The sequence below is a fragment of the Xiphophorus maculatus genome, chromosome 5, assembly GCF_002775205.1.
Source record: "Xiphophorus maculatus strain JP 163 A chromosome 5, X_maculatus-5.0-male, whole genome shotgun sequence".
Taxonomy (NCBI): Eukaryota; Metazoa; Chordata; class Actinopteri; order Cyprinodontiformes; family Poeciliidae; genus Xiphophorus; species Xiphophorus maculatus.
Window position 1 is genome coordinate 4127529 of NC_036447.1, and position 144179 is coordinate 4271707.

The following is a 144179-nucleotide window of genomic DNA, read 5'->3' on the forward strand; positions in this document are numbered from 1 at the left end:
GCAGCATCAAACCAGGCTAAAATCCTTCAAAATGCTGCAATTTAAATGCAGCGTTTCTCCAATAACTTTTCAGTTTTGTAATAAAGTGCAATCTACATGTTTCATTAAAAACTTACATTTGAAAAACATTATTTACAGTTGAGACCAGACACTTTTATTTCCACTATCTGAAGTGAAATCAGACTAAACTTCTCTTGTTTTAGGTCGGTTAGAATTATCAAAATTATTTCTATTTGCTAATTGCCAGATGACTTGGTGAGAACAACAGGAAGGTCATTTAACTAAATTGTTTCAGTAGCAGCATTTTCATTACAAATGTAGGCAAAACTATCACTATTCCAGTACTGTCAAAAAACACAATTTTACAGTTGCATTTTTACCATTAAATAAAAATATGCATATTAAAATCATATGTAAATGAGTTTGTTCACATAATGTCATTAAAAAAAACATGCTGCCCCATCATTCTCCAACCACTTTCTGCTGTCGTCTTTGTCATTTTTTCCACCAATAGTAACATCCGGTTGTTGGTCATGTGACTCGTGATGCAAAAAGAAAAAGTGTTTCCATTACAGTTTAGCGAAATAAACAAATTTCAGTCGTCAATAAAACCCATCTCATTCTATCGACAAAACAAGTTTTTTCCAAAATTTGCGTGTTTTCATTAAGTTATTTTAGTTTACCTTGTTACTGCTATAGAATGTATAATACTATGACAAGATATCATTAATAACAGTAATAAATGATAACATACAATAGTGAATTACAACTCACTTTTTATTAATTTGTTTTGTCTTAATCTACGAAAAGTGGTCCTGGAAAAGTTTAAAAACTAACCTTGAAAATGCTTGAATTTTAGTGTGTACAAACACTGTAAAATACAATGTTTTATAGTCAGTAGCCCTTAGTTTGACAAGAAATATTTTAAATCACTGCAAAACACAATCTAAGTGCAAGTATCTTAGTGCACTTGACATAAGACAAAATTAATTCACAAGTGTTTTTTAGGAACAATATAGGAGCTTGTTTTAATAAATAACTTCTTTATTGATTTTTTTTAAAGTACTTGTTCCACTAGCAGATTTTTTCACTTATGAGAAAATTGTCTCTTTATAAGTGAAATAATCCACTAGTGGAACAAGAGCTTTTTAATCAATAAGGAATTATTTATGGAAACAAACTCTGGTAAGCTACTTGTAAGTCAGTTTTGTTGCTCAGACATTGTAGAAACTGTAGAAACTAGACGAAAAGTTCTTGGTAAGATTTTGCATTTGTTCCCTGAATGGATTCCCTTTGTTATCCACTGGCCTGATGTCCTGAAAAGGTCAAAGGCCTATAATGAGAACAATCATCCTCCACCTCAACCCAACAAGCTGTATTCACCCCGGACAAGATGGTGGCGCCCCAGCAGTCCATCAGCGGTGTGTGTTACCGTGGCATGTTCCTGGCTCACGCTGCCCGTCTGATGTGGGGCAGCGGCCCACACCGCCAGGCCCGCGAGGTCCAAGGGGCGGCGCGGGTTTGTTACGCCAGGTTGACATTTCAGGGAGCTTTGCCAGGACACCGCAGCACGTTCTGTCCTCCGGAAACAAGCGGTGTAAGAGCAAACGTGTCAACTCGGGCAGATGGACGGCAGTCGATGCCAACCGCACCGGACTGTGACCCGCTGCTGGCCTGGAAACAGCCGACCAGCGAGCACAACGCTGCACATACTGGCACAGAGTGGGAGGCCGGGTGTCTCCAAGTTATTTAAACTTTGAAGAGGCAGATAATTTAGCATTTAGCCTGGAGGGGAGAAAACATACCAATTCGTTTGTACAGTTAGAACCACCTTTCTGGTGAGTTCCTTGGTCTTTGTGATGCTGCTTGTTCACTAATGTTCCCTAACAAACCCTTAGGGCTTCACAGAGCAGCTGTTTATAGAGATATTAGATCTCACACAGGAGAAATCTTTATATAGTTTAGGTGACATTTCATTTAGAGGTAACCGTGTGACAGAGGGGTCTGAAAAATGTGCTTTTAGGGCTGGTTATTTTAGTTATTGTGACGATTAATCCATTAAGCGGATTTTAAAAACTTGCACTTTCAACTTTGTACAAAATTAGAAATGCATAAAAAATGCAAAAAATCAATTCAATTCCTATCAAAGTAAGAAAATCAACATTTTTTGACATGCAACAACGTAGCATTTCATTAGTATACACTTGATCATTTGTAGCAAAGGATGCATCTGCAACGTAAAAAAAACATCAACATCATGTACCATGTGAAAAGCTCAGCCCTTTCTGCACTGTTTTGAATTCAGTGTATGGCTAATCTGATATATGTTTTTAATTGATTAATAACGGAATAGCAAAAGATAATTATATATGTTTTTTCTTTTTACAGAATTTAAACCAGGTGAAGCTAAAATTGCCACTTGAGCAGTTTGGGTAGAACATGTTTACAAAGACTTTTTTTAATCTTAAATGCATTTTTTGTTTGGCTTAATTAGCAAATTGTTCTTTCGGTAATTGCCTGAATACTCCAGCTAACGATTAATCGATTGACAAATTAGTTAATAATTAATCACAATGAATAATTTCAGCCCTATTGGTTTATCACATAAACCTGATACTGTACATAATATAATGTGGAAAAGACTCGAGGAGTGTGATTACATTTCCAAAGGGCTGTATGCGAAATGAGCAGTTTTCTAGTTTAGTTTATTTCTCATTTCTGTACCTGTGGACTCCTTCAGCTGCTGGATGGATCGTTGGGTGGTGCTGCACATCTCAGTTGGCTCTGTTGGGAGACTCATTAATCTTAGCTAATCAAATAAATCAAGTGCACTTTAGAAAAGGGCTGTCAGAGTAATTGTCGTGATAGTCGTTGTCCTGCAGCTCCAGGGGGAGCTCTGTTGAAAAATGTGCCCAGGAACGTACTCTCCATCCAATCCGAAATGGGAATAAAGGCGAGTGCCAAACCAGAGCCTGAAAGAACACTTCTGAGTGAGATGAAGTTGAAGTTTGCGGCCATGTTTCAGCCACAGATTTGATCATGGCGGGGTGCTGAAACGGGGCCCGGCGCAGTGCAGCCGTCCTGTGTTTGTGTTTGATCTTACCCGCGGTTAAATGTGACCAAACCAGCCCTAACGCTCCGCTCTGCAGCTGGGGGACTGCTGTTAAATTATTTTTGCTGAAAAGAAAGGCGCCGCGGCGATAAAACATCAAACCTAATCTTCGGCCCCCGTCCTGCGCGCCTGCACAGAAAGAGCACAGTCTGGTATTTCCCTTTAACAAAATGCTAAACCCTTTCATGGACACCACATTGCTGGGTGAAGGGATGAGACGGAGGAGATAATGGGGATGGAAAGAGCAGCATGTGAAAAGGCTGCGCTGCCCTTGGCTTCCATCTCAACCAATGAGGGTTAAATGACTATCTGGGCACCTTGGCAACCATTTCTGTGCTCCTTCTTCTTCCTCCTCTAATTCAACTCTGAACAGGCTAAACAGACCTGAGCGTTCCTGCCAACAGTTACAGAAATCTCTTTGACGATTCTGAACATTAATGTTTCATTTTTACCAGCGTCTTTCAGGGATTTTTGCTTTAAAACATCTTAAGAGGAAGCGTTCTCTGTGTTCCAGCAGATGGTGCCAAACGTTTCTTGCTATACCCTCTTTATCTTTACATCCCTTAAATACTTAAAAAAGAGATCTGATTAAAATTAACGGCAAATATCAACATTGTTAGACCATATTTGGCATTGACGTGTATGACGGGAATGATTGACAACTACTCATCATTGCTGTTAGCAAGAAACGGAAACAAAATGGCATCCAAAAGAAGTTTAGTAGCCTGGAAAAACAGAAGAGAAACAAGCCAGAGGAAATGGAGGATAAAGGTGGCGCACTTGTTGGGGACGTTAGCTGGATAAGAGGTGTAGTGTCGGAGGGGGGTCACGTGACCGAGATCCGGCATGGCAGCACAGTGAACAACTCCGAGGACAGTGTTCGAAATTTTCTTTTAAAACCCTTGTAAAAGCTGTAAGTACGGTTCGAAAGATACGACACTGATATGTCTAAAGCTTCGTCTGTGAAACAGTGCGAAACTTTTTCAAGAAGACGCAAGACGGCCACCAAAACATCATCGAGTCCAACGTGCGGTCAAGATGCTAATATGGCTAGCATAGCTGAGGTGTTGGAAGAGCTAAAATCACTCCGGTCGGATTTTGGAGTCAAGCTGGATAGTATAGATGAAAGACTGACTGGAATGGCGAGCGCTATGGCTGCACTGGAGGCTAAAGTGTCTGAGGTAAAACAAGACCTATTAAACCAGGCGGCTCATATGGAGGAGGCTGAGGCTCGCATTGCTGAAGTAGAAAGTTCGCTTGAAAAAGCAGAAACATCGTTGACTTCAGCTATGAAACGAATCCTGCTCCTTGAGGCCAAAACAGATGACCTGGAGAACCGAGGAAGGCGAAAGAACCTGCGTGTCTTTGGCATTCGAGAAGGAGCAGTGGGAAGACAACCACTTTTTGACTTTATTAGCAACATGCTAATACTCTATTTGCCCTATGAAAGAGGTGGACTCTTCAAGTCCCTAATCTCAGATGGTATTACATGGCTGCCCAACCAACATCAGCTACTCATTACTTTTGTCCGATGTTGCCTCCAGCTTGGGTAGACATTGAACAGCAATCTCTTCCAGATTTCCCCCTAAACACCTTCCTATATTCTTCAGATATAAAGATACTAAAAAAAAAGCACAAAGAACCCTTTCTTAAAAAATACAATTATAACTTGGCATGCAGCACATAAACACATGGGCGACCGTCCAGAGCTATAACAATTTACCCCTATTTGGGGTAATGAAAGGTTCACCCCAGGAAAAAATGATGGAGGATTTTAAAAAGTGTCTTTTTAAAATTTTGTTAGCAAGTTTTATTTTGGTGGGTTTTTTTGTCATGCTAGCTAGCCTTTCATTATTGTTATTTAGCTGGCAGTAATTTGCTCCTCATAAGCTCAGCTTTGGTATTTGTTTCATGAATGTGCCACATGTGAATGAATAGTTTGTGCTTCCATGGTAATAACTTACTAGCTGAGTTTCCATTGACCATATTTAAAAATAAATTTCCTTAAAAACAAACTCTTGTTTTTTTAAAGGGTTTTGTGCCAGGTTGAAATGGCTTAAACTGCCATCTCATAATCATGACTTGTGTGATGCATGACTTGCATCACACAAGTTGTGATTAACAAACAGATGTTACTACTGGAGGAAAAGACGAAGACGACGACAGGAAGCGGCAGGAGGATGATGCTGTTTAATGGCTTATTGTGTGAACAAACCTATTCATGTGTGATTTTAATTTCTTATTTAATGTAAACACCACAATTGCAAAAAAAAATGTTTGACATTAGCAGAAAATTGACAAAGTTTTGTGCATGTTTCTAATGGAAACGCAGCTACTGACACTTTACCTGTTTAGTCAGATTCAGAGCAGAGTTTTTAGAAACATTCAAAATTGATATTTTTATTGATGTATAGAATATTTCAATTTTCCCTGTATTGTGGTTGTTTAATTCAACTTTAATTTTTACTGTTAATAGATTGAGCCATTTTTGTGGAACATCTAAATGGTTAGGAATTTCTTTATTGTAGTTTTATGAACTCGGGGCCTCCCAACAGCATCCCACTCAGGGCCCCCCCAAAGGTAGAGGCATTGCTCAGGAGGCATTGCTGTTATTTGTTGCTGCAGGCTAAACTTATTAAACACTGGATTGATATCTGTAAAGTTAAAGCCACACAGCAGTCCACATCCATCCCAAACACATCAAAAGTAAACAGAATAAAGGTTGGACTATGTGAAGGAAAAGATGAGAGGACATAGATGGATGCCAAGCGTTTTTAATTTGCTTGACCCGCTCCCTGGACAAACGAGAATGGATGGAGGGATTTCTGATGTCCTGATCAGAAGATGGATGACTGTGCTGCTATAGCTTTAATTGATTGAGGACAGGAATTTAGTTAGGGATAATTGAATCATGGAAATCATTAAAAGCTCGAGTGCAGAAGATAATTAGGGGAGCTAACCCGGTTATAATCAACTCTCGTCTTTAGAATGTGGACTAAAAAGCAGCTTGTTATCCTGTAAGACTTTACATTTTGTGACAGGAGGTGCAGAACACCAAAGCTAATTCTTTTTCAGCACTAAAGCATTTCAAAGTCTTATTTTACAATGCCTCAGATCTTATATACTGTATTATTGCGTGACGTATATGTTTGTCTATTTTAATATTTCAGTTTACTTTTGCCTAATTAGTATCCAGGACAGATTTCTGCTCCAGATTCTCCCGGTCGGCCAGAGGTCAGGATCTTCTTCATTACTCCATCCAGGGAAATAAGCAGGCTGATTAGTTTGGGCTCGACCTTGGGCTGTATTCTGTTGACTACTTCCCTTCACTTTAGACGGCAACAGATCCAGAATCGCTAAAATAACAGCAATAAAAAACACAAACTCAAGTGTGCTTTGTTGTTTTAAAATGAATATCTTTGAGAGCTTTTGCAAGCTGCTGAGAATCAGTGGGTTGAAGCGGTAAGTTCAGTGTCACAGTGGATGTGAAGTGCAGTGTCGATTGTTACCCATAGAAACTAAGTAACCTATGGCTGGTGGCTGTCACTGAATGCTATGGTAACAGCAGAGCCTGACAATAGTGGAGTCAGCAGGCTTGTTTCTTATCCATTTCCAAGATTATAGCTGAAAAGAGCTGTATGGCAAGCAGATTTGTAACATACATTTCAACCGAATCTAATGAAAAGATGCACAAATTTCTGGATTTTACATTTCCTTTGGTCAAGTTGAACATTTTTCTTGCAGAAATCAACATTTTAGATACTTCAACCATCGTTCGTTTAAGCTCAAATTACAAAAGTGTAACTATACTTTTTTTCCCCCTCAGTATTAAGGAATTACTGACTTGAAGCGAACTCAGGGATCTTACTGAAAGGTTACTAGTAATTTAGTTTTGTCTTATTTCAAGTGTGTCGAGATAAATTAGACCAAAAACACTTTGTGTTTTTGCAGTGTGGACATCTATAATACATATCAAGAGCAGCTATTAAGTGTTGAAAAGGCCATCAGAAACTTTTAGAGTTTTAAGAAAATCTTAGTTTCACTTTAAAGCAGTGTTTTAAAATAACAACATGACTTATATCAATATCTTAGACAGTAAATATACATTTATAGGAGAGGATGGTTTGATTTTATATTGCAATGGCCTGCCGTATCGCTGGTCTCCCGGAGCCCATTACCATCCTCCTCCTGGTCCTTTAGCTCAACGATGTGTTTGTCATTCAGTTGAAGTGGCCCAGCATTAGCTTCATATCTGAGGCGGCAGCCAGCAGGGGGGGGAATGATCTGTCTCCCCCGCTGATTCGGGCCGCCTAAAGTCTGGATACGCCTGGCCCAGAGACTTGTGGGTAAGCCGTTCACCCCAAACACCCCCCGCAGTGCCTCCTGAATCAGATTGCTGCTGACCCCCGCCGAGTGATGTCTCACCCCAGAGATGGGAGAGCGGGCGCAGCGGGGTAGCGGGCGGCCACTGATGCTATTTTCCTGGGATGGATGCTGATAATAACATGCATGCACGTTCCATCATGCGTGTCCAGCTTTTTTTTTTTTTTTTTTTTAGTAAATGACAACAAGCCATCCCATCAGATCATGTGACGTCTCGGTGTAAATCAGGAATGTTTTTTTTTTAACAAGCTGGAACATGTCATCTTCTTGCCCCGCTGCATTTAACTGCATATGCTCCCTGCAGCTTGGGTGAACTTCAACAATCTTTTAAGGTCTGAACAAACATTGAATTTCATATTCGCCAAATTCCCCCCACTCCAATTTTTTTTTTTTCAAAGCTGAATAGATTTGCAAAAATCAACAAGCTGCCTCGGCGGAGCTTGTTTCAGCCCTGACTTCAACTTGAACCGAATCGATACCAGAGGTCATTTTCCTTCCCTTCATTTTCTCCTTCCTGTGCTCCGCTGGTCCTGCTCTGCAGACTTCACTGAAGGTTATCTGTGGCAGGACTCTGTGTGTTTATTTTCTCTGTTAGAGAGACAGAGAGGGCAAAAAAAGCTAGATCTGTCTCCACTTACCAAAGCCATGGCTCAAAACCTTGATGGTAGATGAATAAGCGGCGAAGAGGGCGAGCATTGAGTCTGAATGAAGCATGCGTTGAATTCACAGACAGAGGAAACAGAGAAAGAGAGAGAGGGGTAAGATAAGACATGCAGTAAAAAAGATGCTGCGAAGGCAAAAAAACGGAGTGAGGTACATGTTATATAGCGAGGCCAGGCAGCTGGGAGCTCCCACAGACACACACTTCTGTCTAAGCAGCTTTCCTCTCAGGGCAGGGTTGCAGCAGGTCACGGCGGGATTACACTTTTGGCAAACAAGAGGGAGCTCCACTCTCTCAAAGCGTTGCATGGCTCCCCCGTGACTCTCTGCAGCTGTAATAAAGCCAAGGCGGCCTGAACCTACAAACAAAAAGCTAACATGCTATTGATCGACAGCGGCCAACTTCGGCGAGGTGGTGTCGAAAGGTCGACACGGCGCAGCCAACTCGGCCTGGGGTGAAGGGCTTTTATTGGGATGTGGGAAAACTCCGCCGTTTGGTCTCATCGCAGAAATTCCTCACTTAGTTGGCAATTTCACCAAACTGTTGGCGCAGAAGGGGCGTTATTGGGATTCAGTGAATGAATACCATCATTCCCAGTTAGAAGCCTGATATTCAAGTCCAAAAAAATCCAAATGAGGTTTTTCTATCCCTTCAATCAATAGCCATCCCCTGCAGTGCCGCAATGTCTCTTTACTTCCTAATCAACACTTCCACTCGTAGAGAGGTCGGCTGAGCAGGCGCGCTGTGCCCCGAGCGCTGCTTTGAACTTAATTAAGCAGCTTTAAACACAGCCGAAAAGATTCATTAATACACAGGCGAGATGAGCAGCTAGATGAGAACATGGCCCCACAACAGAGGAGATTCAGCGTCGGATGGCTGTTGAACCCACTTGGGTCAACGTCGGGGGCGCAGTGATGGCGGTCCCGTAAGGACTACCAAATCCTTCAGATCTGATAGGGGTTCCTCTAAAACGCTCCATTTTCTCTGTTATACCCTCCTGCTGAATGTGGAAAGTGTGCAGATAAGATGGTGTGGGTGTATGCAGCACAATGCGAGCATGTAAAGAATGACGGAGGAAACAGAGGCGAAGATGGAGGGCTGCATGCGTCTGGGAGGCTGCAGAGAGCCACTGGGGTGCTGGGAGGCAGCGCCTGTTAAAGGAAGGCTCCAGACCAAGGTGTTCTGTAGCTCCAGGCCTAACGGTGATAAATGAGTCCCTTAATGTCGGCAAACACTTTATCTCTGCTTCATCTGTTTTCATTAGGCAGGGCCAACCTTTGGCTGGGCGAGAACGTGCTGTAACTTTCATTACTGCAACACAGGAAGGAGAGGCTGAGGGGCCTCCCATCGGTCTAATAAAAACACCAGCGCGACACAGTGACAGATCCTATTCCTTATTATTATCTCGGCATGCTTTTGTTAGAAATTAGAGGATGCCTCGTCCCTCAGAGATGATTGGTGCTTCTTGCTTACCTGGTGCTGCCGATGAATTATTGAGACGCTATCTGTAGCCTAAAATGGTTCGCTGTTGACCATTTGAGGTTTTTACTAGGTTGTGATTGAGGAGTTGCCATCAAACTGGGTTTGGGGTGAATTCCCACCAGCCTTGTTTAGTCCGCTTTTATCAGAATCTAGTTTGTTTGTCTAGAAAGTCTGGTTCGTTTTGGGAGGTTTGACAGCGCAATCGAATTCTGGTCCTTCTGAAAACCTCAGTCTTGGCTCAGTTAAAGTGAACTCTGGTGTAGGTTGAATGCACATGCGGATGCAAGCACTCCAAAAGTAGCTATGGTGGACTATAGCGCAGGGCATTCTGGGTAAAGGCAACCAAAACAAAAGCATGAGTTTAGTGCTAGAGGGAGAAATTGCTTGTGGCCTTTTACCAAAGACGGAAAAGAAATCCTACAACCGCTAAAATCTGATGCTACTCCATTTTTGTTTACATTTTGTGAAGTAGGAAATTGTTCTCATGTCGTCTTCAGAGGTTTTTATGTCGCTTCCTTCGATGGCGAGGGGAGTGAACAGGTTTTTCAAGGGGTTTGGTTCGTTGACATAATTCAGTGTGAAAACGAAGCACAGCAGCTGAAATGTTGCAACAAATTAGTAACAAATCAAATTGATGCCACTGGACTTTCAGAGGCGAGAACATCCTAAAAGCTATTCCACAACTTTGACAATAGACCAGACTGAAAAGCAAAGCTCTCCAGGATCTGGATGACCAGAGAACCTTCCTGGTCTGGAAGGGAATCTAGTGCTTTGTAGTTGATCTTTGAGTCCTGCGGTTCAGCTGGGCATCAACAGACTCCAACTCCTCTTGCGGGGAGGAACATGGAGGTCAAGTGTAGCATAAGCTAGGTGGCAATCCCATTCTTCCTACTCTGACGGAAGTCTCTTTGATGAAACACTTGACATACTGTTTCTGAAAGAACTTCTAAACAAGCGAGAAAGCGGTTAGCTAATGCAATGGTTAGCTAGCTTTGCAAGTTGATGTAGTAAAGAGCTAGCAAAGGCATTTAAGGTGAAACTACTCCTGGAGTAATTTGATTAACACTTGGAGCAAACAGACTGGCTGCACTGAGGGGTCAACAGTCAGACATCCAGGGTGAAGGATGTTATATTTAAAAATATAAAAGCGTCCTGTTTTTGTTGGACTGGTGCTGAACTCTGATGTGTTTTATCTTTTTACTCAGAAAATATCTACCACCTATTTTTATGTCAACCTCCCTGTGGTGGTTATGACATGACTGATTAACGTTAGAGGCAGCACAGAGCTCGTCTTTGCTACGATGTGATAAAAAGGCCCCGTCAAACAGCCTAAAAACGAATATTTCCAGTGTTCAAAATACTCATTTGCTATGTAGAAGCAGTAGTAAATTATCAAGCTTTTTTTCTAGTTCATTATTATTGTTTTTTTATTGCCAAGAGTGGAAAGTCTCCATTTTTAATCCAGTTTCATTACTGGAGCTTCCATTTCCAAGTCAATAATAAAAACAACTGAGCAAAAACCTGCAGCAGTTATAGGATTTCTTCCTCTATGATTTGGCCAACAAAATCTTTACTTGATATAATCAGCTGGGCTTCTATGGATGAAAAAACTTTACCCCATTCTTTTTTTAGACAACATTATAGAATCAGTTGCTAAATTTGTATTAATGTTTAATAAATCCTGCAGAACGGCTATAACATTGGATTGTTTTAGAATAAATTAGAACAAACTGGACCTTTTGCCTTTCAAGGTGCTTTGACTGAACATTAAAAAAATGGTTAAATTGGCTTTTCCCATCATTAAAAACTTAAATGAACTTTGTATTTTTGCACGAGTAACAATAGACGTTGTACAACAACAACCAAAGAGATGACAGGCAATGGAAGTAATATCTGATGTAAGCTTTACTTTCAAATCCTGTTACATTTAGATCTGGCAAGTTGAACATAAAATAAAGTGAACAAGAAAAAAAAGAAACAAAAAAAACAAAAACAAATACAAACCCAAAAAGAAAAAGTACAAATGGTCTATTTACCAGTTATCGTCACAACCCTGTACAGCCTTAACAATGGAGTAATAAAAAAAAGCTTTGTACAGCACATACCAATCTTTACCAAGTGCCAAAAGTTAAGATAGTTGAGCCTTTTTTTTCTCTAATCATGACATACAGCCAAACTTAAAGCTAACCGACTGTAGACAGTGCATCTAAATGCAAACCCCCGGGAGTCAAGTTGGAAACAACCAGAGAGAAAAACATGTCATGCATCCTTTGAAGTGCTGAGAAGGTAGTTGAGCTCAAGAGAAGGTCATTGTGCTGCGGACAACTGAGCAAACCCCCTACAGTCATAACCCCCCCCCCAAAAAAACAAACAGGATAAGTGCTTTAAACGACTTGATCCCCGTTTACCTTTTTAAACATCAAACTTAAGCTAAAGGGGACGGGAGGAAGTGCAGCAAGTCATGATTCCGCTGTAAGAAAAGACAGAAAAAGAGTGGACACATTTTTACTCTATTCTACTGGACCCTGACAATTAGTTTGACTCATTCTCAGAAGTCTCAGGTGGTTTCCTTCCACCAAGTGGCACTAGAGTATAAAAGATAAAACAGTTGGGAAGGATGCGCCTTTCTCTCAGGAAACAAACGGGAACGAAACGGGGGGAGGACGACTGGGGCGTCGCTCCCAGAGCGGGACGTGACGGATTCAATCCTAACATCACATCCGGTGGCGAGACGCAGGAACGGTCCAAGATCTTTGAAATTTAAAATTTAACAAGAGAGAAATGTAAAAACAATAACAAAAGCAAAAACAAAAAAATAAACCTGTTAAACAAAAATAGTAATAATACAAAAACATTACAAATAAGGGAATTTGGCTTGAAGAACACTTAGGAACACAAGCGCAATCAATACATAAAGCCTTTATCAAAAGAAAATACTTGAACTACGCTGCCTGATGTCGCCAGAATAAACCTTTCCTTCAGCATTTTTATGGATAAATACATATTCTCATCATCAAAAAAAAGTGCAGCACTGTGCAAAATTGGCCAGAACTATTTAGTCTGGGACCTTTAGTTCCCAGGAGGGGAGCTTGACCTCTACTGTCTAATTCCTGCAATTTGTGTTCATTGACTTTTCTCCGATTTCACAGAGGCGCAGCCTTTTGCACCGTCAGAAACGAGCAGAAACTAAAGGGAAGGGGGGCTGATTGAGTCCCATTATGGATCCAAGTTTGCTCTTAAAAAAAAAAAAGAGAATAAAATAAAACGTTTAAGTGCTTTTGGCTTAAAGAGTAACAATAACGAGTGCAATTAAAACTCAAAGATCGACAGAAGGGGGGAAGTTGGACGAACAGCAGTACCAAGTCGGCCTGCCTAACCGAAGCCGCCCAACGCAACACTGTACAAACCATGGCTTCTCTTCTTCTCTGCACCCTACAGGGGCTTCTCGGTGAGCGTTAGTAGAAAATGTTGAATATGATGTAAAAGGCTCAGTAATAAAAAAACAAAACTGAATATAAAAACACAAAAAATCCAACAGAAAAAGACACAGAAAGGCCACCAGACACACCAGCTTTCCCCCCCTTTACCAGAACTGTTCACGCTCCTCTGTATCGCATCTTTTTCATGTACATAAACAAAAATACATTCATTCAAGTCATTTTGGAACAGTTTTTTTTCTTCTCTTTTGTACACAAAAATTACAAAAAGCTCCAAAAAGCACCATTGAATCGGCCTGTGGCGACTCTGGCTGGCGGGGAAGCTCGCTAACCCGCAGCAGGTCGCCTCCACAAAACAGTTTTCTCATATATCTCTTCTACATATGGATGCGTGATACATAGATCTGCATATTTGCTGCGCTGATGTCAACCTGGTCTCAGAAATAATAACAGGAGGTTTGCTTACAGACGCACTTAAAGGCGAGGATCACCAAACACCAGAACACCAGGCCTCCCAGTGATTACAGTATACTGGGGGGCTGCACTGCATGCATATGGGGGAAACATCACGATTATTTACAGTACTGTGCAAAAGTTTGAAACCCTCAACTTAACATTAATTGCAGTCAATCTTGACTTTTTTTTTAAGCTCTTTTATACGTTTTATTCATACCTTTGCTGTTCTTTCGATTGCAAAATAAGATTTCTAGTTTTCACTAGAAAAGTTGACAAATAGAGGAAAAAACATGAAGACCTTACGTGTAACTAAGAGCTGCTCGCTTTGACGAAATCTTTGGTCGCAAACTTAAACTGGCGGTCTGTGATCTCACAGGATAACATTTGAGTCAAAACACCAGAGTCATAATATTTCCACTCAAATATTTAAATAAAGGTGATCTCATCTCTTAATTAATACTGCTGCCAGAATAAGCCAAATAATTACAGTAATACCATAAATTGATTTATTTTGATTCTAAAGCTAAAAAACTTGAATAAACTCCAGCTAAACTTATTGCATAAAATATCTTCCTTTCCAGTAATTCTGCTCTCAAAAGCTGATCTTCGCTGGTTGGTTAGTCAGGCTATCAGCTCCATCACTCTGATTGTAAATAGTCATTTGATCATTTGTGTTGTAGCCAGTGCATTTTTGTCCATTAATTTACAAATAAAGGAGCTTCCAGCTCAGTTTTCAGTTCAGACGACCCAATTGGGTCCAGATCCACAAAAAAAAAAAAACAACCAAAAACTAATAAAAAGTGTTTCTTTGACTGCGAACGCGGTCCAGTCGGGTTGGTTCTACCACTAACAACAATAGATCATTTTCTATGACTAAGAATTGTGTATCTATCCCTTAAGTTTTAAGGTTTTCATGCCTTCATATGTAAGAGATGAACAATTTAATTTAATTTACTGGGAAATTGAGAATAAAAGAAGCTAAAACTAACAGATTTAAAGAAATCCCCTTGGAAGAAAAAACAAAAGAACTGAAGGTGATTCTTTTTGCACAGTACTGTACACAGCTGCAGCGATGCATATATTGCTATATATTTTTAAACACTAGATGACGTGTAGAGATGACCCCCGCTCTGTAAGATTTTACTGCTTATTCACCTGGGAATACAAAAAACCCTTATATTTAGCTTTTCTGATAATAAATGCATCTTTCTCAATTATAGTTCAGATTGAATATTTTCTATATTTACAGTCACTGTAAAAACACAAACAAAAAACAAAAAAGTATTTTTGTCCAGTGAAATATCTTAGTACATTTAAAATAAGACAAAACTAACTTACAAGTAACTTTTTAGTGAGCTGTAGGAGGATGCTTTAAGTCAACAGTTTCTTAATATTGATGTAAAAGTACTTGTTTCACTGGCAGATTATTAGAAAAAATTTTGTTATAAGTGAAAAAATCTGCCAATGCAACTAGTACCTTTTAAAAATCAACATTAAGTAATTACTGACTTAAAACATGCTACTATGTCTTGCTGAAACATTACGTTTTGTGTTATTTTAAATGTACTAAGGTATTTATTCTAGAAACTAGGCAAAATTACTTTGTAAGATTTAGTATTTTTGCAGTGTAATCAAATCTTCCAAGTTTACAAAAAAAACAACAACCTGTTAGCTTCATTGTTCCACGAAACCACATTGATTCTGAGACAGAATTGAGATCAGTCAGCAGCAACGCACGTCACGCCGTCACCGTTATACAAAAGAAAAGCAACTCAAACAGACGGGAACGGGGCTAGGGACTACAAAACTATGTACAAGGTTGATAAATAAGTAAGTAAGTGCATGGTCTGAGGCGTCGCTTTGGAAACGTGACCTTTCAGATGAAAAGCTTTCCCGTCTCATTGGTTGCGTCCGAGTCGCAGCGGTTAACACTTCGGGATATCTGGAGTTCAGCTTCCTAATGACGTCACAGCTAGCTGAAACACAGAAACAGGCATGCCATTTCGATGCATAATAGCAAAGGGACATAAATGCACTAAAATGTAGCACTTGCAATGTCTGTTTTGTCTTTTTTCCCTCCCCCCTACCCAACCTTTTTTTGTCAAACGACTAAAGAAAAATATCTATAAAACCGCAAGTTTCATCAGATAAAGCGACTGGGTCCAGGTCATTCAGATGCTTACAAACAGAAAACAAAAAGGTAATAGAGTGTAGTACTTGTAGTAGTAATAATTCAATTGATAGAACTGATAAGAAAAGCAGCTTTTTGATATAAATGCATTTTAGCATGTACAGCGTTTTTCTCTTATAAATGTTTTTTTTTTATTATTATTTTTCGTCCTTTAATATGTTTGTCTGGTCCAGCTTATTCTGCTGGTCTGATTGGAAAAGACGTTGCTCCCGCTGCAGTGGTCCAGAGGTGGAGGAGGGTGAGGTCACACAGTCTTGGCCCTCTCCATTAGTCCCAGGTAGGCCAGGAAGGAGTGCTTGTGGGAGTGGGAGGGCGAGGCGAAGACGTGGGGAGACGTGGCCGGCCGCCATCTTGAGTGGAGGTGCGAGTGGAATGTGTAAAGGGTGGTGAGGGGGATCAGGTGGGCCTGCTCGCCGTTTCTGTACTGCTCCAACATATGGCGAGAGGAGGGAGGGAAGAGAGAGGGGCTGCTGATACTGTGGCTCGCCGTTTCCAGTTGGCGGGACCGGCCCAGCGTTAGCGACAGCGCGACGGACTGCAGCGCCTGCGACGCTGTCAGGCTCATGAGGGGGCTGCTGCCGCCGCTTCCGCCACTCTTCTCCTCCTCCTCGTCCTCGCCTCCCCCTCCTACACCTCCATCCAACCCCCCCGGGCCTCCGCTCTGATGTTTCTTGAGGTGGCGGCTGAAGACGAAGGGGTGCGTGGTGGTGAAGGGGCACTCTCGGCAGCCGAAAGTCTGGCGCGGCGCGTGCTTCAGCTTCTTGTGCAGGTTGAGGTTGTCCTTGCGCTTGCAGCTGTACGAGCAGCGGTCGCAGTGGAAGGGCCGCTCGCCCGTGTGCACGCGCACGTGCTCGATGAGCTTGTTGGCCGTTTTGGACAGGTAGCCGCACCGCTCGCACTTGTAGTGGTTGCCCAGGCGATGCCCCCGCATGTGCGCCTCCAGCGAGGCCTGGTCCGGCCACAGACCCTGGCAGATGCGGCAGCGGTACTCCACCTTACAGTGCGTCTTCAGGTGGCACTCCATGGCCGCTGGACGGTTGGTGGAGTAGATGCAAAAAGGGCACCTGGTTAATGCAACGAGAGGGGAGGAGGGAGGACGGACGCCACACACAGAAGCAGAAGACAGCTGAAGGGAAAGTGTACATTCACAAACCTGAGTGGAGTTACTCCCTCCTCTACCGTCTTCAAATCAAACTAAATTAGTGTCAAACGTTTGTGCTGGTTTGAGCAGCCAAAAAGTTTCATTTGGGCTGCTTTCATTTTTAAGATATTAAGGGTGATCTATTATGCTTTGTTGAACATGGTTGGATAGGACTGTGGACTATACAAAACATGTAAATTACTTTTTTTTTTTTTTACAAAATCAATGAGATTTTAGTCTGGTTAGTTCTTTCAGAGTGAACTGTTTTAAGGCCTCCTGTCACTTTAAATCCCAAAAAAACTGCCGCTGGCCACGCCTCCCAACTCACACATGAAAATGGCTGCAAACAGATGAGCAATTATACATCTGTGCATCTTTGAAAAGCAGAAATGGAGCTTCCTGCACAAACAACAAGAATGCACCAAGTGGTTTCTGGATGGTAATTAAACAACAAAATATCTGTCTTTTCCAGCAGCCACTGGAAAACCAGTTGAGCAATCGTGCTGCAGCTCTGCTTGGGTTGCTAGGTGACAAGCTGGACTCAGATGGGGTTGGTAGGTAGCGGTCTGGGGTTGCCGGGTGAGGGTCAGTGTCTGCTGATTTGTTACGTTACATTGTGAAGGCTCATTTTCCAGACACCAAAAAACATTAACTTATTGCCAAAAACTAACTGGGTGAGTTTTTAAGTGCTTGGGCTGCTTTTAGAAGTTATAGAAATCCAAACTGAGGTACAAAAACGTGCAAAATGTAAATTGTGTTCCCTTTAATATACGTTTCTGGAAATCGTATAAGGTCAAGCAGATTCCCACATTTACTTAATTTAACAAATTTGGTGTCAAATGTGCAACATTTACGCTGGTAAAATGTTCGTTTGTAGTGCTTTTGATTTGAAGGTCTTAAAAGTTCAAAGGTCAAAAATTCAATCCATATTTCCCTAAAACAAAAACACTTTTTCTATGTTCGTTCAGGAACGTCTTAGCAACACAAGGTATTAATATCTTAAAAATGATTGCGGCACAAAAAACATTTGCTGCACAAACGTAGCACAAACCCTTGACACCAATTTTGTTTGAATTGAAGACAGTGGAGGGGAGGGCAATTTCACTCAGGTCATTCACAACCAAGTAACACAGCTTGACATTGATTAACAGGAAGTGATGAAGAGGAGGAAGACGGATAAAGGAAAACTGTGTGGAAAATATGCTGGAGATGTGTGTCGGTTTAATGGTGTAAGAATGAAGGTGAGCAGGTGTGAGTGGGGTGTGTGGGTGGAAAGAGTGGGGGGTGAGTGACAGGCTGGAGAAAGATGGGAGCAGGAGGACATGATGGGGGAAATGAAGGAATGAGTGGCACTTACATTTAAATAGCACCTTTCATCTGCTCTGGGCCCCAAAGCGCTTCACAAACCCTGCAGAACAGAATCACCTCAGAAAAAAAACCTCGAAATGATCAAGGCCCTCTCTCCCTCGCGCCGTCATACAGAGAAACACAAACATCTGGCTACACCCGTCTGTCTGCGCATACGGCCACAAGTTTACATACACTCGTCACCGACAAGGATGTCATCCATTTTGGGCTTTTATTATTCATCTGCACTGTAAAAACACAAAATTTTATCAAGTGTTTTCTAGTGCAAATATCTCGAGCACACTTGAAATAGAACAAAACTAAATTACAATTATTCCTTAATACTATACAAATTATTTCACCTTTAACAAGACATTTCCCCATGTTATAAAATCTGACAGTGGAACTACAACTTTTTCATCAATACTGAGGAATTGTTGACTTAAAACATGCTACTATATTTTGCTGTGAAGTTATTTGTAATAGGCCTGTCACAATACATTTTGCTGGATGATAAATTGTCCCAGAAATGATTGTGATAAACGATAATATTCTTGTTTTGAGACCATTATCAAGTAATATAATGCAAGAATGCAATTTTAAAGATCAACAAACTTTAATTTCTAATGAACATTTAACATTGAAACTGGGAGTCATTTTAAATATCCAAAATAAATAAACAAAACAACAGAAACAACAAAGAAAATGGATACTGAAGTCTTTGTAAACAAAATTTTCCTTTAAAAAAAGAGCTAGTTGAGACCAAAACACCAAAACTGAAAACTTTTTTCATCCAGTTTTTGGTAGAAAAGGAGAAAAGAGAAAAAACAATAACCATGCCAATGGAAATTATTGGGTTTGTTATAATTTATCACTCAATTAATTGATTTATTGCTTACTGTTATAATTTTAAAATAAATTATAACGAGTTAGAAGGCCTAACTTACAAGACCTACTTGTAAGTTTGAACTTAAAACTAGACAAAAATACTTGGGAAAATTTTGTGTTTTTGCAGTGTGGAAGGTTCTTTTCCAGGTTGGAAAAATTTTTACAGTAAAGAAATTAAAAAACAAGAAGCCGTAGCTGGAAGTTTTTTGTTTTAATTTGTAAAGTCGAAGGAGGTCGGTTAAGGTATAAGAAGAATTGCAGATTTAGTTTGGGAAAGTGTTTTGGAGCCATTTTTTAAACAATTGTGCATGAGTAGAAATTATTAAGAGGCCCGAACAGTTTGGATGTTGAGAAACAACCAGCAAGGAAACCACCCCAAATAAATAAGTTGATTTGTTGAGTTCTAGCAGTTGGTGGTCAAACCACAAATTAAATACTGGTGGATGCGTGTGTAAATATTTGAATCAACATAAATAATTTTGACGCTGTATGGATTAAAAACTGCATTTTGATACTCTTTGCAGATATACAGTATTTTACAAAAATATTATTGTCAAAGATGGTGGTGGCAGCATCATGCCGAGACATTTTGCCACGGTGAGTCGTTGCAAGGCTTTCCAACCTAAACCATATCAACTGTGAAGCACAGTAGTGGCAGCATCATGCTTAGAGTTCTATACGTTTAGAAGAAAAATAAAAAGCCCCAAAATAATGACATTTATACCCAAAACAGTGTATGTAAACTTCTGAACCAAACTCTAATTCCTGTTTTTGATTAAAAAAAAGTTTAAGTTGAAAACTAAATACTGTTTCAAAGTGTTTACCCACAAGTTATATGTACATAAAAGTGCTCCTTTTTCTTCCCTCAGTAACCTCTATTAACTTGGTAAAAGTTTGATTTTCACTGCTAGAAATTTGAACTAGAAAAACATTTACAGCAGACAGAAGAAACATGTCAAATATTCCAAATACAGTTGATTTAATTTATCCACGTGTGGAGACTTTGGAACTAACGAGGGGCTTCCTATGCATTCATGTTCTGATCTCTGCAGAAGACGTCAGTGCTGTGACTTTGTTTGCAGCTTCCTACTCTGATCCAGTGGCATGTGATGGATAAGTACATGCTAACTCCACTGATGTCTGCACAGAAAAACACATGTTGAACACAGATTCCTGTTCATGACATGATGAGGCGGCAGTCGTAGTGACACTTCAATGATTCTGCACATGCACAGACTAGACGAAACAAAAACATGGCTCATGTTGCTTGAAATTAATCTGGAAACGTTACTTTAAAAAAAAAAATCACTTGGATGGATTGAAACTTAAGGCCAGCATCTGTGTGTGGGAAAAGGTCAGTGGATGGATTTGGCTGAGCTTGAAATGGTACAAAATGCAGAAAAGTAGGTTCTAGAAAGTGTGAAGCACTTCCAAACAGAATATTATGAATAAATGTTTGAATATTTGTACATTATAACCCGTCTATAGTAGACAGAGCAACATTTTTAACAAATAAAGGCAGTAAGAACTGAGATATCTCCGCTAATAAAGTGTGTCTGATTATCTTTCAGGGGTGCGCCAACAGATTTTATATAATCAGCCACTTGGTGAACCAATCCAAGTGTCTGTGTACTTCTGCTGGAATGCAGATTTCAGCAGATATTTTTCTCTGGCATGGCTGTTAGCTGTGGGCAGAGGAACAACAGACCCCGAGGGGAAGCCCATTTCCAGCTCCTTTTCCACTCTCCCTTCTGTTCAGAACAGCCACTGCAGACCCACAGACCACTGTCTAATAAGTCAGACTTGCCAAGGGAAGCTGTCAAGCAGCGAAACTACAGCTTGCATCGTTTGGTTTTCCTGGCAGCAGATAATGAGCAGAGAAGTGAGGTTAACTGATTCGAGCCACATGGCTGAAATTGTCCTCAAATTGACCGTGCATCTGCGATTCTGCCGCTTACAGGTGTCATCTGTGTGGCTCTCGCAGCTCACTTCTTATTTCTCAGCCGTCATGTGTCGCCTTGATTACAAAGATGGTGGCTGATGAAGTGCCTGATTTCGTATAGGTTTATCCAGTTTTTGTTTGAAATAATTGCCGTCTTTTACCAAAATTAAGCTGAACTTCATTGAATTGCGCAGCTTACGGAAAAGAAAAACGCCGTATGGAGAAATATTTTATGGCTATCTGTAAGGAAGTAAGCTTGGAAGAGTTGAGGCTCACAAACAAGCATGGAGGTGGCAGCATCATCCTCTGGGTCTATTTAGTTAGAAAGTAGCAGAAGCAGAGGGAACTTCTTTTTACATATATTTTTTAAATGTAAACAAGGTGCGCAAAGCGTGGCCCGGGGGCCATTTGTGGCTCTCTAAAATGATTTTGTGCGGCCCTCCGCTATATTCTATAAAAATTCAAGTCTGCTGATTGGTGCACATGGACTTTAAAAATATTTTTATTCATTTTTTAAATTTTTTGTTGTTTAGTGTGACGTTGTCACAGATAAAAAAAATAACATCTTCAAATACTAATGATTTTTTAAATTCATTTAAGGTGACATTTTCACTCAATATTTTAAAATATATTCTTCTTTTTTACATAGGTAAAAAAAATAATCTGGAGTAAAGGTTTCTGGTCAGAGAAAGTTTTAGCTGTTTGGAAGAGCCGAGGCTTTCACAAATAAGACGTTTTTGCCAGATGTGAAGCATGGTGAAGGCAGCATAATGCTGTGGTGCAAATTCTACAGCCAGAGGTTCTGGTGCCCTTTGCACAAATGTTAATCTTGTTTTTTTTTATATATTTCTTGCGCGAACCTTTATATCTTTTGCTGCTGTTACACCTAAATTTTCTCTTTGCAGGACAATGAATTTTGTTCTATTTTATTTAAATCAGGTAGAGATTAAATAATTCAGCTGGCACATCTCTGTTGTAAATCTGTATTTCTGGAGGCTTTTGTATGTGGTGAATTGGAACGACGATGGAGAGGAAGGACTGGTGGAGTTAGGAACCTGTGTCTGTACTTGCTTTCCTTACTTGAGCCCTCCGGAGGGGACGGTGTGGCACTTCTTGTGCTCCAGCAGCTGCTCGGGCGTCTTCAGGAACTTGTGGCAAACGTCGCACTCAAACATCCGCGTGATCAGGTGGATCTGGAGGTGCCGTTCGTACATGCTGCGCGTCTTGCACACAAAGTTGCAGAAAACACACTCGAAGCCTGGAGAGAAAAGAATAACAGAACAAAATAAGTGAAGAATGGGCGAAGTAAATCTAGTCTGATTAGATTCTGGATGTGATCTAGACTAGGTTTTATCAAGACTGCCTCCTGGAACAATCAAATACAGTAAGAACAAAATCTCATGCAAATCCTATAATTCTGACACATCTGTGATTTTATTGATTCTTGCTTTGGGAATCAATAAAAAGCTCCCAACTCTATTTTAAAATAGGAATAATATGAAATGAAGTCATTCTTTAGGTCCCAGTCTTGATTATGCCATTAACAGAGCATTTTGTTTACCTTTCTAACCTAAAAACGTAAACAATATGCAAAAGCCACAATAAAAGTTATGCTACCATATGTTAGCATAACTTCCCTTTTAGCATAATTACCATTTTGGCTTTTTGCAGTCGTGTGTTGCTTTCTTAGAGACTTCATCTCAACAAAAAAAGTGTACTGGCCCAGCTCAGAATAGGCAGGTCAAGTTTATTTTTTTTAAATTGGTGATCGGACAGAAATCTGCAAAAAATGCACCCTTGGTTCTGACGTTTATCTTGTAGTGCAGAAATCACTACTGAAGTAAGAACACGAAAAGGTCAGAATGTTTAAAACTGAAGTAGGAGGAATCAGAAAAGATGGAAGAAGTTATTTTCTACATTTGTCTATATTTTTCATTCACAGATTATTCTCCCTTTAAAGAGCCTATTTAAAAAAAAAGCCAGTTTGTGGTGACTCATTTATTACCAAGGAAATATTTACAGATACCCTGCCTGTGGAGTATACATCTCATTCCCTCCTATAATTTCATTTGGCATGTGTGGACTAGATTTTAGTAGCTGACTGATCAGAAAAGTCCAATTCTGCCTCAGCCCTCCCGCTTTGCTTGTTCTCCGTCTCATTGTGTTTTAGTTCCTGCTGCACGTGTTAAAAAGCTGGTTGAAAACTTATTACAAATATAACTAAAGCATAGATTAGACTGATTTTAAATGTTAATAAATATTATTTAAATGATAAAAAAACAAAAAAAACATCAAATGTGATGTCAAGATTTTATAGACTGTAAAATAACAGAGCATGTGTTTCCTGTTCCTAACCTTTGTCCGACTTGTCCTCAGTTCCTGATCCCGAGTGACTTCCACAGCTCGCCTGGCTGCCCGCCGACGAGGGCGGGGCCAGCAGGTTCTTCAGTTCTTCGTTGCCGTGGGCAACGTCCCCGCCCTCCGAGCTGTTGAGCGAATCGCTAAGGGCCGAGAGAGACGATGAGGTGCTCTTGGTTTCACTGAGGGGACTTCTTGAATTCAAACCTGGACAGGAGAAGGAAGGAAGTGAGAGTTAAGTCTCAGAGAGACGACAAAACGGAGAAATAATAACCACAGTAAAATTCAAGCACTTTCAAGGAAATTTTCAAACTTTTCCAGCACCACACTTTGGAGATAAAAATAATACAAATGAACTAAAAAAGATAGTTTCAAATCACTATTATGTTATGTAATTTATCACATTAATAAAATCTAGTGATGGTATTTTACCTTCTACAGCAGAGGTCAACTAAAATATAACAAACTTTTATGTTTTGAAATTTAACACCCACCTTATACACTGGAGTGGTCCAAGAATAAAACACTAATTTAACAAAAAAAAATTGTTCAATTTCAATAACATTTAATGTATAAAATATAAGTCATTGAGTCACTAGCAATAATAAATATTAATATCATTGACGCAATCCACAATCCAAACAAATTGTAAGGTAAATGCTTCATGCTCACATTACATGCTTAAACACAATAAATAAAGAAAATCACAAAAAATGTTTTTGCCAAGTTTTCTGACATTTAGACAGAAATATTTTGTCTGATCTAACTGATCTAAAACAATAAAAGTTTCTTTTGATTTCACTTCAGACAAAGTGGAAAAAATGTCTGTCTCTTTATTAAATGTATGAAAATATCTGGTTTCATCTATAAGTTTCATTTTCCAAATTTTGGCTTTTAATAAAATGTTAGATTGCACTTTATAACAAAACTATGCAGTTCCAATATTAAGCCTTTTCCCAACTTTGAAATTCGAACATTTTCAAGGATTTCAAGCACCAGTATGAAGCCTGAATATAAAATCCAGACCCAAAAATAAATCTGTGGGCTGCATACTGTGCAGAAAATCTATTTCTGGGCACTGCCATTGTTATCTGCATACACACACACACGCCAACACACCCACTCCCCTACACACCCACGTCCACCCCCGCGCACACACACTGAAACACCCCCCCGCATGCTACCAATACACACATGCAGAATAAAAGCAGGCAGCCTGAACTGGGAGCCCTGCTGCCAGTCCAATCAAGATGCAGTGGGCTTTTATTGATTCTCTTCTCTGAGTCCACAATTCAGCAAGAAGAGAGAGGAATTAGATGGAGGAGGGGCGGCAGCAGAGAGGGCCGGGGAGCGCGGGTCACGGCCGAAGGAGCTAAGATGGCGGGAGCATCTTGGGGCACAGCGCAACAAAGGGCATTCACTCAGGAGGGAGTGAATGGAGGCAGGAAGAAGCCTCCAAATGGTTGACCTCTCTCCTTAATACAGGCACACACCAATGTAGAAACGCAGCAGGTTTGCTCTTTCAGGCAGGGAAATTATTCTGGGATGGAGGATGAATGATTACCTTCCATCAAATCTATATATAGCAGGTCATTACAGCTTGGTCTTTGCCGCATTTTTAATAAACTCAACCAGCTTCCTTTACTGCATCTGCTTACCTTCTCTCATTGAGAAATGAAATTACACCACTTTTTTCCCCCTTTGGTTTTTTAGATATCAGGAGATTAAAAATAGTCCAGCTTCTTTTACCTGGTGTTTACAATAATACACAACGGGGAATGGAGAAGATTAAAGTGAAAAACTAAGTACACTGTGATTCAAGAGTTCCTTCTAGAGGAATCTTTTTACAAAAGGCTATCAGATTTCAATCAGAATCAGATCTGCACTTGAACTAGGCCATTGCACTGCAAAAACAGCAAATCTTACCCAGTATTTTGTTTACTTTCTAGTGCAAATATCTCAGTACACTTGAAATAAGATAAACCTAACTTACAAGTAACATTACAGCAAGATATAGGAAGTTGTTTATATATACTGAAATGTACAAGTTCTATTGGCAGATTTATTATTCATAACATCTTGTTATAAGTGGAAAAAAATGGTGGAACTAGTACTTTCTGATCTATATTCAAGAATTGTTCACTGTTTTTCCAATTTTCCTGTTATAAACTTTAACATTGGCCATGCAACTGAAGCCTGAAGCATCTCAATGTTGCAGCAGTGCAGATGTCCCCTATGCTAACGTTAGCATCCAAAATTCACATTTCTAAACAAGTGAAGGAAAAATGGTTCCTGAAACACTTGAAAGCTCCCCTGTGAGCTAATCTGACAGTTGAATAATGTGAATAACATTAAAAACAATAAATATGTGTTGTTGAGCCTACTTATTCAATAATTTATCAGAAAAAAAGGTTTTTTGAATTGAAAATTCTGCTTATTTTGTTGATAGTTTTTGATAAAAATGCAATTAATTAATTAAAGCCCCTGTAATTAGCTCTATTAAAAATTTTAATTCAGTCCCAGCATCAGAAAAACCACATAAAAAGCAGATAACTAACCTACAAATGGCTCAAAACAAAAATATAAAAGCAATCATTTTGCAGCATTGCTTTGTTTATGACAAAACTAATTCCTGGGATGTGATGAAACAGATGCAGCAGATGCTTTTTAAGCTCAGTAAACTCAGCTGCGCCCTCACAGATGAATCTTCCCGAGGACGCAAAGACGTTTGCTTGTGCAGTTTAAAGTAATTAAAGTTTTTGTACATATAACAGTGGAGTCCGTCTTGTTTGAGACAAAGATAAATGCCACAGTAGGCTGCGAGGTTTAAAAGTCGTCCCCAGAGCAGAACCCAGCCTGTCTTCTCAGGACCCGAGGCCTATCGATTCCTCCCCAACAGGCACGATAACGGCCAGCCTTCTCAGATAAACAAGGCCACCACGGACTGCCGAGGACCCCTCAGCTGTCTGGACACTCCCACCCAGCAACACCATCACCCACAACAAGGAGCAGGAAAAAAAAGAGGAAAAAACATCAGCAATAAAACTGAACAAAGCTGTTTCAGACAAGAAAACGCGTATCGACAACCTGGGACTCAGGGCCGCGGCTCTAAAAGTGTGAGGACGGTCGATCGGACCGGGCTTGTTTGTTTCTTCCTCCCCGTCCTCTGAACTGACCTCTGACCCCGTGTTTTTAAACTCCTGCATCACAACGTTTCTGCTAACAATTCTAGCTTCTTTCACAGAAATGAAAAACACGGTCTGATCTTGAAAGATGATTACAGAGCTGTAAAAGTATTCACTCTTCATGTTTTACCACAACTGCAAAACCGACACAAAGTAGTGCAAAGGATTCAAATCTAGCCTTTGACTAGGCCTTTCTTTTTAAAGGTTTTATTGGCTCTAGAGGTCTTTATTTGATAGTTAATTGACAGGAAAGTGGGTAATGAGAGAAAGCGGAAGACATGCGGCAAAGGTCGCCAGGGCGGGAATTGAACCTGCGACAACCGTGTCGAGGACTAAGGCCTCCTCATGTGGGTTGTGCGCCACCACAGCACATCCCGACTAGGCCTTTCTAACACATAAAAACATTGCACTGCAGCTCACAACTAGGGTTGGACATTAATTTTATAATTTATAAGAATTTTGACTTATTATAGTCATGATAAATTCCAGTTAATGTTTAAAATCCCCTAAAACTCTTTGTATTGCTGAGATTATTTTTATATTCTTCTTCAGCTTTTTCAATGGGTGTATCAATAAATGTCAATACATTTAAAAATATGGTTAAATGCAGTTACTGTGTGCAGTTTGGTAAGACAAATCAAACTTTTTTATGTGACTGGTGTCCTAAACAACCGTATTAAAATGGGAATGTTTAAAGAGCAGTATTTGTGTTTGTGGGGTTATAATTGATGTGTCATGCAGTCACAGCCATACAGTTACCTAAAAAAAGGAGTAATAAATAATTTTGGCTCTCTGAAGCTCTTCCAAGTTTCCCTCTCAACTGTTTTTACTTTATAATTCCCTCCAGTTTAGGTAGGTTGTGCCATAATCTTTCCATTTTCAGATGGTTTTAAAATCTATGGAGAGAAATTTGTTCCAAAATTATAACAAGAAAATACAAGTTTCAAAAGTGAAACTGAAAAACTTCTCAAACAAAAAATATGTTTTGTGAGGAACATACACAATATGTACACAATATTTGAACCTATATTTTCTTACAGATTTCATTTTCTCAAATCACTTTCTTTTATTTTTTTTTATTTTTATTTTTTTTTCAAATTTAAATTTTTTAAATATTTTCTTTACTTGCAATAATATTAGAAAATAATTCTCCCCAGAAACAGCCTGGCATTTTGTTTTATAACTAAACCTTGCTTTATGGTTTGCATTTGCTAATAAGATGATTTCTAAAGGTAATTGTTTACAATTGATTTATTTTAGGGGAATCAAATACAAATGCACGCCACACTTTTCAGATTTTTATTTGCAAAACTTTTGTTCTTCCCCTTAATTACAACCTAATGTGTATATTGGCCTATCACATAAAATCCCAAATGTTGAATTTTCCGCATTGTTTAAATTCAAACGCCGTGTATTGTAGAACCAGATCAAAATTATCGTCCAGACAAGTTTCCACCCACTCTTACGTGTGAAAAGTTTCCCAAAATAACTCTTTTCAAGAATCAGAATTAGCAATAAAACATTTTAATTTGATTTTTTTTACCTCAACATCTGACAGGACAACCGAAGCCGGAGTCTTTTCGCCGACAGCTGTCATTACCTGCGTGTCCGGTGCTGATGTGGCTCTTCATGTCGCTCTCCTCCATACAGACGTAGTCACAGACGCTGCAGCAGAGCGAGAACATCCACTGCTCCTTGTCCACATGAAGCGACATGTGGCTGACAAACTGGGCATTCAGCTCCGTCTGGAAACCGCACACATGGCAGCTGGACAGGGAACAGACAGCAGAGGGGGGAGGGAAGAAAAATGGTGAGAATGAGAAGAAGGAGACAGTCAGATTCAGTGTTACATTTGCCTGCATAAATTACCAAATGTATGGTGTCTCCACATTCATTTTAGTTTGAATAAGATTATCTGAAAATGACTAGAAAAATGAGTTTCTAGTGTTGAAACATGGAGGAAATTTCTAGAGAGAAAGATTTAATAAAAAAAAAAATCAGTCCAGGTGAGCATCCGATAAAATGTTAAACCAGATGGGAACTGATTGGTTTCATATGATGAAACGGGTCAGTTTGTGTCAATAAAAAAAATTAAAACCACTCTGGGTTTGCTGCACAAGACAAAGAGAAAAGCAGCTCATGTAGAGTCAGACGTTTAACTTCCATTTGTTGGCTTGACTCGTTCTTTTACCAGGTTGGAGTGATTACACCACAGACAACTTTAGTGTTTTAAAAACATAAGCTGAACCAAATGTTTGCATTTATTCTGGATTTTCAACCAAAATAGTTTATACTACAGGTGAATTAAACGTTGTAACTCATATTATTTTCATTATTTTTGAAGTATTTTCAAATAACCATTGTGGATGGCAAAGCTGCGGGCAGGAAAGATCCCCAGTAGCAGTCAGTCTCACAACTCAAGTCCAGTGGTTGTCTTGAGAGATTATCAGTTCAATTTCAAAACAGTAGAGATGATATTTCACACTAACATGTCTTTGGATGACATCATCAGTTAGCACTTCTAATCCGCTTCATTTGCTTTTGCTGCTCCTCTTTAGATTGCTGTCTGACCATATTGTCAGAGAGACGTTGGAGTTGGGGATACAATCCTTGCTCATATTCAAATTCAGAATGATCCAAACGAGAACTTTTGACTTTGCGATTTTAGCCCACATGGCAACAAGTTTGCCATCCGGTAAACTTTTGACCGGATGTTAAAACATCTCATATAAATCATGTGTGAATCAGATATTCTTCTGGAAAGATAAATGCATGATTACTCAAGTTCATCATCCGAAATGTTAGACATAAAATCTAAATTTGACAATTTTCCTGTGTATTTATTACACAATGTGAACCTGACTCACAAAAGTAGGTTATAAGATCTATAATGTATGAATTAATCTGTGTAAAACCTCAGTGTTGTCACCTCCTGAGTGTGTGTGCTGTGTGTGAAGCCTACCTGTAGTAGTATGGGCAGTTCTTGCGCTCTGTGGAGTCGGCGGTGACGGCGCTGACGATCTGCTCGGCGTCTGTTTGGACCAGCTTCACAGAGTGGATGGTCAGGTGCTGATTGAGGTTTGCTCTGCACTTGGCTGCGTAAGGACACAGGTGACACTTGTATTTCCTCTCCTCTGCAACACACACACAACCCGCCTCATTTTAAACTTCTCTCTGGATCAAACTTTTAAACCTGGTCAATCAATTCCTGACAAGGTCCAATTTTCAGGAAGGTAAAAAACACATAAATATAGATTTATACCCAGAACATACACCATTTTTTCCTCACCATCTAAAGTTAAATCAAACAAAACCTTTCTTGTTTTAGGTCACTTAGAATTTCCAGAGTTATTTTCATTTGCTAAATGCCACAACATGTCAGGGATTTATTTATTAATGTCTTCAAATTTAGGAGTTTTCATACTTTTCTTTTATTTGAGAGGGCTGCCTCTGAACTGTAAGATTTGGGTCAAATAATTTGCGTTTCCTCCAACAAGTTTCTCAATGTAGTTTACTGGAGTTCTGGTCCATTCTTCCTGACAGAACCAGTGGAACTGGGTCAGATCTGTAGGCCGCCTCACTCACACGCGCCTTTCCTGATCTTCCCACGGCTTCTCTCTCAGGATTGAGATTAGGGCTTTGTGATGGCTATGACAAAACATTGACTTTGTTTCAATATTTCACTTCATAAAGTGCACCAGTTCCTCCTGCAGCAAAATAGCCCCACAACATGATGCTGCCACCTCCAAACTTCACATTTAGGATGGTACAATCTGACATTTTATGTTTTTTATGGAATAATGGCTTCCTCTTTGCTGAGCGGCCTTTCAACCCATGTTGGTACAAGTTTCACTGTTGATAATGACTCTATCTTACCAGTTTCAGCTGCATCTTTTCAGTTTTTTGGCTTTAGTTCAGGGCTCAATCTGCACATTTTGGACTAGAATCTGTCTCCTTCCTGAGCGGTCTGATGGTCAGACACTCCCCTCATGCCTGAACTTGAGTAGAAGAACAAGGCATCTTCAAACATCTTGAAATTATTCCCAAGGATGAACCAGACTGCTGCAGCGTCACAATTCTGTCCTCTTCTTGACTTTCCCATCGTGTGAAATCAGAAAGCAGGGAGTTCCAGGTGTGGCCTTGAAATGCATCAAATGAACTAAAATGTGTCAGTAGACCTATCAGAAGTTTCCAAAGCCATGACATCATCATCTGGGCCTTCCCTTATTGTTTAAAGGGACAGTAATCATTCTTTATGTAAACTTTTGATCTTGAAGACATTAAAAAATAAATCTCTGAAATATTATCTTATTATTGTGGCATCTAGCAAATAGAAATTATTTTGGTGATTCTAACTAACCTGAAACAAGAAAAGTTTGGTCTGATTTCACTTCAAAATAGTTAGGAAAAAAGATGGACGTGTCTTTTTATTCGGTGTATGTAAACTTCGATGTAAGCAGTATAGAAGATATGCAGAAACACGTTTCCTTTTATGCAAAAACAAATTAGCATAACAACAAGTCTACTCCCCCCCTCAACAAAAAAAAAACAAAAACTAACTCTCAACCCATTTGCCCCAAGGACATGAAGCCAGGCAACCTTTATGTCGCCGGGGAAACCAAAAAGACCATCACAGTGACATATGCCCCTGCTTCTGCTCTCTGTGGTGTGGCCAAGCTGTTCGCAGCCAACACTCTCAGATGGTGTGTGTGTGTGTGTATCCTAAATGTGTGAGCATGTTCGGTTGTTTGGGGGGCATTTGGTACACAAGTCTCATCTTGTGAGCTGTGGTGTCCCAAAAAGGCTCCAGAGGAAATGTGCCTTTAAATATAACCGGGAAGGTGGGATTATTATTAGATTCTTGTAACTAACGAGGACAGAGAGCGGGACAGTGGAAGACGGGGATGGGGTTGAACGGATCAATGGAGAAAACGCAGAGTAATCAGGTCACCAGGGAGTGAGGAAGCCTCCCAAGCCTCTATGTGTGTGTGTGTGTGTGTGTGTGTGTGTGTGTAGGACAGAGAAACGGATGGAGAAGACCAGTCGGACCGTAAGTATGTGCAGCATCCTTCAAGCCGGGTAATTAGACGGCAGTTTTCCCAGAGAGACTAATCACGGTAGTAATCTTTTTTGAGGAAGGGTAATCTAGTCCGGTCAACCTTATCTATTTACAGCGGGCGCCACAAACAACATCTATGCATTAAAGGAAAAAAGAGGAGTCAAGCTGCAAATAATGATTATTTTATCAATTATTCTCATGATTAATCGTTTAGTCTGACAATTAATCAATTAGTCTGATGATTTGTCGAATAAAAAATTGGCACATTTTGCAAATTCTATTTAACCATTTAAGGTTTTAATATACAATGTTAAAAATACATTAAAAGCACAAACAAATAATTTGAATCATTTGTAAATAAGAAATACACATTTTATTAAGTACAACGTAACAACGTTCCTTTAGTGAACACTTGATCAAATGTAGCGAAGGATGCATCTGCAGCTAAAAAAGTATCAACAGTTTATGACAAACCTGTTGATTATTTTTGGATTAACTGATTAGCAAAGGGTGCTTAGATTTTCCTTTATATTTAAAGAATTTTAATCAGGTGAAGTTAAATCTATGATACTTGAGTTCTGGGTAAAACAGCTTCACTAACAATATTTTTTTTCAATGCAAAATATTTATGTTTTTTACACTTTTGACTTAATTACCGCTCTTATTGTGTTGTACATTCAGCAAAATGGCATGTTTAGTCTGTACACTCCAGTTAACGATTAATCGAATCCTAAATTAGTTGGCCATTATTTGACAAATAACGATTAATCTGATTAATCGTTTCAGCCCTCTAAAGGAGACCAAGCTTCTGTGTGAGCGTGTGGTTTACCTGTGTGGAGCGACAGATGTCTGGACAGGGTCTGCTGCCTGCCGAACACTTTCCCGCAGACGGGACAGGGGAAGAGTTGCTCGTGTAGCTTCCACTGGGCGAGGCCGTTTCCTGGCTCGCCGTCGTCCTTCTCAGAATCTGAAATAAAGACACATTCCCATCACTCACTGCGTTTGCACACACCTCCTTGAAATGTTGCATGTTTTTGTCACATTACGACGCCAAGCTTAAAAGTATTTATCAGATTCCATGTTATAAAACAAACCTAAAGTAGCACATAACTATAAGGAAAGTAATAAATGGTTTTCAAAAATGTTCACTTAAAAGTGACCTTTTATGCTTCCTTGAACAGGTTAGGATATGTCTCCAGGCGATATAAAAACATATTCATTAAATTTTTTGCACTAAGTCATTCTCAGATAATGAGATTTTATTCTCCTCAGTCCTGCCTATTAACTGTTTTAGGGCCTCTTGTCACTTTAAATGTGAAAATGGCTGCAAACTACTGCACAATTATGCAACTGTACATCTTTGAAAAGCAGAAGTGGAGTCTCCTGCACAACCATCAAGAATGCAGGAAGTGGTTTCTGAATGGTAAGTCAACATCAAAACAATTGTCTTTTCCAACAGCCATTGTACAGTGCATACAGAGGTAAAACTAACTGACCAAAAGTACTGAAACTCAGCTAAGTTTGCTAGGTGGCAGCTAGGGAGGTTTTTGAAAATTGCACATTTTCCAGACACCTAAAAATATTAGCTTATTGCCAGAAATGGCTGGGTGGCTTATTTAAGAACTTGAGCTGTTTTTAGAAGCCTTTGAGACACAAATTGAATTACAAAAACATGCAAAATGTGACTTTCACTTCTCGTTCAACCGTGAACCCAAAACTCTGAAAGCTGCTTGTCGCCGTCTAAACGACGCTCCTTATCTAACCTACAGGAGGGATGCAGCTTAAACGCATTCTTAATGTCAACATCAAACAGGAGTCCTTTACTCTGAAGCCTCTGATGGTAAGTACACCTCTGCAGCTCCGTTTCACCGTATGCCAACTCAAAAACAGAGATGGTGCTTTTAAAGAGCTGAAGTAAAGAAAACATGCAGTATTTTTCTCCGTTGTGCTGTGCAACCTCCATAGAGTACATGAAGACTTTATTTCCAGAGTGCATTGTTCAGGCTGCACAGTTTGGCCTTGAGCTGTGCCTGTATGAGATTATGGAAGAAAACCTGTGTGTGCTCCACTGGTGACAAATGATGTGGTATTTATACAGCTCTGAAAACTTTGGGAAGAGAAAGCAAATATCTTTTTCTTTTTTTTCCAGGCATGTAGGGGGAAGACTTTGTGGCGAGTCCCTAAAGAACAGATGGTGGTGTGAGAAGACGTTCAGCTGCTGTTGCACTGACTCCAGCAACCTTGAGCATTTTTCCTCTCTGTGTCAGATATTAACTTCCTCTTTGACCCCCAAAATGCAAACCAGCTTTGTCGTGCTGTGTGCAGTTTGGATCGTCGCTTTCATTTGTGTCAGAGCAGCTTTTATGGACTTCTTAAAGCAGCAAAGCAAGAAAAAAAATGCAATTTTTCACATAATCTTTTGATTTTCTTTAAGTAAAAACAATCAAGAGAGATTTTACTTTACTGTCCTGTTTTTATTTCTTATTTTTAATGTTTTCCATCAAAAATAAATGATTTGAAGCTGAAGAAAAGTTTTAAATCCTTTTGCAACCTTATATCTTATCTTTCAAATGTCATGTTTAGAAATATCTATTTTTAAAGCCGATGTGCGTAATTACTTATAAACATGTCGTAGAACCTCATTGTACAGAGAAAGAGATCCCTGACCATCACCTTTGTTCAGCTCACCCACAATTTATCTGCAGGATTAAAGCCTGAGGACTCAGATGGCCGTGACTGAAGGTTGATTTTGTGTCTGAGTTTGAATCCTTATCCTTCTGAAAGGTTCATAACGACTCATTTTATATTTTCTGACTGGATTTATATTTAACAGGTCCTCATGATACATAAAGGCATGTACTCTAAAGGTTTTCACAGTCTTTGGATAAGAAACAGGCACCATATTTATGAGTGGACTAAATACACAAGGTATTTATCCACATTTTCATTGTTTGTTTTTACACTTGAATCTCCAGGAGAGTTTTTGGTCAAAAAGTTCAATCTTTCATAAAGCAAGCCAACATCAATGGAGGCATGGAGTAGAAATCATTGGAGTCAGAATGAAGCATAACACCAGGAATCCAGACTAACTGTTTCTGGTTGAACTGGCAAGTCAGGAACATCCAAACCTTTGACAGGAATTGCATTTAACATTTCAATTGCACTGGTTCACTTGTTCAATATTGTCCATAGAGGCAATATAGACTTGGAAATTATTATTTAATAATCTAATCAAGTTCTTTATTTGAAGCAAAATCGGGAACTTACTGAAAAATTTTTGAAGTGCTAATAGGGCTGAATCGATTAATAGGATTAATCTTGATAAATCGATTATTTGAAATAATCGTCAACTAATTTAGTAATCGATTAATAATCAACCAGAGTATGCCAATTGCTGAAAGAACACACTCCAAGCAGATAAGCCAAAAAAGAAATACATTATACATATAATAAAGAAAGCTTTTGTTTGTAAACATGTTCAACCCAGAACTTCTTAAGTGATCTAGTTTTAGCTTCACCTGGTTCAAATTCAGTAAAAAAATAAATAAATAAAGAAATCTCCTATTAAGCACCTTTAGTGTCCAGTTATTAATCGGTCAACAGATCACTGTACTGATTAAAGGTCTGAGCTTTTCACATTTTGATGCAGTTTTTTTTACAAATGATCAACCGTTCACTAAAAGAATTTAAGGAATAAGATTTTAAATTTCTTATTTAAAAAAAGAATTCAATTATGTTTATTTGTATTTTTTATGCATTTTTAATATTGCATAAAAAAGGCTTAAGTGGTTAAATGTAAAACCTGCAGAATGTGCCATTTTAAAAATCTGATTAATCATTAGAATATTCAATGATTAATGACTATATGAGTAGTTTAAATTAAAAAACATCTCAAGATGAATGAATTAAGTTTTGATGCATTTGAGAGCAATATTTGTTTCCATTGTTTCTGTGCACATCTTTGCCAGTAAAAGTCCTAGAGAGAGGGTAGTGCAAATGTACAAACTTAGAGAGAAAGTAGTGACATGTGTGATTATTATATTTCGTTATCCGACTTCCTGCATGAGATACAATCTGACTGAAGTGAGTTGATTTCCGGCACAGCTTTTAGTCCAAACTTGTGGCTGAAGCCGAAGAAGCGGAGGAGAATTAGGTGTCTTGATTCGGAGGAGAAGCAGGAGGAAGGGTCGGTCACTCGAGGGTCTCAGAAGTCAGGCTGCAGGGACCCAAAGCCATGACCCAGCAAATACACTCATGATTAAGCCAATTAAAGTGGATGGCCTTGAAGTGGTTAACGCCTTAATTAGTGTTGTTAGAGCCGAGAGGAGAGACGCAAACAAGAAATGAAGGAGCGAGCTAAATCCCGACTGGAAGAGGGTAACTGTGAGTATCACATGAACCCTGATGAAATCATTTCTGTTTAAACTGAAACACTTCTTTACGGAGGGCTAAGACTGCCAAATATATGTAAAAATAACAGAAATGTGAAAAAACAATTTTAATTAGGACATTTGATTTACTAAAAGTAATATAAACTGATTTTCATTAAAATTTCTTGATTTTCTTCTTCATTTTGCAGTTTAATTTTAAGTCTATATGGGGGACTGACACTGCCAAAATTAGGGAAAAATATATTTCAAATTTACTCTGGAAATAAAAATTGCCAATATTTTAATTCAGACATTTGATTGACAATTAACTTGTCATTTAAATTTCTCTAAGAATTAATTTCATTAACTTAAATATTTTTATGCGATATAATTTTGAGTTTTGATACATTTTTTTGTTTTATTATCTACATATTCATTATTCCGCTTATTTCTATATTTATTTACATTTTTTATTTAATAATTCCTAATGCATTTCTTATCAATTAACATTTAAAGATGTTATTTCATTCTAATAATTTAAAAATAAATTTTTAGAGGTTAATTAATTGGAGTGGGATATTCGGAATTTATTCATTTCTGTAATGTTTTTAATTAGGCAGTGTTTATCCGCTGTATGTTTTATTCTTTTTGCTACATCTGAGTTTGTATGAATTTAAAATTGATACGGTTTGCTACATTTTAAGATAAAAAAAGTTTTTTTTTTTAAAAACATTGGGTGATCCCAGGACCTGTACCAAGGTAGTCAGGTATATGATTGGAACTGTTATTTCCTTTCATTTCATTATATCTGACCAATGCTCCAATATTTGGATAAAGAAGAAATAAAAAAGTCAGGAAATCCAACTTAAGAGACAGAAAAATCTGCGAAGCAGAACAGAGGTGATAAAGCAGAAAGCAGCAGAGGCTGGATGTAAGGCTTAAACTCACAGGGGAAAGGCCTCGACGAATTAACTTTCAGGACACTGTTGACACCCAGAAGCCAATCAGATTTTCATTAACTGGCAGAGGGACAGAGGAAACTGGCACAAGCTAATTAACCTCTGGATCCCTCACTGTCAAAGACACACCAAGGGAAGCTGAGAGATGCCAGGGATGAGGGGGAGTCGGGCGGGGCAGGTGGACGCTCCGGGCTTCAGAAAGGCCAACTCAAGTAGAGGGCCCTAACCTCAGTTTATATTTAAAAAAAAAGCTCCAAAAATGTGCACATACAGTTTGTGTGTGTGGAATCAGAACATCACTGCATTATGAAGTATGTCAGAGCTAGAAATGGGATTTAGGGAATTGAGTTTAAAACTTACCCAACTTTGAAGGAGTGTTTTTACATTTGAGCCTCTGGATTAATGAATGCTTACATGCTAGTGACACCAACATAATATATTTAATAAAAATCTGCTTTTATTTTTACTTTTAAAAAAGTGTTCTAAACATTTTGTAAAGCTCAAAACTCTAATAAATCTAATCTACATACATATAAATACATTTTCTGCACATTTTACTCCAAATCATAAAGAACATAAAGATGTGTAGCAATTATTTACTCTGCAGAAAGTTGGAAAAAGTGAATATTATTATCGATGTTAAGTTGTTAGCCTTCAGTCAGAGGCCTCATTAAATATGTTAAAGCTGACAGCTACTGGAGATCCTTCCTGCTTACAGCATCACCACCCACAACCACTCTTTAAAGATACTTAGAAGAAAAATACGTCAATATTAAATTTTTCGGTAAGGTAAACAAAGTATTTTTAAGTTAAACTGACCCGACATGCTGCTCTATCATTATTATTATCCCATTTTAAGTACTTTAATGCCTCCAAATGAGCCGATTAACCCTAGGCACTTCTCTATAGTGTAAAATAATATCCCCATATCATGATACCTCACCCACCGTGCTTCACAGTCTACTGTAACTTCCTTTTAGGTTCATCTGATGAATAGTTTCAACAGTTTCACAAACCAAACACTAATTTAACAAAAATTCCCCACATTTAAATAACTTTGCTGAACGTATAAAATATAAGACGTCGTTTATTTCAGTTATACAGATCAATAAGTCATTCAGCAATTAGGAATAATAAATATTCATTACATTGAAACAATCCAAATCAGTTGTGAAAAGGTAAAAGACTTTCTGTTCAAATTACATGCTAAAGCACAATATACCAAAAAAAGGTTACAAAATAATCTCTAAACATGTTCTGGCATTTAGCAAATAGAAATAATTTAGGTAATTCTAACCGACTTAAAACAAGAAAAGTTTAGTCTGATTTAATTTCAAACAGTGGCAAAAATTATTTCTGGTTTGACATCTGGTTTCAACTGTAAATAACTTTTTCCAAATTTAGGCATTCAGCTAAGCATTAGGTTGCAATTCATTACAAAACTATGTAGTTTGAATATCAAACACTTTCAAATGACTTTATACAGAAATCAAGAACTTTCTGAGCCTTGAGAACGCCTAATTGAAATTCAAGCATTTTCAAGGAATCCAAGAACCAGTACAAACCCTCTTTGTAGGTTTTTTAATCTCTCATCACTTTTAAACATAAAATTGAGCTGGTGAATGATTTGCTGCTTCCAAGTATAATTTCTACAGAAAAACATTGACTGATCTGGTTAATGATGTTGGACTGCTGTGATTTTGAGCACTACACAGTAACATATCCTCACCGTGGAACGGCACCCTGGTGGAGGAACTGGCCTCTGCGGGGGACGAGCTCTTGGAGCGTGAGTTAAAGGGTGATTGTCTGAAGCACTCGTCCAGGAATGAACTGGAACAGAGAAGCAGCGCTGATGTTACCAACACTTACACAGCCACTAAAAAACACCCACAGGTTTCAGTCGCACTCCAACTATCACTGACCATTTAAAAAGCACAAATAAAAACAGAGTATTTATAGAGAAACTGACCTACCTATTTATTCCCACCATGTTACTGTCTTTGTGGTTGTTGGCTTTGCTTACTTTTTCTGGAAAGAAGAGAATACAAATTCATCAGTGGAGTCAATGTAACATTATTCATACCAAATACATCTGTTTCTTTGTGTTTTCACAGCAGATGTCAGATGACAACTCAGACTTTAAATTTAAAGGGAAAATCTGCAGCAGCTGTGAGAAGATTCAGACTCTTTCAAGTTCATGTCAGCTGCTGTCAACAGATCTTTACTAAAAACATGACAAACATGATAAGTGTTCAAACCACGCTTCATTTCTTTACATTTCTCAGTTCTTGTTTTCATCCTTAAAAATAAGCCAGTTTTTGTTTTCAAGATTTTTTCAAAATCAATATTTCTCCAGACTTCCTGAAGGTCTTTTCAAGTTTTTCCTTCAGGTGTTTTTCACTCCTTTCAGTCCAGTCCTTGTAGCTGACCCTGACATCATACCATCTGCTGTGAGCTTTAAAAAATGAGCAAAGTGGATTTATTTGTGGACAAATAAAGACAAGTCAAAAATTAACAGTCTTTGCTGTTTTCATCAAACAGCAAAGACTCAGCATAAAACCTGAGAGATAAAACCTCCTCAGTTTATGTATTGCATGCAAAGTTTTTCTGCTAATAGCTTTTTATAAAATTCATACCAAATTCAAAATCTTTTCACCTAACTGGTGCTGATCTACATTTCTTCTGTCAAAATGTTACATTTGATTATGTCTATCGATTCAGGAAAAGAAATGGAAACCGATTTGTGACAAGCTGCTGCTGAAAGATCTGATTTAAAGTTGGTTCCCTACTTGGCAGATTTTTAGGAAGATTCTTAAGCCTAAAAAAGGTTCAACATGTGCAGGATACAAATAGAAACAAAAAAGTATTCTGAATTCAAGTTTGGGCTCCGAGCAAAACCGGCCAGCAAATGGCCTCCATCTGCAGTTTGGACACCCCTGCATGAGTTAAATTTAAAATGATATTGTTGATTCGGTTTGTGTTTCAAAAGATGCTGTTAGTTTGAAAACCGTGACAATTATTGCAGCCATTTAATCCAGAAACATTGGTCAACCTCAGCTAGGCGATTCTTCACTGAACAGAGATCTGTTAGAAAAGTTTGTGATCTGTAAAATCTTTACTTTATTCAGTGGAAACACATGATAATTTCACAGCAGTTTTGGCATTATGACCACACTAAAGATGTACTAAAAGGAGTCAAATCAGGACTAAAGTCGACTATTTAAAACTCAGTTATGATTAAAGAAAAGCAATTGAAATATTTAACATTTCATTTATGGCATTTTTTGGTCCAGCAGTTCGTCTTTCATTTTCCTAACTTGCAAAAAATGATTTTCTTTTTTTTTTTTTTTTGCTGACTCTGCTTAGTGCTGTTAAGATTAATGGTGTTGACGTGACTGCACATTGTGATTGATTCATCCATCAACTGCTGACATGAGTAAAGACACCATAAGTAACACGTCTAATATTACTTCTCTCACAAAAAATAATTGGAAGGGTTTCAACAACACAGTACCTGCAAAAATATTCACACCTTTGAAGTTATTCATATTTTATTACATTCCAACCACAAAAACTCCATGTTTTTATAGAGATTTAAAGTGACAAACCAACACAAAGTATTTAAAATTGTGAAAGTGAATGGCTTTCAAAGGTTTTTACACATAAAAATGTGAAGAGCCAATTCTGGAAGACAGCCAGAATTGACTGAAAGATGGATGGAGTTAAATACGGTTCAATCCTGGAGGAAATCTCATTAACAGGCTGGAAAACCAGGCTGCAAAAGATCAAATGGTTAAGATCGAAACACACTTGTGTGTCAGAATAGTCCAGTCAAATTTCAGACCAAAATCCAATTGAAAAAGTATTATGTTAGGATTTTATGTGATTTTCATCTTGGGATGTTCATTGGAATATAAGGGTTAATTAATGAAATACATAGATTTCAAAGTTTAATGCAAATAATTTCTTTCTATCTGGCCGGGACATTTGAATTTGCGTGTTTCTAGTACACCCATAAATCTGAGTCATAAACAACATCGGCAAGCAACAGCAATGCATGACCAAGCTGCTCCTCAGTCGTCTGGCGATAAAATTTTATTTTAAAAATCTATCTAATGGGAAGCTCGAAAAGACTATTGTTGTGTTCAAATAAAGCTAAAGGTTTCAAATCCACACTTGCACAGTAGTGGTGGACGGATCGATCCAATACATTGGAAGGGTATCAATACCGAGTCAGTATCAGTGTTAGATCAATAACTGTGTGGTAAGATTGATCATTTTGTTTAGTCAGAGGATATATGTTGTACCGCACACCTCAAATGTACTGAAATTTTGAACGCATGCCTAATAAAGGCAAAAGTTTCAAACACACAGAGACTTGAGGTTTTGGCAACTTTTCAACGGTGGTGTAAAAAAAAGAAGTGAAAGCAGCCAGAACCAGAGCTCAGAGCGTGTAGTTCCCCGTGTTCAGAAGTAAAGGCCACTCCACTAAATGAGTGAGAGCGAAGACTTACGTGTGAGTTTCAAGGCGACGTACTGAAGTGAATTTCAAAGCTGCAATCATCTCAGTGTTCACAGCGACCTTGCTGCTGATGCGTCTCTGAGGTCCTACTGCTCTGGGTAATTCATATTGATTGCTCATTGTGTGACAGCAGCCCACTCTGTTCCAGCCCCCCCTCGACGTTCAAAACAACTTCTGAGACGGTGGCGGTCGCTGCTGCCAGGGCCGACGATGCCCCGGCCTCCCTGGGTGGGCAAGCTGCATAATCCCCCCACCACCACCCTCACCCTTCACCCCGCTGCCGCCACTACCACCCCCGAACCCGAAACGCCCCGCTCCGTCACACCGTTCGCCAAGGACAGAGGTCTCTTTTCACGTTGCCATGGAGATGCCGCACAGGAGAAATGTAAAGGGGAGGGAGAGAGGGGAAGTGATGAGGAAGGGGTGGCAGGGTGGAGAAGAGGAGGGGGGACATGTGCAGCCAAGTGTGCTTGAGCCGGCATGTCTGAAAACAAGTCAGGGGAGAGAAGAGAGAGAGAGAGAAAGAAAGAGAGAGACAGAGACAGAGGAGAGCGGGAATTTGTGCAGACGCCGATTCCCGTGGGGCTTGGTGTGAGCGTGTAAAGGTGTGCGTAAAAGACGATGTGGGAAAGAAAAATTGTGAATGTGTGAATATGTGTAAAAACAAACAAAAAAGAAGCTGGATTTAAGCGACAGAAAGCAGACGTTGGACAGAAAGAAGCCTCGGCCACACATCGACTTATCTGTCTTCTCTCTAAGGGACGATAAATACACCCCAACTCTTATCATACTCTCCAGAGTAGAGAGGCACCAATTCAATGTTAATAGATGTATTGGTCCCAACATTGAAAAACATTCTGTATTGGGTATCAGTGACAATGTGCCCGATCCATAAGGGCAAATCTATTCAGTCTAATTTTATGCTTTGTGCTCTGACTGAGGTTATGCTTTATTTATTTATTTTACATTACATTTTGAGTTCATAATTGCATTTTCTGAACCATTTGAAAGAAGGCTTGTTATAGTTTATTTTTAAATGTTTAACATGCAGTCAACCTATTATTTTTATGAGTTTCTGTTATCATTTATTTTACATTGCCTGTTATACTCCTAAGTGCACTGACTGAACAAATTAAAGGTGTTTTTACATGTTTTACCAAGCTTGTAAAGGTATTGGTGTATCTAAGTGTGCTGGAGTGGTGCATAGTTATCAAATAAACTTATAGTTCAAACTTGTAATTCAGTACATTGATATCTGTGACATTTTTAAGTCAGTTCAGCACTGTTCCTCTGTAGCAGATCGGTATCGGCTGATGCTAAACCTCTGATATCTGTATTGATATCGAAAAAAATCAATGAGTGCATCATTACTCTGGAGCACAAATTTTTACGAATTTTGATCTATTGCACTAAAGACGACAAAAGTAGTTCCTCCCCTCATTTCAAGTTGACTTGAATCTTACTAAACGTCTCAAATGATTATATGTTGACAGACCGTCTTTAGATGAAGGGAACTTTTTCCATCAGATTTCCATGTTGTACTTTAATCTCAGAATTATCCAATTCTGTGTTCATCTATGTCCAAATCTAAATAAATGACTACACATTCTTGGATATATTTATGTCAATTATCTCGTTACCATATGCAAATAATCACATAACTGTTTATTCTTTGTTGTAAGATTTGCAAACCTACACTTTATCCTCTCTGAAAGTCTGGGCTGTATTTACTTGGTAGATTTGAGTTTGAAGACTAGATTTGGTGTCATTCAATATTCTGAGATTAAAGTCAGATTTTTTTTCCCCCTCTTGATGTGTGTGTGGATGATGTGTGACAGTGTTTGTGTCCTGAGAGGGAGCGTACCTGACAGTTTAAACAGCAGCTCTGAAGCCATTTTGACCGATATGTCTTGGGAGAAGAGGTCTTTCTGGGGGCAGGCCAACGTCTCTGGGAGGTTGCTCATTGGCTCGTTCTTCTCACTCGCCCCTAAAGTGCTGAAGGTCAGCAGGTGGGAGGCAGGCGGGGTAAGTTCTGCAGGGGGTGGGTCCACCTCCATGGGCTCGGCCTTTACCTTCACCTTCTGATACTGGGCATCTTTGCTGTTCTCTAGAGAGAAGACAGCAACACCTGGTCAGAACAATATTCTTTAAATCCTGGACTTTCTGAAAAGCTCGTCATTCTCAAATAGAAATGACAGCAATCAATCTTTCAGCATCTTATGGATTTTAAAATGGCTGCAGCTTCTGTTTTTGGCTCCTGAACACAATGAAATGATTCTGCAAACACACTTTTATGAAAGACATAAAGTAATTACAAAGCAATAAGAACACCAATAAAAATTTAAAACAACATAAATAAAAAAAGAAAGCAAGTGAGCCCGTCAGTTATAGTGCTGAGCTTAACGTTCTGAGGAAGGTGTGGGGCAGTGCCCAAAACTGGAAAATTTTAACTACTGGGAGGCAACAAAATTATTTAAATTAAAATGGTCAAAATGAGTTTATTGTAATTTTTATTTAGTTTTATATGCTACACAATAAGCAGATAATCTGCTGGATCTTTAAAAAAAGATCAAAATCCAAAGCATGAAAAGGGCTTTGGACAGTTGCTTACTAAAAGAAAAAAAGGCCAATATCTAAATCATCAATTGTTTTCTATTTTGTTGGCTATATATATATTTTTTTAAACTGTTTTGACTTCTAATCAGGGGCAAAAAATTATAAGTGCCCCCCCGGTCACATTTTTGACCACTTCTGGTGTAGGGGGTAGGATTGAATGAAGACAGTTTTCTAGTCACTTTTTCCAGGGAAAACCTAAAGACTAACAGACAAGAGCTGTGTTTGTATATATACTGAAGTCTAAACACATTCATTAACATTTCTAATTGCATATTGCATTTTTCCTCATTGTTCCTCAGACTGGAAGTTGAGAATCTGTCAACAGCAACTATAAAATGGACTAAGATCATTTCTCTGACTCCCACATCTCTCCACCTGCCTTTCCAACCACACCACCAGCTGGAGATTTAATGGGGAGCAGCAAACGCAAATGATGTGGATTAGAAGTGACTAAAACAACTGATGGTGTCATCCAGGATATTTTACTATGAATTATTGTCTCTACTGCCCAGATATTGAGCTGTTAGTATGTCATGACTGATCAAAACATCATACAGCAGCAGTCTGTAGTCAGAGGCCTCTTCAGATTAGTTGCTGGAATGACTTCTACTGCAAATAACCTTCCCACAATATCATCATCCTCGACAACTCTACATTTTGATAAATTAAGTATTTTTGAAGTATTTCCATGCCAAAGACTCAGAGCTAGGTTTGAATTTTGACTTGACCCCCTGATCAAGTCAAATTTGTATGTTGAATCCGTAATATACTTTAATTCATGCATGAATTGAAGTATATTCATTCATTCATTCATTCGCTTTTAGCGGCTTCTGAAAAACTTTCCTCCAACATCAACCATGCATCTATCTCTCCCCATCTTTTCATCAACTCCAACCAGCTGGGAAAAATAAATCTTACTGAAGATAATGTCAACCTTCCCATATCATGGTGCTGCCATTAACAAGTCTGACGCTGGGGATGGTGTGTCCAGGCTAACATGCAGTAAGGCTTTCTCCCCACAGCATTGCATATATATGCCACTCTGACTCATTCTGACCAGAAAAACAGAAAGACGTTTCCTTTGTCCTTTGCTGGTTTACTAGCAACAATTACCTTTTCTTTCTCAAAGTGTAAACTATAAAACTTGGGAACAAGAATACAAATAAAATCTGTCAATTTAGCTATTTTCTTTATACCAATCATCTACTTATAAGTTTACAGTTTAAAAATAGATATAACTAATTTTGTTTACTCTCCAAGAATCATAGAACTATAGGAAGCAAAATATATTTGTAGATCCATCAAATTTATCAAAGCATATAGAGGGGAATTAATTCCCATTCCAAACTGTTTAGCCAAGATTTATTAAAAACTAAACTAAATAAGAAGTCTGACTCAATCTGCTAAGCTAAAAGATGAAAAGATTTTTAAAAAGGGCAAAAATTCAACAATCCAAATAAACCCTAAACTAGCGGTTTCGCTCCAGAGCCGGAGCAGAGTCTGCTAGCATGTAGCGGGGTGATTATTAGGGCAGGAGTGCACGGCGAGGTCACGCTGGTGCTTGGAGGAGCGATCCAGCAGCTCATGTGGGTTCACTGAAGCAAACAGGAAAGGCAGTAAAACACTTTGAATGTTAACAAAGGGGCAACAAATCTGTTTATTCAACTGAAAATTGTTTTTTTTTTTTATTATCGTTTCCTAGCTCACAAAAACAGTGGCGCAAAAGGTGAGAACAAGCCGCTGCTTTAATTCCCTCACAAGTTCAAACTGCGTGCGAGCTAAAAATAAAACGCCAGTTTTCAGGAACGTCTCGGTCTCGTCTACGGAACCCCGGCCAGATCCATCTGGAGATATCCAAAAAAATATTCAGTGCCGTAAAATTACAGATTTATTCTGTTTTGACTTTTTTTTGCCACATAATCATTTCAGGTACAGATAAAGGTAATTCTTCCATAACACACAGGTAATCTGACTTCCCCCTGTAGGTGGATGACTGGTTGAGGACACAAGGACTTTAAAGCTTGAAGAGACAGTTTAAGGTTGCACAGCAAATCCAGACTTTGAATAGGCCACTCTGAAACAATTGTGTTTTTTAAGCCATTCAGACTTATCAACTTATGGTGCATTCAAATCAGTCTTGTTTGCTCCGCTTCAATAGAACTCTAGTTCGCTTGCCCAGAAGGTCCTAATCGTCTGGTGCAGTTCGAGTGTATATGTGAACGGCAAGCAGATCGGAGACCGCTCCAAAAGCAGGAAATGGATGATAGCGCAGGGCATTCTGGGTAAATAAAACCAAAACAAATGCATGAGTCTAGTACTAGCAGGAGAAATGGCTTGTGGTGTTCTGCAAATGACAAAAGAGAAATCCCACAACAGGTCAAATCTGACACCACTCCATTTCTGTTCACATTTTACAAAGCAGGAAGTTGAGCTCAGTGACTTCTTTAGAGTTTTTTTCTGTCAGGTGAGAATGGTTTTTTTATATATATAGAAAAATAAACAATAATGGCACAATAATATTAAATATCATATCCAGCAAGAATCATATGTTTATATAATACTTTGAACAGTTTTATGGTAGATCAGGCTATAAAACTGTAATAAGGATTGGGTTCCATTAATGTAAATAAACTAAAAAAAATTGACAAGGGAGTAGACCACATTTTCATAAAAATGTAATTTGAAAACAGTTTTTAAAAAATATTTACTCAGGTTATCATTGTCTGATATTAGAATGAGTTTGATTTTGTGAAATATTTAAAAAGCATAAGAAAGTGTAACACAACAAACACCGTTTCATGGTACTGCATTATTCTGACAAACGAGTAGAACATAGACTGTGCCTGGTGTTGCGACTAGGCGAGATTATGGGATGTATGAATTTGGCAGGTCACTGGGAGCACTGGGAAGGGTCGGGGAAGGTTAGAGGGGTTGTGGGAAGAATAGAAACAAGAAACCTTATTTTAACCCCTGCTTTGACTGCATTGTCTCCTCGTTTGCTTGATAACTCAAGACAGAAACTCTGAACCTGTTCGGCCAGAAAAGAATCTACTTAATCAATGCGCTTGTTTATCTGACTGCTTATAGGGCTGAATTAAAGCACAACCATCCCCCAACCCCCTCTTTCTTCATCCCTCAGAGCCAGGTGTCTGGGTTATTGGTAGCAACTAGCACGGGGGGGGGGTGGACACTGACAACCATCAGCCTCACTAATCCTTTAATCAGGTGGCTTGAGTTGGCTGAGTAACCTAGGAGAGGCTGGTGGAGAAGTGGAGTGGGGGAGCGGGGGTTGGACTGCACTGTAAAGGTCAACCAAGGGACACGCGAGCTTCCATCAGTAGATCACAGCTTTAACAGCAGCGGTGGCCGCTCTGCAAAAAAAACAAAAACACACGTGACGGACAGAATACGCAGCAACTAATGTTTCCTCTGCGAAGAGAGGAAACACAGACACTGGAAGCGTCACAGCAGGCCGGAGGAAACGTCTACCTGTCACAAAGTAAAAAAACATTTAAATACGACCTCTCACTCCCACACTAATAGTAGATATGGTTCTTTGGCTCGGGTCATGACCTAATGTTCTGCAGCCATAAAAAGCAGCGTTTAGTCTGTGTGCATGTACAGTATGTGTCAGCCCCTTCAGTGCAGACGCGCTGCCTTGCATGTACTATTGCTTCAGTTTCTAGTAAAAGTCTTAAAAGACACACATCAAAATGCAAGTTTTAATGCAGGGGTCCAGTGAGCCAAAATCGTCAAATCAAAAGAAGAAAACAACAACAAAAAACCTAAAATCAAGGGAATGGAGTAGTCAGAATTTTTTTATTTGTTTTTTGGAAAAGGGTGTTGTTCATCATAAATCCACAACTAAAGATTGTTTTGCATGTTGATTGTGTTAAAAATATATATGTAGTTTTCAATTTCTTTTGGGGCCATTTGAAGAAATTAATTTTAATCTATAGGATAAAACATTCAAAATGCTTGCTGCATTTAGCTCAGTTTAATAAATTGGGTAAAAGCTGATTTGGGTGCAGCAAAGCCAGCTTTTCAGTACAAGTCTTTGGAAAAATGAGATTCCACTTATTATAATAGCTTAGGTATTGAAAGACATACATACTTTGAGTTGTCTTAATAGTCTCTATTATAAGAAAATTATATTGTTAATTTTGCGTTAAGTTTATGTATTTACTCTCCATCTTTGATTTTACGCTAAATTTTCAACAGCTACTTGCAACCCTGAGCGTTTGTAATTCATATGTAGACAACACTAGATGTTAGATGAACACAACTATTCTAATAAAAAAAGTTAACTTTAAATGTATTTTGCATTTTTATATTAGGAGAGTGTTTTAGATTTACTAAAACTTTTTGTTCAGGATACTGTTCCTGTTGAGGGTTAGTATTTTGTTTAAAAGATGTGAAACCTGTGTTTGGCCTGTAAATTTGTTTCTTTTTGCTGTTGAATTTTACCTGTAGGGAATCATGACCCAAAAAACAGGGCAGGCACCAAATAGTAATTTATTTATGCCATAACACAACATATATTATACTCTATTGCAGAGTCTGCAGCATTAATATTTGAAATGCAGCGCAAAGATATGGAAACTGGTTGAATTGTGTAAATTTTTTATCAATGAAACTCATCGTGTCTATATGTGATACAGTCTTAAATATTATTTTATTAGTTATTTTATGTTCAGAATATCTGAAGAGTTAAAATAACTGAACAACAAAAGAATCGGCACATTTTTATTTTTAGATCTCTTTAAATCAGTTTTTTTTTTTTCACATTTCTTTGCTGCCAGTTGTTTTAATAAGTTGTCAACTTACAGATACAGTCAGAGTTAGTAAAAGTCTTTCCGTTTCAATCGAAACTTTTGTAAATGTGAGCATTAGCCTCAGGAATGGGTGAAAGTAAAGCAGAAATGTGACGTCAAAAGCGATTCCTTATTAATAGAAACACATTAGATCTACCTTTGGCCCCTTAAATAGGACTTATTAGTTCAGTTTGATCGGAAGTGATGACAGTTTGCCTGATTTTCTGATTTTAGTGGTCAACTTTGACCTGATGAATATATGTGACCCTTTAACTCAGGACAAACTTTCGGCTGTAGCTTCTAATTACCCTTAGATAAAGGTCGAAAAAGTGAAGATGCTGCACCAAATGGATGCATCGAAAGCAGAGGGACAACCAATGAGGAGGACAGGCAGCGAGGCAAAGTGGACGGGTGAAGAGAGAGAAAAAAAACTGTCAAAGAGTGCCAGAAAAAGAACACCCGAGGGTAAGATAGAAACGAAGACAGCGGGATGAGAATGAAGAGCTGGGGGAGGACAGCGCGATGAGAGTTGGCCAGAGCCTAAATGACATCTCTTCCCCCCCCTCTTCCCCTCTTCTCTGCTCTGTTATTCCACATCTCTCTCTCTCTCCATCCCTGCCCCCCTTCCCTCGCTCTCTCAATCTCTCTATTCTGCTGCTCTCTAGCCGACCTGCTCAGACAGGGGTGAAGAGTTCAGGCGCTTCAAAGGCTGCAGTGTGGAGACTGGATGTCATGTGGGAGCCACAGCAGCCTTGCCTGCAGACTTCACAGACAGCTGCTGCTACAATTGATCCTCAACCAGCTAGAGCACCGTAGTTAAGCCTTACAAGAGTTACAAACTGCAGCAAGAGGCAGAGCGGCGCGCCTGATAAACGACCAATAATTAGTTGGATATGGTCAGACATCTAAGCAATTAAATAGGAAAAAAAACAAACAAAAAAAAAACAGCCAAAACTCTGGTAATAAAAGGAGGTCAAGACAAAAACAACATAAATGACTTGAAATTACCAATGAATATCAAAATTGGCACCAAATGAAAAGCAAATATACCAATAATAAACAAAAAAATTCAACTATAGGAAGTGATGAAGAGCCAGAGAGACAGAAGGTACGGAGGGTGGGAATAAGAGAGGTCAGCGAGCGGCCACGCTGAGGGGTCACGGTGAGGACACTGTCAGAGCAGAGCACGGCTTAATATGAGGTAATACCACAGAATGATGCCAATGTTGTGAACCACAACGGTGAACTGCTTGGACAGTGTGCTGCGATAAGCGATACTCAAGAAATAAACATCTTTTAATGCAACAGTTGAATATAAACAGCATTGCACTGACTTAAAAGGTTAAAAGGAGATTTTTAAAAAAAAACCTACATACTGTATATACATAAAACATTTTGCTTGCCTTTTACCTTGCACCTCTTTAGTCTTTCCTAGAAATATATGCTAAGAAGCAGGGGAATTGAAGGTTCATACTTACTGCATAGTTCAATTGCCAGAAAAATGGCATGATTTGCTGAATAGTGTTGCCACTAATAGAATATTTATTTTTCAAATTATTATTTTTTTTTCACTTGGTGAAAAACTATGTGCAATACAAATAAACAAATGAACTTGATTGATTGTTAAAGCACTCCACACCAAACAAAAGCCACAGGAGGTTGAGGTCTTCTTTTTCTAATCTGTAGTGCACAGAGTGGGTTCAGGTTTTCAGGCGGGAGTAGTGAGGGATCAGTAAAAATATGGCAAGCCCAATAGCCCTATGAAATTTAACTTAGGGCAAACCATTTGTGTGTTTATTTGATGTTTTAGTATCTAGTCATTCACTTTGAAAATGAATAAATATCCTTACTAGACTTTAAGTAAATGTTACAATGTTCTTAACAGCTACCAACTAGTGTTGAAAATGAGTCCAATTTGGTGAGTGGAATAAATATTACCCTAACGGCCATATAGCAGTGGGTTAATTGTTTCTCTTTAAATTACAACTGATCAATATGGCCTCCACATTAATTCAAAAATAAAGGGTAGTACATCCTATATAACACATCTCAGGGTGGAAACAGAAAATAAAAGGGTTTAAAATGGTTCAACAGTTTGGATATTTTATCACTCTTAGTATGAAAACTAGTAAACAAATCCTTCCCTGATGTGCATAGCTTAATTCAGAGCCATTACACTAATGAAGCAAGGCTCAACACTAAAGTAGTAAAAAGACTGATGGCATTTGGTATTTTCTTTTCTTTTTGCTGTTGTTCTATACTTATATCAACCTGTGACCCCCAAAACTGACCACACCCTTACCAGGGATGTAGTCAGCAACACTGGCTATTTATGGGTAAATCCACCAAATTTTGGGTATTTTCACACCTGATAGTCTGGTGGATTTGGTTCAATTGGAGACCAAAAAGTTGCAACATTTGTTACATTTTCAGTCTGCACTGTACCAATCGAACCAAATCCTTTGAGCGGTCCGTTCCCCTCCTTGCCTGAGGTGGCGCCGCAGCAAGAATGACACAAGGAAATGACACAAAAACCTCTTTAGAAGACACTAAGCACATCTTCCTTCTTCACAAAATAGAAACAAAAAAGTGGCGTCAGACTTCAGCTGTTGTAGGATTTCTCTCTTGTCGTGGCAAAAGAGCGTGAGTCATTTCTCCTGCTAACACTAGACACCCGTGTTTGTTTTGGTTGTATTTACGCAGAATGCCGTGCGATATAGTTTGCTTCCTGCTTTCAGAGCGGTCCCTGATTCGCTTGGCATTCACGTCAACCGGACTGAGATCTAGATTTTTAGACGGACCAGAGTTTGCTTTCTTGATACGCATCAAAGTTCGACTGCGCATTCACACTTTCACAAACAAACCAAACTTTCCAACGGTCTAAGGCTAAATTAAACCGGACCAAACAGTGCTTGTGTGAATGCAACCTTTCACAAAAAACGCCAAAGGATGAACTTGAAGTTAAACTTGAGGAGTAGAACTGACAATGACAAGATACGTGACTGCATAGTTTTTTTGGCAAGAACAACCGGCCAATGTTTTGCTGCCAATGTTGCCAGTAAGTGCTAAAGTCTCAGATGTGTTCATGGTGGTTCACTTTCAACAAAATCAGCAGACCAAATCAAAAGAAAAAAGAAAAGAACACAGATTAAAATAAACTCGAAAAAGAAATATTTGTTGTCAGTTCAGTTGAAAGTTTCTCTGTGTATCTGTCAAAGTTGCTTCGTCCAACTTGAATTAGGAAGTTAAGGAGCCCTGTGGAGGGGAGTTAAGTGAACACAGAGTGTGATTTCACACCTATGGAGAGAGGGTGGCTGGATGGTGAGTGGGTGGCACGGCTGTTACCCACACGATGCCAGTCTGTCAGGGCACCACCTTGCGCCCTGAAACCCCAATCCCCCCCTCACTCTCCTCTCTTCCTTTGACGCCATGTTCCCCTTGGCCCGCAACACCAGCGCCCATCTGCTAGGACACGTTAGCCGCTGGCACCGGGGACTATTTAGCCCGGCGTAATTAGCCCCCAGACACCAGCAGCCTGGTTTTAAACAGATGTGGGGGAAGTAACGCGAGCAACACCGCCGACAAATGTTTGATGAAGAAGAAAAGACGAGGGGGGGAGCAAGAGAGGGAGAGAAGAAGTGACCTAGTTAAAGGAATGATGCAACTCATGTTACAGCACAATGGGCAGTAATGATGACATCCCCAACGCCACGGTCGAGCAGCAGAAATTTAATTAGGCTCTGTCCATTGGCAGCGATGCCAAATAAGAACGAGGAAGAAAAATGCTGAGACTTGACTCCTACTGCGTTTTTCCTACCCAAGCTTCCTTACCAGGGCCGACCTTTGCAGGAGGACGGCGAGAGGTTACAGTGTACACGCCCTTGAACCTCACGACTGTAATCACACGTGACGATAACGGCGCCGACCTTTCCATGGCGCTCTCACCGACTCCCCTCCACCCACCCCCCACCAAGGTCATTTGAGGGTCCAGACTCTTGTCAAGGCTGTCACTCCAGACAGCCCTCTCCATCTACTTGCCCCCACTGTTGCCACGGCAACGGATGGCACAGCACTCCGAAGGGCTGCATGAGGAGGGTAGGATTGTGGGGGGGGGCAACGGGATGAACGCTGCGGCATCGTTCCCTAACCCGGGTCAACCTGGCAGAGCCGGTGTAAAGAACAGAAACAAGAGAAAGAGAGAGAAGGAGGAAGGGGAGGGAGTGAGAGCTGAAAGAAGCAAAAAGGAAGAAAAAAGGACAGAATGCTGCGATTCAACAAAAGAACGCAGGTAGAGGCGATGCATTTCTTTGTTTACGGCCCCTCTATGCCAACGTCTTACATTGCTGCTGCACATGCACGCACACAGGGAAATGTGACCCGAGGGCAGGCAGCGGAGCAGCACACGTGTAGAACCACCGAGCTACCAGCCAGCATGAGTCACTGCGAACACCAGCCGACCCAGAGAGAACAATGGCCACCGGTGTGCGAGGTGTCTGTCAAGCGTGCGCACACTGGCACAGGATGAAGAGCTGCAGATGGAGCAGCGGCTCACTGCAGCACCATCAAATTACAACCAACCGCGAGTGTGTGTCATTTAGCGTGTGTGTGTGTCATTTTCTGATCAACTATGAAAGTTTGCAACAAAAATAATTATGCTCTAAAATCTAATGTCCGTCGACTGGCGAAATATTTGTCAGAATTAAATCCTGCAGTTCATTCTTTATCAAGTCTAGGCGTTTATGCTGCATTCCAGTTGCATTCAGAAGTGGGAAATTTCAACTTCCCAGTTGGACACGTCAACTGCAACTAGTTTAGTTATATTTTGATATGTATTGATAATTTCATTGAACAAATAATGCAAAAAATATGGACAATTTTGGGTGAGTTAACTATCAATAATTGGAATTAATATTCCACAGTATCATTAATTATGAGTCAAAACTGAAGTAAAAATGTCATTTATGAAAATAAAAAGATACACACCTCATAAGTCAACAACTTAATTCTTAGCTGTCATTTCCATTGTTGTGAGAGAATTTACAACACTGACGGATGTCAGCTGAATAACCAACATGTAGAACTACAGGTTGGGCGATATTGACTTAAAGTTTTATTGCAATATTTTGTGGTACTATTGCAATAAAAAAATTGATAAGAACTATATATTTATTTCTTTTTTAGGTAACTGTATGGCTGTTACTTCAGGGTACACCAATCACATCCCCACAAACCCAAATACTGCTCTTGAAGTTGTGATTTATGACACCAGTCACATAAAGAAGCGTGATTTGTATCACTAAACTACACACAGAAACCGCAGATTTTGAGATTTATTGACACTTTCATTGAACAAACAGTGAAGAAAACAGTGATATGGAGAGTTTTGGGGTTTTTTAAACGCTAATTAATATGTTAAGAAATTTATCACAATAAATTATAAACAAACAACGATACGATAAATGCCCACCCCTAACTGCATCGCCCTCTGAAGTTGGATTTTCCACTGGGAAACTGGAAGTAACTGCAACTACCTCCGGTTACGACTTGTAGGGCGGACTTTGTGTTTCAATATGGCTGCTCCTCGTATCAACAGTAGGAAGACGTGGTGGAAGAGTTTATTTTATAAGATTTTATAAGAGTGTGGTGTCTAAAATCAATGTTACATGTAGAGTCTGCAACTACAAGCTGTAGCAGCAGATATTTATGGACTGATTTAAAAGTGGTTCAGTAAAGGGAACAAAGACTTTTTGTGGATTATTGACTACAGTTTCTGTAGAGATGTTTGTTTGGACCTGTAGTCGGAGCCAGGAGTCGTGGGACTGCGATGTGGCTGACAGACTTCTTTCATAAGTTCATAATCATAATTTTCAGCCATTGATTACATCCAGATTTACTGGATGTAATCTAGTTTCTTCTGGAGAAGAATCATGACTCAGACTCATGTCAGAATCATGACTCATGTTTTAAATCACTGAAATAAAAGCCACATAAAATGCAACATGACCGTTCAGACTGCAGGCGATGCATCACATACGGAAGTGGCACAGATTGGATGTTTTTGGAGTAAAAAGATTGGAATTGAGCTGTTCGAACTGCAGTGAAACAGCTGGATAGTGGTCAAATATAGGCAAGAAAAAAGCGGATTTGAGTCACATTCACCTGCTGTGTGGATGTAGTCGAAGTCTCGTGATTGATTCATTCGGTGACGTAGTCCTGAACTTAAACATTTTCCATTTGAGATATGTAGAACATGAAAGGTAGGTCTTTTTTTTCTCTGCTTCTTCGATTTGTATGATTGGCTGCTGACATATAATATTTTCCAGATGTGAAAAACCTTTTTACTCTGAATTACATTGAACAATAAACCGAATTGGATTCACAACACTGATGCTCTTTGCAGGAAGGCTAAGAGCAGACTCTACCTGCTGAAGAGGCTGAGGTCTTTGGAATGCACGAGGTGGTCCTGAAGACCTTTGACCTTTGGCATCTGCAATCTTCTCTGGTGTAGTATATTGGAGTAGCAGCATAACTATAGCTGAGAGAAAGCTGTCTGCTAAGCTAATTAAAAAAAGTGACAGACTGCTGCATCCTCAGTGCACAAAGGAGCATTACTACAGATCCTTCCTCCCAGCAGTCTTTAAAGTAATAATCTCTGCTCCCAACAAACTCATTAAGAGTTTGATATTTCACTTCTTGTAAATATTTTTTATGCACAAATATACATTCATTAATTTTTTTAAAATTACAGTAGTCAGTAATTGTACAATATTGTACAATATTATTTTTTATATTGTAAATTTGCCTCTACTGCAGAGACAAGTCTTCATACTTTTTTGCCTTAGTTTGAATCTGCATGCTTCTATTTACCTTCAACTTGCAGCTGGTGCACCTGAATTTCTCCATTGTGGGACTAAAAAGAATGTTTCTATTGAATTGGTCGACTTCATTTGTTTTTATTTCCTTTGCTGATTTGAAGCAAACAGGTGTGTTTACACAAATACACAAACTTCCAAGCTGTTCCATAAAGCTGCTGATCAGTTAGACAGTTAGCAGCACCTGGCAGCTTCAACATCTTTTTAATTCTTTGGAAGCATCAATTGTATTCTAAGCTTTAAGGATGCAATTTTTTCATTTTGGCATTTTTTAAAATCTGTTAATAGGAAAATGAGATTTAATTAATTTAGGAACAGATAGTTTTTAGTATATCCGTTTCTTTTCACTGTGACTGTATAAATAAGCTGCAAAACAGCAAAAATAGAAAAAAAAAGAAAAATAGCATTAAATTCATACTTTAACTTTTCAAAATTCAAATTCAAAACTGACAATTCCTAGGAACGCTAAAAACAAATCAAAGTACTTTATGTAAAGTAAGAGTGCAGTTTACAACTAATTTAAAATGTATTTTACCAGGATAGGACAATAATAACCGCTCACATGTTTCACATGCAGCCAGTTTCCCTCTCAAATGTTTGAGACCAGCTCTTCACCATCCCACAGACAAACACCTGTCCTTGCTGCACTTCAACCACACCTGGCAAATTGAGCACCTTCTTTACAGCTAAATCTGTCAGCCACACAAAACACATACATTTAAAACGAACCGCAGCAGCAGCACATGCACTCAGCTAAGTTAAGAGAAAAATCTGAGACCCTGGTTTAGGAGTTGTTACCAACGTTCTTGTCAAGTTACAGTAGAAGATGCACAGGCTAAATCATGCTGCACTGGAAGATGTCAGAGTCATCCAAGTAGGTTCAGACACAGCACCCCTCCCCCACACACACACACACGCAGAGATGTGTCTCTTACAATGACATGCCAGATTTGAGTTTTCAGTCTTAAAATATATGATTTATCTGGTTTAGGACGGATGTCACAACATAAAACGAACACAAGTCACATAAATCTACTATGTCTACCAGAACAAGATGCAATAAATACATGTTAGAGAACAGCAGAGCATCATCATTTAGCATTTAGACAAAAATGATTTATCGTATTTGATTATTGAAAAAAATTAGTAATCGATTAATCGCTAACTTGAATGAATAAATGTTATTTATTTTGAACATGATAGAAGTATAAAAATCATACACACGAACAAGGAATGCAACAGACACATAATCTTAACAAGCATGCATGAGCATATTGAACTGTATGCTCAAGTTTCAAGTACAAAACCTGAAACTAGAGCGTACAGGCTCAAAACTGTTATTTACTGAAAGAACAGAGAAAATTAAGCCGAAACTATACAAAATATATCCAAATTTGTAACTAAGAAACAAAAGCCTTTATCTGGAAATGTTTTCTACCTAAAACTCATCACGTAACATAAATTTAGCTTCACCTGGTTAAAAAAAACCCCCAAAAAACTTCTCCTAAACACCTTTGGCCATCTAATTACTAATTAGTCAACAAGATCAGCCCTACACTGCATTAATGTTAAGTTGAGCAGAAAAGTTTGAGATTTTCACATGCTAATTTTAACTTTATTATATGCATAATTTCATAATTACAGACTATAAGATCTAAAAGAAGAAATAGAAACGCAGAACTGTTTGCATATTTTTTTTTATCAACCATCACAGAAGTCTTAAGAGCACAGCCTACCTGACAGCTTGATCAGCAGCTCAGAGGCCACCTTAACGTTGATATCCTGGCTCAGCAGGCTGTTTTTAGCCATGGGGCTTCCTTCCCTCGGCTTCAGGGACTCCATGGCTACCGCTGCCGCCCCCGTCAGCCCATCCTGGCAGAACGACCCAGGGAAGCTTGGCTGAACCTGGCTCTGGCACTGCGAGGATGGTCTCGGGCTCGGTGCCTCCTCCACTTTGGGCTCTTCTTTCAGGTGGAATGGAGACTTGAGTGATTCCCTCTGGTTGGCTGCTGCAAGAGGGAGAAAAACGGTGAGATTAAAGGAGTGAGTTGGATCAAAGAATTCCTGGTGAAGCTCAAGTTAAACCTGGGTATGTGATGGTGAAATATAGGTTAGGAAAAAAACATTATTATCTCAAAGACAGGCATCCAAACATGTTGAACAGAACAAATAAGGGCACAGCTAACCCTTTTTAAATAACAGATTATTCTATCAGTTATTATAATGACTGATCGATTAATCATATCGAATAAAAAATTGGAACATTCGGCAGATTTTTCATGTAACCACTTAGACTTTTTTACATAAGAAAAATAGATTAGAAATACAGTAAGAGATGAAAAAAAAATAAAATAATTTCCTTTTTAAATAAGAAAATAAAAATAGAATGCCTCTGAAACTAAAAATATTGTCTACTAATCTGATAATAATTTTTTTGATTCATGACTGAATAGCAAAAGGTGCTTAATTGAAGTTTGTTTTAACAGAATGTAAACCAGGCGAAGCTAAAACGTTGCCACTTGAGGAGTTCTGGGTATAAAATATATTTATTTAGAAAAAATGTATTTAATTTCAAATGCAAATATTTTTACACAGTTTTGGCTAAATTACTGCTGTGACTGTGTTGTTCTTTCAGTGAATGGCCATTTAATGATTAATTGATTAGTAAATTAGTAGACGATTGTTTTTAACAACCTAGTAATCATGAATAATCACGATTAATTGTGATTATTCGTGCTTTGGGGTTTTAAACTCTACCTGTGGTGCATTTTCCTTCACATCACACTTTGGCATCAAAATAACTTATTTATTGTTTCAGACCCAGATAGAAAACCAGCTTCACTCAACTCTAATGCAGCCTAGGTTAGAGACTGAACTGTCACATGGATCGCTCTGGTCCGAAGGCATCTCGAGGAGAAACTGGGCCACATTTAATCTGCCTTAGATGAATAATTAATAATTAGACATGGAGCAACAACTAGCCGCCAAGAAAAGAAGAGCAGGCCAAGCTGCTTTCTTTGTGTCTCCGTGAACATTTCACTAATTAATCTGTTAAAGTGGAGGTTGGTTGCATGTTATAATGTGACAGAAACACAGACCAAACACTGGAGGAAGCTGTAAGATTTGTCCATCATATGTTTCACTTTGAAGTATAGGAACAAGGGATTTACCGATCACAGCATGTTTGAATTCTCAGTATCCCCGAGTTAAACAACTTCCTTCTTCATGAAACAAACAGAAAGGGAGTGGCGTCTGATTTTAGTGGTTGTAGGATTTCTCTTTTGTCTCTAGCAAAATATCACAAGCCATTTATCCCTATACAGTTAGTTTCTCGTGTTTGCTTTGGTTACATTTACCCAGAAAACTCTGCGCTATATTCTGCTTCCTGCTTTTGGAGGGGTCTCTGTTTCACTTAGCATTCACATCAATATTTAAACCACATGAACTGAACCGAGACCAAGGTTTTCAGGTGAACCAGGGTTCACTTTTTTGGTCCGCATCAGAGTCCAATTACGCATTCATGCTCCCCAAATGAACTGGAGTTCCTAGCAAACAGGTGTCGAACTCCAGTCCTCGAGGGCTGCTGTCCTGCAGTTTTTAGATGTGCCACAGGTACAAAACACTGTGAAGGAAATGGCTTAATTACCTCCTCCTTGTGTAGATAAGTTCTCCAGCACCTTGCTAATGACCTAATTATTCTATTAGGTGTGGTGCAGCAGAGGCACGTCTAAAAGTTGCAGGACACCGGCCTTGAGGACTGGAGTTTGACACTCCTGTCTAGGCAAACAAACTGGAGTTGGATTAGAGTGGACTAAACAGATTCGGTGAGAATGCACCCTTAGAGACCAGATTACACAAAACAGGAGAGCAGAGTTATATGAGAAGTCTTTTTGCCATATTTGGATTGGTTTATATTTAAAAAAATATTTTAAGTCTGGAAAGTGTTAGATTGCCGAGAAACAGGGCCAAAGACAAGCACATATTTACTTGTAACAGTGTAATCCTACTAAGAGACGCAAATGATGGACAAGAAATACTTGATTTTTACACTGTTGCATTAGGGTTCCTCCTTAATGTGTTAGGATAATACTTCTCGTTTTTTGTACGTTTGTGTTCAATGTGATGTTAAAAACATAAGGGTCATTCAATCTTCCAGGTTAGTAAAGAAGTTCTGCCCAGGTTTTAATAACTAACGTAACTCTTGGAAGTCCCGGCCCCTGACACCAGCAGATATAACTCCCAGGTAAGCAGACTGCTGTCCATTCTCCTTTGACCCCAGCAGAGATCTGCTCCGGTCCTTACCCTCCCATCACACCTAACATCTCAAACCACCACAGGCCTGCTGCTGCCGGCCCCGCGCCATCAATCTGTGCCGCCTCTAGCGCTTCTGATTAATGATGAGCCATGGCCAAGAGCTCCAGGACAAGGGACGCGGGGCAGGGAAAGGGGACAGGTGCGGGCGTTTTGACCACCCATGTGATGCCACAGAGTCAACACCAGGGCAGGTTTGGACTGCAGTTCAAGAGGGTGAAAAGGACGAGGTTGAGCGGTGAGGAAGAGGAGGGGTGGCGGTGACCTTCAAGTTCGGGGCCAGTGGCGTGGGGCAGCACACGGCACCAGCTGGAAATGTCACACTGTCGGGTGTCAGCGGGCAGGCTAAGTATAACCTGGTCAGCACCTGGAAGGACGTCCTCTAATTAGAAGCGTGTTGAGGCCATGTTGGATCAGATGCGGACCGCGTACACGGTCGCTGCCGCCTTGCAAACAAATTCTTAAAATACACATTTAACCAATCGGAGTTGGAATCATCAGCAGAAAAATCCTCCTTAGTGGAGCTGGAAGAAAGAAATCAGCTCCAGGAAAGTCACCGTACTCTCTGACCTTTGTGGACTGATGTTATAAATAGGACATTTCCACTCAGAATCTACATTACAGAGCACAATGAATTATTTAGACTTGGGGCTGAAACAATTAATTGGATTAATCATGATGAATCAATTATTGAAATAATTATCAGCTAGTCTGCTTATCAATTGTTAACTGAAGTATACAGACTCAAAAAAAGGCAATTTTCCTGACAGAACTGTCAAGGCAGTAATTAAGCCAAAAATGTAACAATATATGTACGTCGCATTTAACATAAAAAAACAACTTTGTAAAAAGCACCTTTTCAATAATTGGTTAATCCAAAAAATAGTCGACATGGACGATGGCATTTTTTTAAAATCTGGTGTATAAAGTGACAAGAATTTTTTTTATACAATATTAGAAAAATGTTAAAATATTCCAGTAAATAATTCACATTTCTTTAAAATAAGAAAACAAATAAATATTATACTGCCTAAAATGAAATGCCACACAGCCTTCCTTTGATGTATGTTTGATCGTTTGTATAAAAATATTAGTCTTCTGCTTAAAATATCCTCAGGCCTTTCATCTGGAATTAATATCATTACAATGTAGTGTTAAATTGTTATTTTTTTTTTTGATAAACAGCTAAAGGTGCTTAATAGGGTTTTTTTGTTTGACCAGTTTTGACTTTATTGAGTATTTTGGAGTTTTTTCAGCAAATTGCCCCTGTTTGAGTCCATACTCCCATTAATTAATCAGGCAAAAAAGTAATTTTAATTTTAAAAAGCATTTTTTAGTGTAATGTACTAATTTTATATCAAAAAGGCTTAAGCAAAACCATGTAAAATCAGCACAATATCAGTTTTCTTACCCGATTATCAGAATAATCGATAAACTAATCGATTACTAAAAGCCCCATTTAGACCAATCCAATGGGAAAGTTTCTTTCTTCCTGCAGGCAATAAAAAGGCAGCATGGAGCGCTAACAAGCAGCCATACTGCAGCACTCATCCGCCAGCAACACCAAGCTTACACTTTGGGCTTTTTGTCTGTCAAAGTTTCACAATTGTAATCGCATCATGACTGTCCAGTCCCCCGGCGGATCATTTTGTGAAGCGAGTGCATCTCTGCGGAGGAGATGGGCATCTCTGGGTGACTAAGCTTCTGTTCTGTGAGGTTCCTGGCAGGGTGGTTATGTGCTAACCAAGGCTGGTGACAGCTCTGTGTGCACGATACTGTACGGCAGGCTCTAGCTCAGGATGGACGATGCTATCAGTTTGTCTCCATGTTATCACACCCTTCTGACACCTGCCACCAACGCTCCTTTCCACCACCGTTCCCTCGCTTGCTTCTCTGCCTCGCTCTCTCTCGCCTCATCCGTCTCACTGCCAGGCGCTTGTCCGCTGCACCTCACCTCTCGCTCTGTGGTCAGGGCTGCCGTCAAATAACTTCATTAGCTTTCCACCTCTGTCACGCCGGCCTGCTCCCCCTCTAACAATCGGTTGCTGTTTTCTCCCAGAGAGGAATAAAAAATAAAAAAAAAAGAGGAAAGCACAAGTCTGCGTGGGGCAGGTTGAGAATCCAACAACAGCTGACACTGTGCTAGACACTGGACAGTGATACTGATGGCTGCAGAGGGGATGTATGGACCAGAGGTCACGCACAAAAAGCCAGAGCTGGAAGGAAAGAAACTCATATTCACAAAGAAGAAAAAAGATGGCTTCGTTTCAAAAGAATTTGCAGCATTTCTATGTCTGGACTTAAATGGAGACAAATAGAGTTGTAACGAATGATTCCTTTAATAAATCGATTATGATGATTATTCAGATAAAGAAATTGGTATCTTCATTTAACTACTTAAGTCTTTTGTGTACAATACTAGAAATACATTAAAAGTTACAAATAATTACTAGTTTTGGGTGAAACCCATCTACAAACACAAGTGTTCTTATCTGAAATGCAAAATGTATATATGTATTTTGTACAGTTTTGGTTTAATTACTGCTCTGAATGTACTGCTTTATCAGCAATAGGCCTTTGAGTTTCAATAGTCGATTCATCATGATTATTCTGATTAACGGTTTCAAACGTAAATCTCAAAAGTGTGGCATGCATTTGCACTCAATCCCCTTCCAACACAATTTCAGTGCAACCCATAGCTTTCAGTAGTAACATAAAAAGTGTCAGATGTTTGTTAGAGAACATTAATGAACACATAGCACCAGGAATGTGCCAAAAAAAAAGGAATTCACATAAGATACGCGATTCTCATTTACTACAATTCAGAATCAAAATTGAATGTCCCATAAACAATAAAAAATAAAAATCCAGGTAGACACGAGCTTCATCTTGTTCAAGCTTCATACAATGAAGAGTGAGCACTTTGGGAACATAGAAAATGGGCCGAGTCAAGTGATGGAACAATAATCCAAGCTGTCCGTTCATCTTTAAATCATCTGAAAATGGAAATAGTAACCCAACAAGACCGGGCTGTCCCACTAAACTCACAGTGGGACACAGGCAAGAAGAGCAATAATCAGTAGAACAGCCAACAGGCTTACAGTAACTTTGAAGGAGCTGCAGAGATCCACATCTCAGGTGGGAGAATGTGCTGACAGACAAGCCTTTATCAAACACAAATCTGGCCTTTATGCACAGCAGCTTAAAAAAACACATTGCTGAAAGATCACCATAAAAAAATCCTGTTTGCATGGCCAACTTTTTCAGATTTTCTTTTAGTAGACAAAAGTCAAGTATCCTTTTCTTTCCACTTCACAATAACACATTATTTTGTGTTAGTCATTCACTGTGTTAGTCATAAAATCACAATAAACACAATTAAGTCTCTGGTTCTAATCTGTCAAAACATAAAAAAAGTTCTTGTGGTATGAATACTTTTGCAGGGCCATGTAAGGGGTATTTTTACTTTCCAAACCACTTAACTAGAAATCCCATTAGTTTGATGGGTTTAGGAATCAATTCATAACGTTACAGGAGGAAAGGAAGACACACTGCCAGTGAAAAGATAAATAAGACAACTGCAGAAGCATCATGACAGATGCAACACCTCCCACAACCCCCTGCATGCCAATTATTCACACCCAGCCGGGGTCAAGCTCGCCGTGCCTGTGTCACCGCAGTGGGAGTGGGGGGAGTGGGCTGCATTGGGAGGGAGTGCAGTGCCCACTGTCATTATTAACTCTGAGTCCAGTGGGCTCAGGAGAGGGCCTGTGCATTTCAAAGCGCCTCAGTGGCTTTCATCTGTGAATCAGAATGTGGATCACACTGGACGGAGAACGGTTGTGTAAGTGTGCGAGGATAAAAAAATCAAAGCGTATCAGTGTATCACTCGATGGTAAGCAGGGCAGCCCAAAAAACTGACACGCTTATTATGTCAGGGGTCAGGAAGAGTTCAGATATTTTTTTATTTTTTTTTAATGCCGGGGGGAGTCTATGCAACTCCCTCTTTCGGCTCCTACTATGTCTCACTCGATCGCTGTCACTTTGTTTTTCTCTCCCCCCGCGCCCCGTTCCTTTTGCAGCTTTTTAAGCTTCCTCCCTCACCCCTCTTAAAGGCCTTGTGGGACTGATGCGCTGAGACATCAGTGTAAAAGCAGGAGGGATGAGGTGCTTGTGTACGCACTAAATCTGGGTTGGCAGGGAGGTCAGAGGAAATGGAGTCTAGAGGTCCCAGGAGGAACTTCCTCACCTCCGTCTGCCTGGCAGCTACATGTCACGGTTACGCTTCAACAAGCCCAAAACCGCCCTGTTACTCCAACAAACTAATAAAGGTTTATCTTCTAATCACAGCATTTTCACACAGTAAAATTCAAGAACCTTTCAAGCCTTTTCAAGGTAAGTTCTCAAACCTTTCCAGCACCACACTTAAGAGTTAAAAACAATACAAAGGAATGAAAAAAAAGACAGTTTCAATTCAGGATCAGAATATTGTACTCAAGAGTAAAACAGTATTTTGTAAAAAGATGACACAAGTACTGAGTGATAAGAAAAAAATTACTTCATATTTAAAAATTACATCATCAAACAGACCAAAATATAAAGTTACGGGGATATGCTGGTATCTTAAAAACCAAAATTTAAATAATTCATATAAATAATATAATTACAAAAAGAAACATTTTTCCTAACCAACTTCTTTCAATATAAAACTTAAAAAGCTCTAACAAAGACTGCAGGTGTGTGTTGTGTGCTTGGTGAATTTTTGGTTTATTACAAATTCAAACAAGTTGTGTTAAGGCAAATGACCTGCCTGCTAAAATTAAATACTAAAAAACAACATAAAATGAGAGATAAAAATAATTATTGAAAAAAAATTTCTCAGTAAGCTTTCTGGCATTTAGCAAATAGAAATCATTTTGGTAATGCAAACTAACATAAAACAAGAAAATCTTAGTCTGATGCAATTTCAGACAGATAAAAAAAAAAAAGTGTCTTTTTATTACGTCTATGAAAATATCTGGCTTCAACTGTAAATTTAATTTTCCAAATGTAGACTTTTAATCAAACATTAGATTGCACTTTATTACAAAGCTATGCAGTTTGAGAATCAAGCATTTTCAAAACCTTGAAAACACCTAATGAAAATTCAAGCATTTTCAAGGATGTCAAGCATCCATATGAGCCCTGAGCAGCAGTATTTGTTGGAAAGCCACGTTTTCCTTTTTAATCCCCTTCGCACAATGTCCTGACTAAGATGTCCGCCGCTTGACACTGGACTGACATTGCGAGGAGCCACCTTGGCTCCTCCGGGAGCGGCCTGGCCTTGATTGTGCAGTCTGGTGGCGGAGTGCAGCTGGCACCCGGGGGGCGTCGCGTGGAGATGGGGCGCGTGAGATCGAGGGGGAGTTAACTAAGCCGTCCCAGTCCCCATGCATCCTGGAGGGGTCACAGGATGGCGCTCGGGGCGCTAATCATTTCAAATTATGAATTCCTTTTTAATTATGAATTATGCATAAATTTTTAATTAATCTAATGTTCCCAGGGTTTTTTTTTTCTTCACATACTCGCTCAAGATCTCAATCTAATTACACGCCATCAAGCGGGAGAGTGGCAGTTGTAGCTTCGACCCCCGCTCAAGACCTCGGTCAACCTTTCTCCATCAATCTCACAGTCGTCTCCAGACTCGTTCTTTTGATATTCTGCAACACGGAAAAATGCATCTAAAAAACAACCGGATCATTCTTCACCTGACAACAGCAGAGCTGGGAAAGTTTAAGAATGTTGCAACTTGATGGATGAATGGATGGATGGACTGAAGAATAGATGGACAGATTGATGTCCATATACAGTATCTATATATATATCTATTTGATGGACAAATGAATGGACGAAAGGACGGATAGATTGACGACTAAATGGAAGGGGGACGGACGGATGGATGGACCAAAGAAAGGATGGATGAGAGCTAGGATGATTCATAGCCTTAAGAATGGATGGACAAACGGATGAATGAAATAATGGATGGATAAACAGATGGATGGACAAATGGATTCATGGACAGATGGATGGATTGCTGGATGGACAGACGGACGGACAGATTGATGGATGAATGGATGAGTGACTGGGTGGATAGTCAGACGGACGGACAGATTTTCATGCGCAGACATAACTCTTCACTTGTCCGAACTGCAGGAGATCTGATCAGAAAATACAGGAAAGTTTATATGTTTATTATAATGCAGAGATTCTACCGACGGCCCTACAGCAAACATTTTTTTAATAAATCAGATCATTAATTAGGGCTGCACACCGTTACATAAAGTGGCTGATTTCCATCCCGTCCCATCCCACTGCTACTAATCACACATCACATGCTGGGAGGCTGATGGTGACTTGCACTTTACCCAACAAAAACAAAACATGCAGGCCTAAAAATTGACGTTAAGAGCTGCAGAGCCACAGACGCCACAGTTTTTAAATAGAAAAAAAACATCCATGAGTGGCTTAGATCCACAGCCAAGATCGTGTTTTCCCCTCCGCCTCACTCGGCAACAGCATGACAGAAGGAGAGACTGACTTAGATGTGTCTGGACCAGCCGTACTCAACATGAACTGACCACTCAGATGTGCCAAGTTTTAGACGGGTTTGAAGAACCAGATCTCCCCCTCCTGTGCTTATTCTAGTGTTGCTGTGGGCCGGCGGGGCGTTGCAGCTGCAATATTTGTACAGTTTTTATCATGTTGACACTTCTCTGGAAAGCTACCTGCTCCTATCTAGCTAAAGAGAGTGTCATTTCACAGGCAAATCAAGGTTTTGTTTTCTAAAAGTCTGATAAATATTTCTTATTTAATCACAACAATAATGGAAAATATTCTAAAAAGCAAGGCAATGAGTGAACCTTGCTACACCTGAAGTCCTCCATTTCAAAAACAAATGCAACTCATAAAATGCAATCAGGTGTAAACACCTTTTATTATCTTTGTTCCAAAGAACAATTTCAGATTTGCACCCCAAAACTCTGATTTCCTGATCTTTGATTACCTTCAAAATCAAGTAGTAACACATCAGAACTGCAGCCCTGAATGAAACAATGAAGATTAGAAAAAAATGTCTCCCTTTTCTTATGATTAATGTTAAAACTACATTTACTTCATTAGTTCTTTAAAAGAAAACGATTACAGTAATTACCAACAACAGAGTACACTCTATTAGCTGTACAGATATATTTATCTGGACATAATATAAATTATCTGGCCTTTATCAGGTAATGATTTAGAGCTAACGCCTAAAAAAATGAAGCATTATATTCGCCTCTGTCATTACTGATTTAACAGAAACAAAGCCATTGTCCACCAGTTCGTCGAGTCTCTGGTTCAGGGGTAACAGTGCAGTATTCATCCTGGAACACCAATCAGCTCCTCTCCCTCAGTAGGTACTGGAGGATGCATTGGAGTTCATCCAACCAGTCCATATGTGTTTTATAGACTTGGAGATGTTCTGGTACCAGAACCCTTACTGATGGCTCTTAGGTTCCTTTACTGAGATTCTCAAAGCTTGGTCTACATTGCTGGCAGTAATTTGGTTTGGTTTCTGGTGAGAATTGAACTCCGCCAGGGTTGACTTTTGTCACTGATACTCTTTGTGACCTTTAAAGATGGCCAACTATACTTCCCTGATCAGGTTAGGATAGGTCAATGGGCTACACAAAATATATTCAGCAAAATGTTTGCACAAAATTATTCTAAGATGATAAGATTTTAGTTTGCGCAACTCTGCCTATTTTGAGCTCCTTTCAGAACGAGCTGTTTTAGGTCACTTTCAGTCCAAATAATCTCCTGCTGGCCACGCCCCACACAACTCCGTGCTTAAACTCACATGTGAAAATGGCTGCAAACAATTGCACAATTATACAACCATACATCTTTGAAAAGCAGAAGTGGAGTCTCCTGCACAACCAACAAAAATGAAGCAAGTGGTTTCTGGATGGCAAGACAAAAAAACACTTGTCTCTTCCAGCAGCCATTGTACAATGGCAGTCTCGTTTTTAAAGGATATTGTTCTAGAAGTCCTGTATCAAGTAACTTTAAAATCATGGAATTCAATCACTTGATAAATTAAAGACATACCAGAAGATAAGAAACTGAGTAAATGTAAATTTGCATTGTGTTGAGGAGTTACAGACAGGAACAATAACTTTTCTTCTATAACTAAGTTGTCCACTCCTGGGAAAGTTGTTAGCGCTCTCAAATATTTCCCACTTGTAAATCATCTTTCTCTCTTCCGAATAACCGACTGCAAATAATTTGAAAATTGCATTTTCATGTTGTCTTTACCTTTGTACAATAAATAACAAAACAGAGGAACTGATGTGTTGTTTTGTGATATAGAAGTTAGATTTGTGGCAGGGTTTTCAGCAGGTTTCACTCAAATTTAAGACCTTTTTAAAACTATTATGAATTAAATTTAAGACATGTAACACAACAGAAATGTAAAAGAAAAAAGTTGTATTTTATATAGAAGAAGTTCTAAGTATTTTTGGACAGAATGCATGTAGCATCATATGAGATGACAACAGATCCAGTGACAAAGACAAATTTATTGCCACCAACCTGACAATAAGTATATATGTGTTCATGATAGACGCAAAAACCTAGCCAACTAGTTAGCAATGGTATGCTACAAGTTAGTAAGCGATAGTCTCCACTGATTGCAACTCAAACATTTGTCTGACAGAAATGTCCCATGAGAAAAATAAATAGCACAGAATGAGAAAAAAAATAGTCCTGCCACCACAAAATGTAAGACCTGTGATTAGCGTAAAGCCAACTTACACTTTGTCTCATGAATGTAAAACATTTCTAGGCTTTAAATTTAGACATTAATTCAACACTTTTTAAGGACACCCTACAATAATTTCTACCCCGTGTAGAAATTTGTAGAATCTTTTTTCAAACATCTATTGTTGAGTTGTCATATTTTTGACACATCTTCAAGATAAATATTCTCAAAGTAGGTTTCAGTGTAAACTAGTAATAGGAACCCACTAAATGTCCCAAAATGATACAGAAGTCATTTTTGTAATGCGTTTTTGTTATATTACAAAAGAAAAGAAACTTCAGCTCACCTGAAAGCTTCATAAGCAGGTCAGTCGCCGTTTTGGTAGTGATGTCGGGGCTAAAAAGTGAAGCTGTGGTCGGACCACTTGGACTGGATCTCATCCCAACTCCGATACCAACTCCAGGTAGGTCTAGGGAGTTAGTACTGCTGCCAGGTCGGTCTCTGCAAATGCTGAACGGAGAGAGCACTGACAGATCCCTCTCCTGAGGCTCCTCCTTGACGTGGACATGATTAGAAGATGCTTCGTTCGGAGGGGAGGTTTGCTGCTGGGCCTCGGCCTGCAGCGGCGATGCCTCGTCCGCTCTCAGGTCATTGGTGCCGCTGTCGCCCAGCAGGGATCCTTCGCCCTCCGTGTCAGTGGTGGGCTCTTCTTTCACCTTGACGTCGGTGCGAGGGAAGTGCTGGTGGCAGCGCATGTGAAGCTTCAGGCTGAAGTGTCGGGAGGAGGTAAAGGGACAAAGTTCACACTGAAATGTCTCGCCTCGATCCTGGTGCTGATGTACCTGGAAGAGGAAGACAGAATCAGGAAACTAGTTAATGGAAAGGAGCAGTTACTGCTCATTCTATATGTCAAAACTCCACAATTTTCTTTTTGTCCTCATTGCTTTTTCAGCAAATTTTGTTAACATGGATGGATGGATGGATGGATGAATAGACTGCTCGTATGATGAATGGATTGAAAGATGGATTGATATATATCCATCTAATAATGGATAGATTAATCCATCCTATGGATGGACGGATTAAATTATTGATTAATTGATGGATAAATGGGCAGATGGATGAATGAATGAATAACAGCTAAATGGATAAATTGTTGGGTGGGCTGATTAATGAATGGATGGACAAATGGATGGATGGATGGATGGATGAATGAGTGAACGGATTTATGATTGGATAGATAAATGAACAGATGGATGGGTCTCTAAAAGGAATTTTAATTCTTCAAACATTTATTATTTGGCGCCTTGAAATGAAAACACAAAGAAATAAGAAATCACTCAAAACTTCAGCAGGTAGGGAAAAATTAGAACAATCAATGACAGCCATCAGATATTATACTGGAAAACATTTAAATAACCCTGGTGGCACCAATTTCAAATCATTTGAGATAAAAAAAAAAATAGAAGATCATCCAACCTTCATGTGAGACTTGAGATTGTCTTTGCGAGCACAGCGGAAGGGACACAGTGGACACTGATGGCTTTTCAAGCCTGTGTGAATGACCATGTGTCTCTTCCAGTAGCTCTTGCGTTTGATGACCAGTCCACATACAGGACATTGGAAAGGTTTGCCGCCATCCTCAGGAGAGCCTGAATGAAACAGAAGAACACTGTTGGTGTTTGCAATTGACATGCAAGTTTTACTACTGGAGAAATGCTATTTTATTTTTGCAAAGACATTCTAGTAACCAGAAGCGGAACCAAGAGGGTAAAGATGTTTAAAAGTCTTTAAAAACTGATTAATGTAGAAGCTCTCAGACTTAAAGATGCAGAAAAACCAAACCGTTAATGAAACCAATTCGTGGAAAAGAAAATCCTGAAATAATTGTTTTTAACAAAACCGCTAGTGGCACAATCACCCGTAACAATGCAGGAATTAAGTTTCTAGGAACATCTAATTAGTAATCCATGACTTTCTATTTCCCCGGGGAATAAATGTGACGTGTCACAGAGACCCATTTCTCTCCCAATCCCCTCTGGCCACAGGGCTGGATGATGACCCAAGTTTATCTTGCCACCACACAAACAGAGAAGGATGATAAGGGAGGTAAAAAAAAAAAAAATCATTTCCGAAGATCCTGAAGCAAAAAACATCAACTTGGGGTCACCAAGTACCACCAACAACCACATCTACAGGTTGTTTGGGTGTCCTACCATCACAAACTTAATGAAGAAGTATTTGCTAACTGGATGAGAGATGAAGTTCACATTGCAGGTCTTGATGCTCAATTCTGAAATTTTGCACAGTGGTTCATGCTACTAATTAAATGCAACCACAATCAGACTTCTGTGTGAACGGTTTTCGACCCCAAAGCACTCTGCATTTTGCACTGCATGGCACACAGCAACGCACTGTTTACCAAAGTAATGGATGTCACCATTTATGGATCGATTTTAAAGTTGTTGATCGATGAGAGCAGACAGTGTCGCCACAAGACCGTAGCAAGACATGGATTAGCTTAGCACAGAGTTATTCTTTGCATTCACATTTACAGCATCTGGTTTCGTCTGGTGAAGAATTATGATGCATGTTTCACGTCACTGACTTAAAAGACGTACAAAATGCGACATTCGATCTGACTTGAAAATTTTTCTATGTGTATCAGATTTAGTACCACAAATGAAAGAGGCACAAATGTATAACTTGATTTGTGCCATAACTTCGGAAATGCTCATCATTCCTCTGTGTGGTAGTTCTCATAAAATGTATTCCCCTATTATTACAACAATATTCTTGTAATATTATGACTTTATTCTATTAAATAAAAAAAAATATCTTTGCCTTACCCTTATATTTGCCGTAGAGTTGACCTGAATTCAAAGTCCGAATTAATATAAGCTGTAAAACACGCTTGTCAAACAAGATGGCGGTCTTGGGCGTGCTGACATCACTCTGAACTATGCAATGGTGGAAAAAAAAATCCCAATTTTCCAAACAGTTCATCAAAGTCCCCACTCCGAGTTTGACCTCATGGAGTATTGTAGGAGAAAATTGAGAAGGGTACCAATAGTTGTGGTTTTGTTATTTCTAATCAAATTAAATATGTATAATACAATTAAAAGTTGGGTCTTTCTCAAGGTTTTAAGTGTGAGATCTTGCTGCTTCAATAAAAGGTGAATGTATGAGAGATTTTTTACATTTCTTTATCAGATGTGCCAATAAATGAGGCCGGCGCAGTATGTAATGCAGTAGGAGAATGCGTCTGTACACCTCATGATGGGACGCATCTAGGGAAATGCCAGCTAGAAGCAAATGGAACAATGAGAGAGAGAAAACTCAGGCATGTTTTAGTGTCTCGATTATTGTTGTTGGCTTCATATCCGGCATCCATTACTGTTTAATTGGTCTTATTAGAAAGAGGCATGATTGCATTACAAATTCTACAAGGGGCCTGTCAGGATGGCTTCATAAGTATTCCAGCGCCGTTCCTTGAAAAACATCTGGTAATCAGTGTTTGGTGAAATTACTGCGCTCAGCCATTCATTGACCTGAGGTGTAAAACCTCGAGACTGCCTATTTGCAACAATAAACCGCCATCTGCGGCCCAACCTCTCCCCGAGAGAGAATCAGGATGCAAAAAAAAAAGAGAAAGAAGCCCTGCTTTCTTAGATTTAAGGTGACTGCAGCAGAAATAACACAGGAGGAGGAAAGTTTGGGAGTTTGGTCCTCAACATGTTTGGAACCGTAGCATATCGGAGGAAGAAACAGTATGCTGTGTGACAAGGTTTTACAGCCGAACTGGTGAGGGATGACAGTAAAACAAGATACGAGAGTCGACAATCAAGGTCACATTTTTTCAGTCTGGCGACCAAATGACTACCTGCATTTTTACAGCGCTGCTCGACCTTGACGGCAGCCTGGGTTAGAGCAGACCCACCCCCACCCCACCCCTACACCCTTTTTAGCATGCAGATCACAGAATATTACATCGATTGCTTCATCTGTCTGAAGTCAATTTGATCCAGCCATTTTAGGTTTGGCGGGGTTGCGACACAATCCCTCAAAAGTGCCCATCAATCTCTCTGAAAGCATTCGGTTCTCCCTTAAGACTACTTAGAGTCCCGAGTGAGATCCTTGTGTGCGCCATTGTTTGGGTTATGTGTCTACATCTGAGTGTATGCTTGCCAAGTATACTGCATGAGCAATACACACACGCACAGAAAGAAAGAGAGAAAGGGGAAGAGAAGAGAGGGTAGGGGGAAAAAAAGTGTGCACGCATCTGTATCCAGTCAGTGGAAAGTATGATGTGTTTGGCCTTAAGTCTACTGTGCTGATGAGTGCAGAGGGCTCTGGTAAGAGGGGGGCTGCAGCCAGGAGGAGGCTGCTGAGATGGATATGGACTCCAGGGCGCCCCGCTGTGCCGAGCATACACTGACGACCCCCTTTTGGCAGCAGGCACATCCGAGCGCAAACGAACTGGTTTAGGGGAGGCAGCGAGGTCTCAGTCGGAACCCCCCGTTGCGCCTGCAGACCATTTCCCATACTGTAAGGCCAGCCAGGGCTGTTTTCTCTCGGTTGTGCTCTCTGCTCGGCTGACAGTTGAAGCTGAGGCTACACTGCTACTGCGGCGCCGTTGAAGTGAGAGCAAAACTATGACAAAACACGAGAAAACATGTCAGAGAAGTTCAGAGCTGTGCTTTCTCTGGGAAACGGATGACAGTTTTTGTAGGAGTAAAAAAGATTGTCATCGTCTTGAAGGTAAAGTCCATATTAGATGGAATCTATCATGAACAGACCTAAGCAACTCAGACCAAATGATGCCGATATGTATTGCAAACACATTTCTTCTTACTAAATGTAATATTAATTATTCAGAGTCTTGACTTGAATCTGATAGAGATGGACCTAAAGATTAGGATGACAGCAAGGGCACCTTCCAACTCAAAGTCTTTGAGCTCATCACCACAAATAAATAATTTTAAAAAACTGAGGAACAATGCAAAAAACAAAATAAAAAAAACAAAACATTTTTTGCAAAACTTATTTGAATGATATCTCTATCATTTCCTATCAAATTTCAAATTCAAATCAGTAATGGATTCAAGGTGCTTAAGTTGATATGGTGAAGGACTGGAAGGTCATTTGTTATACCATAAAGACAATCTATAAGGCAGATTATATCCATTGCTATTCTATGCTCTTGCACAGACTATCTGGAACAGTAATTCCCAAAGTTGAGGTCACATTTATATAAATGCAGGGTCTTGAGATTCTCCTGAGACAATAACCTACATACTAAAAATAGCTATGAGAAAGCATGTGTGTCGTATAAATAGTTTAATAGACAATAAAAAAATAAGACTTGAATAAATAAAAGCAACATATCAGTCAATATATTGGGTGCTGTTGCTGACTGTGTTTCCACTGAACCACTTTTTTTACTGACTCAGTAGGAATGCTTGTCTGCTAAACCAAGAGTTGAGGTCAAGGACCTCTTACATTTTTATTCTGTGGGTCAGAAGGCAGAGAGTTTGGGAATCAATGATCTCGATCATTTCAACATATAAATATGCTTTGAGCTACGCTATTGCAGCTCTGGTTGTGTGTTCAGCAGCCACTAGCTGGTAAATTAACATTTAGCCCGATATATGGGGGATTTATTGTAGTACAGTTTGTCCATTTAACTCAGCATCAGCTTGGACTACAAGGACTGTAAATGAGGGTCAGCTTACACTTTAACGTATTTAAGTAAGTGCACATGGCTTTCGTTTGGAACAGTATGACTGGTGTCTCTTTAATAAAATCAACACAGCAGGAAAACAGAGACAACTTCCTTCTGAACGTCACCATAAGAGTTTTAGTAATATAGACTGTGCAGTGCTGAGTATAAGCGGTAGTTTTAGCTTCCACTGAAAAGTGTATTTGTGTAGCAGAACTAAGATTTATGATTAGTGCTTTAGAGGTAACACAACTAACTTCTCAGTTACATTGGCTAACACGGCTAGTGGGCTTGATGTTTAAATAACGCCTGTGAAGCACTTGGATTTGTACAGTTACACCTCCAAGGGTGGGACTCACGCGCTTCTTTGTGAAACTACTTCAATGAAAACAACAGCCTCTCTATCATTCTGGATTTACTGCAGGCGTCTCCGCTCTGCTGCACACTTCACCAGCTACGGTGGGAAAACCTAATGAGGTAGCACAGATTAACAGAATACTGGTGGAGCGGAGTTGTTCCTGACCCACATTTAGAGCATGGACATTGGTAAGTCAGAAACAGCCAGCAGACTTCCAAGTCAAAGCCAACAGGTCCCGTATGTTTGTTAGCTGAACACAACGTGTCACTGGAACCTTTCAACATGAACGAGGGCCCCTTTGCATTTGACAATTTCTAAAAAAAAAAAAAAGTGACTTATAATCTAAAGTGACATAGTCCAGAAAATACTGGACAGATCTTTCACCAATAGCATTGTTCTGGCGAACTGCCAGGTAGCCACTCCCCTCTGCTACACCTTTCTGCAGCTTCTCTGCTGGTTCGTGATGAGAACCAGGTGGACTCAATCTCCTAGCAATCAGAGAGTGCAGGTACTTTTGGTGTGACTGACCTGTCACTCCTGTTTGAAGAAGTGACACAGCAGGAGAAGCAAACAGTGCTGGTAGCACATGTAAATTCAGAACTGTGCAAAAGTTTTCTGCAAACTGTGAAGGACAGCCGGTAAGCATCACAATGCTGTTGCTCATTTTCTGAATCTCATTGGAGCAGCATGTGGACTCTGATTGATTGTTGTACTGAACAGTTTTAATATTCAAATCAAGCAAGTAACTTTAAAAAAAATAATAACAATAAAAAAATACACTTGGTGTTTATTGTTCATGGCAGAAAGTGAAAATGAATAAATGTTGAATAGAATTTTGACTAAAAATATATTTAACAAAATGTTGATAAATATGCTAATTTATTTATTGGTGTTGAATTTTACTATAAAATATTTGCTATTTATTATACTTTTGGAATAATTAGTTTAAAGGGGTGGAAATCTGTTTGATTATTTCACAATGTATTTATCTTGTTCATCGGGGCCCCCCTTCCCTCCATTCAGGACATTTCATCCCAGCGCTGCGTGTCCCGAGGCCGAAACATCATCAGTGACCCCTCACACCCCCATCATGGACTGTTCTCCCTGCTGCCCTCTGGAAAGAGGTTCCGCAGCATCCGGTGCAGGTCCACCAGGTTCCAAAACAGCTTTTTCCCACTTGCCATCAGACTGCTGAACTCTTAACTGGACTGCACTCAAAAACTGGTCTCCACTTCATACCTTGCACATGGACAGAGCTAAGTAACTCCATTTAACTGTCAGTCCTGCACTTTATATTTTATATTCATATTTATATTCATATCTTATACTGTATTTTATTCTGGAGTAACCTCACAACATTGGAACCTCAAAACACTGTCCTGAGCTGTATGCAACGAAATTTCGTTCTGTATACACCATGTGCATGTAAAATGACAATAAAGTCAGTCTAAGTCTAATTTCACAATGTAATAGATGTTTCCGTTTCTTTTGAGGTTTTTCACCTATGTGGCTGGAAAACTATGGTGACCATCATACAAAAATAAAGATGGATCAGCTAAACTGAAGGCTCTTTGAGTGAAATCCATTTAAGTTTCATAGTGGAGACTATCCCTTTCAAGTGGGGAATCGCACAGTAAACCAAACTTGACAAGCATGCAAAATACTATTTTACATTCAGATTACCTGCTTGGTTGTTTGGTTTGCCTCTGCTCTTCGGCGTAGACGGTAACAACAACTCCAAGCTTTGCGTCGGCGTAGTGGGTGTCGGTGCTTTCTGGTTCTTGTCCAGCAGGGGCTTCACGTCCTCTTGGAGGACTCCTACAGTCGACAAAGGGGAACCGTCCTTCTTCTCTGCCAGTAGGTTTCCCGCCGCTCTGGCTGCCACCTCTTTGAGCAAGGCAGCAGAGGAGGTGGTAATTGACACAAGCGAGAGGAAGGAGCTCGCCGAGGTTTGGTGGTCCGACACTGTGCTGGCTGCCGATGAGCCTTGGGTCCTCTCGCTCACTTTCTTGGAAAGTGCGGCGAGAGTGGAGCTCGCCGACTGCGGGCTGAACGGAGAGTTGAAGGTATCAAAGCGCACCACATCATCTCCTCGACCACCCCCACCCAGCGCGGGCACTGCGGATGAGGCGGAGGTGGAAGAGGAAGAGGTCGTTGAGGAGGAAGCAACGGCATTCTTGTCTTGAAGCACGGCGTTAGCTGCCGCTTTTAACTTCTGGATTGCAGAATCTGGGGACAAGCTGGAGCCGCAAGGCGTAGAGCAGGATGCCGGCGGCCATTTGTCGGCCACGCCTGCCCACACAAAGCCGCTTCCATTGGTGGGGGTGACAGAGTTAAAGGGGTCAAGGGGCTCTTGCTTTATGTTGGTGACTGAGGGTGCCAAGGAGGCTGGTGAGGCTGAGCCGCTGTTGTTGTTCGCCAGTTTTCGAGCAAGAGCACTTAAATGCTGGGCATGGTGGGAAGATGGAGAAAGGGTCAAAGGTGGAGCTAGGGCGATCGGAGGGGACTCCCCGCCAGCATTTCCCCTAGATGACCGACCCAGGACCTCTCCACCATCAAGTTTGAGCGAGCCTGCCTCTAGGAGGCGCCGCAGGTTGCTGCTGAGTGGTTTCCCCAGGGCTCGAGATGCTGCCTCGCCATATAGCGACGACACAACAGAGGAAAGAGTGTCCTGGGCCGAGAATGTACTTCCATCCAGGCCAAGAAGTTCCAAAGAGGCACGATGGACGGGTGTCGGGCAACCCAGTGAGCTCTCGCCTCCACAGGTGTCATGATCCACGGAGCTGCCACCGATCCCGGACTGCTCCTCAGGAGAGGAGCCTCTGTGCAGCAGGAGCTCGTCCTGCGTGTCGCCAAACGATGACGAGTCGGAGCGAGTGTCGGAGGCATTCCCAAACCAGCCTTCCTCCTCCGCCGCACCGTCATTGGGGCCCTCTTCTTCATCGCCGTCCACATCTGCAAAAAGACATAAAATAAAACCATTTCACCAGATGTAACAAGCAGTTTGTTGGGAAAATAATTTACAATATGATAAGCGTCTTTGAGTGCTTAGAAAATGAAATAAAATTAAATGTATTATTATCGTTATTATTACTTGGGTTGAGTGATATGGCTTAAAATGTCTTTTTCATGCAAGATCTGATTTTAATCTATCATTTCTCTCTTTTCTAAAATCATGTCCCACCCTAAAATTATAAGAAAAAAGCTGTTTTAAAAAAAGAAAAAAGAAAATAAAACAAGAAAAAAGTCGCTACTGATAATAATTTGGTGCTGATGTTTGGTATTTCCTCATCTGTAAAAACAATATCAAAGAATAACTTCACAACAGTCCTCATTTAAATTTTTTGATAGTTTTTGTGTGAGGTCTTTTCAAGTTACTACCATCACTCATAATATGACTTTATTCTGCTAATATTGTAACATTATCCTCATGTTACTTCTACTTCATCTTAATTCGACTGTATTCTTGATTCTTGTAATGTTATGGGTTTATTCTCTTGCCCTAATATTCTGTTGTAGAATTTATCTGAATTCAACATCCAAATAAATGAAAGCAGTAAGACACACTTGTCAAACAAGCACTCACATCACTCTGAACTATGACAACCCAAAGAATGCATTGGTGGAAGAAAAAAAAATCTCGATTTTTGATAAATTGATAAAATCAATAAAGATCGATTTATCGCTCTGCCCTAAAGGTGGAGGTTGCATTATTATGTTGTAGAGATGCTTGACATCAGCAGAAACAGTGAATCTGGTCATGGTTGACATAAAGACGGATGGAGTTAAATCCAAGCCAGGAGGCATAACTTCTATCAGGACAATTACGAAATATGAATGCAATGTTTTATACCAAAGTATAATAATAAATTAGGATAGCCTAATTCAAGTTTAGACTAAAATCAATTGAGAATCTGTAGCAAAACTTGCTTTTCAGACTCTCTGCATGCAATCTGAATGAAGGTTCTCCCATACTTCACCCAGCAGCAAACAGTTGACGCACAGTCACGACGTAGTTGCGTTGCATTTGTATTCACACACGGTGCAGGCTACATGGAAACGCCCCTCCTACTTCAGTATACGTTATGTATCCTTTGCTACAAATGGTCAAGTTTACACCAAATGAATGCTATGTTTTTGCATTTTAGGCAATAAAATGTTTCCTTTCTTATTTTAAAAAGGTATTGAATTATTTGTTTATTTGCATCTTTTGTGTATTTCTAATATTGTATAAAGAGGCTTAAGTGGTTAAATGAAATATGTGCAGAAAGTGGCAATTTTTTATCCAATTAATCATCAGAATAATCAATAAAAATAATTGATTACTAAAATAATCGTTAGCTGCAGCCCCTATGTCCATCCAGGAGTTTTTAGCCATGGTAGGTATTTTGTGATGAACGGCACAAATGTACATAATTCCTCAATGTGTCCAAAAAATGTTCCTCAAAAATACATTTGAGACATAAAGACGTGGTTCTACTAATTCAGTGTGGTTGCACACCACACGTTTCAGATTTTTTTTTTTTATTATATCAAAAACCATGCATTATTTTCATACCACTCCACAAAGTACTACTTTATGTTTTCTTGTACAACATTGAATGATACAATACAGTAAACGTTGTGGCTTCTGTGCAAGAAAATCTGCCAACATGATTTTTTTATTAAAATCAAAACAAAATGTTACCATTTAGAAACACAAACAGGTTAGTGGTATAAAAGTATGCCAGATTGCACATTGGAGATTTTTTTGTGTGTAATTGAGATTTTTCTGGGTTTTTTTTTTTAAACACATTTTTCCCACCCTTGGTCAGGAAGAGCCTGGTAAAGGGGTTACCATGACAACGGGTCCTTCTGGGAGGCTAGACAGCGAAGATTAGGGTAATGGAGGTTACAGAACCAGATTAATATTCATGAGCCTGCAGATACCACCAGGGAGCCAATAAGGATAGGGTTAAGGTCACCAAGGGTCATTAATATACACTTCATGTATCAATATTCATAAGCAAAACATTACAGCTTGCCAGACAAGGGCGAACAAAGAAAAGTGAATATTCCTGATACATATTAACAAACCTCCATAAGAATAAATCCGGGTGAAGTGGGGTGTCAAAACCGGCCTTTTTATTTTGGGTTACTGTACACAATCTCCCAAACATTAAACAGAAAACAATTCGCAGAGATTCATGAGAAAACTAAAGCAAAAATAAATAAACAAAAAATTTTTCTTTTTGCCCAAAATGTCTGAAAACACAAACATTGGTGTATTTGCACACCAAAGCTGGTCTAACCCTGGCGAACTTTACAGCGGCCTGGTGGGTTGCCTCTTTGTTTACGGGAAAAGGAGTTTCCAGGCAACCTGTTGGGATTCTTTTCAGAGCTGCCTGACATCTGGCCAGCACAGCTCACTGAGGTCCACAAGGGTGGCCAGAATCCCAACCCACGATGACCGCTGCTCTCCAGCTGCTACAGATATCAAACGCACACTTTCACATATTTTCTCATCTCCAACACATTTACAGTCCCAATATATATCCTGTATTTACAGGAGAAACACTGGATCTCACTTCTGATTCCCTAACTTCGTACACAGTGCAGCTTGTGTTGACAGGGTTGATCATACACTGCTTGACCTTTCACTATTAGCAGTCAGCATATGAGCTGAATAAGTAAATGCACTGATCCTGATCCTTTCCCATGCTCCTTGCAGCCATTTTACCACCTGAATATGGTTAGCAAGAGTAAAGAGAGGGGGAAAAAGAGAGAGTGAGTCATACAGGCCAGGCCTTGACCTATTTCCATGTGACATGCGAAAAGCAGTAAGAGTCACTAATGGCTGTAATATGGTTAGAGGGAAATAGCTGGATTGCTGACCTGAGGTTCTAGCTTTAAGGCTGAACTCTCTTCCTTCCTGAGTTCACGCTAAAATCCCGGGGTTAGGTACAGCGGAGCGCGACGCTGCACCACCAGAATCCTGGCTGAGTGCTAAAGTGCACCGATGAACTTCACTAACGTAGCTTCGTGTGTCACAGGCAAGCCACCCCCGTGGGCAAACTGGCATTTTCCAGGGTCGAGGTCTCCAGTCCAACCTCTAAGGGCACTTCAGCCGAGCCGTGTGCTCGCAACTGCTGCTAAAAGTTGTTCACATGCAAGGAGAGAAAAAAAATAGAAGCTATATGCAACTTAAATCTGAACCTTTAAGCTTCTGGCTCGTTTTGATGAAAAAATGTTTTATGGTCTTGTGTCACAAACTTAGTGGATGTAACGTTCAAATAGTAAAACTGAAACTAAATTGAAGTGTTCAATGTTTTGAATTGAGTAAAAACACTGATTAAAACACCAATTAACATTATTGATTATTTAATTGAAAATATTTTTTGATTTAAATTTTTTTTTTATTTAATCGATTTTGTTTTATTTCGATTAAGAGTGGCACTGAAACGCATTGAAAATTTTAACACAGTTAATAGTTTGTTTGCTTTTTTAAACATACAAAAGTCCTAAGACAGAACCTTTATGGCACTTTTCTGGTACTCCAAAAAATCTGACACAAGCTACTTATATTCGCTGACAAAGCCGCTTCTCTTGGCCCACTGTGGGTTAATTTTTTGCTTCACAAAAGATCTGACTGGATGCTGGGAAAGACTACTTTTGTGGTCACGTTGTGCTAGAATGAGGTAGCCCATCGGTGAAGCTATTGAAGCCAAAAGTAGCATCTCAGTGCTAAATATTATGTAGGAAGAACAGATGCTGATGATACTAATGTCGGAGTCAAAAATCCACTTTCTAAAGTATTATTTACAGTATTGTTTTTTTAATGCAACTTATGAATTAGCAGGTGTTCCTGAAATACTTGAAAGCACATCCACCAATCTGACTGAATAACCTAAATAACAGATTAGAAACAATCGATTTGTAGTTAAGCTCATGTTTATTTCTTCAATGATTTAACAACAAAAAAGACTTTGATTATATATACAAATTTTTTCAATATATGGTTTTCGATTAAGTAATGATTCATTTCGATTAATTAATTACAGACCCTGCAATTAACTTGATTAAAAATTTTAATTACATCCCACCACTAATTTGGATCCTTACAGCTGTTTTCTAAATAATGTATTTTAAGAAGTGAGTAAATCCTTAAAGCTTTTGTTTCTATAATTACAAATGTTGGGAGAACATGACATATCATATTTCTTACCAGTATACAGAAAATGAACAAAAAAACAACAGAATTTTACCATAAAATAATGTTTTGTTTCCTACAAACTACAACATTTACTGCATAAACTGAAAAATACTAGAAGATTTAGCTTCCCTGTGAATCATCGAGCTAACATTCAGTGGAATAACCACTGTGCCTCTGAGAACTGCTTCACATCTGTGTTGCATGGAGCAACTTCTGGCACCAGAGAAAAGGTTTCCCAGCCTGGGATGACTGGACTACATTCCACATTTCATCAGCAATTCTTGGTTTTATTCAGGAACAGTCAGTGTGACCCAAAGTTGTCGTCTGGATTGAGATTCTGCTAAAGGGATGATCACTCTACACCGTTAACCTTGTCAGGAACAAAGATGATGGTCACTTGCTAAGGAGGTGGGTGTTGTTGTCTGGTTGAAACAAGTTTTAGAGTCATTTCCTTTTCAGAATTAGGCAACATAACCCCTTAAAGTACTTCTATGTACCGGTACTTAAACAGACCCAGGATACATTTGAAACCACAGGTTTACATACACCAAGGGTTAATGGTGGTCATTATGACCCAATAGTTCAATTCATCAGACCAGAGGAAATGTTTCCAAAAGCATTTTGCTTTTTGTCAATGTACATTTGTAAACTGCAATCTGGCATTTTAAGTTTCTTTAGGAGTTTTGGCTTCCTCCTCACTGAGTGATCTTTCAGTCCATGTCGGCATACACACATTCATTCACTCCTACCAGTAGCTGGAAAACAACATCTCAAAGAATTGAATCAAGACTACAATTTCTGGTGTTGAGTCTGTACGCTCAACACCAGAAGGATCTTAAATGCCTTTTATTTTAAGTAAAATAAAAATCTGACATGTGCTTTGAAGTAAAAATGGGGATAATGTAGTAGCTTAATTTTCTGATGATAATCGATTTCTGGTATTCGCAGAGGTAAGGGACCACAGAGACCCACAAATAGCCAAAATCTGGGAATGTTTGAGTCCTTTTCTAAAGACACCATCTGGCATCAAATATATCTTAATATGAATTAATATGCACAATGGATATTGTCTTAGCTACACTGAAGAAGGCAACATCTCCAGCCTTCCTCATCTCTGCTCTTGTGGGTTGAGCCAATTCAGGAAAATGAATGTTGCTCTTGGATTGGCTTCTTTGTAAACTCTAGCCAACAGAATGTCATATAGCATTGTGGACAAGTATTTCAGGTTCCCAAGCTGCATTTTCTATTGAATATTTCAGAAAAAAAATTCATGAAGAGGCAAAGTTTCCCTGAATAATTTGGAGTAATCTTCCACAGAAAACTCAGTGAATACCGAACTGGTCCACTGTATTTGTTAAACTTAACTCATAACTAAGAAACAGTTAAAAAAAATGTATGTTTGTTGTAGTTTTTATAACAGGCTTGATGTAAAAGTAAGATATTGGTGAAATCTTTAAAATCTGTATCAATGCATTTTTTGTAGGAACTTATTGCTCATCAGCTTCAACTGATGGAAAATGTGCTATTAATCCTGACACCCACAGCAACTAGAGTCCTGCCTATAGTCCTTCAAGATCTAAAAAAAAACTAAACTGATAGAAGCAAATATATTGATCCACGTTGTTGGTCACTTAATATATTGGTTTATCTCTAATTTGAAAGAGGAATACTTTTTTATTAGTGTCTTTATTCATGATTGAATGATAAAGAAGCATCCAATCACTAGGTGGCAGCAGTGCTCCCACTAATCAACCCAGTAGAAGAAGTAGTCTACTAAAGTACACCAGCGTACAGAGCTGAAGGAGGAGGAGAGATGGAGAAGTTAAAAGAAAAATGATGGAGGCAAGTAGAGTAAATGACAATAGCCGACAGAAAAATACCAGTACGTATGACAAGGCCTACATTGCCCTTGGGTTTACTGTGAATGCAATATGATATGCACTTTTCATGTCTTCTGATAAGCTAAAAGATAAGCAATACTGTTGCAATTTTTCACAAAATTCTTTAAAAAGTTTTGTCTTTTTAAAAAGGAATAAGCTGCTGAACCTGACAAGTAATCAATGATTACAGTTAAAAAGTTTTGAATTGTACCAAGTTTGGTATAGAAATACACATCCCTGTGAATCACTTGGACTTTTTTTTTTGAGAATCACAATCACTTGAAATAGTTTTAAAGTTTAGCACAATAAAATGAGCTACAATTTAAAATTTAAGTTGTTGCAGGTCTAATTTTGAATGCTTGTGCAAAAAATGCATACAGTATTTTGTATAGACAAATTATTAAACTGCTCGATTAAACAGCTTCTCAATAATAATTAAATTTAGGGAGCCATGAATGAAAATAATTTAGAAAGACTGCTCTAAGGTTACCCTAACCCTATTGGTTGTATTTTTTATGGCATTTCTGCTTAATTTTTAAGCATTACAAGTTCCACATGCATGACACTCACACAGATTTGTTTGCTCAACAGTGGTATTACACCCCACAACGGCAGGGAAAGCCCTGGAGCAAACATTTTTCTCAAGTGTTACTCTAAGGCTTATGCCCTCTCTCTTTGCACTGCTTCTAAGATGCAGTCAAGAGCTTTGCCTCTGGAACGTGGCTGGCGTGGTGACAGTAACCACACACCCCAGCCGCCCGCCACCCCGAGTGATGGAGATGCAGAGAAACGGGCTGAGGCGGCAAGCGTCTGCCACTGAAAGGGGACCGTTTAGCAGTGTAATGGCGGGGATGACTTGCATGTTGAGACAAACAGCTGCAGGGTGCTCAGCAGTCGAGATCTGTTATCGCTCACACACAAATGATTCATTGGTGCAGCGCAGAAGGATGATCTTTCTGGGCCACAAATAATGCATAGCATCACTACTTTATAGATAAAGACACCTAGGAAGTCCATACTGAGTCTATATAAATAGACTGAAGTGAATCAATGGTGACAACAACAAGCCATCTTAGGTCTTAAAACAGATGTACACAAATCAAGTCATACTGTACATGTTGATCTCCAACATTGATAATATAAAATTGTTGCATGAACCAATAGCAAAAAAGAAAGGAGCTTATTAGACTCCAGTGATTAACATTTTAGAAATGCAGAATATCAAGTTTTTCATCAAAGTATAGGCTTCTATGTAAGTTCTGGTTAAGATATGGTTATTGAAATATCACTGCAAAGGATTATTTTTAATGTTACTCATTTCATGAATACAGGGACAACAGCTGCCTGCGATTAGTTAAAATCAATAACTGAGATCCCCCTTTAAAAAACGTAGAACCTTTCTTAACTTTTTATTACTATTAATTCAACAGCTCCCAGACTGGCTCTTTTGAAAATGCCAGCCAAAAGCATGTCAAGTAGGATTGTACCCCGTTATTTCCACTTCCTGTGTTGCATTTTCTTTCTTTCAAATATTTTATGTACACTCCACAAAAGCAGTTCACAAATAGGAGGATTTTTGACAAATAACTCGAAGGCCGGTTGCACAGAAAAATCAGCAAAAAGACCAAGCTCCACTGTACTGTTGAAATCCAATTTCTTAATTTGTTTACAGATGTCAAAGCTGATGATTCTGCATTTATGGAGAACAAACTGTTCTTAATGATTTCAGCTTCAATTAAGATCTGGAGGCTAAACATACAAATAAGAACTTGCACATTTTCCCATTTTCTATAAGCTCCTATAGCTTTCTGAAAAGTTATTTGTAAGTTAATTACCTTTTTATCTGAGTCTATATATTTCTATACATCTCTACTAATTTCAAATGTACCAATATACCTAAACTAGAATTAAGACAAAAAATACTAGCAAAAATGTGTGTTTTTGCAGTGAAATATTTACAGTAAGATTAGATATCTCACAATCTAGTTTCCATTGATCCACTTTATTATTCTGAGGTTAATACTGCTACCAGCTGCTACGAAAAACAATATTTTGGGTTGTTAATCAAATATCTCTCAAGATCAATCAAGATCATGGAGGTTTAAATTAGTTAAAATTTAAACATCCATGAGGTTTAAATTAGTTAAAAACCATAAAATACATTTTAGACATCGTGTTCTGCCAGATGAACCCATAAACATGTATGTGTACTAAGCTATTCTTCCTTAGCTAGGCATGAAAAGTGGCGTCAGCGACCCCAGGCAGGAACAGGGTGACGGTGGGGGGAAGGCAAAGGAAAGAAGGAAGAGATAAAGGGATAAATAAGGGAGGGGTTGATTTGGCTGGGCAGGCAAGAAGAAGAGGCCATTAGCCGATTAAGGTTGGAAGGGGATGCATCAATACTGCGCCGATGTCAAAAGGAGAGTCATGCCCATGAGCTAATATAAGAATGAGGGAGAGACCCAGAGACAGAGAGAGGTAGTGTAGGTCAGCGAGTCAGTAAAATCTCAAAGACTGCTGACCGCAAAGCGACCGCAGAGCCGTGCAGAGCGAGGCAACATAAAAGACTGCCACAACACACTCCGACTAAAGCCATCACATTTACATGACCAAAATGATTAGCCTCCCTCTCCTGCCAAGGCAGCAAGGGTGACAGTTGTGTGCGGGCACGTTTGTGCCTCTATGGCTGGGTTAAGGGTGTTTGAGCAGGGGGGTGAGGACACGGGAAGGGAAGCAGAGAGCATGGAGGTAGTGCCGAAGAAGCTTTGACGGTAATTAAGTGTCCAGCTGAGCCCTACTGGGCCTTGCCACGGCCGCGGGCTATGCTAATGAGCATGCCCAGCGGTCAGGCCTGGCTTAATAAGCGCTCGCTGGACAATATGGTGGGAGAGATGCACCACGGCAGACTCACTTCTCAACAAATGACTAACAGCCTTCCCAAGGAGGAGTTTAATTCCATTAATTGGGACACATTGGATAATGCTCGCCCCCCTTTCCTTTTTGCATAATCTGTCACCTACTTGATCCCTTTTGCACACTTCTCAATCACTTCTCCACTTAAAACTCTTCCTGCCTTTCCATTTCTCTCAGAAAGCAAACAATAAAATACATATTGAACAAATTAAATAGATGTCCCTTCAGTCGTTTTACTGCCATTACTGCAAGAAACCCTAATAATTCTAGTTTATGTTCATGGTTATTTTCACTAGAAGGTAATGAAATCTGACAACCAAGCAATGGATGAGATCACTGAAGCAAGTTGGCATGAAGCACAGTGGGCATTTACTTTTAATAAACTTAGTGATTGTACAGTTTAAAGCTTCTTGATAAACTTTGGAAGAAAAAAAGAAAACAAAACTATTCACATCAAATATGACTTCAAAATACTACAAGGAACAAACAAGCCAAAATGAATAAAAGCAGTCAAATTGAAATCCAATTCAATATGTTTTTGGCCTCTATTTACACAAGTTGTCTCACTGAGATCCAAGATCTCATTTACAAGTAAGAACTGTTTTGATAAAGACAAAAAAATACAAAAATACAGCAACAATTCAAATAATTAAGAAATTTTAATGAAATAAAGCAAAAGAAATGAACTAAAAAAAATAGGCCAAGTTTCACAAGAATGTTTCTCTTTTTGTGTTAAAAGAATTTTTAATTGTTCCAAAGGAATAAAAAAAGTAATTTAAAATTGAATGTAAAATGAATGTCATATAAATAAACTGAAGTCCTGGTACCCTGAACCATCAAATTGATGTTTTACTTTCCCACAGTGTTGATCCTGAGAAAAACAAAATTCTCACAACTGTGTTTCTGTCAGGCATTAAATGTTCTGCCAAAACTAGAAAAACACACCAAAAAGCCCCATAAAATCCATCTGGTAACCACAATTGGACAATTTTCAACTTAACTGGCTATGATCAGGAACAAGAAACATAAAAATCTAATCTTTTAACAGTCAGTGAACGCACCATACCGTATCTTCAATATCAGCAAGATGCTTAACTGCCAGTGGAAGCAGAGAAATACATGAAGGCATTTAAAAGGTAAGTGTATTTTCAACATGTTGAAACATTTTAGGACATGTATCCAAGGTTCATTAAGTTTGGTTTGGTTTTTAACTTGATAATCGTATTAGGAGGCAACAACAACACAGCTATTGGCAGATTCATGCATGAGAAGTGCAAAAGTGAACATCTCTTCTGATTTGAGCTGGGAGGACTGTAGAAAAAGGACTGGGCCATCTGTGAGTGCTTTGGTAGGACAAGAAGGCTGCTCATTGAAAAGAATAATAATATGAGGCACTGAGTCGTCAGAAATCTCCAGTAAAATCTGAAGGAAGAAGTCAAACTAAAATAAATGAGTGATTATTTTTGGGTTACTTGGTAAAACCTGGATAAAAGGAGTGGGAGGTTCACAGTTGTGACATTTCAAATAAAAAAAAAAAAAATAAAATAAATAAATGAAAAAATCAGAAGAAAGTTAATTTGTAGCTCTAAAACTACTTGGGTTGTTTTTGCTCATGTTTTATACATATTCCATGACATTGATTGCTGTTTTTGTGATAATACGTCTATATCTGAAATACATTTAGAGCTCAACAAACACAAATACAAACAATAGGCTACTTCAATACACCATATACAAAGAGTGGTGCTACTGCACTGACAAACAATATAAAATAAGAGCATTAGACCATATGGAGCCAAAAAAAACGAAACACAGTTCAAAAAGGAGAAGCTGATAAGTATCTCAAAAGTTCAAATAATACCTGAATTACGACCCCAAACTCCAGACGAGTGGAAAAGGAGGCTTCATGCATGCAGAGCATCAAACCATCCATTGAACATAATGGCCAAAAAGCATATCCCAGACTCCAATGTCTCTCTGCCTGGCTTTCTAATAATATAGCCACACAGAGATGTAAAGAAGAGCGGTAAAAGCAAATGAGGTGGATTAGCAGCACTTGATTACAGCTGTTGATGTCATTCAGAACATATTAATGTGGAATACCATCTCTTCTACCTGAATATTGAGCTGTTAGCATCATGACAGCTAAACTGTCATACAGCAACAGTCTTCTGTCAGAAACCTCTTCATATTTGTTGCAAGACTGACTGCTACTGGAGTTGCTTCCTTCCCACAGCATCATCAGCAATTCTTTAAAGATACTTTGATAACTCAATAACTTTTGAGGTACAATATTTAATTTCCTTCTGGGATTAATAAAGTATTTTTTTAATTTAATTGAAATTTTTTTGTAAATCTATAATCTAAGTGTCTGTCTGAGAACACTGTTTTAGTAAAGCCAACCACTCTAAAAGTACAAATTTTTCATATAAGATGCAAAAGATAGTTTAAAACGTCAACTCTGATTAAAATATTAGCAAAACTCTGGTTTACAATAACTGCTCTCACACAAAGAAATCTCCTCTGCTCCCAATAATCAATGACATCTTTGGGCAGGAAGACTGGAAATGTCGTTTTAATACTGTTCCTATATTTTCTTAATGTCTAGCTCTTCAAAGAATCTGAATCAGTGTCTGTAAGTCGGCGACTGAAAATCAGCCACAAACATATCATCAGCACATTCTAAGTTGTAAAATTTGGAAAATTCTGAATCAAACTCCTTTTCTCATTAAACTACCTCCATAATCTCATCCAACTGTTGCCTTTGACAAAGACACAAAAGATCATCTTTTAGCTGGACTCTGAGGTGAGATGATCCTCTCGGTGAGGATCAGAGTTCAGGCAGTGCGGCTATATATACTGTTGGTTCGAGTCGTACTGAAATGTAGCGCGAATTACCATGAGTGTATTTTCGGCCTTGGCCTCCGTGGTTTGTGGGTTCTTTGGGCCGTATGCCAGAGGTGAAACAGGAAGGAGAAGTGTTCTTGGAAAAGAATGAGACAACCCGAGACCTCTGAAATTCCTCAATGCAGATGAAGTGCACTTTAGCCCCCTACCCCACCACCAGCGGTTTATTTTTCCGTTCCTTTTTTTAGCTTCTCATAATATAAGATGTGTCATCAAATCGATTGGCCCGCTTTAGGGGAGAGAGGTGATATATCTACTGAATCTGCACTTTGCATTCTGAACATGAATGCAAAGTTTATCATTAGGTTTTTGGCTTTAATTCCTGTACAAGACGAAATTACGTCATATTAGAAGTGTTTCAACAAGCTACAGACCTGGTATAGGTCACATTTATTATTAGTTAAAAGGAACTGATGGCTTAAGTAATAAATTAAACGATGAGAAAATCTATTACTGAAAATAATAAATTCATTTAAAATGAAAAAAAGTAATTCACAAAATGTCTTGCACTGTATTTCCGTGCAAAATTCATTGACATACTTGTATTCAGGAAGATAAATCTAGATTTAAGCACTCAGTTTTTCTGTTTTTAGATCCCTACATGTAAACTACCAACCAGTGACCTGTTAGGCTTATTAAAGTCCAAAGACATCTGAATTATTTTGATTATTTAAAGAGGAACTAAACCCCAAATTACCTTTTAAGCGGATAAAAACAATCTGAATTGGTCTTCAAGGGTGTTATCTTCATGTTTCTATGCGAATTCTGACGTTTTTGTGTAAACTTGTTTAATTCTGCAGTATTCTACCTAAATCTGTCTCAGTGGATCATTGAGCCCATAAAGAAGCAAAATGAAGGTAAATTTGTTCCAGAAAATTTACCTTCATAGTAATAAAAAAAAGATTAAAAAGAAATATATGGATTACCAAATACTGAATTATAATTTCACAAATAAATGCTTTTGGAAATTAATAATGTTTTAATGTTTCGAAATCTTTGAAATGATATTTATATATATCAGGACAAGACATTGGCTTGTCTCTGTACGGTATATAAAAATCTCACTTACAAATATTAAATAATATCACATCTGCGTGTCATCTATATAAAAGAGTGGCCCTTCCCCTTCCTGCCCCTGATGGTGCACACACTCAATCAGTTGGCTTAAAGAACAGAACTATTCCCAGAACACAAATTAGCTGGATTTATTGAGGAAAAATGGATATTACAAAAAATAATGTTTTAAAATAAATATTATCAGCAACCTAGAGAAGTTTGCGTGTCTCTTGGTACAATAAAAACCTAATGCAGGTTGGAGTAGATAGCAATAAGAATATTTATTTTTGAACCTCCACACAATCTTCAAAATGCGCATCTGATATACAGAAGACTTTCTTTTAAAAAAAGCTTGCTGATTACCCAGCGGCTGAGCTGCCACTGCCTGTTGAGATCAGCTCGGTCCATCAGATTAAAGTTGTATTTCAGCCTTGATATTCAAAATATCTAATGCTGATTAAATTTGTGTCATGAGCACATGACTATGACTGACCGCAGTGACTGTCGACACTCTAACCTTTGGTCTCACTTTTCGAGTGTCTTTACTAAAACCAAGAAAACTAGCATAATTCACAATACAAGTTTAGAAAACAATCCTCAAAGAGAAAAACTAGATTTTTTAAAATTTACTCTTAGTAGTTTGCAGCTTTTTCAATCAATTTTTGAAGCTACATTTCCATGTAGGGTAAGGACAGCAGTACAGTCAGCATACGAATGTAAACAGCTAAATAATGTGCATAAAATATAATCAATGAATCAATCAAGTTTATTTGCATAACACATTTGAGCAACAAGGCAGTTCAAAGTGATTTACCTAATATATATATAAAAACAAAATACAGTCACCAATTGTGAAACTAATAACAGACATTACTTTGTCATCAACAATACACATCAAATATGATCAACGTTCCAGTGATTATGGTTCAAAAGAAACTAAAAATAGGTGGGTTTTTAGGCTTGATTTAAACAAACTCAGTATTTCAGCTTTTTTGCAGTTTTCTGAAAGTTTGTTTCAGATTTGTGGTGCACAGAATGGAATACAGTAAACCCTTGTTTTTCGCGGGGGTTTCGTTCCGAAAAGAACCCGTGATAGACGAAAACCATGAAGTAGTTACCTTTATTTTTTACAATTACTATACAGCTTAATTAAATACTCTACATTAAACCAAAGAACAAAACCTGTTTTCAGGCTCAAGCATTTTTTAAACAAATATAATGCTTTCTTACAAATAACTACAGTAAAATAATCATTTTAATCATCAATACGAAGTACAGTAGGACAAATTGTGACTCGGGTATTTCACTGTTCCTCTGGCTGTGATGCTGCGGCCTGACTCCGCTCTCTAGTGGCTTTTTCTTCTGAATCCTGTGGTGCAGGTCTGTTTTTTCGAGAGAATAACATAGTTATCGGTAGTTGTTGTTGTCGCTCTTTTTTTCTTCTGGGCAAAAACATTTACCAAAATTTGCCAAGCTGTATTACGTACATTTAAATACTGTAACGTTATTGGCACACAGGTAGAGAAGAAGCGTGGAGACTGTTTAGCCAATCAGGACGCAGAATACATTGCACTGTGAAAAAAAACTGCACAAAAAAATCCGCAAAGCAGCGAGGCCGTGAAAGGTGAACGAGGGTTCACTGTAAATATAATTCTAACAATTCGCAGGATGATTCGTTCCTGATCCATCTAAGATGGTCTCACAGGGAGAACATAGTAACAACAACTCTGACTGCATTTTGAACAGCAAGCCTTTAGATGCAACAAGAGTTCTCCATTTATTCTGAGGAGTTCAGCGTTGTTTCGATGTGGAAGACACTCCGCCAATCAAGTTATTGAGCAACTTCTCTCCAAAAAGCAGTTTAGATTTCTTAACTCTGCAGGTCAAGGAGCGGGCACAGCAGAGGAATACCCTCCAGTCCAAACGCGGTTGGTTTTACTGAAATATAGGACTTAACTCCTTTCTAGGGTCTACTTACACATGATATTAGAAACACCAGACAGTCAGACATTTTTTTAAAATTTAAAGAAAAAAGCCAACACAGAGCTGAAGTGCTGAAATCAGTTCTCATTGTCGCAGTTGCGTGACAAAAGCCACATAATTTTGTTCTCAGTCTCATGTTCCCCGCCCTTTTTGTCACAACTCTGCTGTCAAACTTTCCTCACCTTTGCATGCGAAATCCGCTTTATTTTACCCATATGCAAACTATGTCCAATATTTTCACCACAGTCTGAACGACCGAATTACAATCTTTTCACCCCATGTCCCTGCCCCCCCAAAAAATGTGATTTGTGCCACTTCCATGTCTGGTATTAAATTGGATTCGTATCTGATTGTTTTCAAAGTGCCTGCAGTCTGAGCGGTCATATCACATTTTATCCAGCTTTTGTGTCATTGATGTGAGACATGCGTCACAATTTTGCACCAGAAAAAGCCATATTCAGTAAATCAGGAAGTAAACAATGCCTGAAAATTCTGATTATAAACTTATGAAATAAATCTGTGTTGGTGAAGCGCATCAGATCACAATCACACCACTCTTAGTTCCGACTACACATCCAAAACAAACTTCTCTACAGAAATTGCAGTTAGCGCTCCACAAAAAGCCATAGCTATTAGTTGTCATTAGTTGTAGTCTTTGTGTTGTCATGATCTTGTGACAATACTGTCGCTGAATAAAAGTGATCTATAGACTACTCTGTCCATTATTACTTCTATAAACAATGCGCTGCTGTGTGATCTCTACGTTCTTCTTCTGCTCATGCGGTTTGCTTTGGGATCATAAATCGTTCCCACAGAATTCTGAGTTCAATTGAGTTTAATTTGTAGCACAAATGTCCATGTCAAAAAAACACACAAAAAAAACCCAAATCGGAACTGAGCATTAAGAACAAACAAGGCTTATTGGGTTTAAATAAAAGCTTGTAGAGTTACACGTTTCCTATTCTATTATTCTGTGGCAAATTATACTGTGAGAATCTCATATCGTCCCATGCCTATGTTACACAAATTCATTTTATGAATTTCATGTGGTTTCAACCTAAATTATTGTATAAGGCAAGTCAATAAAAAAAAAAGAAAGAAAAAGTGAGTTTGTCATAAATTTTCCCGCTGGCCAATAAAGCGTCCATTGTCGAAGTAGATGTGGATGTTGCTCCAACGTCCGGCAGAAGACAGGGTGCATTCTTTAGAATGAGTGTGAAATGAACAGACTATCTCCCCGCTGTGGAGCTGTGCAAGAAAGAAGTGAGAGACAGTAGGAGGGTGGAAGGTTGCCGCGGACAGTGTCCATGTATTGTTTGTAAATCGTCCTACTGGTAAGGAGGGACGCTCGGCCCTACAGCGGTCACACAATCAAGGTCCAGTGGGAGGTGAGGACAGACTTGGGAGATAATTCGGCAGGTTTATAATGCAGCATTAACAACAAATAAATACAGCAGGAGAGAAAGTGGGAAAAGGAGCAAGGAGGACAAAAAGCGTTTTAGTTGAACAGATTTGGCAGAAGGAACTCAAACCTGGGATTTTGGCTATCGTTAGTGATGACTGGGTCACTATTAGTGATTGGTCCTAGTGAAGCAAGGGAGCGCTTCCAGGCCATCACTAAAAAAAAGAAAGGAGCGAGCGAAAAGCAGAGGAATTGTTGTGGCACAGCAGGAAATGCTCACTGCTATCTCATTTACATGCAGGTCCAGGGAGAATGATGGTGGGATGGTGGGGGGTTTTGAGGGGCTTTTTCCATTTCCAATCTCCATGTTAAATGCTAGCCAGGGCGGCTGATGGGAATGGGAGGCGCTGTTTGCACCACGCTGCCCCTCTCCTCTCAGTTAGACCAATACCTGCCTTCCCATTTTCATGCTATAAAAAAGGGAATATTGCCATAACTGTTCAAATAGGAATATAGAATTTATAGCCCTAACAAGCAGCGTATGCAGCTGTTTACTTTACAGTCTGCAGTCAACCTCCGTAGGTCTATCTGTTCTGTCATAACCAGGTTGTGACCCGAGGCTGCGGCATTCAAAGCCATCCTTCACGCACCGAGTCTGTTCTGTGGCATAATGATTGCTATGACAACCATCACTTAAAGCCACGGGTAGGTGGAGGAGAGATGTCAGTTTCTCGTCTACTCTTCTGATGATCTCATTTCTGGCTGGCAGGTACAACAAGGTCAAACCACTGAAACTGGAAAAGTGGCTGCTTGCTACATGCAAATGACAGAAGCCGGCTTCCAAACAATTACGCTGACCGGTCCGAACCAACATAGGGGAGTGAGGGGGGAGTTACGCTTTGAAAATCACAAGGTAGGTGGGGGGAGGGGATTAGGAACTAAACAAAACAAAAAAACAAACAAAAAGAAAAATCAGGTAGTGGGGGAAGAATTAGATGTCGAGGGAGGGATGGCTGTCGTTGTCATTGGCCAGCTATGAGCCCACACGATCCGGCCGTGCGTGCCAAATGGGGTTTTTAAACGTTTTTTTTCGGGGAGGATTTGTCCTAATCTAGCAAACCTTCTGGAGTAAGCGCAAACACATCTGCAGCTGACCACTCCCCTGTAGAGTACGAGGGATTAATGACATGGCAATCTGAGCTAACATGGCCCCCATTCAAAGGACCCGTGCGGTGTGGGAAAAAACACAGGCAATTACCGAGCCGGGCCCTCTGATTCACATCTTCCTGCGGCCGTTTCTCATGTCAACTCATTTAGAAACTTCACATTTGTCCCACTTTGTTTGCTTCTAGATTTTAAGAATAAAAACACGACATCTTTTTTCTTAAATTCGAAAAACAGTGATTACCTAATCTTAGTAGCAGAAAAAAGGAACCATATGAAATGAACAAATGTCCTTGGAAAGCAATGAAAGAGGAAAAATGGAGTTATAGTGCTGGCCACATTTATTAGCGTCCTTTACAATGATGCTTTAGAAGCTCAAATAAATAATTTTTGCAAAAACAATCTACGGAAAAGGCTTAAGTCTACTGAAGAAACAAAAAATTTTTTTTTTACTTTTATGTAGATGGGCACCTGGGAGTAACTAACTTAAGGTTTACAGGGGGAGAACTAAGTTTCTGCCAGAAATGATTTTTAATATCAGAGTTCCATTTTGTAGAAATAGAAGATGAAGATAATCATCTTCTGTAAAAAATCTCACAATAATTTTAAAAAATCAAATCTTTGTATTGTGCTTATTTTTTGATTGTTTTTCAACCTTGTTCTATTCTACTATCACAAATGTAACCATGGAGTTTCTAAATTGTCTGCTGGAATTTTAACTGTAACCACATGCTTTAGTTTGATCACACTAAGAATGAGCATTTCAACAACAAAAGCTCCTGTTGGGGTTTATTTAAACAAAAAGATGAATGTGCAGATAAGCACCTCATGCCCACTGTTAAGTACAACAGAGGATCTGTGCTCTGTCTCTAAAAATAAAACCAGAACTAAAAATGGAGTCGTCACTGGGTCTGTTCGTGGAATAATGATCTGAAACATTCGATCAGAACCACACAGAAATGGTTCATCATCAGACACAGAATGCATGGGTTCTCCCCAGTTACTCCAGCTTCCTCCTACAGTCACAAAACATGAATGTTAGTTTAATCTTTGATCTTACTAAATTGCCCTCAGGTGTGTGGGTGTGTGTGTGAAAGGTTGTTTCACCCAATGACCGCTGGAGACAGAAACCAGCTCCCCCATGACTCTGCATTGACAAAGTTGATAATTCAACATTGTCAACAAACTTATGTCGATTTAAAGTAGCATTTTTCCATATGTAATGTTAGTGCTTTCACATTTAGGTTACCAAACTTAAATCTTCAACTATATGCAGTAGCAAATGTATATCTCAGTAGTTGAGAATGTGTTTCATCACTATAACTGGTAGTGAATAACATAAGATGATTTAATGTAACTAGAATCTAAAAAGAAACAGGTTTGAAAGTGGAGGTAAGCGAACTAAACAGTCATGCATGCATGCTAAATCTCTTGAAACGTGGCGAGTGAACTGCTTCCCTGCATCCTGGGGCTTGAAGTTCTTTTAATATTCCCTGATATCCTCAGGTAGAAGTAAAACATCACAGTACAGATGAATCTTAAAATGAAACAATAAGGAAAGACGTAATAATTTAAGATGAAATATAATTGAAGACCTAAAATGGAAAATCTTATTTCAGATTTGAAAAGTAGGATTCAGATTTCTGAATTTGCAATCTTACTGATTTTAAGAACCCTTGGGAAATTAGTAAACACAGCCCTACTGGTAAAAGGGGTTGTACAAAGTGTTAACAGCAGAGGTTCCAATAATTGTGTTTCCAGTAATTCTGTGATTTTTTTTAGCCCACTATGAATCAGGTTAAGCTTGGATTTTTGTAAAATACTCTGAAAGAACCTACAAGCCTGCCTTAAAAGTTACTGTTCAAGAATTTATTTTAGGGCCCAGTCCATCTTTGTTTTATTGTAACAGCAGCTATGACTGCAGCATGCAAAGGAGGAGTTAACCTGACAATGAATCAGTCGAGATGTTTACCTGCATTTTCAGCATCAATAACTGACAGAGATGACATCATATAGAGGATTTTAACTTCTCAGGATTTCTTGCACTCGAGCCAAAACAGTTCCACTCTCCGTTTAGAGCTGATTTGTTGTTTCCCTGGAGAGTGCCTGCTGCTTTATGAACACACACTGCTCTGTCTGTAACAACCCTCCGCACTTTTAATCTCTTCTCTGAACTGATTCCCGATTCCGTCCCTAAAACTCCAGCAGGGGAGGTGAAAACGCTGAAAACTCCTCCATGCCGAGGAGGAAAGACGGGGGTTGGCTGTGGCCCCGCCACCCCCGAGCACCGAGGGGAAACCGGAGCCAGGCTTCAGGAGGGAAAGTGTGTCTCTGTGCGCACAAGAGCCCTGCTGCCCTCCTCTACCCACACAGGAAGTGAGGTCATCTCACTGCACTGCGCTGTGGAGGGTGTTCTGCGAGGGCGACAAAGATCAACATGTTGGCCGACCTCCATGCAGATCAGAGATACGTGTATAAAAGCATTAAATCTTCATTTTTCATGCAAAGTTAGTGTTTTATACAGTGAGGAGCAGAAAGTAGGAGAGTTTTCACATCTGAAATCCAGTAGACTCAGTCTGATTGAGGACCAAAATTGCAACATTTATTTCATTCTTAGCTGATCAAGTTTTCTTTCACACTGCTCTGTGTAAAACAAACCAAAACCTTTGAAAAACCTGTGGTGGCCAGGGCTTTGGTTTGGGACCCTAAGCACATTTTTATTTGGGGTCCAACATGTCAGCACCAGATGCTTCAACATTCCTACGCTGCTCTGTTAATTTGCGTGCAACATACCTCTTATCATTGGCATCGTTTGTAATTAGCTTACATCATACAGATGTTATTATTGCTATTGCTTTTAACTCAACATTACCAGCTAACTAGAAACAATTATTTAGATTTTGAAAAGCAGAGTGGTATTTAAGTGTGCCATAATATTTTAACTATTTGACAGTATCATCAGCAGATAAACACTGAACTTACAATAAGCAAGCTAGGAAGTTTAATATCTTATGTTTCCCCAATAAAGGCACCAGCAGCAACAACAGTAATAGGAAGAGGTTAACCTATTACTTGTGACGCAATCATAAAGATATATAAATTGCTTTTCCATGTGTAATAGCATTTAGTCTGTATTATTCAATGTTATCCTTAAAGTATACATGGCGCTGCACCAAAAGCCACAGAATGAAACACCACAAAGTCTACATCACCGCAACTTGCTGTTTCACAAAATGTAAACAAAAATGGAGCGTCGTCAGATTTTAGAGGTTGTTGGATTTCTATTTTGCCTTTGGCAAAACACCATGAGCCATTTTTCCTGCTGGTGCTAGACTTTTGCATTTGTTTTGGTTGCATTTACCCAGAATCCCCTGTTATACAGTTCACTTCCTACTGTTGGAGCAATCTCCAGTCTGCTTAGTATTCACATGTGCATTTGAATTACGCTAGTGTTCACTTCAACTAAGCCGAGATCTAGGTTTGTAGGCGACCCAGAGGGATCCCCAATTGAGTTATAAGCCTGGCGGGCCACCAGACTTCATTTGCGCCCCCACCAGGATAAGCATCGTTTGTTTATTTTAAATAGGGTTCTGAACTGGCCTCATAATTTGCAAATTATGTCTGATCATGCACCAGAACTAAAAATGGAGACGTCACTAGGTCTGTTTGTGCAATTTATGTAAGAAAAACATTTAAAACAAAATACACACTGGTGGACTGAAAATAGCGCCTCTACCACTGGGTTTAGCAGGTTATATGGGTGAAACTCCAGGACCAGAGTTCACTTTTTTGATCCACATCACAGTTCGATTGGCATTCACACCTCCCCAAACTGTCCAGACTTTCTAGGCAAACAAACTAGTTTGATTAAAGTGGACTACAGGGCTGGTGTGAATGCACTGTAAGAACTGAAGCCTGTCTTAATGATGCACCACATCCTCAGCCTGCAGGGGATTCTAATCAAGGAAGTTCTTTATCTCTCAGAGTAATTTTAATGCCTTTAGTGATGCAGAGGCAAACAATAAATCCCATCCATGTTCGGATCAGGCGTCTGGTACGACCGGCCGGCTTCAGCTCCCCAAACCAAAGCCTCCTCCTACTCCTCCGCTGCATCCTCCTCCACTCCTCTCATGCTCTCCATCCCTCACGCCTGTTAAAGGCTCGTCCTGCAGGGCCTGGATGCACTTGTGTGGTACAACAACAGAGAAACCGCCCAAAGCTCTTAACAGCTCTTCCTCTCCACTTCCTCCCTCCCTCCATCTCCACCGGCCCCTCGCTCCCCTCTTCCACTCATGCTCTGTCTTTCCCAGCTGCACCGGCGAGCTGTTCCGTATGAACTGCTGCCAGCTGAAAGCCTGCTACTCCTGTGAGATTGCTATTACTCAGTGCAAGCAGGGCTCTACGTAGCCAAAGGGCTGCTCTCCGAGCTGTAGATCTCCATGTTGTGACTTGTCAACACGGGGGAAAAAAAAAAAATCGTTATCGAGACTGAGGCACTTCCATTCCACACAAAGGAAAAGGGGGTTGGGGTCTGATGGTGACCAAGCAGAGACGCAGATACTGGCCAGGTGGCTTCAGGTTAGCTTGGTCTCTGATCAGTAAAATAATCTGCAGGCACATAAAGCAGACAATGTGAGCATTTTCTGGTTTCCTTTCTCATCGTTTCTGGAATCTGAACTGGACTTTATCCAGCACCCAAAATGTAAACGAATAAGTGCAAAAAACATATAAAAAATGTGACATTATAAATTGTTGAAAAATGATTCCTACCTTCAGTAAGTCATTTATCGTACACACCTTAGGTGTGGACGATATGGACTTCAAATCTTATCACGATATTTTGTAGTATTGTCATGATAACTCAAAAGTGATGAGTAAAATTGATGGTCCTGCATTCCCAGAACCAAATGAGGAGAAGAAACTTTCAGCTTCTCTGCATCTCAAATCTGGAACAAACTTCCTGCAAAACAGCTGAAACACTGAGTTCCTTTAAATCAATGCTAGAAACCCCACCTGTTTAGAGCTGCTTTTGGACCATAATAAATGGAACATTGACCAACATATATGATGTGTATTAATTATTTTAATGATGGAAAAATGTAATGTCTGTTATTGGTTTTCACAACTGTTGACTGAATGATGTTTTTATGTTTTCATGATGTAAAGCCCTTGAACTGCAGCTGCTGAAATTTGCTACAAAAATAAACTTCACTAATCGATAACATATATATATTGCTTCTTTTTAGGTAACTGTATGGCTCTGACAGCAATCATAGCACCACAAACACAAATACTGCTCTTTATAAACATTCTCATTTGTAATATGTCTCCTTAGGACACTAGTCGCATAAAGAAGTGTGATCTGTATCACAAAACTGCACACAGTAACTGCGCATTTCATCATATTTTCAAATTTTGTGATTTTATTGATACTTTCTTTGGACAGTGAAAAAAAATTGTAAAACTAACAATCCCCAAAATATTAGCTTTTTTGTGCATAAATATATCTGCGGTTTAGGTACTGTTGTTCAACATTTTCTACAATTATTATTTGCTACCCTTACATCCATAGTGATACATGATGAGTTAGAGTTTTTGTATCCTTCTTCGGACTGATACCTTTATTATTGCAAGGGATTCTTTTAATCCTCAGCAATCTAATACCTAAGCTAAATGATGAATATAAATTATGGATGTACCTCAGATTAAATGCAAAGACTCAATGAAAAGGTGAGGTTAAGAATGTGAACACTTATTCAATCAGGTTATTTAATTTTTTTTTTATTTTGAACATTTTCCCTTCAATAGATTTGTTTTTCAGCTGAATAATAACTGAAATGTCAATTTTCAGATGGAAAAAAAACACTTTCCTCTTCCGTTATACGAGATCCACAAAACTGCTGGGTAGGCAGCACCGTATGTTCTTGATCAAATGAAATTGATTCATTGTGCAACGCGGCTAAGAAGTGACGGCAGGCAAAAATCAGAAACAATGTGCCTGTAATAAAGCCAGTAGCAGCAAAATCTGAGGAAATACTTTTGACTGTCTTGTCATAAGCACAATTAGAGAGGAAGAATGTTAGGGTATCAAATCCAGCACATCATCCAATGGGATGAGGCGATCACAAAGAGCAATGCTTTGATGATGCTAAAGTTAACTTTAAATGGGAAAAAAAGAAATGTTTCCCAGATGCCTGATGTGCAGCTCGTTGCAAAAGTGTTAATACCCACAAACTTTTATCTTATTAGGATTTTGTGACCAAAACAAAGAAGCGAATAATTGTGAAGTGGAAAGAAAATGATGCATAGTCTCAAAATGTTCTTTTTCCACATAAAAAATCTAAAAAAACAAAACAACAACAACAAAAAGAAGCGTGAAGTGCATTTATACTCTGATCCCCGTAAATAATTGCCTTCAGAAATCCCCTAACTAGTGAACAGAGTCTACCTATGCAGTTTTGTGAAGGTTTGTTAGAGAAAATCAGAGAACCAGCTTCATGAAGACCAAGGAACACAGCAGGTAGGTCAGGGGAAAAAGTTGTGGAGTCGTTTAAAGCTGATTTAGATTAAAAAATAATATCCCAAACTTTGAACATCTCCCACGTCTCTGTTCAATCCATCATCTGAACATGGAGAGAGGAAGAACCAACTGCTAACCCATCAAAACATGGCAGAACACCTAAACTTATTAATCAGAGAAGCAGCCGAGTGACAGCCCCACAGTAACTTTGGAGAAGCAGCAGCAGTCCCCTCCTAAACTATTTACAGTTCACCCTTCAAATCAGGCCTGAAAGATAAAGGAAGTCCTGTTGGAGGTTTGCCACAAGCCATTCCATTAACTATGTGCCAAAAACAATGTAGAGGACACAGCAAACACATGTCAGAAGGTGTTCTGGTCAAACGAGAGAGAAAACAACTCCATGTACTCCTGAACACACACCATTCCCATGGCGAAACACAGCGGCGGCAGTATCAGAGTGTCAGAGCAGAAACTAGTGGGAGCTGATTGAGGGATAAATGGAGCCAACTGCGACGCAGTGGTTGGAGAAAATTGTTGCAGCAAAAATGGACACAGCTTTTGCTTCATCTTCCAGCAGAACATCAACCCTAAACATGCAGCCAGAGATACGATGAAATGACACATTTCTGCCAATCTGCTAATGGGATAATAGCAAAGTTAGCTAATGTGCTAAATTTTGGAAACCTTTAGTGCACTTCCTCTAAATTATTTTGTTTGGATACATTCTAATGTGTTGATTTGCTTGGCTGTTATGTAAACTTTCAGTGCAATAAATTTCAACATCTGTGTTGAAATTTTTGGTTATAGACTTAATAATTATTCAAGTAGTTAGATGTTTATATTCTTACTCTTATTTTGAAGTGAGTGAAGACTTTACTCAGCAGTTCAGTTTTCTCTCCTCATGTTCTCTTTTTTCCCTTGATAACTATTTCAAACAAGAAACACACAAGAACAAAATAAAACAGTAATCTACAAGCTAAACATAAATACGGTACTTGAGAACTGTAGAACAAACACAGTTCTACAGTATATGAACTTTAATTCAAGAGCTAAATTGAATGAAGCTCTTGAAAGACTCAAATTAAATTGTAGTCATCCTAAGGCAGATATGTTTTGAATTGAAGCAAGAATTTTAGCATTAGCTTCCACTGGATGTTCCGTTTGTGTATTGCTTTAGCATTAGCAGAGCTAATGTTTATGATTAGCAATTTAGGGTTAACGCAACTACATTTTTAGCTACCAGCGCTCAACAGTGGATTAAAGCATATTCATGCCTCAGAACGGCATACTCAAAGTCTAAATATTTATGGCTTCAACATGACAAAAGGTTAAAATTGCAGTCAAAAGGTATTAACAGTAATTTAAATAAATGTGGCTAAGCAACTTCCACATACAGTAGATCACAACACAAATGCAAACTCTGAGTTACATTTTTTTCCCATAACATAATTTTATAATGTGGTTAAAGAGTTTCTATAAACAAAGAGCTTTGTGTAAAAATAGGAACTGGCCTATTTTATTTAAAAATAACCAGGCTTTTATACAGTTTTAGTTATATGCATTTGTTTCAGATGCTGCAAAAGGTGAGCATCCATTGATGCCACCAGATATGTAAGTTGATGAATCAGGCGCAGTGAGAGTTGTGAAGCAGGAACACTGCACTCCATGCTTACTGGGGGATAAACTGTATGATTATGCTAAATCTCATTTACACGTCGAGTGAGAAATAACTACATTCATTTAATTAATTGCTAGTTTTGTGTCTTCTTAATTCATTAAGAATCTTGTCAGCATGCCGAAGTCAAGAAAAATTTAATTCCACGTTGCTCATTAATTTCTAGGGCTTAGTTTGCAATGTGAGAAATTCATAATGATCCCAAAGAGGGGGATTTCAAAAGTGGTACTCCACCTTTGACTCTCCAAGTTCTCTAAAGGCACATAAAAAATAATAATACGTTTCCAAGATAAAGCATATATACTTGGAGAGTAAACAACTCAGATTTTAAAAAACCAAACAGCTTTACATTAAATGTCATTCAAAATTTGTAGAATTCATAAGTAGGAATGAATAATATCGGTGTTTCTTTGTAAATGTTAGAAGCATCAAAATACGATTTTATTGATTTGTGCATCAGGTCAGTAGGACTCATGGAAAGAAATATCATTTTAAAACATTCTGAACCAGATTTTTTAAAGGGAGAAAATCTTAGTTCTTTTTTCTTTCCTCTACAAACTCTTTACAGATTTCTTCCTCCCAAATGCTGCTGGCAGACAAACCAGTAATGCATCTGTCCTCGTGAAAAGTTTTGACTTGGTGCTGTTGTGATGCTTTGTATGCCTTTAGTGCTTGAAGTTTGTGGCTGAGTTGGAGAAACTACTTTTCCCTGTGAATGTTTGGCCACACAGCAGGAAAGAGAAACACAATCCATTATTATTTGTTTCCGACTTTGCGAGCACCTGAACTGTGAACAAGTCCTGCTGGAAGGAGAAGTCTGTTGAGTCTTTTCAAATCTAGATCACCCACTGATTCCTTGTGTGAAATCTGGGGCTGCATAGGCCCAAAAGACTCTAAGAAACATTGGCAAAATATCCCAAACTCAGCCGTTTGTAGCATAGCAGCAAGGAGGTTGGGAGTTTGAATCCTGGAATGTGTTTTGGGTTTTTCCTGCATGTTCTCCCCTGTGCTTGCGTGGTTCCCTCTGGGTACTCCAGGTTCCTCCTACAGTCAAAAAACATGACTGTTCTTTTGTCACTCAAAAAAAACAAAACAAAACAAAAAAAAAGTGGCAGGTATGAGTGTGCATGCAGGATTGTCTCTCTGTTGAACTGAGATGGACTGGTGACTAAGTTTGTCACAATAAGCAACATGATGAATTAAGCTTGGTAATTTCCATTTTGATAATTAATATTAATGATATTTATGATTTTGGTTATAAGTGGTTTTTATTTACATTTTTATTTATTGTTTTGGTTGTTGTGTCTTACTATGCATAGTCTCTTGAAACAACAATGTTATTGTTTAATACTTTTTAAACAAAATTACTGGCTCAGTAATTATCAGATAATTAAAAAGTGGTGTCTTGAAGGTCACCCAATCTCCACATAGGATAGGCCATACATTTCTGGTCTGTCCTACAAATGTATGTAAAGATCAGATGACTGGGAAGCATTTAGGCATTAAATGTGTGATGCTGTGGGCCTGATTCAGCTCCAAAACAGTCCAGAGAATCTTGTTATATCATGAGCTCCATGAGACAGGAGAATAGTTTGAATAAAAATCTAATGGCCTCTGCCAGTTAACTGAAAATGGGTCACTACTGGGTCTTTCAGCTGCTCCTCCGTGCAACGAGGAAGAGAAGGAGGGCAGAAAAAAAGAATAGCAGCAAAGAGGGGCATCTTAGGATCACAAAGTCTCCAAAATAATTTATTCTGACATTTTTTACATATCTTTATCAGGGTGCTGAATGATAACAGTCGAAGGAACTGATTCCAGTTTTGTAAAATAAAATTGAGGCCGGTTAAAACCCCTTTCATTAAGTCAGTTATTTGACCATTTTACATTCATCTTGACTTACAAACACAACAGCAAGTTTTTTTTCCCCCTTCCCAGTCCTTCATCTTTAAGTGCTGTAAAGCCTCCACGTCTGTGTGCCTCGCCAATTGTCTGAAGTAGCAAATAAGGTTAACATTTGTGTATAAATATTGATCCTAGCCCTCAGGCTCTGCTACTTCTGTGAAACCAGGCCCATTAAACTCTGCCCAACAAACTGTTCACTCAAACAACTTTGTGTTTTCTGCAACTATGAAGTAAAAAAAAAAAGACCAAACGATGGGATCTAATTTGTCAGCTGAATATGAACACTAATTGAAAACAGTTTCTATGCACCCAAGGTCTGCGGTTGCATAGGTTAGTTAAAGGCGCACAGCATTATTCCCCTTGTCCTGCAATGCATTTCCAAGTTCAAGGCTGTGTTTCGTTTCTCGCTTGAGTTTTGTGCGATCAGACCTGCCAGCACGCGCCCCCCAACCCCAGCCAGCTTAGGGGAGAACATAGCAGCGGTGGTGAGGTGGAGGATTCTTGGCAGAAAGAGCCCCAAACATTTGATGCCAAGAGGGAAATGGAAACCCTTCTCTCATTTTCCCTATAATCCAATGTTTTCAAGCCCTAGCCCTACCAAGGTCATTATAATCATAAAAAGTGGATGGTAGCCAGTGACCCGCCATTACAGTAAGGTAGAGAGCCACCAAGTCTCTCAGCTATTGGCAGGCGGGGGGAAAAAAACCTTCAATCCAGTCCAGAAATGATGAACATCTCTATATTTTAAATGGAAATAATCAGGAGGGATGAGAAGGGAATAAAAGTGTTCCCCATAGTATTCTCGCTGACTCAGAGCGCAGGTCATAAAACTGGAACTTAAAAGCATTTAAACTAGTCCCTAACTTTTAGGACGGAGTAGTTAGACTGAAAAATTACATAAACAATAATAAAGACCAAGGTCAGAGTGAATGCTGGGTTCCTCTGTGGCACCAAAGGTCAAATGTGCTTGTCAGAGTGAAGGCGCCATACTGCACTGTGACCTCCATAGCCAGCGTCTGTACCCTCAGACACACCAACACAGGAACACACACACACACTCGGAGGTTTGTTTTCGTTTTCATGTGAGCGTGCCGTCCTTAAAGAAAACTTTCCTCATCTATAACAGACATCAGCAGAGCAGGCAGGGCAGAACAAGCAGTCTACCTGGGTTTATTCACAGCACTAAACCCAGTGTGTTAGCTTGGCCTTTTCTTTTTAAGAGATTTCCAAAACTTGTTGGGTGTCATGATAACAAATTTCGCTTGACCATAAATTGTCCCAGAAATTATTGCAATGAATAATATTGTCACTGTTCTGTGATTGGAGCACAGGCCCCACTTCAGGCCCTACACTAGACTTGCAAACAATATATGGATGTGGGTCAAAAAGTTCTGGTCTCATCTAAGCAGCGAATCCATCTCTATATTTACAATATAATCTTCACTCATAATGGGCAAGAATTATATCACCAATTCCAACGTGTCTCTTTGCCCGGCTTTCTGACGATGCAGTCAGAGGAGTGGCAAAAGCAAGTGAGATGGATTAGCAATGCTTGCCAAGAATCTATGGTATAATCCAAGACATGTTACTGTGGAATTTAGTCTATGCTGCCTGGATATTTAGATGTTAGCATGTCAAGACAAGCATAGACCAGACAACATTGCATTGATTTCCTTCAATATCGGCTTTCTCTTGATTTGTTTTCACAAATATACACAACTTTGTGTTTGTATACCAGATGAAACATATTTATCTCTATTTGGGACTAATTTATATGATAACCAAGCAGAAACAAGTGTGTATTTTGTAATTGTCTTGTATTAAAACCCAAAATATTCCTGTTGAAATAATACTTCTTTGTTTTCTTTACAGGATAAAAGAAGTAAACCTATAAAGTTTTTATATTTTTTGGATAATCTATCTGATCATCCTTCTAGGTAAACAATTAGATACCAAATCATACACATCTTATCCCTGCTATATGATATCTGTAAAAGTACTTTACAAGTTATGCAGATACACAGACAGGTACATAATGCACCAAATATATGGGAGGGAGTTGCTTTCAAATTGCATGTGCACAGCCTCAAAAACAAACTAACATCTTAACAGGAACAAATGCATGCCTAATCCAGACACGAACCTCACCTAACCCAGAAATGACATCCTGCCTCATTAGGACCAGGGCATGAATACGGCTGGTGTTGACAAGGTTGGTGAATTAATGGAGAAAGGTCCCAGAGATGTAACAAAAATGAGCACACAGCTTTGCTCTAAGGGTAACATATCACAGTCCCACACAATTAATGACTACAAATAACAAAAAGTAGACAAACATCCAACAGGCGATGAAAAGAGATCCAAAGATAATATATTATATGGGTTATTTGTTACAAACATAGTGGAAAAACAACAAAATTCAGAAGTTGCTGAAGCGTAAATCAGTTGATTTAATGCTTGACAGACAATCAGCTGATCTGAAGTAAAGAGCTGAACTTTTCCCAATCAGCTATTGCCACATCCAGTTGTGAAGGTTTTCACAAAGTGAAGAAGTCAGTTTCAGATTCATTGAGGTGTTTCAAATGATCAGACAAACACAAAACATGCAAGAAGCTCCTAGGAGTGAATATAATACTACAATAAAGTCTGATGTTAGAAGGTAAAGAAAAACTGAACATATTGCAGCGAAGTTACTCTGTTTTATCATTATAAAAAGTCCTGTTCTGTGTCAGAGAACATGCAGGATTTGGAAAATGTTAGTCTACAAACTCTACAGCTAATGTGAATTGCTAGTACAAAGTGCGAAAGGGATCAAATTGTCAACTTTGTGATCATTTCTCTTTGTTTTGGTGTTACTGAAATCTTCCTACTGCAGAGCGGTGTAACATAAGCTGCTCTCTCTCATACTCAACTTTTGTCAAAACTCAAGGTGAATAATTTCAGGAAACATCAAAATGCGCTGAAAATGTATATTAATTATAATTAACCCACATATTCCTGACTCTTCACTACATCCCAATGTCCCCTGCACACACACTGTGCTTTAGCATCTCAGCAACTAAAGCTATACATCAGGTATGGGTAGCTAAGTGGCAAAAAATTATTATTTGCATGCAGAGAATGAATGCATGGCCCTTGATTTAGAATATCCAGCCAAATATTGCATCCAAGCAACTCCATAAAGCTCCACTATAAATAAATTTAATGATAGCAATTTAGCAATTAAAAGAAAATCAGAGCTTTTTAATCCAAATATTAAGCTGAACACTACTGTTATTTTAAAATTAGATATTGGTAATATGCTGACCCCTATATTTGTGGAGAGAAATAAATAGTGAGCTTTAATCTGTCTTTTCTGCTTAGTTGCATGTATACAAAGCTCAGGCCTTTAACCTAGAGGATTTTTACTGTATTTGTAGCTTTCTAGTCTCACAGAGGCAGCTTCAAGTCTGGGTTGTTTTTACAGTTCTCATTTATCTGAAACATAGAAAAAGTCATTTTACTGTTATTTCTAAAACAGATGCATTATGAAAAAAATGTTGAAAGAGTTGGATACAATGATGTTTGATAAAGTGTCAAAAGAACTTGAAGAAAGAATTTATACCAAGGTTAATAAAGGAGACAAGTAAAGGCTGATATTCTGGGATGTTTAAGGGCCCTCAGTTTACTTTGAAACCTATAAAAATTGTGACATGATATGATAAAATAATTGTTTACTTTGAACATTTTGGGAAAATATTGTCATGAAATTTAACAAATGATCTTTGGTTAATGTTCAACGTTTTAGTTATCAAAATTAAAGCTGCATGACATTTAATAAAAATCTTGCAGTGGCGATAATATTGGTAAATATTGCAGTGGTGATATCTGTGTTTCCTTCACTCGTTCAGCATTTTGGGCAATGTTACTCATCTCCGGTGTGAGCATCTGCTGTTCTGAGACTCTGTCCAGCTGGCTAAATATTATATTAGCATGTAAAATCAAAGTTTATAACACTTGGATCATATTAACAGTCAATTTTGTGATACTATTGTGCGAACTGTTATTGTGAAGAAATGTTCAGCTCCAGTCAGAATAAATGTCAGTTATGTACTTTGAAACAGTAACTTTCAAGAGCCAAATGTTTGTACTGGAAACTTTAACACATCCCCCATTTAAAACAGAAACGAACACTATTTAACCTAAAAATAGGTAGTCAGGTTGAATTTTTTCACAAATTAAAGCTATAAATTTGAACTTAAGATAATAATTTGTTCAGATTTTTCATTGAACCTATCTCCAAACTCAAATTGAACAATCAAAACTTTAGCAAAACCCCTCAGCTGTGTTGCTAACAGGAATGAAAATGACTCTTAGATTTTTAAACCACTAACCTCTACAGGTTTCTGAACCAGAGCATAAGACCAAATGGTTTAGTTAGGAAGTTTTTGGTCTTTGCACCACAGGCTCCTGTTTCATGTGAAATATTTCTGTCCAGGAATAATAACAGCATGAAAAGAAAATATTAGTATTTTAGAGCAACCTCATTTGTGGTCTAGGAATAAATGCCTACTTTAAGAGAACGAAAATCAACTAAAATAAGTAGAGACAATTCAACACTTTACAAAATTCAGTAATTGGCCACTAAATCTCTGAACCTATAAAAGTGACTAAAACACACTCAAAACACAGTTCCAAATCAAGACTTCGATGCCAGATTGTATTATAAAGGCTGCTACGGTTTATTTTCAAAACCACGCTCTGTGCTGTGAAGCCCATGTGACTTCCCACACTGTCAGTCACTTCCACTCAGAGCACCAATCACTGCACCTACTGTCCACATCTCTGCCTCATACCCAGCATCTGCAATTTTCCCCTTAAGTTCATCCCCAGGTCAGACACCTGAGCTGGGTACAAACGAGCAAAATTAGCTGCAATGCAAAACATCTGGAGGGATGTGACATTTATAAAATAAAGCACAATATATCCAGCTGAATTACTTAATTATTCATGAAATTTGCATATCAATATGACTAATTGAGCTGTTTGCCTACGCGTGCATTCAGCAGAAATGATTAACAGCATGAAAAATGTCACTAATAATGGCCCCTAAACATCTAAGGAATCCTCCAGCGGCCGGAGTACGTTATTGCAGCATTTCATTATATGTATAAGACTGATAAAGGCAGCATATCGAAGACAGTAAGGGTCAAACGCACAAAAGTAAGCCAACCACCGACTAAAATAAACTCCTCGGAAAGTATAATGGGGTTCTGCTGCGGCACAAGCAGCGTATCTGAGCCTGAGTGCTGTTTCCTTTTTCTAACCGCGTTATTGATCGGAGTCTGTCTGCAATGAATGGCTGCAAAGGGAAGGAAGGGGGGAAAAACCCTGAACTTCAGGTGACCGACCATGTCTCTGACAGTGCCTTCATGTAGACAGGGAGGGGTAAAAAAAAAAAAAAAGATGTATACATGGGTTTGGATTTAATAAAAAGCATCATCATTACTTATCAACAACAAAAAAATTAAAACAAACGCGAAATGAGTCGATTCCGCGAGCTCGGAGTAGCAAAACTGAAGCGAAAGTTGGCCGTTTATAGCCAGGGAATTGAAGTTTACCGAGCGGTGCTGCTAGATAGCGCTGAGGCTAACTGAGAACACCGGGGGTGTTCAGGGGAGCCAGACTCTGGCTCGTCTGATCCGGCTGACCCTTCATTTTATTGCGGCCAGACTCCCAGATCCTCCCCCTTTTCTCTACCCGAGAGACCGAAGACGTTACCGAAACCGCTCGCCCGTTATGCCGCACACTACCGCCCCGACACATACGCCAAACTGACCGCAACCTTTTTAGCGGAACCGGACCTCTCATCGATTCTGCTCTTTATTAAAGCCACGTATCGTTTATCCACTCACTGCCTGGCTAACGTTACCCATTCGCCAACAACATGGCTGCCTCGCTCGGACCTAAAAAAAAAAAAAAAAAAAAAAAAAAAAAAAAGAAAGGGGGAGAAATAACCTACGCCGAGCCTTTTGTCTGTTTCACCTCTATAACCCTAAACTACTGCGCAAAACACACGGAGAGCGGCTAAAATCGCACACGTCGAGCGGAGGACTTACGTGAAGGCAGGCGCTTGGGCTGCTCCTGCTTCCTCCTTGGCATTTTCCCCCCGCTTTTAATCACATTCTCGTCCTTGTTTGGGGATGAGGAGAAAAAAGGATTTTTCCCATTGAGACTGGAGGCGCCAGTGATGGCAGGGACTCGGTCGTGCACCTGGCTTTGCTCGGTTTAAAGTGTATTGTTCAGGGGGGGAACGGGAACACGGGCGGAGGAGGTGCCGCTCGCTGTTGTTGTTGCCGTGTCTTGACTATGGCTGCTCTCGGTGCAAGTGTGTCTCCGAGCCCCTAACTAACACTAATGCAGGGATCAAAGGGCAGCAACAGCAGAGCAGACACACGCGCGTGGGCAGGCACGCACACACACACACACACACACTCGGCTCACACACACACACGCTTCACACACACACATACACGCGCGCGCACGCATTGGAGGAGCTCGCCCCCGAGAGCAGCGTACGGACAAGGTGCCCCCAGGCTTTCAGTGCGCGTTGCTGAAAAGAAAATATAGATATTTGAAAACACAAAGAGAACCATACTGATGGAGTCGAATTGCATCCCGAGTCGTCTCATTTTTTTTTTTCCGTAAGGAAAAACAAAAACGAAAATAAATAAAGTGATGGGAGTTAATTTATGCAAATGTCGCTAACATTTCTGACTCCTTATTACACAAAGCAGAGATTAAGAGAATGACTTTAATGCTCAGCAGGAAAAGATAAATGCGTATTAATATGAGGAAAAATGGATCAAATAATTATTTTTTTTTAAATTTCAGAACAAAAGTGTCAAGACAATTTACAGGTGCATCTCAATAAGGCAGAATATTCTCAAAACATGTTTTTCTGCAATTCAGTTCCAGAAAAGCATATATCGACTTAAGTGTTCATTTTGATAATTTTGGCTCACATCTAATAAAATCCCCATCATTTTGTTATTTTTTTCATTCCTGTTTTTAGGAAGAAAGTGTGAGGAGATCCAGATCTCATTTTCAAGAGGGACCTGGGCAGAAATATGCAAAACACACAAGTACATGAAAGGAAATAAAAATTAAAACATATGCATACGTTTAAAACAAATTACAAAACAGATTAAAAGCAATGACACTGATTGATAGAATCACATTGCATGTTTTTTTAAGAACCATTTGCATTAACTACTGCATCGGAGTGTCATGGAGGTGATTAACCTGTGGCTCCTGTGAAGTCTGAAGGAAGCAGCCTCCAGCTCATCTGCTTTGTTGAGTCAGACCAGATTGTTGGGCAACAGTGATACCATGGTCATTAAAGATAGTAATGGTACCTTTAACTGTGCAGGCAGACGCCAAGTCCTGCTGGAAAATTAAATGAGCATCTCCATAAAGTTTATCAGCAGGGTGGTTTGAATTTTCCTGGTAGCCTACTCTGTCTTTGGACATAAGAAAAAACAAAAGAGTAGCATCAACAAAGGACATGGTTTGCCATATCATTCCTCTCTACAGAAACTTCATATTGAACCTAAAGCAAGTTGGATTCTGTTCCTCTCCTCTTCTCCAGGATCTGCGATCTTAATTTCAAAATTTACTCTCAATCAGAAAGAAGATTAAAAACCAACGAGCAACATTCTTTTTTTTTTTCTTTAGCCCAAGTAAGATGCCTCTGAGATTGACTTAAACACAGGATGCAGCAGTTTTTCTTCTGGATAAGTCTATGTCACCAAACTGCTGTCATTACTTTTGCTTGTCCACCATGTTTAGCCAGAGTTTTCCCTTCAACTTAACTTTCCATCAATTTGCTTGTATGCAACACTCTGAACACTCAGCTTCTTTTGGAATGTTTGCGCCTTATTCTTCTTGCAAAGAACTGTCGAGTCAGCAGTCTAGCCAAAAAATGGTCTTAACATAATTTTTTCTTTGAAAAACTTTGTTTTGCTGGTTTTACAAAAATACTCATCCGAAGGAAATCACTAAAATTATATTTAATCTATACAATGTATATGTTATTCTTTATTTTTCCAAATTACTAAAATAACTAGCATTTGACGACGTTGTAATTTGTTGGGATGCACCTGTTGACACACAGGCAGAAGCAGTTCTTGCATGAAGTATGACCAGTCCACATGTAAATTTAGTTTGTTTTTTCGGGTGCCCACTGCAATGTATTCCTGGAAATAAGCAATAGAAAACTAGTTTAGGGCAACACTGACATGACTTCCACCCAAAGTGCTCTGCCCACCCCTGGGTTGTGCCTTATATGTTTTTACAACATTTTTATCTTACTTACATTTTTTTCATTTAGTGTTAAAATTACTGTATTACCTAAACCATATTGAAGGTTTTGGCTTACATGTACACAATGTAAGCCAATGTACACAATCAGCCATAACCTATTCCAGGTTATGTCTGATTGATTTGGTATTGGAGTCTATTGCAGCATTGGTTTGAAAAGTCATGTCTCACTTAAAACTGTCAGTTGTCTTTTACTTTTGGTCCCTATCTTTGATTGATAAGAGGTGAACTTATCAACAAGTCTCAACAGCTAAAGTATTTCCAGAAACAAGTGAAGATGTTAATCAGTTCTGCATATCTTTGGACTAATCGGAAGAAATAGAGGAGCTTTGAAAATCTCATTAGATTTGAAAATCTCATAGTTATTTCTAAATACTTAACATGGCAAGGCCCTTTTAGTTCCATTTAGAGTCACTGGTTTGGTGAGGCTTGGCCCTCCAGTGGGAATTGTGAGGTGGGTATACGTGAAACATCAGAAAACAAACAGCCAATGTGGTATTTGGTATTGTATTGTGTTCTCCTATTTATTACTTTATCAATTTTGATTTGTTGTGGCTTAATAAGAGTTAATTTTATTATGTTTTAATCATTGTAACCTATGGAAATGCATTGCAAATTAGCTTAGTTTATAAAAAGTGCATAAAAGTGAGCAGTATTTGGTCAAAAGTAACACCCACTATGAAATCTAAATAATTTAGCAAATAACACTAAACTTAAAGCTTTATTTTATTGAAGTCAACCTCCCCTTAGGAATCCTACACCCTGGGCTGTTCATTTAAAATCTGCCTGCTGAGTTATTCCTAGAATTATTCTATAATAAGAACAGTAAAAAAAAGAAGGGGACATTGTGTGGGAATCTGTATTCAATCATGTGATAGCAATAACAGGTGTCCCTATCAGAAAAATTTCAGACTATTATCCAAACCAACGCAGTCATCTCCTCATCAAAGTTGCGAGAGAGAGCAAAAAACTGGCCAGAGCTGAATCCTCCTCCCTCTCAGCTGGGTGTTGGGGCTTTTTCACAGCGCAGGCTGTCCCCCACTCCCTGCTGTTGGACTCCTCCAGGCTGCGTTCTGTTGGCCTGCCGCGTTCTTTCACACCTCGGCCGCGTGTGAGGAGAGCTGTGTCTTCATCCCTCCATCCTTCCATCCTCCAGTCCTCCTCATGCCATGCCTTCCACCCACCCCCACCCCCAGTGGAGGCGCAGGAGGCTCGTTACCGTGGCAATTAGTGAAAAGCCCAAATTAGCCCTCTTGGCTGTCCACAGGTGACAAAGACACTTTGCATTTCTGCTAATTAGGAAACAGAACAACATGATTAAATGGGACCTATCAGGAGGAGAGTGGACAAACATGTTCCACAAATAGCAAAAAGCGATTTGTTATTGCATCTCCTGCGTGAAATAATTAAGACATCCCTGTAAGGGTTTTCAGTTTTGGAGAGGATAATGCTGGGCAATGATAGAGACTATTGTAATCATCTTTTGGTGATGGTTGTGTGGTTATGCAAACAGCAGTGTTTCTCAACTGCACCTGCTGATGGACAATCTGTTGACAGGTGCTCTGACTCAAGCCTGAAAGAGCTGATGCATAGAGAAAGTGGGAAACTGTGACATTTCTCCTCTCCTTGCAGATCAGTTCAGCTTTTGCACTGCATAATATACATGGAGACATTATGTAACAGACATTATATTTGGAATTATATACCCTTAAATTTGGCTCAAAATAAAGTGTCATATGCAAAATTGCATTCAATCACACCCCCTTTTCACATTTGTGTGTGATAGAGCAATACAACGTAATTATAGTTGTATAGTGGAAGGAAAAAATATAAAGTATTCAAATTGTTTAGCAAACGAAATCTAAAAAAAGTGTGGTGTGCATTTGTATTTCAACCTCTTTGAGTCAGTTCTTTTCTCCTTTTGCTGCTATTACAGCTTTTTGAGATGTGTTTCTACTAGTTTTGCACATCTGAAGAATTTGTACAAACTAGTCATTATAACACATCAAGTCAAGTTTATTTCCAAAGCTCGTTTCAGCTGCGATGCAGTTCAAAGTGCTTCAAAGGCAAACAAATATATATAATTGTACCATTTAATGAAATGCCATAATTAAAATCATCAAAAATATTCAATATCAAATATACATCAAATATGTTGATCAATATTCTAGTTGTTTTTAATCAAAGGCAACTCTAAACAGGTAGGTTTTTAGCCTTGATTTAAAAGAACTCGATGTTTCGGCTGCTTTGCAGTTTTATGCAAGTTTGTTCCAGATTTGTGGTGTGTTTGTGGCTGAATGCTGCTACTTCATGTTTGGTTCTGATTCTGGAGATGCAGAACCTGGAGGATTGATTTTTTTACAGACCTGTGAAGACACTGCTGCAGTAGTCAACACCACCAAAGATAAACACAAGGAGGAGTTTCTCTAGGCATTAGTCCTCTAATCCTGGAAATGTTCCTCAGGTGACAGAAGGAACAGGTGACTTTGTAATGGTCTCTATGCGTCTCTGAAGGCTCAGGTCTGAGCCCTTCACTACACCCAGATTTCGGGCTTGATCGCTAGTTTCTAGTTATAATAAAGCTTTGTGCTGACTCTGGATCTTTAGTTATAATCTTTCCAGAGGTCCAAAGATTATAACTTCAGTTGTGTTTCTGTTCAGCTGACGAAAGTTATGGCACATCCATGCATTAATTTTTCTAAGCATCTGTACAAATGCGTATGTTTTAAGTTAAACCAATATATTGCAACTCCTGTTAAATGTTGAGGCTCTTCACATCAACTTTCCACAGATCATTAATGATCCTGCTGATGTTCTAGCCTACCCTAATTCAGATGCGGTTTAGTGTAAAGGTGTGAAACTTTTGCATTTGTTGCGACTGTTTTCTCTGAACACATGGTTCCAGCTGATAAGGCTAGAACCGTAGTTTTTGTTTTGATGGTGTTTTTGTTTCCTGGTGAATTCGGTCACCATGGGGGGAGCTCATGGCCTGGTCTCTGACCCTGACAATGCCAGTCAGCTGAGGTAATGCTCGCTACAGGACAGGTTACTGATAGTTGCTATGGCAACAATACCATGACCTCACTCAGGGTTGAACCTAAAGGTCATTCCTCTGCGCTCCAGGGATGAGTGCACCGGCTTCATTGCCAGCGGTACCTCTCAAGTTTCACCGACAAAACATGAAAGTACATCCAGTTCTGTGCAAAGGTCTTGAAGCATTTCTTATAATGTTATATTTAAATGAGCCAATCTGTCTTTTCATCTTTTAAAGTGGTCTCAATTGATGGTTCTTTAGGCTTTATGAAGAGCTTTCAAGGGGTTTTTTTGCATTTAACTGCATTTTTGCTGATTTCAGTGAATGTTTAATTATTAAGCAACTTAATTTTGACTAAAATATTATTATGCCTAAAATGTCTCTCAAACTGAAGGGATAAACTGGTATCATTTACACGTAGTAGAGAATTTAGCAAGGAATCTGTTTACCCGACCAACCTGTAAAAATAAATAATTTCTTTCATTCTATCAAAGATATATCAGTTTGATGGCAGCAATTTGACAATATGGTGGCCCAGAAGGGTCAACAAAATACATAAAAAAGCAAAATACAACAACAAAAGTCACAACACAACAGCAAAGTTCACAACATAACAGCAAGAGCCACAACAACAAAAATCACAGCACAACACAACAATAAAAAAACCACAACAATGCCCACACCAGAAATACTACAGCACAACAAGTTATAAAACAGTAGCAAAAAGCCACAACACAACAATAAAAACCCAGAACACAACAACAAAATTCTATACCAACAAAAAGTCACAGCACAACTACAAAAGGAAAAATGCAACAGTGAAACTTCCAAAACAAAACAACACAACAACAAAAGCCACAGTACAACAAGAAAAGTTACAAAAGTTTAACAAAATGCCACAACACAACAATAAAACCCCAGAATACAACAACAAAAGGCCACAACACAACAATAAAAGTCAAAACAAAAGGCTATGACACAACAATTGATCCTTCTGGGTCACCGTACAACACAGATGATCATCTTAAGGATGGATGCATCTCTCAGGTCTTGAGTCAGGACCTGGCCGCATTTCTTTCTATTCATAAAGAACATGATTTTCAGATAAATTTTATATTGCACTTGTCCACTTTTCAATCTTCTCCAGTCAAAACCTGGACAATATATTGGCATGATCATGTAGAAGATGACGTCAGAAAATAACAACCAATGCCACAACTTGATAGTTGGGACCAACTTCACCCTGACTCCTCCAAACAAATTTATTCAGAAAACATAGAGAACTAATGATGAGGACCTGTATGAAAGGTTACAACAATTACAACTCCGTAGAGGTGCAGTCCATGGAAATTAGAGTTGATTTAAAAGTTTTAATTTGTGTCCATTTAGATGTTAGACTAAGTAGTGAGCATTTATGACCATTTCCCTACTGAATGCAGAACAGATTTAGGGTTGACTGGAACGGTTTTGTTGTGCATCTCCATATTTTCTGTTCTTAAAATAAAAGCATTCCCTATTGTGACTCAAGAGTTATTGGAGGCCAAATGAGTTTCAGGTGCATAAGTGGAGGATGAAATGGATTGGAGAAAAATGACCAAAAATGTTTTGTTGCCTTGAGGGCTGAGCTGTGTGGATCGTCCTGTTTCTCTTTCTCTCCCTCAGTTCAGTCCTCTCAGGGGTTGTCCTATCAGAGTTAAAGGCTGGTTGGGCTAACGTTAGGCTCGGCCAGTCAGATGTTGCCCTGGGGTAAACAGAAACATCTGTCCCCTGCCCAGGCGTGACTGTCGCTGAGTGATAAATCCTGGGGTGGACTGTGCCAGCAACGTCCAGTGCGCCACCTGTCCCCCCTCCTGCACAACATCCACAACACATACACTCACATGAACACACTTCGCCCTGTTTGCACTCATCCTCCTCCATTCTGACAGTGTGACAGAAACAGGTGGTTCACTCCCGTTTTTGCCCTCTGGCCTTCTATGCTCTTGTCCTCGGTTGGCACATTTATGCAGGGTGCAAGTCAGGTTGTCACCTTTAGCAAATACCACTGAAGACATCCTTGTACCTAATGTTTCAGGTGTGGTTTCAGGACACTTTAAAGCATATCACAGCTGTCTGATTCTGCAACTCATTTAGGCAATTCTGTATAGAGCAAATTAAAATATTTAATGGGACATTATCACAAGAAAGAGTTTGTTTTCAGTTTTTGCAGCACCAAGGTTGCCCATTAGATAACCAGATCAAAAAATAAATAAAAAACATCCCACATACACTACAAAACTTTCTCAGTCGCTGTCGTGTCTCTTGCTACCACTTCCTCTCTCAGCTCAGCTACTTTTAACAGTGTGACAGAGGCAGGTGGCCAACTTCCTGCCCTTTGACCTTCAACGGTTTCCCGGCTGTACAAAGACACACACACACCCACACGCCCCCCCACACACACTCACACACACGCACTTAGGAGGAGCCTAAGTTGCTCTGAGTGATCTGGGCCAGAGGTCTTGCATGAAGGGCCTGGAGGGAAGTGAAGATCCTTCAATTCAGAGACTAAAGTTTTTACATAGGAGGAATGACTGTGCTTGCAGTTGTATGAACGTGATAAATATAAAAGGTAGAGCTGCTATAAAGTATGACATACTGTACATTTATGTCCAAAAAGATATTCTAACAGTCTTTATGATGCATTGAGCTGAAAAACAAACAGTCTTCTATCAAGTTCTTGCTGTGGACTTAGTTCAGATCCACCATTGGGTTATCATAACTTAAATGAGTGTCTGGGTGAATACATTTTTTTTCATTAATTTTCTCTTATTTTAACAGGTTTTGATATATAGATACATGCACATTTCCTCATGACCCACATTATCCTGCTGGAATATTCAATTATCCTCAAGTTTGAACCATCCGGGTGGTGATTTCAGCTGAAGTTTAACCTTCATTGGTCCATCCGGTTTAAACAAAGCACTACAGTTTCGGTCAAATGCTTAGAAATTGGACGCATTTTGGTGTTCCAACAACAAGACAATGAGCCCAAACACACTTCAAAACCGGTTCTGGAAAGGACAGAACTATCTAATATTCAACTTTTGGAACAAACTTCCTCAAATCAGTACCACCATCACATTAAAAATAGTGGATTACCATTAAAAGCCAAATCTGTGCCGGTTTAAATGAACTCCACCAGTTCAGAAAAGAGTAGGGGTTCAACGTGAAGTTGTTTGTTGCATAACTATTAAGGATATATTGGCACTAACAATATATGATATTGATAAATATCGGTTATTGGGCTTAACAGCAATATCAATATCAGATATTAAGGCATTGGGACATTTCTAATTGTTATTCCAGTCTTGGAAAAAAAAAGGTTGAAATTAACCTTTAACCTTCTAAATAAATACAATATTCAAGCTTATGGTGATTTAAACTCCAGACTGGAGCTGTATATGAATGACTGACTTACATTTTAGTATGAAATTCTGCTCCAAGTTTGGAAAATGTTATAAAAACTAAAAGCAGTCAAACAATTCTTGCTAAATTGTACAATATGCTGTAGCTCTATGGGATCTACATAGATTACAATTATTAAAAAAATCCCTGCGAATACAATGTCTGCCACCTGCTCTAAAAATCACATTGTATTTAAAGCACCAGAGCAGCAAAAATAATCAATTTAATTTTGTTCATCACTTTCGTCTTGGCTGGTTTCTTGCGCGTGTTTTTCTATCTTATAGTGAATTATTTGTAAAGGGAACAGTGATAATTTCCTACTATTTAAAGATTCAGATCCAGTTTGGATCCGTCTGAACTGAACTTCTTGATTTCGCACTTCTTCATGTTTGGGTTGCATGTTTGTTTTATCCCGTTCTATGTGTAAGAGGACCCCTGCTGATTAATATCACTTTATGTTGTAATGAAGTGGGCCGAACACTGATATCTTTAATGTGTTACCAGTCTCAGCTTGATTCTATTGCCATGGTGTAATAGGCTATTGCCACTATCGCCATTTGGATTAAGTTCTATAACACTGCTGTTAAAGCAACTGAGGTTTGCATGAGCGCCGGCACACAAATGACACAATGAGGAGGGGGTGACTATGAGAGCTGGTTGCTCTGGTCGATTAATTTCACATTCAGCACCTCCTTTATAATGTGTCTCTTCCATTTGTCTTAACACTTCTTTATTATGATCAGCTACAGCTGCTGTTTTTACTCTCAATGATGTGGTATGAAAGGAGGGAGGACGTTTCTCACCCTTTGATAAATAAGGTACGGAGGTGTTTATTCGTTTCATTTTTGGGGGGATTTGTTATTTTTTTTTAATATGGAGAAAGCAGGGCATTGCTCTGTGGGTCCTTTGTCTCCCTGCTTCCCCCAGGCTCCACCTCTCCCTCCGCCAGCCCTCCAATGAGAGCGCCTTCAGGTGTTGACCTTATCGGGTGCAGGTCAGAGCCAGGTCAGGGATCTGTTGCTTGGCTACCATCAGATAACAGGCTCAGGCAGGCAACAGTGGGCAGCTCTGTCATTCAGGGCTTGTCATGTAATCTTGTTCATTTGCAGAACAATTGTCTGGACCCAAGAAAGGCTATCTGGCCCATAATGTTGTAATGAAGCACATTAAAATATTAAAACCAGCCATGCTGAGCATTGGCAGCTCCACTTGGCACATGGCTTTTTTTTACAGTCATGCCAACTGTCGTGCAGGAACATGAACCCTCTAAATAAGCTTGTGTGGCTGGCTGCATTCAAATTTTAGAGTGTTAGAGGATGTAATTACTTGGCTTTTGTGAAATTTTATTTTACGTCATCCTTCAGGGATTTGTTTTGCCAGCTTAGAATATATTAATGCATAAATTTGATCTGACAAGTACTACAATAACAAGATCGGATAGTCACAGTAAAATAGTGGCGTGAAAATGTATTCATACAGCTATGAATTTATTTTTCACCTCACAACCACAAACATGAATAATTGTGAAGCAGATATAGTGTGGCGTTCATTTATATTCAAGTTAATACTTTGTATGGCCAATTGCAGTCACAGCTACAAGTCTTTAGGATTTGCACATCAGGAGATGTTTTGGTTATCAATTTTTGTAAAATAGCTCAAGCTCAGACAGATTGGATGGAGACTTTTCTAACACATTAATTCATTGTAGCTCTGGCTGAATGTTTGGGACCGTTGTCCTGCTAGAAGATGAACCTCCACCTCAGTCTCAAGCCTTTTGAAGCTTCTTAAGGTTTTCTTGTCCTATATTTAGATTATGGTTGAAATGATTAATTAGATTAATCGCAAAGAATCGATTATTGAAATAATTGTCAACTAATTTAGTTATGGATACATTTTGCATTTAAAATAAAAAAATATATCTAAAAATCTTTTACCCAGGACTCCTCAAGTGGAATAGATTTAACATTATCTGGTTCAAATTCTGTGAAAAGAAAAATTTCCTATTAAGCATGTGCTACTTTCCAATTTAATCAAATAAATAATCAACAGACGAGCAGTATTTGTTTAGCTGCAGATGCATACTTTGCTACAAACTTAAAATAAAGGAATGATGTTGTTGTAGTTTAGGCAGAAAAATGTTTACTTTTTTTATTTAAAAAGGTTGGCAGAATGTGCCAATTTTCAAAATTAGATTCATTAATTAATAGTCAGAATAATCGTTAGGTTTATTGATTACTAAAATAAATGTGTGTGAGTTGCAGCCCTACTTCTAAGATAACAAAACATAAAAAAGTTTAATATATGTGAATAGTGCGGCAAGGTATTTTAAAGATATAAATAATAAAAACATAAAATGTCACATAGCTCTGTTATCCAGTGATGCATTAACAGAAAAATCCTTTATGTTAAGAAAAAGTCATTCTCAGCACTGTATTGTGAGGAAAAAAACTCAATTTTCCCTGATCTATTTATGCATGGATGTATTTTCCTGTTACTGGACATAAACAAATGGTGAATACCTCCAACGTGAGTCACTTAGGAGTACAGGTGGGGAGTCATCTTGTTGTTTTCTAACCTACAACCTTTAAATAAAGCACAAAGAGTGCTACAGCACTCAGTTTGAACAAGAAGAGGGAGATAAGAAGGAGGCAGGGAATGAAAGAGTAAAAAAAAAGGCGAAAAAGAGAGCGAGAGAGTTGTTGCATCTTCACACAAACATGGTCTGTTCTCCCACTCTGCCATTCCGCCACCTGGACCGAGCTATGTGGGAGACTGCGCCACACAGTGATGAACGACACCAAACAGAGCAATTTCTGTTCACACTGCGGGTCATATGGAGTGAGACGGGTTGACACAGCATCTGTGTCATATCACGGGTTGACACCTGCATTTTGTCATTGTCACCCGCTCAACCGTTGAGGTTAACTGTCGGGTCCTGCAAAAAGAGTGGCCCTCTGAGGAGCGGGAGACCTCAGCCGGATAGACATAAAGAGACATAGATAAGGCACGTGGCGATTCATCCACGCCAGTCCTCCAACATGGGATCTCGTCTGTTAGATTGGCGCGTCGTGAAAGGAGGTTCTCGGTGGCTGGGCGCTTGCCAGCTGACATTCCACGGAGACAAATTGAGAGAGAGGCTCCGGCAGATTTATCGGGCCATTGGCTCGCCTTAAGAATTTTCTTGTAACATGGCACTCCTGTGAAAAGGGATAAAGAAATTAGTGTAAAACAGCCTCGCCACCCCACTTTACTCCCCAACGAGAAGCCACTTAGATATCTGCTAAACCCGCTAACACGTATATATATGCACTGCTCCAGTTCTTTATGTAATTGCGCATGGATACAAGATGGATCAGTGTGAGCTTCAGTCCTCTTATTGCTATGAATATTCAAGAGGGTGAGCGAAAGAACATTGCTGTATTCCGGCTGTTGAGTCACAGGTCCTCAGTGGCAGGAAGCACTGCTGGTCAAATGACAGAGGGAGAGAATGAGAGAGAAACATGGAGGGTTGGGGGGGGGGGATGAGTGAGTGTGAGTGGGATTTGAAAGGAACTGCTTCTGGCTGTCTTGGATATTTATTCCCCTGCAAAGCACTGATGTGTTTGGAGAAACAGGCCAGATATGTTCTTAATGTTACAGGGAGAGCTGTAAAAGGTGCTCTGAACACATTCGCTCACCTCTACAGTGCTGTCGTTAAAGGGATAGTTCACATTTTTTAACGGTCTTTTCTCTTAAAACATTTTCAACAATTAATGATACCTCTTTAAAGTGTAACTAATCCCCAAATCAACTTTTTTTTTTGCTGATAAACTCTAAAGAAGTTGTTTAGGGTTCCATCTTTATGCAGGATTTCTGCAGATTCCACCAACTCAGATTTAAGACTTTTAAAGATCTTTTTAAGACCATTGTGAATGAAATTTAAGATCTGGTAAGAGTAGTGCTTGACCTGCACGTGTAAAATCCACTAAACCTCCAACTTCAGAGGTTGTGTCTCACCAAACGCTGCTATTAGATTTGTGCTAATAGTTTTCTGTAACATTTCTGGGATCTTTTTGTGGCTCTTGGCAGCAGTTTTGTGCTTCTCACGCCAACTATGGTTACAGCCTGAACCCCAACAGCGCCAAGTTTTATTGCACAGAATGTACCTAGCATCATTTGGGTTGGCGAAGACGAATGTCGTCCAGCTAACTGGCGATAAATTTGTTATTACCCATGGTAGACGAAGAAGAAAAGCTAACTATATACCTAACAAGGGTGCATTAGCAGCTAGTTAGTTCTAGCTGCAACCACCTCAAGACACAGAATGCAATGAAGATATCTATGAGCGACTCAAACTTGTGCTTGATAGTCTTGAAAGAAAGAAAACTACATGGAACATAAGATATTAAATAGTGATGACAAATATTTAGACCTATGAGTAATGTATTTTATTATTCGCTTAAGACATTTTACTGCTTTACTTATAAATGCATCAATTGAAGACTTATTAATGATATCCAGACACCCTGTTTGGTGCAAATTTTAACATTTTCATTTAAATTTGTTTAGCTCTGCAACATTGTGCCTTAAACCCTCTCAGTTCTGGCCTCCTTCAGTTGAACAGCATCATAGAGAAGAGAGTGTTTGGTGTTGGAACCTCAGAGTCTTATCTTCGGTTTTTGCTGGTGAAAATTGATGTTCTCACATGTTGTTTGCTATGTTTGCATTGTGAAAGATTCATAATTTGTACATTTGAAATAAGACAAACTAACTTACAAGTAATATTTTGCATTTTTAAGTCAATAATTTCTTAATATTGATCCAAAGTACTTTTTCCACAGGCAGATTATTTCACATATAACACAGGAAAAATGTATCCATATAAGTGAAATAATCTGCCAGTGGAACTAATGCTTTTTACCAAATGTGCCAAGATATTTTCACTACAAACCACAAACACTTGGTAAGATTTTGTGTTTTCACAGTGTGTTTAAAGGTTCACAAAAAAGCCATACACACGATCAACAATAATATTGACATCACAGTACAATACAGACCAAAGACATACATTTTGGTCATGGGCGCTCCTGAACTAGTTGTTAGCTTCTGCATTTGTGTAATTAGATAATCATCTACAGTGGGTCAGATCAAAACCTGCACAAAACCTTTAAATAGAGCCTTACATAAAAAATCCCAAACTATCAATTTAAATATAAAATTTGGACTTTTCTTTCTAAACTACCAGAAAAACAAGATTGCAAAGCCTGAATTCATATTTCATAATAACAATACTCTATACATCATGAAATAACACGCATTAATCATTAAGTACCCGTGTAAGCATCACTGTTGGAAAATCACTCCTCAGCTTTGCATACAATAGAACCCTAATGTCATTCCCCATATCATTTGTCAGCATCTAGAGGTTATCTGCCAAGTTGATGAACAGAGAGATTGGTTATGAAACACAAGGTGTGACAGTATGGCAATATGTTATAGTATGCAGGGAGAGCTCATCAGGAAAGAGAGGACGAGCGGCTTTGTTCCAAATGTCACGATGCATATTTATGGGAGCACTGGAGTGGCTCCTTGTATAAGCACCATTCACCATCTATCAAGCTAAAACCACTACAATGCTGTCTCCGTGACAACTTGGTGGGATGCTGTTGGGTGACAAAGTGATCACGTTGGCCAGTCTGCTCATGGTTCAAGACAAATTTACTTGTGATATAGATCGTAGTTTTGATTCGTGGTCCTCTAATAACAAGAACCACGTCAGTCAGTGTTTTCCAAGTGATGCTGTGGTAACAGGTATTTCGAAACAACAGGACTTGGACTTTGTCATTCCTTCTGTTTCCTCATATAATATTACAGATTAATTTTGTATTTCACTCAGAAATCCAACACTGCAAAAAATACAAGGTCTTATCAAGTAACTTGGGACAAGATTCAAGTGCAAATAACTTCTACAAACATAACAAAACAACTGCAAACTCTGGCCACAAAACGGAAGTGCTCCAAACCACTAGGGCGAGTCGACAGAGGAGATTGTTTCAAGTCAATAATTCTTTAATATTGATGAAAAACTACAAGTTCCATTCCCCGATTATTTCACTTATGTAACTAGTGCTTTTTCATCAATATTAAAAAGTACTAAAGAAATATTGACTTAAAACAGGATCCCTTATCTTGCTGAAAAGTTAATTGTGAGTTAATTTGGTCTTATTTCAAGTGTATTACAGTATTTTCACTGGAAGCTAGACAAAAAACACTTGGTAAGATTTTGCATTTTTGCAAAGCAATTACATTAAATAATTTTTTGTTTAATGTTATGTGTTAGACCAGTAACATTATGCAATTAAGGTTATTATACAGTGAGCACTTCATACTAGACCAGACCTAATTCCTATAATTTTGTTAAAAACTCCCATTCGTTCATCATCGGTAAGTGAAAAAAGAGCAGGAGCTCAAATGTTGCTCCTTTCTGCTGCAGATTGAGACATTAAAGTGAAGTGGGAGAGGATAATGCAGCATAGGAGGGTGTCAGACAGAAAGCAGCATAAGCTCCACCAAGCTTCCCTTCTCCACAGAGGAGGATCTCAGGAGAGTTGTGAGCTGGCTGGCTGCGCCTGGGCTATACAGCGCAGGACGGGCTGTCTGACTGTCTGGCTGCGGTGCGGCTCCTTGGGGAAAGAACATGGCTCCAGGGCTGTAGCTGATTTGAGATGGTCTCAGGACCAAACCTCAGGGGATGCCGAGCGAGCGGAATCGCTCCTCTGAACCTCTCCTTTCAGAGGCGCTGGAGCTTGGTGGCTGTGAAGAGACTGCCTTTTATCTTCACTGTGAACAGCTCAGTGGATTTCCTCCCAAATTACAGGGAGTGATTACATCCCACCTAGTCTGCCTCACATCCCCCCCTCCGTTCTCACAGCTTTACCTCCCACCCCCTGCTCCCCCAGGCCAGCCAACCACCATCAACTGTCGGAGCTCACAGCTGAGTCATTAGGTAGAAGTTGAGCGATGTGTCACTGGCCTGGAAATAATAAAAAACCAAAACCATAGGGACAGTCTTTGCTCTTTAAATTTTCTCTGGTTAGCAGTAAGATAATGGGATTCAGTCATAACATGTGTAATATGTGCTTTTATTGGTGTATACAGCTAAAATTAGAGCAGGAGAGCTGTGAATAGATCAGATGGTGCAACAGACACAACAGATAAAACACTTTGCAAGAGTATACATACCCATCTATCTTTAGAACCACCTTAAATGTAATTTATTGGGATTTTCATTTAGATGAGCACAAAGTAGTGCACAATTATGAATGGTTGTGTTTCATTTTTTTGTTAAAGGCGACCTATTGCAGTTCGTTGAACAGGTTAGTATAGGTATACACCGTGTTCCAAATTATTATGCAAATTGGATTAAAGTGTCATAAAGATTACATTTTTTGTTTTGCTATTAAATTTATAGATGGTGTTGTGCAGCTGGCTGGTGGTCGTGGAGGTATCCAGGGGCAAGACCTAGCAGAGCAGCGAGCACCAGGGAGTGGTCAGAGCTGGTTCTATGAGGAGGGAATAGATGGGAGAGGAATCAGAACAAGTTAAACACAGTAGTTGCAGCACAGAGAGCTGGAGTGTACCACTGTTGAAGCAAAACCGTCTGGTGTCTGCCTCTGGGAAGCTGCTCCTATTTAAGGCCTTTGCTGATTGGTGATGATGAGCACCAGCTGGATCCCGTCAGCCTGCCACCCTGTAAATGTAGAGAAACCACTCCCCTGCAGAACCCAACAGAAAGGATCTCTGCTGAAGAAAATCATCAGATAGTGTAGTGCCGTATGACAAGGTATGAAAACATTAGATATTTAACAAAAACTGAAATGTTATCGTACTGTGAAGAGATTTGTGGCTGACTCAGAACAAAGATGGGTTTGTACAGATAAAGGTATAATCAGGAAGGTTTCTGTACAGATAAAGGTATAATCAGGAAGGTTTCTGTTAGACAAATTCATCGGATTAAGAGAGCAGCTGTTAAAGTGCCCTTACAAAGCAGCAAACAGTTATTTGAAGCTGCTGGAGCCTCTGGAACCTCAAGGTGGAGGATCCTCCAGAGGCTTGCGGTGCATGAACCTACTATTCGGCCCCCTAACCAGAGCTCACAAGCAGAAACGGTGGCAGTCAAATCAAAAATCAAATCAAATTTTATTTGTATAGCACATTTCAGCAGCAAGGCCTTTCAAAGAGCATTACATCATATCAAACACAGAAACACAATGCAACATAGAATAAACAATCAAAACACGACATTAAGTCAGGTTCCATCAATAAATTTGTAATTAATTACTTTTCAAATACAATCCTAAACAGGTGGGTTTTTAGTCGAGTTTGCATCCATAGAAGGTTTACCTGTTACACTCCTACTGTGTTATATGGAACAAAATACCTGTTGCTATTTTTATTCCCACTCACGCTCACAATCACACAGTTTAAAACAATGTAAACAGCATTTTAATGGGCTTCCGGCACAAGGCTCCGTACAACTCTTTCACGGAAAGAGGTGGGCTCAGCTGTACATGAAGATTAATTTTCAAACAGACTTGTTCACTGATGACTGATGTGCAACCCTGGATGGTCCAGATGGCAGTAGTGGATTGGTGGTGGACGGCCACCACGTCCCAACATGGCTGTGACGTCAGCAAGGAGGTGGTGGAGTCATGCTTTGGGTCGAAATCATGGAGAGAGAATCATTGGTCGGCCCCTTCAGAGTCCCCGAAGGTGTGAAAAGGACCTCTGCAAAGTATATGGACTTTCTGACTGATCACTTTCTTTCATGGTTCAAAAAGAAGAGCCATACCTTCTGTAGCAAAATCATCTTCATACATGACAATGAATGCTGCAAGGAATACCACCATGTCATTGGCTGATGTGGGCTTAAAAGGGGAGAAACTCATGGTGTGGTCACCATCCTATTGAGAACCTTTGGAGTTTCCTCAAGCATAAGATCTGAGGGTGGAATGCAGTTCATATCAAAACAGCAGCTCTGGGAAGGTTTTCTGACCTCCTGCAAAGAAATTCAAGCATAAACTTTCTACAAACTCACAAGTTCAATGGATGCAAGAATTGTGTCCTACGTTAACATGTAACTCGGTCTGTTAAGATGTTTTTGATTGAAATAGCTTTTGGTTTTGGTACATGTGACCACTTAATGCTGCACATTCAATAAATGACAGTTTGCAGTTCTTTGTAATTGATAAAATGTTTAGAAAATCTGCTGTGCATAATAATTTGGAACAGGGCATTTTGAGTTTTTTGTTTTTGAAAAAAATACTGTTTTCTAATACAAATTTTCTGCCTGCATGGGTTTTTGTAAGCATGTGACCCATGTAAGCATGTGGGCTGTCTTTAAAAGCAGTTAAGATCCAAATGGAAGAAGAAAAACATGCTAAATGTACATTTTGAACAATAGATCCCCTTTACTTATTGACTTGTGGTGGCTGAATGTGGAAGCACATCACACTTTTCAGTTTTTGATTTGTAAACAAATGTTTTAAAATTCTGTATCATTCTCCTTCCACTTCACAATTATGCTTGGTCCATTACGTAGTAGAATAATATATATTAATAAATGAATTTCAGCATCAAACCAGGCAACTGAGGTTTCTATACCCTGGTTAGATGGCAAAAAGGTTTCCTATTACTTCCAAGCTATTACCTCCATACAGTAAGGGATTACACAGACAGAAGAACAGCGATCCTATGTCTGCCAATCAGTTTTTTTATTTGAAAACTCCCCCAAGCTTTTTCCATTATCTTCTCCATATCGAGCTTGACCTGAGGAGAAAACTTGCCCTCACAAGGGTCAATGAAGTCTAGAATTTCTCCTCATGTTACTCCACCCCTTCCCCCTGCCTCGACCCATATCCTGAACATTGCTTTAGGACAGAAGAGTGATGTGCCCCCTCCACCTTATTCCCCCTCACCTAAAGGCCTGACCTGTTTCAGACCAGCCCTCCCCATTTTCCTGTCTAAAACAGCAGCTCTCATGGCGATAATCTTCCTATTTCACCAACCCGTCCCCCAGGGTCAAAAGGTTTTTTTTTTTTTTAGATGGACACAAGATTTGTTCAATCAGCTTACAATGCTGCTATGATATCATGATTTCTAGATGACTGCCTTTTTCTAGATGGTTAAAGTGTTTTCCAAAAACAATGCGCTTTGTTTTTTCAGAGGTTGGGCTGCAATGGTGGAGCAGTTGGTTTGCAGCAAGAAGGCGCTGAGCTCTTTCTACATGGAGTTTGCATGTTCTCCTTGATCATGTGGGGTTCTCTCTGGGTACTTCGGCTTCCTACTATGACTGTTAGGTTAATTGGTCTCTTAGGTGTGAGCGTATGTGTGTCTATGATGCGCTGGCAACTTGTCCAGGGTGTAACCCGATTCTCTCCCAATGACTGCAGGAGGTAGACACCAGCCTGCATGGAAAAAAAAAACTTACAGGGTTGCCAGATCTGAAAGTTTTCAGCCCAAACACATTGTAAAACCTGCCCAGCTAAATAAAAATCCATTCCAAAGCTCAACCTCTAATGAAAATGTCATGTTAACAGTGCCATATATAGTCATATATAATCAGATATGTCCTATAGATCATCAATAGTATTTAGAAATTTTATTCATAACATTTTTGGTTTCCCTTTATTTTATTTTAACCAGATCCCACTGGGACTGCAAAGGACTTAAATCTTTGAACACAACAAGACTTCTGTTTTTTGTGGTGCTATGTCCTTTTAAAGGGGTAATGTTATGTAAAACTGACTTTTTAAAGGTTTACATCATGTTGTAATATAATTGACTCATAAAAAATATTCTTGGAGTATTGCCTCGATTCTTCCATGCACGTTTGAGAAATCCTGTAATCTCTTCCTCAGAGCTGCAGTTTCTGAGCTTCTGCCTCGCAAAGCACTAATTCTCCACTGAGCACCTTCAGACTAGCCAGCAACAATTAGCAAACACCTGAATAAACTGTGCATCTGCTGAGCTCATTACAGGAGCTACTTCCTATGAACACTTTCTAAAAATGAAACAAATGTTCTTAAATATTTTGACAACTTCACCACAGCTGTTTATTTTTCTCCTAGCCCAACAAGTTTGAAAGAAGACCAATTGGGTGGAGAGCCCCCCAATCAGGAAACACTGCAAACATGAATAAACAGTGGATGGATGGATGTTCAGAAGTGGCTTTGGGTAAGAAAATGAAGTACAGTAGAAAACCCAATAATCCTTTTTAGCACTTTACCCTGTTATGTGAGCTGTGAGTTGTGACAGTAAAATCTTCTATGTGTGCAAAACAGATAATCATTTGAATAATAATTCATTTTTCTTTTACACTTCACTGTTTCTTTGTGATGACTAGGAAATCATTCGAGGCCAGGCCTTTCCTCTGAGTTGATCATTTATCTCATCAATTGTTTGCTGTAACAATGACATATTTCTGAACTTGGCAGAAAACATTTTTGGTCCAAATTATTATTTAAAGATTAATAAAACATAATTTATATGTTCTCTTTTATTTACTAAGGTAATGTCATGGGTTTTTAGAAGCTAATGCTATATGAATTAACATAAAAAACAGATAACAGCCAAGAGGAATCAAATACAATCTCTCTGCTAATTTTATTCCTAGTCATTAATCAAAGCCCCCTTTTTTATTGATCATTGGCAGTGATCACTTACAGAAAAACAACATTTCTGACACTCTGCTGATCTGGAGCATAAAAGGGTTGGTAGCACAATGCAACGATCACTTTCAAATGACTAACAGTCCATCATTCCACAATAAGAAATCACACAGCTCCATCCATCAACCCAAATTGGAGAGTAGCAGAAGAAGAAAGTGAGAAACAGTGGTCAGTTTGTCCTCCAGTAGCCTAGTCCTGCAGCAGCATAGCTACAGAAATAACTCAGGATAACCTAAACCTGTTTAACTACCAGCTTTATCAAAAGGGAAAGTTTTAAGCCTAGTCTTAAAAGTAGACAGAGTGCCTGCCTCTTGGACTAAAACTGGGAGCTGGTTCCACTGGAGAGGAGCCTGAAAGCTAAAGGATCTACCTCCCATTCTAATACTTTTAGAAACTCTAGGTACCAGAAAACCTGCAGTATGAGAGTGAAGTATCTGTTCAGAACAATCAGATTTTTGATAGATGACAGAGGTGATTATTAAAAGAATTATTTGTGAGAATGGAAATCTTAAACTCTATACTGGAGCCAATGATGGAAAGCTGAAATATGATCTGATGGAAGGTTTGTGCGTGCGTCTTATATTCAGATGCACTCAATAGTTTGAAAATTATGGTAGGATAATTGAAGATGATGGCATGGTGGAGCTCTCCAGTTCAATTCTCCTTTGTACCCTGTGCTTCTGCAGGTTTCCATTGAGTTCTATGGATTCTCCCACAGTTTAAACACATGGATAAGATGTGTACCCTGCCTCTCTCAGTCCAGCCGCAGAAAAGCTCCTGCCCTTTTATAACCTTTTATAACCCTGAACAGTAGGAACAATATAGTGGGCGCATAAAATTAACGACTAGACTGCAAATAATTTAATTCTAATTGGACTTGTTTATTTTTCTTTCTGTTACCCTGAGGTGGCTTTTCTAGTGTATCAATACAATATAAATAAACCCATCAAATCTAATTTCAATCCATAAGAAGAAACATACTACTGCTTTTGTGCTGGAGGGTATGTTTGGAAAAAAATGCAAAGAGAAGAAAAAAAGGTCTGACATTTTAGATTTGCACTCCCACACGCTTTCATATTAAATAATGTATAGGCAGCAGAATGTGTGGCCATCATTGACATGCAATCTGCGGTAAAATGGGACGCTGTATTAGCCATTATTTTAACCCACTGAGTCAATGATTACAATTAACCTCTTTTGAACTGAATGGCTTACTGTAATAATTTTTTTCTTTGCCATTATAGTGAAAACAGGCTTATCGCGGAGCCACTGGGAGCCATGATTTATCTTTGTAGGATCAGTTTAAGTAAATGTTTTACATATATATTTTTTTATAAATTGCAGCTACAAGCTCCACATTCAAGGTTTCACATCAGTGGCTCTCAAAAGTTTACACACTAATTTTAACATTCCTGGTTTTTGAGATTTATATGTTTGAAACCATCCATCCACTGCCTATATGCGCTTACCTTTAAACCAATATTTCAGTCTTCATCGGTTGGAGTCTACACAGAGCATGATGCTGCCACCGCCATGTTTCATAGCTAACTTGTTAAAAGGGCAGTATTATGTTAAGCAGACTTTTTTGAGCTTATTCCCTCTTCAACACATACCTGGAGTGTTGCTTTGATTCTTTGATGCATGTTTAAGAAATCCTGTCATCTCCATGACAACCATTCAGCTGTGCAAAACGCCTGGGTGGACCTAACCCCGCCTTCGAGGTGCTGCTCCTCCTCAGAGTTCCAGTTTCCAAGCTTCCCCGCTTTCAGTCTTCCTCATCACAGAGCACCCCTCGCCCACCACTCCCCCACTCAGCTCCTTCAGACTAGCCAGCAACAACTAGCAAACACCTGGTGGGACTGCGCGCCTGCTGAGCTCATTATACAGGCCACTTCTCAGTGTAATGATGGTAAAAACTTTGCTAAAATTACTAAAGGAGCAATGCTGTGATGACTTCCTGCAGGTGTAGTTTCAGAAACTTTCGATTTTAATTCTTTTCAAATTATAATCGAATTCATCAAATTTTCTTTAAGCCATATTAAATACACATTTAATATATTCTAAAAAATAGCATTTTTAGAACAACTCAAGGTAACATTGTTACTTGATTGTGCATGGCACCAAGGGCCTGGAAAACACATAATACTGACCCTTTAATTTAGCAATTTCTGTGATAAATATATTGATTGCAGGCATGAAGTAAAGAATAGTGAATGCTGGAGCTTTTTTTATTGGGTCTTCTTATTTTTTCAGATAATTTCCTCTAACATGTTTTCTTTGTTCTTCAGCTGAATTGTAAAAATATGTGAAATTAATGCTGGAAAAGTTCAGCGATTATTTATTATAGTTTATATCTTCTCCCATGGCGTGTGGACATTTGAAAGCCACTGTAAATTTTAGGATGGATTTTAATTTAAGAAATAATCAGGAGAAAATGATGGTGGGTTAGATTTATTGTATTTCACAATTAAATAAAAATTGTGAAATAAAAAGTATTTAGATTTATTTAAAAATAAATAAATCTAAATACTTGATGTTAGGTTGCTAACATCTACCTTCACTACACCAAAACCAGCATACTCTTATAACTTGAGCCAAGAGTAAGAATATATCAAAATAAATAAATGTGAGGGGACAAAGGTCACTTTTGAAAGGCAAAGAAAAGAAATGTAATTCTCTTTTCTTTCCAAAAAATTTCCCTCAAAGCAAGCATCAACAAATGGAACAGGGGACAAGCGGGAAGAAAAACTCTTCATTGAATATTCATTAACCGGTGCCTAGGTGTATACATGGCTCTTAACCACTCTTGTTTATGACTTAAGGACTTGTAGTACTGACCTTAGTTTAACACAGCAGCAGATACCAAATTAACCTCTAGCCTCCACAGGGCTAGCCATGCCCTGCTAACAAGCAACCTGTCTAGACACACAAGAAGTACTTTATGATTCCACCTTTCACAATCCCCCCTCTTTCTCCAGGTCTCTCTCTCTTTCCCTCTCTCTTCTTTGTTTCACCAGTACCTCGGCTCTCCACCTTTCTGTCTCAACTAACACAAACTGGCACATCCTCTTGCCCTCTATCCTCTTCTATCGTTCTCCTCACCATTTCATCCTTGTTTACCCCCCTACACTGTTTTTCATGTACCTCCCAAGCTGTGCGGTGTTTGGGTCATGCACTCAACAACCTGGGTTTATTAGAGAAAAGACTTTCCTTTATCCTTCACAGAAATGCTCTCAGATACCATAATAAACAAAACTAAATTAAATGATTGCTTCTTGGAGGTTAGGGTTTTATCATTAAAATGAGGAATCAAATTGTAATGACATCTCTTTAAAGATAGCCTTTACATTTTTATGTCAAAATGTTTTCCAGGCCCATAAACACTGAAAATGTGATGGTCAATCAATCAGATAAGTCTAATATATTTTCACTGCTACAGTAGTTTACAACTGCTGTAGTAGTGAGATCAATATTATTATCATTATTATTACCCACAATATATATTCTGAATGAGTTAATTTGAGGTAGCATTTGATAAGCATTACATTCTACCTACTCCTTTTTAAACAAAATATAAAGTTATTCTTATGTTTATTTATCAATCCTATTAATGTTCTTCCTATTATTTTTTATTATTATGTTTTTACATTAATTCGAAAATAATGAGTAGTTATGGCAATTATAAAATCTACACAAGTTAAAATTAAAAGATTGTTTTTCAGTAATTTAATATATTTTACTAAATCTGTACAGACATGTTAGTGTCCTGCTGGATGACTATAATAACAATAATAATATATTGTAAAAAAGGAATTGTGTGTACTATGCCAACAAGGCAAAAGACCCTACACTGTAAAAAAAAAAAAAACCTGTATCATTTTCTATGATGATATCTTTGAGATGAATCTGCAAATTAAGCTTTTTTGTTTTGTTTTTATAAAAATAACTATTTTATCTCTATTCTAAACACCATCTCATCTCATTCCTTCTTTGTTTATCATGCCTGTCGTTTACTCAAATCTCAAGTAGTTATGAATATCAAGTTTGTTTGCAGCAGCACTTTTGCTATGTTTTTGTAAATCTGGATCTAACCCTGCTTCGCATCAACTTTGCTTTTTGAGATGATTGTCCTGGCATGGTTTCCGTACTTTACATGCACCTGATTGGCTGATTTCGCTGCACGCTGAACACAATCGTTTGTGAAACGTTTAGCAGGTAAAAACGTTAACCAATATTTCGCTTCTGTTAAAAAATTTAAAGAGTTTGTGATTTATTAAGCAGCTCACTTTTAAACCTTAGTACGTGTTTAATTTACTTATTCGCCTACCAACACTTTCATGTCGTTAGCTGTAGACGCTCTCATTTACGGAAGAGGTTAGCCTGTTAGCTTTATTAGCAGCAGCAGCTAGCTTTATCTCGCCAAGACGCTATTAAATACTGTCGTGGTTCATCTTAAAATAGCTTCTGAGTATGTACTTTAGTACTATTGTTTTAAATGCATTTCTTGTGTGGTTTAACTTGTACACATCGCCGAATATGGGTGGATTATTTTTATCAATGCTAATGTTCATTGTTGAGATAAACAAACCTTTGCATTGCTTGTTTCGACCCAGTTTAGGTGAAGATGAGTCTCAGAAAACAAACCCCCAGTGACTTTCTGAAGCAGATTATCGGCAGACCCGTGGTGGTCAAGCTCAACTCGGGCGTTGATTACAGAGGTACTGCAGCTGCCATCCTGAAATTCATTATTATCCCGATGAACAAAAATGAATGGAATAGTCCTCTTCCATTAAGTGAAATGCAAACTGAATAACTGCTGCTGTTTGTCGCTGTGCAGGTGTTTTGGCCTGTCTGGATGGCTACATGAACATTGCTATTGAGCAGACAGAAGAGTACGTCAACGGGCAGCTCAAGAACAAGTATGGAGATGCATTTTTGAGAGGAAACAATGGTAAGGATGTATATATTTTTTATTAATAAAAATGTATACAGTGACTTTTGTAACTGGTGTCAATAAAAAATAAATTTCTTAGTCAACTAATTTTGATTTAAAAATGGTCAATTTTATGAAAACCGAAAACATTTTTGTCCATCCATAATGTTAGCTTTGTGCCCTAGTCAAAAATAAGATAAATTGTATTTTTGTATGGTTCTCTTACATTATTATTTAGTCTAGAACCCAACTCCCAATATGCAGAAGCATATTGGGAGTTGCTGTCAATAAGATGCAACTAAGCTGTTTCTAAGGGGACATCCCAGCCACAAATACCGTAACTGATGAAAAGCACCTTTGATAGTAACACATCCGAGTATAATAGTTTGAGGATACAGAAACCTTGAATTAGTTTTTTTTATTTATCTTGATTTAAACACTTGGTCAAATTCACACAGAAAGAGGATGAAAAACATGTTTTTTTTGCTAAAGCATCCAAACAGCTGAAAAACGGATCTAACTGAGATCTTACACTGTAGATTTACATGAACCAATGGTTTTAGACAACTGAGATGAGTAAGAGCTAATTCTCATTGGTAACGCCAACCCGGGAATCACACTCGTATCTTTTTTGGACACATTGACACAATAATTTCATACCAGTTTACTTCTCTTGAGGTAAGTAAGACATGAACTCAAATCTTTTAAAGATCTGTTTCTACAAACTCAGTTTCAGTCTAGAGGTGTATCCAGTTATTTTATTTTTTTTCCCAACTAAAGCAGAGAAATAATTTGACTGAATCCCTTCTGTTCCATTTTGACGTTAGACTTTATCATGAACTCTCAGGTTTATAGACGATGTGAAACCTTTCTGGGCTATAAGTAGATGGAGAAACTAATCATGTACGGTAGTGATACAAAACAATCCAATGAAACTGTAATATCTTAATTAGCCAACTGTAAAATTGAGCTGATTAAATGCTCATTTTTATTATTTACCAGCAAACTTCGATGATAATATTGTGACTAGATGAGAACCAGAGAAGACTGACCACAACACACCTCTTGAAACATTCATTGTTTTGCATGTTTTTATGCAAGTTTTAGAAAGTGATTATGGTATGTTGTAACAAAGACTTTTTTTTCTTATTTTAAACATGAAAAGTAACACATTCTGAAATTAAAATAAAAATTTCAGAAACTTACAATATCTTGGGGGGATTTTCTTTATTATTTGTGCTTACCAAACATTACAGATGTATCCATAATGATAAAAAAAATGCTACTGCTTTTATTGTGGTTTGTCTTTGATTCAGTGCAGCTTGTTGATGCTTTAGGTTACCCATATTTGGTTAGCTTACCATATTTTCTTGCATAAAATAGTTTGGATTTGATTTCTGTTATTGTTACTACAATGGCTAAACACTCTTAACTACAAGTTTAAGGATTTTAATATTTTAATTCAGAATAATGGTTCTTAACTGATGTCTGGATCCTCCCTTCTCTGGCTTTCCCAGATAGAAGCCAACTACAGTGTGATTCAGTCATGAATGTGAATCATGCTGGTGAGGAGCATTTACAGTCTCTAGGTAGGATTATTTTAGTCACAGTGGAGCAGCTGGTTAAATGTAGATTTAAGGTATGAGCAGAAATAACAACCTACCTGTCTGCTGTTCAGCACAGCAGTCAGGACGACCAGAACTGTGATTTTAATGTCGGGCAGTCGCACCGCTGTGGGTCCCACACATTTTGTGGTCGGCTTAAGGAAGTAAAGGGTGGGAGTGACTTCAAAGACGAGAAGGCATCAGGAATCAATTGTTGTTTAGAACACTGTTTTTATAAAACAAGCGCTTTTTTTTTTAAACCTTTTGGTCGGACTTTGGTTGGGCCACCCAAACCGGCTGCATATTTGGGTTGACGGCAGGAATGTTGTCTGTGGTGAAAACGGAACTGAAATGAGACTCTTCTGCTGGTTTTGCGCTGTTCTTGTGGAGAAACACTCTTTGAAGCAAAATCTTGTTAAATGACTAAACAACTGTTTTAAAAGCTATAAACTGTTTTTTTCTTTTCTCCTGCAGTTCTGTACATCAGCACCCAGAAGAGGAAGGTGTAGCAGAAATCTTCTTTTTTTTAATTATTGTTAATTTGTTTTAGAGAGCGACTTTTTGTTTTTTTGTGGTTTTGTAAAGTTGAAATGTTCTACAAATGACATAAGTTGATAAATGATGGATTTCATTTACATTTTCACACTGTTATGACAATAGAAATAAAATTATGTTGAATGGATTTGTGTAAAGTTGTTTGTGTTTCACATGAACAGTAGGTGGTTATATGATTTTAATAGTATAAAGTAAAGCTTTAGAATTTATGTTTTTATGATTTGCCATTGCTGGAGAGCTCATAGAAATTAAAATCCAATATTTTTTACTTTTTGGTAATTTCTTTAACTGTAGCACTCGCCAAATGTAATGGCACCCCAGGTAAAAATTGGTAAAAATCCTTGAATATGTGAAATCCATATCCATTATAGTTGAACAAACTCCACGTTTGTGATGGTAGGACAGCAATTAGTTTTATTTATTTTTTTGACATTTCCAAAGAACCTGCTTGTGTGAAAAGACAAATGTCACATTTTCCTGCAGTTTAACAATCATCTTTAGCAAGAAAAGCTGATTCCCTGGTGTACCTATCATCCACCAGGGAATGATAAATGACAAGTTCCTAAAAACTCAGATCTTAAGTTAATTATATCCAGAGGTGAGCATTAACTAATTATATTTACCTGGAAAGCAAGTTTTGTTACACTATCCTTTTTACTTTTACTTGAGTGATGTTTTTATAAAATATTGCTACTTTTGAGTAAAATTTCTGAATATGCACTGATTAATTTCAAATTATATAGAAAAAACAAAAAAAGTATGAGATACAGACCCACCTACAGCTGAAGTAAGACTTACTGTTTTTGGAAAAGATTTATTTTTCTAACATTTTCTACCTGCTGTGTTTTTTGGTACTGGAAGTACTTTACTCTGTTCTGACATGCAGCATATTTGCATTATCATCTGTAAATGTCAGTTACATAGTTGGGAAAGTTCTGCCTGAATCTGTTATTTTATAACCATGTTATTTGTATTTTTTCCCATTTTAGTGTTTAAAACACCGGAATTTGTACATAACTACATTTTTGTCTGGCTTTTTAAATTTTAAGTCAGATTTTCGGATCAGTGTTTGAGTAGCCTTTAAACTAAACTTTTTTACTAGAGTAATTTCTTTGGCCGTTTTTACTTTTGTGTAAAAAATTTTTGACTACAATTTTTGGCCACTGTATTCAAATCTGATTACAGCAGCACAAAATGCTTCAGTTACTTTTTAAAAGCAATTCTTTACCCCACTACTCTTCAATAAAATATGAACTTATTATATTTTACACATCTTTACCCAAGCTGCCAATAAGTGTGGCTGGCACTATAAATAACCCCTTGGCGAATCGTTGAAGCAAGCAGAGTCGTGCACATTTTTCCCACACTGCCTGGAACAGATTACAGAATAATATTATAATTTGTAATCCATAATGTGCCAGTTTTATAACTGATCTCTCTTTTTCTGGCCTGTAGAAACCATAACGGAGCTGACTCTAATATTGAGTTTTTAAGCAAAAACCCAGAATTTCTTGTTTGAATCTTTTACCTCCGGCCTTAATCGGAGCTTTTCTGATGTAACCCAAAGTGGTCCTGCAGCTTTATTTGATCTGTGCATGCACATGGACGGAGTTCCAGTAATGTGATGTGGAGTTGGGAGTAAATTGTCGGCCAGGTAGCATGATGGAGCACCGCAGCATACTGGAGTAACCTGTTGCTCTTTTTAATGCACCATTACTGACAGGTCCAATATGTACCTGTGACAGAAAGCATTTCTCAAGCAGGCAGATGTATATTAGAGAACAACAAAGAGAGCGACTGCAGGACTAATCTATAAATGGTGCCCCCTGCAGGCTGCATTAACATGTAAACGGATCTGTTAGATCGACTTCCTTTGCCCTCTGCAGCAGCCTTCGGAGGTTTGGTTCTTTTAAAACGACTCTGAGCACACAGGGCCACCTTTTCCTTCTTTCTTTCTTTTTTTTGTCTTCTTCGACTCTGCTCAGGTTCTGTTTGCTCGGTCGGGTTTGGAAATCAATGCAGCAGCATATGCAGGGATTCATTTCAGCACGGTCCATGGTTATTTCGCAAATAAGTTCAAAAGCAGCATCACCTCATTGCACCGAGATAAAAACAAAAATTGTAACAAATATGTGATTCATTAGATTGGTAATGAGAGGGAGCCGCATTGTAGACGCAGCAAGGGCAGTTAATTTCCTTCCAAGGGTGGATTTTTTTTTCTTCCTTTTTTTTTCATTTTTGAGAGCCTTGTTTTCCAACCTGTGCATGCGCACTCTGGCCCCTGGAAGGAGACAAAAGGCTGCCAAGGTCAGGCCTGATTTGAGAATGAAGGACGCGTTATTGATCAAACTCTGCCGAGCTGCAGCTGTAGAGAAAATGTTAGGGGGTGGAGGGGTGATTGAGCTGCTGTATACACACACACACACTTACACACACGCAGTGGCACTGAGTGATAGATCCACAGAAAGGAAGTGTGCACGCTGCAACACACAAAGAACCATTATGGCACCTAGCGAGGGGTTAGCGCAGACAAATATTTACCCACTGGAATCATAATTGAGCTGCAGGCTGTGTGGCCTCAACGGGAACCAAATTATTATGATTCACACAAATGACCTCGGAGAGGATATGCATTTCAATGCTTCTTTTTGGTAATTAAAAAACTTTTATTGCAGCTATTGCTTCAGCATTTGTTAATAATCTTTTATAGTTAAGCTAAAGCACTGAAATAAAATGTAAAAAATAGATTTTTTGTTGTTGTTTTGTTTTGCAGCTTAGTGTGTGTTTCGTCGCTTATCAAGGATAGTTTGTGCTGAGTTGGGATCTCCGCTCCCCTCCTGAGCAGGCTGGAGGTGGAGGATGCTGCAGTGGTTCACTGCTGACGTGCGGAGGTGAGTGATGGAGCGGAGAGGACAAAAGAGGATAGAATAGGTGACAGCCTTGTTATGTTTGGAGAAAAAGGCAAAAAGAAAAAAGAGGGTGGGGGGGTCAGCTTTAAGTCTTACAGCACCACCATCTGCCTGAGACACAAAACTGCAGGAAGGAAGAGGTAAGAGGAGCGGAGGAGGATGTGACCCTGACTGATCACTGCAGCATGACTGTCTAGCCTCTTCACAAGGGATCAAAGGATGACAAGGACAACCGGTGGTGGGTTTTATGTTTGGCTGTGCCACGTTCCCATTTGGACAAGGACAAATATCTGCCTTCTGTTAATGCAGATCTATTCAGAGTGGATATTATCATAAAGATGATTTTTACCAGGCTTTAAAAAAGGAGGATGCACACATTTATATTGAACAAATTAATCTTCCTCCTGACTTGTTTTCTGCCTTGTACAGCATTTACAGTTTTTAGATTTATTAAAAAAGGACATAAACATGACAAACATTAACTATGTTCTGTCATGATTTTATAGGCCATATTCAATTGATGTCAGAATTTACTAGGGAGAAAACTTTTAGCTTAAGACTCACTAAAGAACCTGGTTAGAACCCGATCTGTTAATGGTTGAGGTGAATATTAAGAAATTAGAATATAATCCAAAAGTTAAATTCCCTTCACATACAGTTATATTGGAAAAATTAGAATAGTCTGATGAGGCTCATTTGTCAAATTAAAAGTACCAATTGAAAAGAAACTAGACCAAAAATACTTGGTAAGATTTTGTGTTTTTGCATTGATTCTGTGTGTCATGAATTCAGTATATAAGTATATATATTTGTTGGTTCTGAGCAGCTGTTTGTTTGTGCATGTGTTGTTTTGTGATCCTGACCGGCTTTAACCTCTGCCTGACAGCCTGTCATGTGCTCAGGACGTAAACGATGGCCGTGACCTCTCATTTTGTGCCTTTGCTTTCACATCCTGCAGTCTGGGCCAGAGGTCCGGCTGGGTTTCAGCAAGATAAACAAACACCTAAGGAACAGTGTCACTGTTAAAGTAATAAAATAGACCCGTCTTTCTATTTTTAAATAGATTGAATCTCCATCGGTTTGGATTTGTATCCAAAAATAAGGGGAAAAACCGCCTTACTTATATCTTCAAGCCTTGTGTGTGTGTTGCCCTTCTTTGTTTCTCAGAATCCGCAATCCAAGTTAAAATCAGATGGTTGTTTTGATCCTAATTGAGTGTGAAGGCCTGTGGTAGTCCGAGCTGCTGTGCAACTCCTAGGCTCTTTATTTAGCCCCCGAGGACACTCAACCTCAGCCAAAAATGTGACCCTTGACCTTGTTATCTGGAAAACTTCTATTCCCAGCACGGACAGGAGCTTCTGTGATTAATCTTGGCTCCGAGTGGCAGCTTGATGCAGATGGTAAGGTTAGAAGAGGGTAACTAGGTGCTCCTTCTGAAGCAACAGAGCTGTAAGGTTTCACTTCACGTTGTTGTGAACATTCACTGACTCGCCAAAGACTGAGGCAGGAAGAGACTCGAACGTTGCGCTCCACGTGAGTCCTTGAACTTCGACTAGAAAAGACTTTGCAGCTGTCCCACAATAGTAGGCTCTATTTTGGAAACACACCGAGTTGCCTACGAATGTTACCCGTATTGTCTTATTGACCGTGACCTGACCCAGTTCAGCCTGAAGGGCCGGGGACACAAAGCATCACAAGCACACTTCTCAACACAGTGAAAAAAAAGAGTTTAAGTCAGGGTTGGATGGTGTTTTTCTTTCTAGAGAAAATTGAATTAATTTTATTGGTATAAACAGTTGAGAATCCAAATACGGAGTAAAATGTTGCAATGTTTTGCAAACTTAGTGGTATCCCTTAGTGGTCTAGTTTCTAGTTCAAGTATGTTAGTACACTTGAAACAAAACTAACTTACAAGTGACTTTTCAGCAAGAAATATGAGCCTGTTTTATGTCAACAGTTCCTTAATATTGACAAAAAGTACTTCTTCCATTGGCAGTTGATTTCTTTTATAAGAACACATTTTTGAAATAATGAAATAGTGAAATAATTTGCTAGTGGAACTGCTACTTTTT

At 39.0% G+C, this 144179-nt stretch overlaps 2 protein-coding genes across 7 annotated transcripts; one reads left to right on the forward strand and one right to left on the reverse strand.

The window, feature by feature from the left end:
* Positions 1-15624: 15624 nt before the first annotated feature.
* Positions 15625-112084, reverse strand: znf827 (zinc finger protein 827). Of its 5 annotated transcripts, none has more exons than XM_023334088.1 (15): positions 111658-112084; positions 76649-77920; positions 70365-70537; positions 69232-69727; positions 57532-57804; positions 43358-43600; positions 38945-38999; positions 38701-38801; positions 32472-32609; positions 29546-29717; positions 28184-28350; positions 23396-23605; positions 22121-22298; positions 18221-18271; positions 16662-16751 (listed from the first exon to the last, which is right to left on the reverse strand). In XM_023334088.1, the coding sequence occupies exons 1-14, from the start codon at positions 111698-111700 to the stop codon at positions 18223-18225; spliced, it is 3570 nt and encodes a 1189-aa protein (XP_023189856.1). In that variant the 5' UTR covers positions 111701-112084; the 3' UTR covers positions 16662-16751; positions 18221-18222. The 5 variants fall into 5 exon arrangements, with proteins under 5 accessions (XP_023189853.1, XP_023189854.1, XP_014331666.1 ...); XM_023334087.1 differs by having other exon boundaries at positions 16697-16786; XM_023334085.1 differs by lacking the exon at positions 18221-18271 and having other exon boundaries at positions 15625-16786; positions 57532-57801; positions 111658-112083.
* Positions 112085-136236: 24152 nt separating this feature from the next.
* On the forward strand, positions 136237-139325 carry lsm6 (LSM6 homolog, U6 small nuclear RNA and mRNA degradation associated). Of its 2 annotated transcripts, none has more exons than XM_023333364.1 (4): positions 136237-136321; positions 136725-136824; positions 136944-137057; positions 139118-139325. In XM_023333364.1, exons 2-4 carry the CDS (start codon positions 136731-136733, stop codon positions 139150-139152), a joined length of 243 nt encoding a protein of 80 aa, XP_023189132.1. In that variant the 5' UTR covers positions 136237-136321; positions 136725-136730; the 3' UTR covers positions 139153-139325. The 2 variants fall into 2 exon arrangements, with proteins under 2 accessions (XP_023189132.1, XP_005797639.1); XM_005797582.2 differs by having other exon boundaries at positions 136245-136321; positions 136720-136824.
* Positions 139326-144179: the final 4854 nt, after the last annotated feature.

Excerpts from the sequence above, each read along its gene's own strand:
- znf827 (XM_014476180.2), bottom strand. The coding sequence starts at position 111,700 with ATGCCAAGGAGGAAGCAGGAGCAGCCCAAGCGCCTGCCTTCAC. Across the intron at positions 77,921-111,657 it reads GCCCAAGCGCCTGCCTTCAC|ATGTGGACGGCGATGAAGAA; the intron begins GTAAGTCCTCCG and ends GTCTTTTTGCAG. Across the intron at positions 69,728-70,364 it reads ATCTCAAGTCTCACATGAAG|GTACATCAGCACCAGGATCG; the intron begins GTTGGATGATCT and ends TTCCTCTTCCAG.
- lsm6 (XM_023333364.1), top strand. The coding sequence starts at position 136,731 with ATGAGTCTCAGAAAACAAACCCCCAGTGACTTTCTGAAGCAGATTATC. Across the intron at positions 136,825-136,943 it reads CTCGGGCGTTGATTACAGAG|GTGTTTTGGCCTGTCTGGAT; the intron begins GTACTGCAGCTG and ends GTCGCTGTGCAG. Across the intron at positions 137,058-139,117 it reads ATTTTTGAGAGGAAACAATG|TTCTGTACATCAGCACCCAG; the intron begins GTAAGGATGTAT and ends TTTCTCCTGCAG.